The 112,056-nt window shown below is 37.9% G+C and overlaps 4 protein-coding genes across 9 annotated transcripts; 3 read left to right on the forward strand and 1 right to left on the reverse strand.

Annotated features, from left to right (window-relative positions):
• Positions 1–31,242: 31,242 nt before the first annotated feature.
• On the forward strand, positions 31,243–34,344 carry dipk2b (divergent protein kinase domain 2B). The gene is made up of 5 exons (XM_065251868.2): positions 31,243–31,559; positions 32,263–32,527; positions 32,732–32,905; positions 33,101–33,389; positions 33,872–34,344. Exons 1-5 carry the CDS (start codon positions 31,378–31,380, stop codon positions 34,216–34,218), a joined length of 1,257 nt encoding a protein of 418 aa, XP_065107940.1. The 5' UTR covers positions 31,243–31,377; the 3' UTR covers positions 34,219–34,344.
• A 204-nt stretch (positions 34,345–34,548) lies between these two features.
• On the reverse strand, positions 34,549–89,271 carry kdm6a (lysine (K)-specific demethylase 6A). 6 transcript variants are annotated; one of them, XM_065251862.2, is made up of 31 exons: positions 88,804–89,271; positions 88,603–88,666; positions 84,399–84,507; positions 84,260–84,309; positions 81,188–81,246; positions 79,190–79,234; positions 72,533–72,653; positions 64,113–64,167; positions 63,624–63,658; positions 58,407–58,500; positions 56,982–57,108; positions 56,723–56,821; positions 55,246–55,465; positions 54,856–54,990; positions 54,202–54,339; positions 54,054–54,119; positions 53,832–53,936; positions 52,209–52,598; positions 51,189–51,940; positions 49,016–49,145; positions 48,794–48,899; positions 44,879–45,084; positions 43,998–44,059; positions 43,836–43,910; positions 42,737–42,885; positions 42,531–42,645; positions 42,205–42,392; positions 38,530–38,671; positions 38,281–38,407; positions 37,856–38,026; positions 34,550–35,772 (listed from the first exon to the last, which is right to left on the reverse strand). In XM_065251862.2, exons 1-31 carry the CDS (start codon positions 88,956–88,958, stop codon positions 35,749–35,751), a joined length of 4,314 nt encoding a protein of 1,437 aa, XP_065107934.1. In that variant the 5' UTR covers positions 88,959–89,271; the 3' UTR covers positions 34,550–35,748. The 6 variants fall into 6 exon arrangements, with proteins under 6 accessions (XP_065107936.1, XP_065107934.1, XP_065107935.1 ...); XM_065251864.2 differs by lacking the exon at positions 54,856–54,990 and having other exon boundaries at positions 34,549–35,772; XM_065251863.2 differs by lacking the exon at positions 79,190–79,234 and having other exon boundaries at positions 88,804–89,270.
• A 646-nt stretch (positions 89,272–89,917) lies between these two features.
• On the forward strand, positions 89,918–91,936 carry fundc1 (FUN14 domain containing 1). Its single transcript, XM_065251869.1, has 5 exons — positions 89,918–90,071; positions 90,619–90,781; positions 90,936–91,011; positions 91,117–91,245; positions 91,524–91,936. The coding sequence occupies exons 1-5, from the start codon at positions 90,041–90,043 to the stop codon at positions 91,599–91,601; spliced, it is 477 nt and encodes a 158-aa protein (XP_065107941.1). The 5' UTR covers positions 89,918–90,040; the 3' UTR covers positions 91,602–91,936.
• A 752-nt stretch (positions 91,937–92,688) lies between these two features.
• efhc2 (EF-hand domain (C-terminal) containing 2) lies at positions 92,689–106,362 on the forward strand. Its single transcript, XM_065251384.1, has 15 exons — positions 92,689–92,789; positions 92,921–93,109; positions 93,206–93,356; positions 93,439–93,662; positions 93,756–94,007; positions 94,833–94,940; positions 95,372–95,510; positions 96,393–96,558; positions 98,958–99,100; positions 99,212–99,408; positions 99,492–99,625; positions 100,153–100,347; positions 103,041–103,133; positions 103,217–103,319; positions 106,116–106,362. The coding sequence occupies exons 1-15, from the start codon at positions 92,748–92,750 to the stop codon at positions 106,227–106,229; spliced, it is 2,250 nt and encodes a 749-aa protein (XP_065107456.1). The 5' UTR covers positions 92,689–92,747; the 3' UTR covers positions 106,230–106,362.
• Positions 106,363–112,056: the final 5,694 nt, after the last annotated feature.

Here is a 112,056-nt window from a genome sequence, read left to right on the forward strand (position 1 = left end):
TGTTGATTTTGGTCAAACAGAAATAATTGATTGCGTTTTGAATGCTTCGCTTTGCTTTTAATGGCCAAAAATTTAAAAATGTATATGAAAATTTAATAATACATAAAATATATATTCTCGGCATAAAGATATCAGATCTGGAAGTAAAATATTGCAGTACTTTTTCTCCCATCCTTTCTCCCGGCAAATTTCTGAAGCAGTTAGTAACAAAATTGATTTGAAACCAGATTGATCTTTATAAGCAGCCATTTGGCTCATGAATAATTCGAGTTGCTCGGCAGCTGGGGTCAGTTCTTTCTAAATCTGTTTTGACCCCTATCCTGGGATAAGTTGTTGTTATCAGGTCCAAGTGAGGTTGCAGAGGTCAGTCAGAGTAGGGTGGACTGGTCTTTCATCTTTGCATTCATTTATGGTACTTGTTTGCAGCTATAAGTTATAGCTTTTATAACACCGAAATGTCAAGAATTTAAAGCAATTTTAGTATGAAGTTCTTGTCTTATGTACTTAAAGATAGATGCATTTTATGTAAGGCAGTGTGTTCGTGATTGCGTGGCTGATAAACAATTTGGCACATCTAAATATTAATAAGTTAAATTATTCAAATAATTATGTTGAATACAATTTATAATTTTCAAGAAATGTCAAATCTTTTTGCAAAATGTTTCATAAATATATAATAAATTTTAATTGCACAACACGCTGATATATGACTATTGAACTATTTTTGAAATTCTACAAATTGTTATCATGGTTTCGTTTATCTAATATGCAAGGTAGCAGTTAAGATAATTCCTTAAGTGGGAACACCGTTTTAAAATTCCTCTTTCAAATGAAAGGAGTGGGAAGCACATCCATGCAACAATAATAATCGCCCCTGCTTGCCCTGTGGTTATATTGAAATGTTCCTGAGTCATAAGCTCTCAACCCACTGACAACAAAAAATCGAGAGCAAGTTACATAGTTAAAGAAAAAGTAAGAACGTCAAAGTGGCGTGTTGACACGTCGCGATGCGTGAATCAGCATCACCTCCCTTCTGTCGGAACACACACAGTCTGTACTGTGGTCAGACTTTCTTTTACCCCGCAGACTGACACAGCAGGAGCTTAAACACATACACACACACACACACACACACACACACACACACACACACACACGTAGTCAATGTTGTGTACAGATTGCTGTGAAAAGATGGGCAAAATATGTGTGAGATATGTAAACTATAAGCAGTTAGTTTATACAACTATATTGACCTTGAGAATGCGTCAAATCGCAGATTTTTTAAGTGTACGTTTTTTGATGCCTTTAGTTTCGTTCAAGAGAAAAAGAGAAGAGTGACATCTAAAAGCTTGAGAGTACTAATTAGTTAATTTTCCTAATTTAATAATGTTGTATTAACACAAAAAAGTGGTAAAAAGAAAGTAAAAAGTTGAAAATTGCTTTAACTTGAATTCCTGAAATCATGCATCCAAACTGGACTCACACATTTTTGCAAAACCTGAACTGTTTATGATCTGTTTTCCTGCTTGTTAAATAGCATCTCGTGAGCTTGGAAAGAGGCAAGGAAATGTAACATTTAATACAAAGAAGTGAAAATGTTCAATATGACGGATAGCTAATTTTATTAATGTTAGTGAGCTTGAAATAGTGATATCAAAATATATAAATTTCTAAAAAAACCACACAAAATAATTTCTTCTGAATTAGACGTTAAATCACAGATTTTCAAGTTGTCTCAGATGTTTGGACCCCACTCTCCTTTGAATGAAAAACAAAACATTACATAATAAAAAATTATTTGAACATCATCAAAGCAGCTTCGAAATGTTGTTTGTTGGGGCATCAAGCCAAAGTGATGAATCCCCAGGATTAATCTTCCTCATTTTAATAGCATGACTAAAAATTGTTTCTCTGAGTCACATAGGAGACTTATTCACTCCAGTCCTCATGACTGAGCCTCATTTGAGCATCCTGTAAAATCAGTGGTGGTTGAGGAGCAGCAGGTATGTTGCTGGAGGGGCGGCAACGCTGGCCGACCGGCCGGTGTTTGTGTATTGTAAGGTGGGCAGAGAGGAAGCACAGAGCTGCGCTGTATTACTCAGACGGCGGGGGTAAAATACAGGGCTTGTACAAGCTCCACGCGGCGCGGTCCGCAGCACACGGAGATGACTCACTATTCTTTGGTGACTAACAACTAAAATATGGCAGTTTTAAAGATGTTTCAGTGCTGCTTTGGTTTTCATAGAGAATGAGATGGGCAGGTAGACGTGCCGTTTCTATCGGCTTTCCCTATATCTTTTGTTTTAGTGGAAAGGTGAGGCACTGAAATTTTAAACAGATGAGTCTCCCTCATCGGTGTAGGGTTTCCCAAAGCTGAGGAGAATTCAGGTACTTTCTCCTAAATGGAGATTTGAGACCGAATGAGTTGCTGAACTTTAATTGGATGAGAAACAGACCAATGGCATGGCTTCGCTTTTATCACATTTCCAAATACATGGAAGATGTGTAGTAGGGAGATATAAGTATGTGAAAATTTCAGGCAAATTCTTATTAAACTATGAGTATCAACATTTGATTTCACTTTAATTACAATCTCTGACTTCAATAGTAGTCAATAGTAAATATATCAAGGTTATTTTTTTCACAGAATGTTCTTTACATTATGTATGATGATTTTATGTAAACAGTAACTCACAAAAAATGACTTTAGATGTATATGTATATACACTGTAAAAAAATCTGTAGAAATTACAGTATTACTGGGTATTACTGGCAACTAGCTGCCAGTAACTTACTGTAGATTTTACATTTATGTTATTTACTGGCAACAGTTTGTTCAAAGTTAAATGAACATGAAACATTTTCAGTCTTTATCTTCTACAGTAAGTTACTAGCAACCAGATGCATAATTACAGCTAATTTACAGTGTATGGTTATTATTATTATTATTATTATAATTCTGTGTTTTCTATAATTCATTAGTAATGTTAAGTAATGACAATGAGGACCAGCTGTGTTTTTTTTAGTCAGCTGTTAAAACATTTTTAATAAAATTTAATGACTTTATTAACATGATTTTAACTGAAGTTCTGCTTCCGTTAAAATAAATAATTTATATATATATATATATATATATATATATATATATATATATATATATATATATATATTACAAATATATTTGTAAATGTGGTAAATTATTCAATTATTATAAATTATTAATTTATTAAGAGAAGATGTTTTTTTTTAATACTGAGGGTTTGTAAAGATTGAAAATCCTTTTTTATACCATAAACTAAATTTACCAGTTTATTAGTTTTTGGATCAAATTGACTGAAATGTTTCATATTAAAGGACACTGAGTGTTCTTCAGTCACATAAGTAGGGGAGTTTCCTGCTTCTAAAGATCCGAGGAACAGCCCAGGCGTTTCTTACCACGACTGCCGGCATTTCTCTCTCTCTTCCTCCCTTTCGCTCTCCCCTTGCTTTTTTTCTGAATGGGTGTCCTCTCTCTAACCTCTCAATTCACAGCAGCATTGAAACAGGACACTATCCTGAACACTGATAGGCTGCAGGCAAATCGCTCAGCCCCTCAAACCCGACACTATAAGTACTCCGGCAGTCCGACTCTCGTGTATGACTGACTGTTTAGACGGAGAGAGAGACGGTTGTTCTTGAGAAAGAGAGAGAGAGAGAGAAAGAGTTAGAGATAGTGTGGGAGGGGACAGCAAAGTTTAAATGCAGTGACTGAGATAACCAATATTATTCGCTCTCTGTCGAAACGGGGAAGCACCTACCACACGCTTTCTACGTCTCTAGGACTTTAAGACTGTTACTGATTTGCTAAAGAATGCGAGAGGAAAAAAACGTGTGGGACTCGTATGGAGAAGACTGATAGTGCTGTTGAGCTGAGTGGAGTTTTGTTTTATTTTCCAGCGGCGAGACCTCTATCAAACGGTTCTCTCTGACTTTCGGCTCCCGAAGAGGCTGGATGAAGGGGGGAAGTCGGGGACCCCGCACATGCAGGCAGCTCTCAACCATCAGGAAATGCTCTTTTCACCCAGACTGAGTAAGTCAATGAGAGGGAAAAAAGTGCCGTACTAATGGATATCATATGGTGTGCTTTAAAAAAGAAAAATTGTTTGCAGGTTCTCGATAAGTAGGCTGAGATATTCAGAGGTTTAAATAGACTGAACCCTTACAATTATTGTGTGTATTTGAGGGATTAATATAAATGTTTGCTTTGCGTATATGTGTGTGTTATAAGATTGTGTGTGTGTTTTGTGGATAAGTCTGCCATTCATTAAATGTGCTTTCATTTTCTGTCTGTGTGTCACATGAGAGAGTTAACTTTAAGTAATATCTTTAACCCGACCAAAACTAATTTACGAGCTGATATATCTTCGTTTTTATCATGAGGCCTTTTATTATGGATCAGTGAGAAAGAATTGTCATTGTGCCTTTTGGAGGCTGGGAACATATTTTGGGGTTTCCCCTGAGATGGCGGTTACGTTCCTTTTTTTTTCTGGCCTTTTCTGACCAATGAGTGAACGCTCTGTTGCGGCTATGGCTAGTGAACACAGAAAGAGGAAGACGTTATAGAGAGTGCCATACACACAATGCTGCTTCTTATGAATGGAGCGTGTGAGTAAGTCTTCTGATTGGCCGGCTGCTCTTAAGTAATCAGATGACAAGTTCTCTGGTTTGCTGGTTGGCCCACTAGTGGCCAGCCGGTCGGTGAAATCACCGGTGTTGAGGTTCACCTTCTATGTTTATTCCATCAGCTGTTAATGAAATACTGAGTCTTTGTTTGTTTGCGGATATATTTAGTCAGTTTTAGGGGTTTGCCCAAAAAATGTGTGCTCTATACACTTTGATTAAGTGTACAGATAGATACAATGTGCTTTATGCATGGCTGTTGTCCTTGAGGATCTAGTGTACATGTGTGTGACCTTCAAAAAAACTGACTTTGAGGAAAAGAATAATAGTTAGATATTTAATAAATAAAATATGTAGTGTATAGACTTATTTAGAATAAATTCAAGGCAAAGTCTGGATTGAAAACATTAATAGATTGTCATTGATTTTCGTTAAATATTAATTTTGCAAAATGTAATTTTAAAATTCAGACAACTAATATACAGCCAAATCTTTTTAAGGAATTCAAATCTGAAAACTCAAAACCGCTGTGTTGTTTCAACCCAAGGTTGGGCAAAATATGAACAAACCCAACTTTTACTTTTATATTAATTTGCGTCCAAATCAAGTTTTAGCAAACCAGTATTTTACATCATAATAAATCTGTGTATACAGTTAGTTTCATACTGTGGATCAACAGTAGACCACTAACTGAAATACAACTAGGGAACTGCAGACACAGGAAGTGCTGTTAAACTCCCTTAAACCGTCACCTCACACACTAACCTAATTATTTTATTGCCGACTATGCACAGGCGCCTTCCGGAAACTACTGCAAACAATAGCAGCCCTAAAATTAGATCTCAAGGCTACCTGCCACCACGTGAGCCTCTGATAGGAAGTGAAGTTAAAGGATGTTGGGCGTTGGGTGTGGAGAGGGTGTGTGCACGTGTGCGTGCGAGACTGACGCCTCACACAGCCGAAGGAATGTACCGGTCACACATTGACCCCTGTGCTTGCAGTAGGGTGCGGCAAAAGAACCTACGCCCACCGACATGCTCATGCATCCTCCATTTCTTTGTGTTCAAAAACTATACAACATCTACCACTCCCTCCGGTCCAGCTCACAGCGGGCGAGTTCTCATGCCCACCCAAGGAAGTTTGGCTTAAACTGTATTTTCATAGTGTTGCAAGGCACAGCAGATGAATATTGTGAACGTTTTGATGTTACCCAAAGGTTTAGCATGATATTATAATGCATGTATATATGCATTATAATAGAGTATTGAAGGAATATCTATCTATTATGGGCTATTATTGATTACTTTTTCTCTATGATTTCGTTTAGGTCATGTATTTCAAAATAAATATTTTTAAATAACCTTTTTATAATAATAATAGAAAATACATTTATATTTTGTCTAATATTTAAACATACTGTACACCTTAAGTTTAAAAGATTTTTAAGAACATTTTAGTCAAGTGTTTCCTTTTGAATTGTTAGTGTATATGACCAGCATTTTTTGCACTGCTATACAGGTCCACTAATATAAACCAGTAACAATCCAGCATGGAAATTCATGCTAGTCTATACTAGTCTTTTCCACAAGCTGGTATTTAATAAATAAACAAAAAAAAGTCACAACTCATCAAAACACAACTCATATTTTTTCCCCAAGCGCTCTTTTATAGGGAATCGACTATGAAGTCAACCCTAAAATCGATGCTTTGATTCGGGTGTGACGCCACTTTTCTAGGTCATGCTTTTGCAGTACTAGTTAGGGTTTCAGTGGCAGTTGTGAATCATCAGGTCACTTTCCTGAAGAATAAAGAATGGAATAGTCATTTTTGCACTTGTGCTGTTTGAGACGTCAGACTTACACTCCCTGAGGAGGGAGGGGTGGGAGCGACTCGCTCGAGGGCGGAAGGAGAGGGAGCCGCTGGCACGTTTCACCCGTACGAGAGCGTTCGGGTAATGAGAGTGCTTCAGTATCCATGGGTGTGTACCGGCAACAATTATGTCACTGTGTGGGACGTTGCCTTGATACTATACCTGCCGTAAATGTGCCACGGGGTCATTTTGTCAGGTTGCGCATGCGTCCTCCACTACACGTGCGCTGCCTGTCTTGTGTCTATATCCTGAACCGGTCAAACGTTTAGAATCAACTGACTAAAATGTTTCTCATGATGGTAAAACAATCTCATCTGAAGGCGTATGCCTGAATTTAGTTGTTTCATTGCAAAATAAGTTTATTAAAAAATTATAATATTAAAACCGGCAGAGCACAGCACAGATTGCCACAATTGAATTTGTGTTAATCCATACTTTTTTGTTAATCCACACAATTATTTAAAGTTTGGTAAAAGACTACATGTGAGAGACTTGGTTTGTGTCCAAGTCTCCATGCCTGCCTGCTCCTGATGAGGTAGGCAGAAAGACAGGTGTGTGCGTGACGTAGGTGCTCAGGTAATGGCAAAAAGCATACACGCACTCATCCCTTTGTTTGTCAATGTGCCCATATATGGGCATCGTTTCCTTGCCTAGGCAGCACAATGAATTCCAATCAGCAAAAATGAAATGCATGCACTGACACGTCATGGAAAATGAGTATCAATGGAGATGAAAATGTTTCCTCAAATCTTTCTCCTTTAGCGTTTCTATTCTCCAATTTTTGTTCTCGTCCTATTCTGAAATGGCCCTGTTAACATGCTTTGTACATCTGATGTATAGCAGCCTATCCAAAATCTTTACGGCCTTTGCGATCTACGCTCAAGGGTGGAGGTGGTTGGCGTATCAGTGGTAGGGTCAGTTCGCTCTCAAACAGAGCGGGTATTATAGCTATTTTAAGAGCGTTGTGTTGCTCTAATGGAGAAGAATTTATCGGCGCTCATTTAGGTGTAATGGTATATGTTTTGGTGTACTTCGAGAGCAGGACTGAACCCAGGGCAGCGCTGGGGAATAGAAGTCGTTTACTCTTCAGGCCAGCGCGTGTGAGTGGGTGTGCTGCGGGCCAGACTTCTTCATTCTCTCTCCATCTTTCTGCTTTCATTTGCGCTTCTGCCAAAGCCTTGCGAAGCGACTGTAGGCTGTGTTGTGTGCCAGCTCTTTCCCATCAATACAGCCCTCTGGAAAGAGTCTCATGCCTGTCCTACTCAGTGCTGAGAGTCCGGTGCCGACCTTCAAGTCTCAGAATGGCACGAATGTGCATAGTTTTGCTGCCGTCTGTTCTTTTTGGTGCGAGACTTAACTGTCCTCATCAGAGCGCTGCAGGATCACCTTTCACTTTAAACCTGACCCGTCTGTAGGGCTTCGCTCTAATGGGGCCTGCATTACAAGACCCATAAACCAAATGGGGTTCTGGGCTCTGAAGTCAGTCAGATCTTGGCAATGAGTCACTCTTACTTTCGCTCAAGTCTTGGGGCAAATGGAGCCACTGATTCTGATCCGGCATCTTGCTGGTTAGCAACGTTTTAGACACCGATCGCAACCAATTACCCTCAACCTCCCTATCTGATCTGCCGTCGAGCTAATTCGTAGAAAGTTGGTAGAGAGCACAGATCTAACTCGTCCCTTGTCCTGCTAGGAATGAAATGAATCTCTCGTACACCTTACAAGCAGCAGGGCCAAATTTTGTGTAAACCTCTACATGCGATCGTATCACCGAAACCCTATCAAGGTTGATTATCAACACAAGGCTAACCAGACGCACTCCTCTTTCAAATGTGGTCCAGCACGGTTACTCTTTCTAAATCGAATTAGACTTTAAAACCAACCTTTCTGCTTTTTGATGACAGGAGACCACCTTTTTGCGTAAGCGATATCTTTCTGAACGAAGCTGTTTTGACGAGTTATCCCAGACCTCTTCCAGCAACAGTGCCCTGTCTAGGTAGAAGGTCATAGGCAGTAAGGACAAAACATGGCCATGAGCAAAATTTGTATGTACAAATACCCTGTAACACTTCATTTGGGTTGCCCTCCTTCCCCCTGGCGGCCCCAGCTCCTGTGCTCAGGGCTGGTGTGGGTAATGATTCAGTTCCTGTTTAGTGGCCGACCACGTTGACAGCATTCTGGTCAGGGGCTCGGCTGCTGCTCCTCTCAAAATCTGGATGTGGTCAGGCCAGTCATCTCCCAGGCAGCCAGGAGGAAACCCACATCAACTGAAACTTAATGGGGCTCCAGGAATAGCCCAGCTCAGGGAGGTTACCCTGGCAGCTTCCTCTCTCTTCTCTGTCTCCTCCCCTACGATCTTCAGCCCCCTTTTCTGACAGCGCTGGCCCACATTTTGTAAATAGTGAGTAGTACAAGTAGAGGCTCATCAGTTCTGGTTTTGGACCTGCCCGAGTATCTGGATCTGCATCAATAAACACAAAGCCTGCTGTGATCTGGGCTCTGCCTGTAGTGCAAGTCTTCATTAGAGATGATTGATCATTATCATTAACGTTGCTGAACATTTGTCATCAAAAAGCAGCGCTATATAAATCACATTTGCTATTTGATTCGGTTTTCATTATGGTGCCGAGAGAGGAATTGCTCTCACTTGAAATATTGCTCTGGAGTTTCCCCGAAGGCTTTGACAAGTCAGAACTTTGATGTCTGTTCATAAGGCCACCTAAAGGCTCTTGCTTAAAAAAAAAAACTTCATGAATTTACCTGTCATGCTTTTTATATTTCTGTCTTTGATCGCTAGCGAAATTCTTTCCGAAGCGTAAAAAGCGCTGTTATGAGGCACTGAATTTGAGCCATAGACATTTTAACTGGTTTTTAACTCAATCCACAGTAGTGTTTTGGGGACGTTTTTCATTCTTGCTTTGAGTTCAATGACAATTATGTTTCAAATACGAACAAAGGGTTCATAAAATGAGGTTCTGGATTCTGCTTTTGGATTATTATGGTCATATATTTAACTTGCTTTAATAAAAATATTCATGAACTCAATTTTTCTGTTTGCAGGAGTACTCGGATCCATCTATTCCGATCACGCTCCAAATCTTCAATTCAGGTGAGCAAAACGTCTATGAAATGTTATTTTGCTACACTCTCGGAAAAAAGATACAAGAAGGTACAAAGGTTGTCATTGGGGCAGTACCTTTTGGTACCACAAAGGTACACAAATGGTACACTTTTTAAAGTGACAACTTTTTTTCGCAAAATGTATGTTTGTTTAGACTGCTGTGCACATTGTGGTTAATTTTATATCAGACTGCATTTGTCAACTTTCTCCAAATCTGTTCTCGTGTTCAGTCTTGCGGATGCATTATGAAAAAATGTCATAAAATAACAATCTCAGACTAACACATTTGAGAGTTGTCAGAACAAGTGAGTGTTCGAATGGAGTGTCTAAATTTCACACGGCGTCTCGGATTCCACAATGGTATCTGCTGCAGAGCTGTTACCCTTTAACTTCCCGTCAGATTTGAAACGTGTGAGTCTTTTGTGCTGACTAGCAGGCGCTCGGGTAGAGCGGTGGCTGTTGAAGGTTATGAATGGAATGTGCCGGAATTCTCCTAATGTTTACAGGTCATTCATGTGAAGACGCGGGCTGGGGCTTCTGCTCAGGGGCAAACAATAGAGATGTAGCTGAGACACATACCTCCCTGAAAACCTTCATGTCATGTCCTCACCCTACACAACACACACACAAGAAATCAAACAACCACATTATATTATTAAGGAGTCTAATGGGGATGTTTAAAACTTCATCACATGAATTGTAGGTTTACCCAAAATTGGCTTTAATGATTGACGTTCGTGGATCCACACATTTAAGTTCCAACCCCCTTTTTAGTGCTGCCAAATAAAATACAATGAGAACGTACATGGAACGAATGTGCCGAGCCAGAGACACAATATAGCTGTCAACATGAGCTGTCAGTATAGCAATATTTGACAGAATTTTTCAACTCTGGAATCCAAAGCACTTCATGGCCACCAAGGACGACAACGCTTTTATGCGAAAATCATTTTTGCGGTGCCTTGTGTAATCGTAAATGTCATTTAAGCTGCATACTAATAACTCTGCATAAGCTAAGCCTACGCAATGAAAAACTGCTTAGAAATCGTTTAATGTTCCTATCAGATGACAGTTTCTTAACAGCCCAATGAAAATGTGCTGTAGCAGTACCACATTACAGAGATGGTATATGATGGTAGTTGATAATGATGCATACATTCTCTTTTTTGAGGACCAGGTCTAAATTTTTGGTTTTATTTCATTTTGAAAGAATATTTGGGGATAATTGCAAAAATGTCAATGTGGTGTAACAAGTCTGTGTCAATTTGTGTAACTAGTATTTTTTTATTAAAATATAAATAAATTCATACAAAATGTGGATTAAAATATAATCATCTAGTTTAGTGTAATATGATTTTTTAACATACATTTTTACATCATTTGTCAAAGATTATTTAGAAAACAGAGCTGTTTTTAGCATATGTCAGGACAAATATTACAAAATCGCATTTAAATTAAAATTTAGAAATGTATTAAATGTATTGCATTATTTTTTTTTATGATTACGCTTACATCCCATCAAGGTGGATAAAATACTTAATATTTCTCATTCTTTGGCGCAATTGGCAGTAACACCATTTGACATTTTCAGGTCCATTCAGTCTTAACTTTCATAAAAATGGTGCAAATGTAATTTTTATTGCATAAAATGAACATAAATAAACTGTGCATTGAAATAAACCTGATGCATGCTTTTAAAACAAGAATTTCTCATCTTGCCAAACTTCATATCTTGCCATATGTGCATCGGTTGTACTTTATGACGCAGGAGAAACCTGCATGACACCTGCGCTCACAGCAATCGCGGAAGAAACAAACAAAGTAGAAAGGAGCTTTAAACTCATCAGATCACATCATTTAATGAAAAAAGGAATAGAAAAAATGAATCTGTCTAAAGAAATATTAAGTAAACATGTATCAGTACAAATAGATGTTCATAAATGTGAAAATTTGGGGGATTTAAATTCAGTCACATGGCAGCAGAATGTGAATTAATGTGTTTGTCTCACGTTATTGCTTAAATTGGTTGATACTGGACAGGGGTTTTCAAGCAGTGACACTGGCACAATGAAACGTAATTAAAAAAATGACACGTTAATACTAACCGTTGGACATTTTTATTTGCGGTTAACCATTAAACCGGTTATCGTTACATCTCTAGTATTTTAATAACACATATGACAATATATACAAATGATTAAACCAAATAATGTGTTCGTAACATTTGAAAGTCTTATCTTAAAACCAAAAGTAAACTGGTTTTCCTCACGAAAGGGCTGTATTCGTTAAATATGTGAACATTTTACATGTTCCTTAACTTATGAGGTTAACAAGAGGGATAATGTACAGGCAGCAGGTTGTTATCATGAAATAAGCCCAGACAGTGGGATCACGACCCAAACCGATAACAACCTGCTGTTATACACTATCCCTTACATATGATAAATGATCATCAGATGTATTTACCATGGTATGCATAGTACTTTAAATAATACTATGGTACTGCCATGTTCATAAAAAAATAGTTTTTTTACATTCAAAATTACCTCCTTATACTTATAATGATACCCAAACATTAACTTCTAACATGTTGAAAAAAGACAACAGACAAGGTAAATCCAATCTCTCCTGTTCAAAAGTCTGCCAAAAGTTCACAGACCGTATCTCATACTGCCACTTTCTCATGGCCTGCAGGGACACAGCGATGGTATTTAGACAGAGACGAGGAGGGGCTGGGAAGGAATTTCCTTAATAGAGAAAAATTTGAGTCAAGTGACCATCAGCTGGTCAAAGTATGTTTGATCAATACAGTCACAAGGTCTAAGGTATGCAGAGCTGAGATTTTACAGGCGGATGCTTTGTCATCTCTGGTGCTTCTGTCAATCTAATGATTAATAATTTTGAATAATTATGGTTTTTTAGTTAATTGATACAATAATGCATCTAGTTGCTGTTAAATGTCCTTGCGCACTCTATGCCCTCTTCATGTTTAAATGGATTCCTGTGGGATGCATTTGGTGCTTTGTGTGTCACTCTCTGTTGTTAATTTGTTTATCTAGCCAGCAATCATTTATTCCAGTCATAGTGCACCTTATGCTGGCAATCACAACAAATGGCTAATGGTTTAAACAAGCATCATTTTAATTGATAGGACCTCTTATAAAAGGATTAAATGAGAGCTGAATACAGTAATTGAAATGTATTTTTTTTCTTGTTGTTCATTTCGAAAAATAAACACATTTTTTTTTTTTTAATAAATGTGGTTAATATTATTTAAGCTGTAAAGAGATGAAAAGAAGAATTTCACAATCTGTGCACTGGTTTTGTCTTTGAGCTCCATTATTGAATCATTTTAGACATAAACCTTAAAGGTGCAATGTGTAATTTTTAGAATGATCTCTTGACAGAAATGCAAAATAATATAAAAAATATATTATCAAGGGTGTATAAAGACCTTTTTATAATGAACAGTTATGTTTTTATGATCTTAGAATGAGACATTTTTATCTACATACACAGAGGGTCCCCTTACATGGAAGTCGCCATTTTGTGTTGCCATGTTTCTACAGAAGCCCTTAACGGACAAACTTTTTTACTAAGTTGTCTCCATCAATTACATGTTTTTCCGGTGGCGGCTACCATAGCTTTTCAATAGCGAGGGGTGAGCAGTGGACCGAGCCGTTGGTTGCAATTCACAACCTCACCAATGGATGCCGCTAAAATTTACACACTGCACCTTTAACATTACCAAAAAATAAATGAAGAATGAGAATTACATAGAGACATGTGTGCCTTGTGTGTGGATCTGTGAAGTCATGGCTAACAAAAATTAAGGATCCCTGTTCTTATCTTTGTTATGGGACATAAAGACTCGGGTCTTAAAAGGGTGTGATGAGCCAATAGTAACCGTTGCTTCTGTCTGCCTTCAGGCTAATGGGAAAGTATGAGAAATATTTGTTAGCGCTAAAGCCACGCTTAAAAATGCCCATCAGGAGATTAGCTCCCCACCCCGGTGCTGCCAGCAGAAAGGAGAGCTGTCGTCGTCCTCGCTAGCAGCAGTCACTTTGATTTTGGGTTGTCTAACTACTCACCTCTCTCTCTTTCTCTCTGTTTTCCTCAGGAAGTGATGGCGGTGAGAAAGCGCGGATGGCTCAAGTGGACAACTGCTTGCCGTGGTTTGTTATTAGGGTGCCTATGAGGTGCTCAGTAGTCAGTGTAGATCCTGTGTTGCAATCAGCAGCTACATCTGGCTACTGGGTCTCTGATGGCATTTTCCGCTTCCTGCTGGCACATTCCTTTCATATTGTGTGGTACGTTATCACAATTTGCGCTTCATCCTGTCAGAATAGGACCCGGTGTATGTCATGAACGGCTGTCATACACTGTTTCTGCACTGCATTTTTTTGTACCTATGCCGTAGTTCGTTATAGTTTTTTAAGCATGTGTTTACTCTTCTTAATACAAGTTGATCAAGGTTAGTTGAACTGTCACAACATCCTTAAGCTCTGCTGCTCGACATTCTTTGAAAGCATCAGCACATTGTTTCTTGTTTGACTGCTGAAGATTCGATTTAAGTGATTAGGTAACAAAGGACAAGGCGAGATGTCACAATCTCTTTGTGATTCGTCTGTCAGCGGTGCCGTCTTTTGTGCAAATGTTTTCGAATTGCTGAAGGCTGACAAATAATGAGAGTTAAATTCGCGGACTGCGGAATCCCATGGTTTTCGAGTGTGAAGGATGAAGGCTTTGTGCCGTCGTGAACCTGGCATACAATGTAGATTTCTGTGTTGGTACAATCTACAGCTACATTGTCTGCTGGGTTTCAAGCCGGTAAAAAAAATCTGCTCTGCTCGTGAATTGAACTGGTAAGTCCTTGAAATGCTTTTAATAAATACTGCTCCAAAAATAAAATAAAGCACTGAAAATATATATATTTGTCTCAAAGCGTATTCTTTCTGCAGTAGTGGTGTTTATTCTGCTTCTGTGCATCCATCCAATGACAGACTGTCAAATACACCAAGGATTAAAAAGGCATCCAAGATATTAACAGCGCACCCCACCAAGAGCGTCTTATCACTATTACCCATCTGTGTCTGTGTACACCCACCTGCAAAACACGCACAATAAAAAAGTTTGAAAAAGCACTCATTCAAACAATCTAAAATCAAATTTCTACTTGATATCTACTGTATAGGGGGTTGTAATATTGCGTACTGTAATGTCTTCAGGGACACATTCACATAGAAGAACTAATGAAGAACCAAAAAGAACCTGACGCCCTCAGAGAACTCAGTTCATTAAATCTTCACACAATCGGTCTGCCGTTTGTGACAGAAATTGCTTAAAGGACCGCTGTGCTGCAGTTCTTACAGTCCTGACTTTGTCTCTCTGTCATGCATTCTTAAAAAGCAAAGGTTGCCCAATGCCAGCATCTACTCTGTATATTAACTTACAACACATACAGTTATAACCCAGTGATCTTAATTCAGTTCAATTTTATAAAACAAAATATCCATTATGTTTAATAAAAAAAAGAGATAACAGAGGAAAGCACTTTGGTTGACAATGATTAAATTTTTAATAAGGTTGGACCTACTTTTAACATTAAAAAATGGCATATAAATAAATGCCTGTCTCTTAGGCAGTCGCTGTGATAAAGCGACAAGCAATTAAAGCTTGCAATTCCCGAATCCCTAATTCCCATCAATAAATTGAAGATACTCATGTTTGTGTCAAGCTAGACAAATAGCTTGTTGTTGCAAATTTGACACATTACATCTAAATAGGGCACACCACCCAGAGAAACTAGACTGGCATATGGGCGGTTGGGTACAGGTGTTTCCAATGATGTCATTTCCCATTGCACTACTGTTTGGACCACAGGAATATAGAGGCAGGTGGTCATGATCTGCTGTATGTGCTCTATACTGCGAGCAACTGCCAAACCAGCGCATGCTGGATTCACAACAGGAACAGCGGGAACACACTCGAGCTGCTCCAGGAACAGTCATTTCCCATCTGTCTGCCTCGAACCATCAGGAGTCACAATCATCATGTGACTGTATTTGCTCTTTATGAAGTGTTAAATTCACACCCCGCAGGGAAGAGATCAAAACATTGCAAGAAATCACTTTCTTGAGTAGCCTATTCTGTTTTGTTTTGTTTTGATAAAATATATACACTTTTTTTTTTTAAATGCTTGGTTGGACATTTAAGTGCATCAATGTTTGATTTCAGTCGTTGATTTTACAAATATTTTAATCCTTGACTTTGCATTACTCAGTCAATATTAAAGATATCAAGGTTATATTTTCACACAAAAATTATACATTTTTATGTAGGCAAGATAATTTTATGTAATAAATCACACACACACAAAGGACTTTAGCTGGGGTTTTAGACATGGTCTCACATTATACTGTATAGAAATATATATATATATATATATATATATATATATAATGACGTTAGTGCTGGGGACAACATGTTTATTGTGCTAAGCAACAAAGTGTAAAGTTTATTCATAAAACGAGATAATCATTACCCAATGTGTGTAAGAGAAGGAAACCTAAAGATATATTCTTTGAAAACAACAAGTCTGTGCAAACTAATAAAACACTTTTCACAGACACTACTTTATAAGTTTACACTCTTGACGTTGTAGTTACCCAATCATTTTTATCAACAAGTTTTTATATCTCACATTTCCGGGGGAGGGGACGTCCAGCGTAAAAGTATTCCAGTAATGTAAACCTCTGAACGGCGTGTAATGGAAGTAAATCGCTCCTTTGATATCGTGTGGAGCAAGTGCTGTGTGATGACATCAGCGGGGGTCCTTCGGGGGGTCGCGGTTGGGCTTGTGTGGAATGTTAATTGATGCCCTGTCAGGGCTTCCCTTGGGTGAAAGCGAGGACTGACTGGGCCGATTAACCGCAGAGAGCAGTCAACGCGTTTATCTTGACATTGAGATGCTTCGCACCAGAATACACGTTTACACGGCCGGGACTGTTTAATGGGTTAAAGGTGAAGGGCTCCGTATGGGAGGCAGGGCCCGGTCTGAGCGACAGCACTGACGTCATTCATTCATGATATCTGTGTGAGGTGTGTTGCTGTAATCTATTGTCCTTCTGGAGAGAGCATGGCTTTCTGAATAAATAAACATATTTTACGTCAGGATCGACACCTATAGACATCAAGATCGAGAGCTATATATCATAATCCTAATCCAATATGATCTCATGGAAAGTCGTGTTATATTCACGCAAAATTTGATCTATTTATTCGTGTGCATGGCACGAAATTCAGCTTTTTTACGAATGTCTTTCTCGTGTCCGTAGCACGACTTTTTTTCGTGTCATTTTATGTATGTATTTCTCCTCTTTTTGACCCCCTATTTTTAAATCATTGTCGCTTGGGGTTGGGGTTATATTTTGGGTTCGGGTTAGGAAGGAGGGGAGAGCGGGGCACAACCTAAAACTTTTTGGTTTTGGCTCAATCATTCAAAAGATATTTGAGTTTGATTAATTATATTTTTACCCAAGCAACACACACATCTCTGTTAAAAATGAACATTTGAAGTTTGTTTCTAGCATTTTCCATTCTTGAACAATTACACCAAACGTGACAGAAGTGCAAATAGGTGGGGTTTATTGTAACAGGCAGGGGGTCAGTTGTAATACTTGCTAAAAAATTAAGTTTGCAGGCAAAAATTTCAATACTATTTTGTCTATATACTTAAAGTGGATATTGGTTATATATCTGTCTATAATAGAGAGGTATCCACACTGTATTCATTCATCCAGCCCTTTTCTAACAATAGTTCAATTATAAATGGATACAAATGTCTAAATATGTGAGAAAAAAATAGCACAACGGCAAAAAAAAATTATGCGAGACACAGTCTGTAATAAACATACTACAGTTTCAAAATCAAATTCTGAGATAATGAGCATCAAAGTCTGATTTTAGCCATTCATTTCATTAGGATTTCAATATTTGACGTGACCTTATTCAATCAATATTAAAGATATGAACAAAAATAAATTTGACACACGATTTTTTTATAAGACAGGCACATTTATTTTGTTGGCATCCAGCAATCATTCGTGTGTAGCCTATTTAAAACAACAGCAAGAATTACGCTAACGTTAGCTGTTTTCATATCGTAAGTGCTGAGGGGTTAGTTTGTAACACAGCGTTACAATTAACCTCGCTGGTTCAAAATATTTTCAAGCCCACCAAAAAAGTTTCTAAGAGCTGCAGACATATTTCAAAACAATGCTATGTTTTAGTCAACAAGACACTGATTAATATGACATAGCATTGGATTTGGTACACCCAACTCAGAAACCGAAAAAAACATATGATGAAAAAATTGACTTACATGCCACCAAAACACTCGTTCATCAATATCTCTCAGGAAAAAACATTATACATTTGTTTCCAATAGTTTGCGGGAGATCCTCTTTTGGCAACATGAAAAAATACCGGTAAAACGAAATGCTCAACCTTGTGCAACAATGTAAACAGTCCGTGTTACAACTAACCCCGCGTTAGTTTTTGCCCCACTCACCCCTACTTTATGTATTGTTTTCTACATCTTTTTCATGTTTTCCTAATCAATATCTAGAATTTAGATTATTTGAAGGTAGGGCTGTCAAAATTGCTCAAAAATGACGTTCGAATATTCTCCCTAAAAAAAACACGAATATTCGAACTATTCGAATATCTGGTTGCCCATTTTTACAACGACGTTAACGACGTTTAACGACACATTAGGCCTACTTCAATAACAGGACAAATTAAGATAAAGAGACATAACTACTTCTATAGGTAAGTTAGTCTATTTAAGTTTAAACATATTTGACAACGTATATTACATACACAAAACAAGTAAATTAAGAGACATCAAAATGATATGGTACCTCGGTTACATTGCTTGACAAAACTCCCTGATGCCTGCTCCATCCACGACACTGATTGGTCTCATGTCCTTACAAATGAACGAAATTCATTTCTCCGTTATGACCTCTTGTTGTGTTGCAGACAAGTAGCTTGTGGCGGGCGATGCAAAGTAAGGGTTAAGACGTGACTGTTTAGCTGGAGTTCCACAATTGTGGTCTTGTACACACTGCAAACTTTCAGGAGTGACAACCGCATTTAAATGTGAAAATATGATGATTGACACGGAGATAACCATAGCAACGGTCTGCCGTCTCACATGCTTATCACTCACAGCTTTGATGAAAATAATTTAACAGCATTATGTTTTGCAATAAACCTCCGTCGTGTCATTGTGTATTGTACGCATTTGTGAGGCTGCGCGCGCTCTTGCAGTGTTGCCAGGTCCTCGTCTTTTTTGTACTCACATACCATTTTAGCGCTTAAAGGCGCTCTAAGCGAATAATGTGCGACGTCACTTCCTGTTGATGTTTGAACTGTTTTCAAACAGACAGAGCGTAGCTAACTCCTCCCCCTCCCCCTCCCTTCCGTGCTTTCATGAACGCGCCCAACCCCCACCCCCAAATCCTTCTTGTCGTTTATTGGCTGGAATACTTTGTTTCGTTTTGTGCTGCTAGGTTTGGCCATTTGTTGATATTGCCGTTTGTGAAGCCTGGGTTGTCTACAGAGATCGCGTTTTTTTACAGTTTGATCAGCGGACAGGCAGCAAGCAGATAGTGAGGAGATGTTTCCGGTATGTAACAAAAAATGTTTTATGGTCTAAAACGCTTCAATTCGCTTAGAGCACCTTTAACCGTTTATGGCTTTTGGCTCATGAAGCGATCAAGTTTTTGGTGTTGTTAAAATGTGAAGGTGCCTGTCCCAATATTTTGATCTTTGAGGTAAAGCGTTTGGATTTATTTTGGTTTATTATTGGATTTTTCTTGTTCGCTGTTTTTTTAGTGCAAGATCTGGCAACACTAGTCAGCAAACGCTTGTGCCTCTGTCATTCTTTGTACCGCCCATACAGAAGACTTTTCCCCCTTGTAATAATTTATTTCTTCAGAAGAGAGACCTGTCATGTCCATGATGCACGTTTAAACACTTTATTAACTAGTTGTTCATTTCGGTTATGTAGGCTACACACTATGCAAAGTTTCTGTAAACGCGGTTGTCACTGCAGTTTGCGGGAGTAAATGCGGTTGTATATGCGATTGTCAGTCCCGTAAATTACTTTCAATTTCTGCCATCTTCCATGCAAGACGCGTCAACTTTTAACAGTGACAGACAGTGTGACTACTGTGACCTGTTCCTGAACCAGGCGCATTAGTGCGCCCACTTACAAAGCAGACAGCCACGCCTCTACTACCGCGGGCTTTAAAAAAAAATAAAATAATTTATTCGAATATTAATTTTCATATTCGAAATTCGTTTTTTTTTTACTATTCGAATATATATTCGAATTTAGAATATTCGTTGACAGCCCTATTTGAAGGTGGCTGTCTCAATGTGAAAAACGTTTCTGCAAAGATCAAAATCTGCAAAAGTCAAACATAAGAAATTCACAATTTCTCATCAGATTTTTTATTAACTTAATTATCCAAGCTATGCTATTGATAAGTATATCATTAATTTAGACTATACATTTTGCAAAAAAATGTAAAACATTTTTATGTCTTTATATAAACATGTTTTACATGAATTGAATTATTTAACTTATCTTATTTTAGAAGAAAGTTCTCAGTTTCATTCAAATCTCCGAGCGCTGAAACACGCACATCCCACTGTCCTTGATTTAAATAGTGTCATACCCAGATAACCTGTAAAGGTCATAAAATTACATTAATCTGTGTCAGCTCTGACCTTTTCAGCCCTCACACACTGGATGTGGAAAACACAAGAGTTGATATATTCAAATGTATTATATTCACTTCCCACAGTTCTTTTCCTTACAGTGTATTATAATATTGGACTGTAATACAATACAAAAAAGGCACGTATGAAACACTATGCAAAGCAGAAATGTCTTTGTGCAGTGCGAGGCATTAAAAGAAAGCATGGAAATTTTCTTTGAGGCGCAAATGCATTTGCAATAAAACCTTGCGCTGTAGGAGCGCTCGCAGAAGTGCTGTATTCTCCCTTAATACCTGAGTGACTCATAGACAATCTCTTGATATCAGCACAGAGCTTACATGAATCTAAGTGCCAAGGGCAGATTAGAAACTGACGAAAGTTTTTGCATTTTCACTTAGCGGCATAGATTCGATTCCATCTGCTCATTTGGGTGCCATGGAGACGAGGCCTTGTCTCGACTGTGAGGATTTCTGGACAGAGACTGTTTGGTGCGAAAACTGCCTCTCTCCAAATGCTTCAAAAGATGAGCCAATAACAATTATATAGGCGAATAAATCCTATTTATTAAAAATGTGTTAAAGCTCCCAAGGTTGTTGTTCATTAGGAAAAAAAGATGAATGCTTGAACGTTTTTAAAATGCAGCCACTGATCTAAAACCACTGCAAGGTTCGGTAATGCAATGCATAAATATAATCAAGCTTTCCCTGTCAAAATTAAAGTATAAATGTCAAAGACATACATGACACGATCAGAAGAGGTTGAAACCGTAATCTCCATTATTATTATCATATCCAGTTTATATCAAAACCCTCATGCATTATAATTTATGACGCACACTGGCGTAACGGCTGAGCTAGGAGTACGGGTTTGGTGTGACCGTTTGGCACCTCGTGCGGCCCCCCTGTGTGGGTGGGAACACATTCTGTCAGCATTACTCAATACTAAGTACCTGTGAAACTTTAACAACATGATACACACCACCAGCATGCTGCAAGTTTTGTCCTGCTGTAAGGTTTATGCCTCTATCCCGTAGGTAACAATGGCTCTCTCACGCAGGGTGTACAATACATGTATGATAGTGGTAGACGGGTGGGTGGAGGGTGGAGATTGGGAATGTGTTTCTATATAGACCACCCGGCAAGCAAAGCATGTATGAAAGGTCAATATGGTGTCCTCAAGTCTGGATTAGAACGGTTTCATTTTAATTTTGCTGATTTAGTTCTGATACTGACTATATTAGATATTGATATAAATTACATTTATATTTTCAAACATATTGAAGCTTTTTGATGGTTAAATACAACGCTAAATGCATGATAAACAATATGTCCCACCTGTCCAATATTGGGCAGACTCTACAGTCATTCAGCTACGGGCATCCCGGTCATTTCTCTCTATCCAAATGTAAACCAGAAGCCAAGGAAGAAAATCCCACAAGGCCAGATGCAGACGACGGATGTGTTTCTCTTCCTGCTTCCCTCCCTTCCTTCCTTCTCTCTCTCTCTGATGATCCAAGGTGTGCACATTCCTCACTCTATCCTGCCAGTGGAATAAGTGGATGTTAAACAGATAAACATGGATCATCAAAGATGATGACTGTGTATATTCAAATACAGTATATACTGTATTAGTAAGGGCATCCTTGCACTTGACATAGATGACTGCCTGTATTTATTGATATTTATATTTTTTATAGTGAAGTCAACTGTGACCCTGAAAGTGGTGGAAGTTCATATAATTACACATTCAAAAGTTGTCACTGGGATGAACATTGTAAAAAGGTCCTAATATGTACCTTTGAGGACCAGTATGTACCTCTAATGGCGCTTATTCGTTGCATAGTACCCCACGGTTTGGTTTGGGTCGGGTCGGGTCAGGTCAGCTCACCTTACTTTGGCTTGGTTAGCTTTTCCATCGAGTTTAGTAACACTTCGGAGTGGGAGGGATTATAGGCGTGTCGTTATATTTGCGCTGCCTACTGCTGTGACATCATACACGTGAGAGCGCCGTTGTACATTTTCATTCATTTATTTATTTATCAGTCCGCCACAAAATCCAAATTGACCACCACAAAGATGATTGCATATCGTATTTATCACTACCTCTGTATAACATGACAGTTTCTGTACAAACACCCGTGGCGCCGTCAGTCATGTGTGTATAGTTGCATATACACATATAATGCGCACGTCCGTTGCGAATGTGCCGCTACACACTGCAAGTCTGGAAAAAACTGGTATGATGTTTTTCATCGCTTAAAGGGAGTTTGGGAACCTATAGCAGAGCACACATAACAACAGGTTTGCTCGAGACAGCGCAAGCTAGCATGAAGGTAAAGGTAATTGCTGCGTCCGAAACCGCCTACTTCATAGGTGAGGTGAGTAGTATGTCCGAATACATAGTATTCGAAAAACAGTATGCGAAAAGTACCCGGATGACCTACTACTTCCGGTTAGATTTTGCAGTGTGCATACGATGGACACTTCACTATCCCATTATTCCCAGTGAGAGGAGATATCCAACGAAGAAGAAGAGGCATGCGGCTGTTTTCGCGCTGGAATGACATGACGTGATGACGCGTGATGTAGCAACATGGCTGAACATGAATGTAGTACGTCCGAATCTCATTCATACTACTAGGATTCATACTATACAGTACCTACTGTTTTACGGCAAGTAAGTAGGTACTTCATCTTATTCAGTACCTACTGTACAGTATGCGGTTTCGGACGCAGCCAATCTTTTACAGTTTAGTGATGACGTTGGTAGTGACGATTCTCTCAGACCAATCAGGGATCTACTGTGTTTTTTGCGTCACGTTTGGTATCAGCTCGGATCGCTTGGAACCCCGAATGAGGTGGTACTAAAAAAAAGTATCGGGTACTATGTACTGCACCCAATGGAAAAGCTCCCAAAAGCAAGCTGTTGGGACCCAAACTAAACTAAACCGTGGGGTACTATGCAATGGAAAAGCGCCATAAGGTAGCAATGTGTACCTTTAAGGTACCTATATGCACTTTTTAGGTACAAATTTTTATTTTTTGAAAAGGCACCACCCCCCGTGACAACTTTTGTACCTTTTTGTACTTTTTTTCTGAGAGTGCAGACATACCTAAAAATAATAGAAGATGATAGAGCAGTGGTTCTCAAGTCCTCGGGACCCACTGCTCTGCACATTTTGGATGTCGCTCATATCTGACACACTCAGTTCAGTTCATGGAATCTATCCTAACGAGCTGATGATCTGAATCAGGTGTGTTAAATAAAGGAGACATCTAAAATGTGCAGAGCAGTGGGTCCCGAGGACTGGAGTTGAGATCCACTGGCATAGAGGAATAATTTTGGTTCCTCAAAGAACCACTCAGTCAAAGGTTCTTAGAAGAACCATTTCGTTCATACCTTTTATAATCTAAACAACTACTTTTCACTACAAAGAACCTTTTGTGAAACAGAAAGGTTCTTTAAATGTTAAAGGATCTAAAATGCAGATCTAAATTAGGGAATCATATTATACTTTAAAGGGGACATTTCACAAGATTTTTTTAAGATGTCAAATAAATCTTTGGTTTCCCCAGAGTTTTAAGTAAATAATAACATAAATTTAAGGGGGGTTTAATGTATTTTAGAGCTGGACAGACGTCATCGTGAACTTTTGTTATATGGAAAATTTCTCTTAAATTCCTCTTTTTATGTTTTTTTTTTTTGGAAAAAACATAACAGCATGAAATGACACGAGGGTGAGAAAATGAGAACAGATCTTTATTTTTGGGTGAATTATTTAGGATATTCTGGGCTTTACAGAGAATGTTTGGGGGGTTTGCCGATGGCAGCTTCTTCTTTGGTTTTATACGATACGTTTCACAATATTGTTTTTTATTGAAAAAAGAACAATCAGCATTTTAATTATCAACTTTTAAAGGGTGCATATGGCTTTTCCCATGTTTAAGTGCTATATTTTGGTCCCCATTGCTTCTATCAATCTAGAAAATGTGAAAAAGATCAACACTGTAACTTAGTTTTGGTAAACCATTCTCTGCAAGCATGTGAAAAAATAAGTTATTTAATTTTGGCTCCCCTTGTGATGTCAGAAGGCAATAATACTGCCCCTTAATCTGCACTATCCAACAACGGCAGTGCCATTTAGTGCAGAAATCAACTTATTTCCATTTAAAAGGACACACCCAAAACAGCACATTTTTGCTCACACGTACAAAGTGGCAATTCTACCATGTTATTATAAATTATCTATATGATATTTTGAGCTAAAACTTCACATACTGTACCACAAAGTGAAAGTTTATTACTGAATAACTTAATTCTGTTACTCAAATGCATTATAGGTCTCTAGTATTAATCATATAAACCACTATCAATGAACTTTTACTTTCATAACAGCCTTGGTCATCATTATATTGTTGTGCAAACTTTCCAATAAAAAAATCCCAAAAAGTTTCACACATGATGGTTTGAAACAACATGTGGCTATACGTCAGAATTTTTCAAACTATTGGTAAGTATCAGACTGGAAGTGAGACAATGTGAAAGGAGTTAACCCTTGTTCACCACTGTCTCTGATTCGCCGGTCATTCACTGTCAGGCATCATATGACCCCAGCCAGCAATATGTGACGGGTTAAACTTTCACTCATACCCTGAGCCCTAGAAAGGAAGCTGTTGTGCAATTGGAGGAGGAGGAGGAGGGGAGAGAAGCCATCATTGATAGATGAAAAAGAGGAAGTGTGCGTGACAGAATGAACATCACATGACGGGAGGCCACCATACAGGCCTTGCAAGCTTTTTTTTACACCATGCACTGAATGGTTTTCAGGACACTGCCTTGCTAACACCCCCATTGGTCTAATTGTAGTTAAGAGCACCTGATGCAAAAATGCAGGAAACATAACGGCTGTTTTAATGGCAGCTGAATGTATGATTTAGGGCTTCCGCACATTTTCCGTTTCTGAACATCGTCAACGATTCATAGCACACACAGCGAGATATCGAGTGTGTCCTTTAGTTTCAAGTAGCTTAAAAGTAACACTGTTGCCTAGCGACCACTCTGTATTACAGCATTACAACTCACACTTTTGTAGAAGTGTGCGCTTGCATGTATATGTATGTGTGAATCAATGAGAGACACTTTTCAGTACAGGGGGTTTACCTGAAGGGTTAATCTATAGAAAATACCTCAGTACATACAGTAATACTGTGCAAAAGTCAAAAACAATCATTAGATTTGTTGTTTAATTGTTTTAATAATTATTTGTCATGTCTCTTTAGTAAAATACAACCAGCCTCTAAAGGGTTAAAAAGCTTTGAAACCCGAGAACCGATGAGGAAGAGGAAAGAGAGAGGGCATGAGAGGAACTTCAGGGAACGAGGGTAAATAGTTTCTTTCTAAATTTCTCTCCTACATGACAGATATTTAACTTCCAGACGCTCCACAAAAACTTGACAGCTCTGTGGCCATCAACAACATTGCTGGACTGACACTACAACGGCTGCTATACACCACCCGGCATCACGAGACCACAGAGATCGCTGTAACTTTCTTGGCATTAAAACGACTTTGAAGACCCCACTTCCTTGGCAAAGCTGAATCAGCCTTGAAAAATGCTACAAGGCTGAGTCATACTTCCTCCTGGATATGACAGCGCTTCCTCACAAACCGATCTGTCCTCCCTCCTCATATTTTAAACGTTAAAGGGACGGAACATGGAAGAAGTGAGCAGGCAGTGAGTCCGCTTTGGTCTCGAATGTAAGATGAATAATGACAAACCTACACGGCAAATAAAATACAGTCAAGTCACTCACAACAATCGAAATGACTGACTCATTCGACCAAATTCGTTTTATATGGCCTTGATTTACACTTATAGACATAAATATAATCCAGAGTGGGGTTCACATTAAAACTTTGAGTGTTTTCATTTTAAAACCTAGAAATGAAACTTATAAAGCAAGGAAAGAAAGAATTTAATTAGCATTTTCATCTAAGCAAACAAGACCCATTTATAACATTTTCAAATTATGCTGAAATAAAATGGATCACAAACTTTTCCTAAACCTAAGCACCTAATATTATTGTAATAAGAGGAAATACCAAATACTCAAATAATTAAGTGTTGTCTGTATTATATATATCTATTTTGTTCAATGATTAATTAATGCAAAACAGAAACTGTTTTATTAGTGGTCTCAGATTTCTTTATGCATCTCCATGTGCAAGGGGAATTCCATAGATTGATGGAGAACCTGCTGTACTTCTGCAAAAACAGCATCAACCACGACTGCCGATATGAATAATCATTTGAGTCATTTGAGAAGAGTAATTGCTTTACTGTAACGTAAACCAAATAGGAAAGTTAAGCAGAACATGTGTCTATGAGTAAACAAACACAATCCCCGTATGTTTAACAAACACACACCCTGATCACACACGTCATTTCTGCAGGTGTTGCTTCTCAGAGCAGGATCTTTACTCTTTGCTTTATTTATACACATAACAGTACCGCCATAAAATACAACGACAATTGAGATGAGTGACGGCGAAACAGTGGATCAACCTTTACTTTTTTCTCCCACTGATGTCATTTTGTCATTACTGTACCAGTTTGTTTCTACTGTACAAACACAGACTGGCTAAAGTGTCCTTAAAAACCCCTAGTTATTTATTGACACAGAGACATATGACACATGCATGCCACGGGGTCCCAGCTAGACCAGGGTTTTTTAATCTGGGGTCAGGGGACCCCCAGGGGACCCTCCAGGAGGTTCTTATGGGTCCCTAGAAAATGTCAGAGAAAACAGAAAGCAACAGTTTTGTAATAGTCTACTGAACCATGATTACTATTTCATTTCTAAGTGTTTCTTTTTATTTCCAAGTCATTATCTCTCCTGTTGCTACATAATCTAGAATTGTTTATATCTGCATAGTGTTTCTCTTTTTACATTGCTCTTTATTTACTTCCATTTAAATTGATAAATATAGCACTTTTTACAATGTTGCACTGATTCAAAGCGACAAGACAGGACAGGACAGGACAGGGCAGGACAAGACAAGACAAAAAATGAAATAAAAAATTATAAAATAAAATACAAAACAAGAGAAGAAAACAAGAATTGGAAACAAGAATAGAATAGAATAGAAAACAAGAATAGAATAGAATAGAATAAAAAAATGAAATAATAAAATAAAATATGAGACAAGACAAGAAAACAAGAATAGAAAACAAGAATAGAATAGAATAGAATAGAATAGAATAGAATAGAATAGAATAGAATAGAATAGAATAGAATAGAATAGAATAGAATAGAATAATAAAATAAAATAAAATAAAATAAAATAAAATAAAATAAAATAAAATAAAATAAAATAAAATAAAATATGAGACGAGACGAGACAAGAAAACAAGAAAAGGAAACAAGAATAGAATAGAATAGAATAGAATAGAATAGAATAGAATAGAATAGAATAGAAAACAAGAATAGAAAACAAGAATAGAATAGAATAGAATAGAATAGAATAGAATAGAATAGAATAGAATAGAATAGAAAACAAGAATAGAAAACAAGAATAGAAAACAAGAATAGAATAGAATAGAATAGAATAGAATAGAATAGAATAGAATAGAATAGAATAAACCCCTTAACCTGGACTTTCATAAACTCAATATCAAAGCTTCAATATCATAAAAAATCTGCTCAGATTCAATCCAGATTCAAAGAGCCCTAAGCTTTCATTTTCCTTGAATCCTATTTGGGGGCATTCTGAACAGAGAAAGAAAGAAATTACTCATTTAAGGAGCCAAGACATATTTGGGATCTCAACACTACTGAAAACAGATCCACCAGAGCTGAACCAGACTTTGAGACCACACTGGATCCCACAGGGACCCCGAAGGTGTTTAGTCTGCATGCCAACATTGCCATGCTGATTCATTCACCATTTGCACCACAAACCAAAATCCTTTTACAAACATCAGCATTTCACTTGTGGAGCTAACCATCACCCAAAAAATCTGACTCCTCAGAGCCGACACATCGACCCAGAAATGTAACAGTTTTAGATCTGTTCTTCAAACATAGGCATAACAGTGAAATGTAAGTTGGTTCATGCTGGAATGGGATAAGGTGACAATGCAGATTTTATGCAAAATAGTAAAGACTTTTTCATTAAACATCTCCACTTGACTTAATATTTTTAAAGTGTGAACTGCATCCACCTTTATTTCCTGTTGGTTTATGAACATTCCATGTCGACAAATGATATTTTGCTTTGTTTATCGCGCACTATTCTGGCGCAAAACATAAATTGTAATGAATAAGTTCCGCAAAGATACCACGCATGTCTGTTTGCACAGCTGTCTAAATTCAGTTGGAGATGTAAACATCGCCATCGCGTGGTGTTAAGACCGACAAACCATTAAGTGTTCCCATTTTTCTTCTAAAAATGTGAGTAGGCTATATTAAAAAAATCATAATCTTCATCCATTTTATATCTAATGGTTTCTTCATTAAATTCATCCAGAATAAATGAACGCATTCAAGGTTCGTTTTGCACCTCACGTACGCCAACGGAAGTCATTTACATATTTTACGTAAATCAAGACTCATGCGAAGTATCGGGACAAAAGCTACATGTAAGCAGCTCTGATCACTTTAATTATTCTGAACCGAAGCCTTATCTTAAACTCCACCGGTATATTTGTATGGCTCATTATGAAAGATATGCTAGAACTTTCTAGAAATGTATGACATACGGTATTTAAATGCAAGTTATGCACCAACTTGTGCACTTTGATATAATATTGGAAATGTAATCTGCTTCCTCTCATGAGTAACATCATCAGTATGAACACTAACCCAGCTGGTATTTGGGGGAATTTTGTACTCCAGGGTCATATAATTGTCAGGACTAACAGTTCATTTCCAAAATAGGGGGTGGGTTCAAGGGATACAGTTTAAATTGTCTCTATAAAATACGATGACTATTTTCCGCCAAATAGCTGTTAATAAAAACAAACTATAGCCTAAATAAATTAAATGATAACAAACGATAACAAAAAATTATTACAAAAAGCAACAGTAGCAATAACAGTATTTGAGGAAAGAACATGTATATGGTGGTTTGAAAGTTAATCTAGTCTACTAATTTAGGTTATAATCGATAATTATTTAGGAAGAATTTATTTATAGCCTAAATGTGTCCACCCTTTATATATTTAACGTTTTTAATAGAATATTTGTAGTAAAACAATAGTTACTACAAATTTACCATGGTCTTACTAACCTGTTTATTTAGACTTGAGGTTAGATAGTGGGAATAAAAATAAATGGTCTTTAATCTGCCAAAAATAACGTATCTTCACTTTTATTCTAATAAAACTAGGGCATTCTCTGCATGCCCTTGGTACATTTTCTTATGCAACCACATGTCTTTATTTGTCATACTTAAGTCTACAAGTGCACGCGTTCAATTTAGTGAAATTTGGTTTAGTCACTTAGTCAATAAACTGTTTCCTCTTGTCCCGGGACTCAGTGATGATTAACACGCGCTGAGTCAAAGGCGATGTGTACTATTTTTGTCTCATATATATAGAGGCAAGAGATCTTCACTCTCAGTGCACTGCTTCACTTCCATTCACAAAGTTTATGCATAGATGGATTTACTTAAAAGTTTTATTATTTTTTAGTTCTTCATTTAGATAAAGATCCTCAACAACTTCATGGTGACGTCGCCTATTATGATCTAGTAGGCTATCAGACATAACAGAAATTAAATTAAACTATAATGCACATTCAAATGACGTTGTTTGAATAAAATATTAATAAAAACGTATTAATAAAATATCATAATTTAGTGAACAGAATTAGAAACAAACCAAATGAAAAATGTTAAAAATTAATAAAATGAAAAAAAAAAACCTAATCTAAATGTACTATCTGCATCAGAATTTTAGGTCAATTAATATTTTACAGGTTTACATTTATTTCGATTAGACAAAGTGAAAATATAAGCACCATCTATATTAACATTTATTTTGAAAATGACTTATGGTTGAAAACGAGAGTATGTTTAATTTTATCTTCACTTCCTACAATAATTGGAGGATGTTTTTTCTTTGGTTAGATGACTAAACCAAAGAAAACTTCCAGAGTTTACTCCAGTTTATTGATACTTCCTCCCATCCTAAATAATCTCGCATAAGTGTTTTCATAAGGTCTCCATACAGTTGTGAATCAGCGCGTGTAAAAACATGTTCAAAATGTACTATGAATCACGCGCGTGACTAACCCTACAGGAATACTTTAATCGGTCAGTGACGGTTTAAATGTCTCGATCTGTCTGATCTCACAAGCCTCACGACTGACATCTATTGTCTGCTTTGTGTCAAAGCTTGTCTAATTTCATAATTAGGCTATACCTTAGTGTTCTTTAACTGCGTACTATTTTAGCGGGCACATTATGCAGAGATACCGCTGTGTTCTTGTCATACAACCTCATTACGTCACAGAAATAATAGAGAAGTTTTTGTTTTCCTAAAGAATCATTTTTTTTAAACCATTTTTGTCTTAAATACACATGCATACACCCATTAAAACAACCGGCTATATCAAATATTTCAGTGTAAATTACCCTCCATAATAACAAAACAGAGTGAAATGGGATGTCAAACGTTACATTAGGCTATATGCAAAAGGAAGTGTCACCATGACGACAAGCTATCTTTCTTCTCCATGTGTTTCCTGTCTAAGTAAGGGTTTAGAACTGAGTTGTGAGGATGTAATATAAATCATACTGCAAACAGGAGTTGGTACTCCATTGTTTAATATGCTGGTGTGCTTGGGAGTTTGTTTCTCACTCCTGAACGATTATTAGCTACGGTGGGCTGCCATTATGGTGTTGTGGTCCTAGGGTTTAGGGTAGAGTAATGGCAGGTATATGGTTAAAGGCCTGGACACTGCATCTTTTACTGGCACTTGGTGCTTCAGAGCCACCACTAGTACCTCAAGAGAAATTGTATGACTTCAGAAGGAACCTCTTGGGTTTGGATAAATGCAATGCCTGCATCGGAACTTCCATTTGCAAGAAGTTTTTCAAGGATGAAATAAGGTAGGTTTTTACTTATTCACACAATAAAATACTTTCCAAAGAAGCATTTTTAAAAGAAACATTTTTCAAAACGTGGTGAAGTGTTGACTAATTGTCCTTGGAATATTTAGGCTACAATAGCTCAATCGCAGGATCCTTGGTACATTTTTATTTCTCAGCTTTTAATTAAAATCCAGGGAATGTCAAGATTTGCTTAAAGTTCAAAGTTGTTTTAACCCACGACTGGATAAAAACAACCCATTATTACCCATAGGTTAATTGTCTCCAATATTTACCCAAACATGGGTTAAAACAACAAAACATTTTTTTAAAAAAGCGTATACTTTTCTTTACTGCGTTTACACTTTAAAAAATTAAATGACTACAAGAGGTTCTTCACAGCAATCCATAAAAAAAAAATCATTTCCCCAAAGAACCGCTGACTCAAAAGTTTTTAAAATAACCATTTCTTTGTTAACTTTTTAAAGTATAAACAGGAAGGTTCTTTGGATATGAAAGATTCTTTATGTTAAAAACTTAAGACAAAGAAGACAAAAATAACATTGTGTAGCACCTTTATTTTTAAGAGTGTATATGACACTACTGATGCATAACAATGCCATTGCATGCTATTGTAAATTAAAGATATGCACAATATCTATATATCAATAATGTAATGTCAGCACATTTAAAGAAAATAGCTGCACATTTTATTTTTCCACAGGTTTGAAAGATGGCTGACAGTGCAGCCTAGTCTATATACAGCAGATGAACAGTCCTACGAGGCAAACTACACGGACAGCACGGCGGGCTGGAGGACGGTGGTGGTGTCTCACTTAATGTCTTCTCACCTGCACCAGAGATCAGACAATAGCATTTGCAGCTCAGCAGGCAAAGGGAAATCCTGTAGCATTGAAGCCGTCCTCAGGGCCACTCCACGCTTCCAACGTTGGGTTCATTCCAACCTGCTGCTTCCCAGCATGGTGCAGGTCTGCATTATTTCTCTGTATTAAGACTAAAAATCTACAGTGTGTGTTTATATGGTTGATAGTCTGCATGGCAGGTGGCAACAGGTGTTCCCAATGGGTTTGTCTCTTCATACACACAGACAGAATTGGTTATACGCCCATGCCACATGTAAATGCCTATAATAATTTTTTACCCAGTACTTTTAATCAAAACCCTTTCTTAAGGGTCTGGCCACCCCAATGCTGCGCTGTCCATCACAAAGGCTGCTGGACCGCATTGTACGACGCTACTTTGAAGTGATTGATGTGGGCAGTGTGCAGATGAAGCACTTCACTGAAAAGGACAAACTTAGACTTCTTTATACCCTGGCTGTCAATCAACAGGCCCTCATCCTACAGGTATAATGACAAGTGGACTGACACAATTGTTACTGATTTGTTATTTCATACAATTTTGCAAGCAACGGGCAGCATTTCAGAAATTACAATATATTATTGTTCTCGCATACAGAAGAAGAGCCATAGGAAATCAAAATGCTCTCGAGCTCCCCTGCTTCCTGATTTTTCCCCTTACCTTTGGTCTCTTGTTCACAGATGTTTCCAGGCACGGAGGGCTGGCCCTTCCTGCGCTATCATGGCTCCTGTGGAAGGGTGATGGTGTGGGCAGGGAGCACACCCATAAGGAGCCTGTTCTCCTCTCTAATGGAACTGCGAGCTGACGTAGCATACCAGCTTCTTCAAATCACCCAAAGTCTGAGCTCCAACAGCCTTCAGTTTAACCTCTTCTATACCAATGTCACAGAGGACATGTTTGGGACTTTGGAAGACGGCAGGGTCTTCATAGTTGACACGGGCACCATAGGGATCATCGACTTAAAGGAAGGTTAGTTTGAACAGGTGAACGTTATAGGAATTGCCAAATATAATTTATATGTGGGTGTTGGTAACATTAAAGTGACACTCCACTTTTTTTTTGAAAATATGCTCATTTCCAGCTCCCCTAGAGTTAAACATTTCATTTTTACCTTTTGGGAATCCATTCAGCTGATCTCGGGGTCTGGCGGTACCATTGTTAGCATAGCTTAGCATAATTCATTAAATCTGATTAGACCATTAGCATCAGGCTCAAAAATAACCAAAGAATTTGTGAATGAAAAGGGAGCAAATTGATATCAGTGAAAAATATTTCAGAAAAGCCAAAGCAAAAATTGTTTGCTCACGTGTGTGTGATAAAATTACATATTAAGTTAATAATTTTGCCAAATTGTTTAGAGGATGATGCTGTACAGATCAATCCCTATCCTACCTTTCCTTTTGCTGATACAATTTGTTAAAGGCTTTAAATTCCACTCCTCCTTCCTGCAGGATATCCTCCCGATGAAGACTTGCAAACCAAGCATATTGACGTCTTCTCCTGTCTAACTGGATCTTGTAAGCAAAGTCCACCATGCGGGGCTGTCCGAGCAGCACAGAGTTTTATCCTGCTTTGTAGACATGTCCTCCACAACCTGCTTGGTCCTAATGACGTACGGTCTCGTCAGCTTCCCAGAGCAGCACTCGATGAGCTCACAATCTGCTCGGACCAATCTCAGTCTGACCGGAGAATAATGGATGCCGTCCAAGCCCTGAAAAACATTTTACAGTCCCTAAGACCATGCAGTCCTCTCTATGGATACAGGTACCCTGAATGCCTCTATAATGACAAATTCTAGACCAATACAACTGATGACTTAAAAAGCTTTTAAGAAAAAATGATAACTACAGTTTCAGAAGCAGCAGCATGGAGCATGGTCATGGGCATTTAAAAGTGCACTGTGGGACTTTTAAAAGGATCTTTTGACAGAAATGCAATACAACTAAATTATCAGTGGTGTATACATTTACACTGTATTGTTTTTATTACCTTACAATAAGCCGTTTTATCTACATACACCACGGGTCCCCTTACATGGACGTCGTCGTCATGTTTCTACAGAAGCCCCAAACTGGTAAACTGCTCTAGAGAGCGCGTTTCACCCCTGCGTTGTCTCGGACGACATCATTTGTCCTGCGACAGGCTGGAAGTTACTGTAGCTTCTCATTGCATTACGTAATCTCACCAATAGATGCTGCTAAAACACACTGTACCTTTAAGCACAAAAAAAGATAAGATTTTGCTTGCTGTTAAAGTTCTCAAACTTGCTAGTGGGCAAAAATGGGTTCTACAGCTTTGTCAATACATACGCAATGAATGGCATATAGCTTAGTAGTTCATATTAACCTAGTACAGACAGTGAAAATGCTTGCGTTACATGTAATGCCGTCTATTCTGTTTTGTATTGCATAATTCACGCCCAAGACAGAGAATTTCATCACAAAAGGAGCATATTTTAATTACAAAGACAACTGTGATTAGTAACCCATAAACCATATCAATCTTTATGTTTCTGTACAATGCTTGCTAAGCAGTTTAAATTCATGTATAGAAAATGTAAAAAGAGAAATGTTCAAAACGACATTACTCCATAAAATTTAATGGCAGGAACTCTGGAAAAAAATAACAGCATTCCATTAACAATTTTCAAGCAATAAATATTTATAAATAGTGTAAATTTACAACAAGATTAGAAACATAATGCAAAAAACACAAATTAAAATGTATTCCTCATCGGTCTATGTGCAACCCATTTTTCGTTGTGACTTGGCTACCCCACCCCTAACTTTTTCCTTAAGAAAAAGACAAACTATATATAAAAAAAACAATAAAATAATTCACATTACAATTCTCCTTTTCACTTTTTTGTCACCTAAAGACATTTCTAACAAAAAAGCCCAGCTACTGTAGTACTTGATTCAAAAGCAAATTTTCATGTATCAGCCCGTACATGAAATAGAGAAAGAACAAAAGAAACGTATAGAAAAAGTAAAAGGAAACAAAGAGTCAGTAGTTTGAGTGATTTTGCAATTTGTGATATATACACAAAACTATTTTCCCTCTGCAATTAGTCCTTGTAGTTTGTGTTTCCAAACAAAGTGGTGCTGAACAAGCTCAAACAGTCCTGAAGATGAAGACGATCCCACTTCGTTCCAGTGGGCCGGCACTCCATACTTGGCAAGGTTGCATAGACAAACAGCTTAGAACCAGCAGCCTTGTGGGGTTTGCTACAGAAACCAGTGGTGTGGAACTGGGTCAGATCTCCTGAATATCAGAAAGGGATGTGTTGTGTTCCAGGGTGTTATCCAAAGAACTGTTAATGCTAATGTCAAGATGAAGAGGTGGGCGGGGCCTGTTGAGAGGGTGAAAGGCATTAATCATGCTTGACTGTACATTTTCAATTAAAGCTAAAATCTCAATCTATTTACTTCCATTTTGAATTTATGGCAATCTTTGACATGACCTTACTTGGTCAATATTAAAGATATCAAGGTTATATTTTGCAGAATGTAGGAAGATTATATTTATTACGCGGCACTCTAAAATGCTTGATTCTGATTGGCCAGTCGTGACATTCCAAGGTATGTTATTCTGAGATACCAACTGCCAGAAACTAATATCACACGTCTGCAAACAATTTTTAACAGGTATTTTTTTATATTATAGAAAAATTATATATAAATATGTATTTTATTAACATATATAACGCTATATTTAAAAATGATTAAACGAAATAGTGTGTTCCTAAAAGTAAACGTTTTTCCTAGCGGAAGGTCTGCATTTGTTAAAAAAATAAAATAAAATCAATAATGTACAAGCAGCTAGAGCTGTAATCGGGCCTTAAAAGTTAGGCCCGAAATGTCCGGAGCCCGACAGAATGCAGCCCGAACGCGAACGTACATTTAGATTGACAGCTTTTTAGAAGCCCGAACCCGTTTACAGCCCGACATTATTTAAATGTGCGCACACACACAGCTTTTGTCAAGAATGAGAAATTTACACAGGTTTTAACATTATTTATTCATGACTAATAATCTACACGCCACTTGGAAGTTGAAACAAAGAAATAAGTAGGCTAATCTGTAACATTGTAACATCTCATTCTAAATAGGCTTATGCAATACACTATAAATATGCCAATAAAATTATTATTTCTTAACGAATTAAATTAAGATAATACATTCTGAATTAAGATGGGTATTTGGCAATAACGAAATGAAGAGGCAGGCTCCGCGGGATTTGCGTCGGCACTTCTCTCCATTACTGCCAACATTAGTCTATATCCTCTGTCTAAATTATGTAAGACTCGATTCATATTTAGTTAAACATTGAAAAACCTACTCACCAAGATTAGGCTACATGTTTTTGATGAGGAAAATCATTAAATCCACTGTAAATGAATTCAGCGCGATCCTGCGCTACTGATTTGAACTTGACCGCTCATTTACCTCACAAAGCCGGAGCGGAAGCCCGAGCCCGCCCCGAGCCCGTGTAAAATGTAAGAAATGAAGCCCGAACCCGCCCGAGCCCGTCGGGTCCCGACGGGTCCCGTCGGGTTCGGGCAAAGATCTTCAGCTCTACAAGCAGCAGGTTGTTATTGCGAAATAATCCTCCACTTCGCATTGGGTCCTGACCACACTGTCGCGGCTTATTTCTGCGATAACAACCTGCGGTCTATACATTATCCCTCATGTAGAAAACAGTAAATCTAGCTGGGTTTTAAAAGGCAAGGTCACACTTTTGACTATATTTTACAGCGTTTCTACAAATGAGAATAGCCCTAAAAAGTGTTCTCTGGTATGCTGCACTACAAACACAAAGTGCAGTAACTTTAAAGTAAACTTTATAGAAAAATGACTTTAAAGTTTATACACCAGCCAGTTACTCATATTACTGCAATTATATCACAAAGCCCATTTTAAAACTTAAAGGGATAGTTCACCCAAAAATGAAAATTCTCTTATCATTTACTCACTCTCATGTTGTTACAAACAGGCATAAATGTCTTTGTTCTGATGAACACAAAAGATGATATTTTGAGAAATGTTTGTAACCAAACCGTTCATGGACCCCATTTACTTCCATAGTATTCTTTTTTACTGCTATGGAAGTAAATGGGGTCCACAAAAGGTTGGGTTACAAACATTTCTCAAAATATCTTCCTTTGTGTTCATCAGAACATTTATGAGGGGTTTGTAACAACATGAGAGTGAATAAATGATGACAGAATTTTCATTTTTGGGTGAACTATCCCTTTAACTTAATTTTGGCCAAATGTGTAGTTACTGCGCTTTACCTTTGTAGGGCAGTATTGCTCACTTTTGGGTAAAAAATTAGTCCCCAAAATCTTGTTAAATAGGTAGGTACACAAATAACTAAATGTACATGTACACAAAACATTTATCTAGAGGTCAATGTAATGATTGATGACTTACTAATGTGAAATGGTCATACACTTGCATGAGGTCCTCTATTTTGTACTGCTCTAAAACCACAAAGTTTTCAAGGTTAGGGCTGCATCTTCGAGCGCAGTCCTGGCAGTGCACCACATACGTCTTTCGCGAGTTGCTTTCAGTTGTGACAAACAGCAAATTAAAGACCTCCACCTACAGTCACAAATGGATAATAAACAGAAAGAAAATTAAGCAAGTGCATGGAAAGAAAAGCCTTATTTAATGACAATGAGACATGACAGAGAAGCTTATTTTATTCCCACTGTTTTGCATGCTAAGCGACAAAAGGTGTACCCAATAGAGTTTTGTAAAATGCCCATATTTATTCATCAAATTGATCAAACGGTTTTATTCAGCCCATGTTTAAACACTACATAAAAATAACTCTAATAAAGAATGCAACACACCTCACAGATGCTGCAGTAGTGAGCAGGCTCATCTTTGGTCCGTCCGTGCCAAACCAGCTCTTTCCCAGCAGCTAAAAGAGCCTCTCTCAACATCTGACACTGCTTTAGTGTCCTCAACAGACAGTACCTGAGAAGCAGAAGAGAAAAAGCTTACCTCTCCGTTTATCTGCTTACATTGCGATCACGATTAATAGAATCATTAAGTCCTCAAAAGAAACCACAGCCATAAAAGCGGTGAAACAGACTCACTTGATCATCTCAAATAGTTTGTGGTCTGACACTTTAATGTTCCTGGCCATGTTCCAGGAGAGATGAATCATGGGAACAATGGATTTGACACTCTGAAGTTTATTCCACTCATAGCGCTCGACAGCTAACTTGTACTGATGCACTGAAAAGGAAGGCATTATGATTAGATACTTCTGCTAAATATATTGTTACAAAAAAAGTGAGGCGCCTAGGACGTCAACAGTAATCTATAGTACTTGACAACCATCCTTTCTTTTATAACTGATAAACATCATTAACCATTTAAAACCTAGAGAGCTTAGACAGGAAGGTCATGGGTAAGAGTAAAAGAATAGGAAACAGGTGAAGTTATGTTCATAGACAACGCAATCCCAGAATGCACTGCAACAAGCTGAGAGCATCAAAAGGTGGTCAAATTATAATACAATATTGTACTGTTATCTTACATGTACTTATTTAACAGATGCTTTTATCCAAAGTAACTTACAAATGAGACAGCATGGTATTTAAATTTAGCAATGTGTTCCCCAAAGCCAGTGAATTTTTTGAAAGTGAGATCAATACATCATTATCTGAATAAATAAGCTTTCCATTGATGTATGGTTTGTTAGGATAGGACAATATTTGGCTGACATACAACCACTGGAATCTGAGGGTGCAAAATAAATAAATAAATTAATAAATGAAATATTAAGAAAATTGCCTTTAAAGTCATCCAAATGAAATCCTTAGCAACACACTCCTAATATAAATAATTGAAAACATATTTTTGTTAGAAATGTACAAAATATCTTAATGGAACATGATCTTTACCTAATATCCTAATGATTTTTGACATTAAATAAATTGATAATTTTAACCCACTGTAGTGTTGGCTATTTCTACAAATGAAGAGTTTGGTTTTAAAACGTGATAAACACAATAAAAAAAAGTGTTATTCTGTCATCTTTTCTCCCTTTTCCCCAAAACACATTAAACGCCACTCCTTCTCTGCAGAATGCAATAAATCCGCTTAACCAACCACAGCGCACGCTTTGCAAACAATGAGGGCGTCGCTTTGAATACACACAAAATCCAAATTTTCTCGAAATCTACTTTGTACTTCATGATCAAAAAAAAAAAATGGTGGTTTTCTGTGACGGGGAAGAAACGTAAGCCACTCGGGCGAAGGAAAAACAACAGCTGTTCTCACATGGCTAACACATTGACCCCATAGGATTTTACGAAAAACTTTCCATTATTTTACTTGAATTATACAAAAATCGAGCATGACCAAAACATTTTACAGCTGATCACTGTCAAAAAGTTCAGCGACGCCCTACCAAAGAATGACAGCAGCAATGACCGTGTTCTTAATATGACAAAGTAAGTGTTTTGATTTATGACATTAATGTTTATTTTTTAATTTTTTAATTATTCTGGTCTCAATTTAGGGTCCTACTTTTAACTACTAACTACTTTTGCCTCAATATACTCCAACTACTGCTTAGTGCTTATTATCACTAAAGTAGTTGTTTATTTTAAGTATTGGTAGAAATGGGGAGGGTTAAAAATGTAGAATAAGGTTTTGCAGAATCAGGAATTAAAATGTGCTTAATAAAAAGTAAGTATTAAGAAACAGCCAACATCTCAGTGATATTAATGCTAATAATCAACCCGTTAATAGTGAGAATTGTAAACTAAAACCATGTTAAATCCACTAATTATTTTAATATACATAATTGTTCTACAGTCCATACACAGTATTTAGTTACATCAGAAGTAACTGTAATTAGATTACAAGAAAAATAAGAGTAATCCCTTACTTTACTTTTTCAAGGGAAAAGTAATTAGATTACAGAAACTAATTAATTAGTAACTAGTTACACCCAACAGTGACCACTAGTCAACTAAATGAATATAACATGGCAAAGATGAATACACATTTATATAGTGATACAACAGATTTACCGTATTTTTCGGTCTGTAAGCCGTGTTTTTTTCGTATCTTGGCTGGTGCTGCGTCTTACAGTCAGGTGCGCATTGTAAGTCAGTATGAATAAATTTTAACATTTATGAGGCAAAATACATCATAACCGTCTACAGCCGCGAGGGTCCGCTATATGCTGCTCCTGTATTTATGTAATTCAGTGTAATTATGTAATTTATGTAATTCAGTAATGCAATCAATGGAATGACGAGTATGGGAACTTCCCGCTACTTGTCTTGTTCAGTTAATTTAGCCTATTCAACCTTCCAGGCAAGTTCTGTATGCTATGTTTTATCGTTTAAATAACTGATAATATTACTTTAACGTACAGACATCTATTCAGCCTGCTATTGTTTAGTTGAATAACTTGCCTCAAGAGATCGTCTGTTCTTCGGCTTGGATTTTGTGAAATAATTTTCTAAATAAACACATAGTCCACTGCGACTTACACATGCTATTTTTACCAAAATTAGTCAAAATGATTTATTGCGTCTTGGAACCAAACTCTTCAAATATACATGTGCAACTTACGAGTGGTTTTGTGGTCTAGTGTCACATATGCTAGTGTCAAACACTATGGGGTGGTTTTTCAGACAGTCCCACACTAAAATGCATGTTTAAACTGCCTTAAAGGACAAGTTCGGTATTTTACACTTAAAGCCCTGTTTTCAGATTGTTTATGATGAAATAGAACGGTTTTGACTGAAATTTCGACATATGCGGCTGCCCGAGAATTTTGGGGTGTTTGTGTTTCACCTCCTACCTCTACAATGGGTGTATAGGTGCACTGGAACAATCCTTCCTAAAATGCATTAAACTTTCGTTTACAAAGACGTGAAACTCACAGAGTGGTTAGGGGTGTTCACTGATATGCTCACACAAAAATCGCTGCAAAAGATTCTTTCCAACAGCTGTTTTAGCATTCGTTGTTAACTTGTGGACCTATTTTTCCTAACGCCTCACACCCGTATATTCTTCCGTTTAGAGCTGGAATAATAGACACTCCAGCCCAGGTGGTGGCGCTAATCTGCCATCGCCAATTGCAAGAATACAAACAAAGTTCCCAGTGCGGACTCCGCGGAGTAATACCGTTCCTCACAGCACATCTAATACAAGTCAATGGAGTTGGCAAAAGCTACAATAAAACCTGTTGGAATGCGTATTTTGCAGCGATTTTTGTGTGAGCATATCAGTGAACACCCCTGACCACTCGGTGAGTTTCACGTCTTTGTAAACGAAAGTTTAACGCATTTTAGAAAGGATTGTTCCAGTGCACCTATAAACCCATTGTAGAGGTCCTTTAATAAAAAAAAAAAAACTTTTTACCGACATATCTTAACATTTATCAATGCCATTGTTTTATCTCAAGATGCACACCAGTATTATTTTTTGGTAGAGTTTCTTTGTAAAACTAGTTGAAGTGTCCCAATATAACTAAGGCCTAGTCCTGATATAATTTAAACACTGTCTGGAAAATCACCCCTATAGGAATGAACTGTAAGTGTAGTCTCCTGTGTTCATGTAAAAAGCTCTTTTATGCTTTGTATGAGCAATATCCAAAAAAATTGCATAAGCAGAGTCTTTCAATTAGTTATTATGACGATTAAGTCGCTGTCTTAGACATCTTGTGGGAAGTAAACAGCAAGTCAACCTCACTAAATTCTGGAACAGAGCAAGTTCATTAACAGTGATAAGTTGACATTTACCAGTGAGCGGTCCAACGTTCCAGGCGATGTTGTTGCACCAACCAATGGCCTGAACCCAATGCACAGTGCCAGTATTGAGCCAAACAAGATCCCCTGGTCGCTGAATAAAACGATACACTGGAACATTGCTCTCATACAGGTCCTCTAGATTTGGCCACCATGATCCCGTAAGGTAATTAATATTATCCCTGCATTGCAAGAAAAGAAAAACATGTCACATGTAATATTTTTAGGGTAATGCTATTTACTGCATAAGGTACATATTATGCTAAGGGTGTAACACTCAAAATGAAGGACTGGTTTGAAAATAATGACACTGCTCTTACTTTTCACAGAATTCATTCATGACACCCCAGTACGACTCAGGAACGGCAAACCATTCGCAATCTCCCGGACCGATGTTAATGTTCACAGAGCAGAAGTTGTTATTTTCCTGATGACCTGAAAGTGAAAGACAGCATTTAGATGTTTAATCGTGTTTAACTTTGTGCTCGCTGAAGCACAGCAAGAAGTGCGTGCCAACTAAACTAACCTGGCGTCCTGCTGCCCGGGACCTTCATATAGAGCTGGACTGTGTTCATGCCGAGAATGGTGTGGCCCACATGACTGAGCAGATTCCCTGCAGACACCACCCGCGCAAACGCAGGCAGCTTACCCAACTCAGTCAGCTGCAGTTTCCACCTGCAAGAACGCATGGTAGAGAGGTCAAATGTAGTGATCAAGTAACAGGGTCAATAAAGGTGTACTCGCATTATGTAAATCGTACTGTACTGGAGTACACTTGACCCCAAAGTACGATTGGGTGATTCTCACCAAATTAGACTTATGAGGTGTCAAAGCATTTTGATAAAAAAAGTAAATGCAAAGTATCAAAGAAGCAGAATACGGTTACAAACATCTCTTCATGTACTATTTTGCACATGATATCAAATGACATCATACAACCAATTTAGTTTTTTTCCGCATTTAAGGGGAAAATTTTCATTACCGCAATGTGTCCATGACTGGATTTTGGTTATTTGACATGGAAAATGTATAATTTAAAAATCTAAAAATAAAAAGCTTGTTATACCATAAACATTTACAGTAAAGAAAATGTGGTATTTGGTGATCATTGCTAAATGTAGAGACAATAATAAGGAATATAAATGTGTCAAAAAAAAATATTGTCATCCTCCGTAACAATTTTCAATAATTATTTAAGCCCTCAAGGAACTAACATTTTCCAAAAAAAAAAAAATTATTGGAAGGGACATAATTGACTCTGACACCCAAGTTGGCTACCAGGTAAGCAGTTCTTATTTTTTCTTTCCAGATGTTGTTTGTCATAGTACCTAGACAACTTTTTAGTTCTCATTACCGAAACATGAGTTTGCTAATGCATATATTTAATATAATATCATGTTGAGGTAATGATAATTTTTTATAATGAAAATCTAAAAAAATTAAATAATTCTATAGGAAATATTTTTTAAATCCTCTAAAAATAATGGTCATAATAAGTTCAGACCTTAATCTTATGTGTGCACAAAAATGGCTTCAACGGCTTTTAAAAAAAATCTGAAAGCTGCATTTTATAAATGTTTGCGCTGGTTATAATATAAAAAACAAACAGGAATAAACCAACTTACTTTTTCTCATCCGACAAGTCAATGTTGGTTCCAAACTTGATGTGCTTAAATGGACCTCTTCTTCTGCGTACCACACTGAAATACAAATGCAGGTTCCCTTTTAAAACTTAACTATTTCCGAAGTGTTTCAAACATTTAGACTTTCGTTGCACAAAGACTTACTTATCTGATGGAGCGGATTCTGTGTCTGAGTGGTCTTTTTGTCCTTTCTTTTCGTTTTCCTCCTGTCAGATAATAAATATGAAACTGAATCATTAGAAACCTAAAGAGAAACCATTTTGGTCAACACAGCAGGTTGACAATTGCAGTTAAATTATACTCCCACAGGGTAGGACAATGACAAAAAAAATACACGCACATTTTGCATGGGGGGGGGGGGTACTGATAATAGTACAGAGTTCACAGCCACATAAAAGCTTAAATGGGAAATTTCACAAGATGTCACATAAATCTAAGGTGTCCCCAGAGTACATATGTGAAGTTTTAGCTTAAAATAGCATATAGATCATTTACTATAGCATGTTAAAATTGCCACTTTGTAGGTGTGAGCAAAATGTGCTGTTTTTGGGTGTGTTCTTTAAAATGCAAATGAGTTGATCTCTGCGCTAAATGGCAGTGTCGTGGTTGGATAGTGCAGATTAAGAGGCGGTATTATCCCCTTCTAACATCACAAGAGGAACCAAATTTCAATGACTTATTTTTTCCACATGCTTGCAGAGAATGGTTTACCAAAACTAAGTGACTGGGTTGATCTTTTTCAAAATTTCTAGGTTGATAGAGACACTAAGGGACACAATTATAACACTTAAACATGGACAAAGTAAGATTTTCTTTAAGAATTGAAACATTCAAAACCACATCATACATATAGATGACAATGTAATGTAGATCTCTCTCAAATCTCTAAAGCATGATCTATAAACTATCTATAAATCTATAAACATGTTTTTCCCCATAAAAAGGAATCACGTTAGCAAGGAAATTTACCAGGTAAATTATGAGTACACGAACAAAGAAAAATGTGTGAGTGTAAAATGACTGACCCGCAAGGATTCCTGGAAAGACGAGGCCTGGTACTGAGCATATCTGGTGATTGTGGTGTGAGACCGGCTGCTCTCACAGCGCCACATCTTCCTGCTGCCCATCATGTCCCAGTTCTCATCGGTGGGCTGAAATAATTGTGTTCTCACCTCCACCAGGTGGTCTGGATTGGCTTCTACCAGTGTCTTAGTAGAGAACAGACCTAGATCTGAGATAGGATGGTGAGTGGTGAGATAGGATGAAAAAAAACACACACCAAATTTTAGAAATTTATACCAATAATTGTGAAATGTACAATTACAAAAGACAGCAAATGATTATACAGCAAAAAAATATTTTAAAGAGCCCCTATTTTCCATTTCATGATTTTACATGTCTTTTGGTGTGTAAGTGTGTGTGTTAGTTCATGTTAACAATCTGCTCGTATTGATAAGGTTGTAAAGACAACATTAACTCCTGTTGGTAATATGGTAAGTAGTGTTGTTTTTGGCAGCCTGTTTTCATTTTAGTTTTAGTCTAGTCTTTGTGTCAAGCTGTCATTTTAGTTTTTATTAGTTTTAGTCACGTCATACTCTTTTTAGTCTAGTCAAGTTTTAGTCGACTAAAATTCTTGCCATTTTAGTCTTATTTTAGTCAGACTTATCCATTACTATTTTAGTCTAGTTTTAGTCGACGAAAACTGATGACATTTTAGTCTAGTTTTAGTCAGTGAAATTGTATTTAGTCTCTTTTTAGTAATGCAATTCTATTGAACCCATATAGTATAATGACCTAATAGTATTATAGACAAAACAATATTTTCTTTTAGCCAAACCCATTTCAAACAAAAGTTATATTATTGTTACCTTATAGACCCAAGAATACATCCATTCCAGACATGGAAGATGCTCTGATTTGAATAGATATTTATTTTACTATCCTCTGAGTGAGTGACTTGACTGTTCGTAAGAGTCTACATAAAAGTCTACATAATCAAAACAAAAGTAGTCTAAGCATTTTGACAGCAGCACAAACTACAATCATACATATTTAATTATATATTATTATTTATATTTCTGCATCTGTACGTTACCACCAGTGTACCTAATGGACTTTGGCTTAATCTAATGTGACAAAGCTGATCTTAAATGTCAGTATAAATCCAAGCAATTTTGGAGAATTACTAAATGTTTTTCTTGTAAGTAAATTAAAAGTCAGCTTTAAGAAAACATCGATGTCTATTAAGAAAAGCAAAGTTGGTATATATGGTTATGTTCTCAACAGTACAGGTGTTTGATTGATTTAATACTCAAGTATTCAGCGAAGTATGTTTTGTTTATTTAAATAATAAATAAGTCATTAAGCATATACAAAACAACGAATGTCTTTAGCATAGATATATTTACAATGTTTCAAAACGCAACGCAGCACAATGTCATTTAAACAACTGTTACATGATATAAATTTGTACATTGTTATACTGGTGGTGTCAGCAATCAAAGCTATAGATTTTAACAGGCTTGTTGAACTGACCTGAAAGTGATGCACGGGATTTATTTTGGACTGTTCTTTTACATTTGGAGCCAGAATTCTGCGTCTTCCCAGTCGGAATCGCCGCGCGGCTACAGCTTTTCTCATGTAGAAGCGTTTTGTGCAGAATTTAGTGGAAATGTGTTTATCTTCAACAGCGACTGCCATGAAGAGTCGTGTCCGTAAAAGGGAGAGGATCTTAGGTCCACGAGCAAGGCTTGTGGACCAACTCCGCTTCACCTCTGTAACCGCCCCCGTTTCTCCGCTTTCCGCATGTCTCGCGGTTGCCGCGTACACTGTTTGAAATGCCCATTAACGTGCAAATGGAGGCGTATGATATCAAAGCATCGCGAGAGCAGACTGCTCCGCATGCTTTCTACTCACTCTCGCGGTACTTTCATGTTTTGATTGATCTACGCAGCGCCAACAACACACGTGATCACCTGCAGTCAGGTGGTGGGGGCGCGGAGATGCTGAGATGGGTAAAAGACGAAATAACGTTATAACATTTCGTCTCGTCTCGTTTTGGTCAACGAAAATGAAGAGACATTTTAGCTTAGTTTTTATTTTGTAAACCACTTTTAGTCTCGTTTTTATTCGTCAACAATATTGCATTATACATTTTATTATAGTCATCGTCACATGACCAGCATTTTCGTTACGTCTCGTCTCGTTTTCGTCACGTGAAAAAGGTTCGTTGACGACTATATTTCGTCATACTTTTCGTTGACGAAAGCAACACTAATGGTAAGGAGTGTCACATTTCCATCACACGCTTGAGGTACTCCGCCAATCACAACGCAAACCACGCTTTCTCAGAACGAGCTTTGTAGAAAATCGACACATTTCAGAAAGGTGGGGCATAAAGGAGCAATAATAATGTACGGTATATGAAGAATAATGTTTTTTTAACCATAAAATACGCAAACACATTGCATTACACCAAATACACAACATTTATTTTAAGTTATTTTAAAGGGGCACCTATTTCATTGATAAAACACAACGCTATTTTGAGTATTGCGTATAATACAACGTGTTCACGTGGTTTATGGTTAAAAACACATAATTTTTCACATACCGTACATTTTTGTAGCTCCAGACATACTGTTTTCCTCAAACACATTGATTTTGTACAAAACTCATCGATCTGAAAAGCGCCATGTCCATGATTGGCCAGCTAATCTGTACGTTGTGATTGGCCTGAATACCTCTGACGTCAGCAGGAAATATGACGCTCCTTACCATGTTTGAAAGACTCGGTCACAATACAGGAGTTAACTTACAGGCTGTGAGTTTCAAGCTGGAGGAATTATAATAATGTCAGTCTTGTCTACGTCAACAGTCCCAGGAAGTAAACTGTTGCCTACAATCCGTGTGTTTGTTGTAGTCCAAGAAAAGAGATTTACATTGGAGACGATAACTCATGTCATTGTTTACTTTGGGGTTTGTACCTTCTGCATATCGTTAACATGTACTAATACACACTTACACCCCAAAGGAAATGTAAAATCATGAATCGGACCCATAGTTGCTCTTTAAGCAACATATCGGACGTGTTTAGCCGCTTTTTAAGAAAAGGTGTGCAGCTGGCTGATATAGTTTACAATATCTTTAATCAGATAATTACATATTTCCAAAGCTGGCATGGGAAATTATCAAAACTGGAATCGAACATCGAAAAAAGTTGCCCAAACATAAGCATCACAAAGCAACACTACACCAAATCTTCGGCCCACAAGTAAACATCTTAACTTTATCAAACCCATAAACAGTTAAGACAGTATAAGGATACAATTGGACAAACAACAATTTCATGGGAAATAGCCTGTAATTTGCAAAGCTGTTGCAGTAAAATACTAATTTTGTCTAAATGGTTGCTTGACAGCAAATTATGATCAGAATTAGAAAACAGATCAGACATGGATAGGATACGGCAGGCATTATAATAACAGCCACATAATGTCCCTTGAATAAAAAAAACATAAATTTTTCCTAACTTATCTGCAAACTGTGCAAAACAGTGACTATTACAGGAAACCTCAAAAACTATATACATTTCACCATGCCATTTATGAGGTTTCACACACAACAAGTTGAGCCCATGTAATTACACTTTCAGCAAGCAGATGGTGCTGTTGTCACTTAGATCCAAAGTAATCCCAAAACGTCTGACAAAACACAGTCTCTGGCAGCCTAATTTAAATCCTTATGTCTTTCAAGAGCTCAGATGTGTACTACGCCATCACATTTAAACAAGTGGTGCATGGCGCAAACAACAAAAATCATAAATGGCTAACAACAAAATTTATAAACTGACAAATTCAGATGAACAGATCAAAGATCAATGTTTACACCGATTTGGCAAGCACTCATACTTGCACAAGGTCTCGCGAACATGCTCTCACCTAGCTTGAGTGCTCCAGCCAGTCCACGGATAACAGTAACAGGGTTAGCTGGGTTTGTGCAGAACTGGTGTAAAGGTGGAAAAAAGGCATCTCTCTTGTTCTCCAACTGCAAAGATTTTAAGAAGCGAGTTAAAGAAAAAGACAGTAATACAAATATAATTCTTATATACAACAAAACAGCAGTAAAATCAGAAAGAGTAGAGAGTAGCGTGATGTGCTTACGTAAATACTCGGGGTAGGAGGATTGAGCTTGTCCTTTGGCAGAGGAGGGCAAGGTGATGGTGGTAACCGTGGAGGAGGACATTTGTCTAGTAAGATGCTGTTGTTTGATACGCCGTTTTTCCCAAGATTTCTGCAAAATAAAAATAATTTGAAATTACATGTGACCTTTTTAGTTATGAGCTCATTTTAAAACGGCAAGTCATGTATGGTAACCCACATATGTGATCTCTGCATTTAACCCATCCCAGTGGTGAGCACACACGCACATACACAGCAGTGGGCAGCCAGGTTACAAACCCAGCTCTCTAACATTTAGGCCATGACTGCCCCTAATAGCAGTTGTGCTGTTGCTTTCTAGATGTATGTGTACCCATAATGCAGACTCGAGATCGGAAGAACAACAGTAATGTTCTTCTCTATTAATATCAATCACACAGCCATTCCAGTCAAAACAAAACAAAGGGCATTGTAGAAACATACCATTTTATACAACAAATCAGGGTCAAAATTTCAATCACTGAAATTCCTTGAAGCTAAAAACGGTGAAGGTAGAGTGCAGTTGTGCAAAAATAGACAGGTTTGGCGCTGCTGGTCTTTGAAATGTTTAGTAGTGCAACTTTTTGCCGTCTTTTTTAAATAATAGAATAGCTTAATTTAACAATGTTGCAACTTCAAAACCAATATATGAGGAGATCAGATGCTAAACTCTGTCAAAAATGAGAAAATCATATATGATGTATACGTTCATCAAATACTTTCACTTCAAATCTGCTTAATTCTGACCAAATGCAATTAAAGAGTCTAATAAAAATGCTCATTTACAAGAAAACATGTCAGATGCACTTAAAGGGTTTTGCATCTGAACTGTTCGGGGCGTTTTTTTCTGTTTTCCGGACAGGGTTTATCCTAGTCCCAGACTAAAATGCATGTTTGAACTGCTTTAATTTAAAAACATTTTGCCCTGACTAGTTGTAACATATATCAGCGTATGTAGTGTATGTTTGTAAAAACTTCTTAAAAAGGAAAACACCACAATTTTTCAGTATTTTACCATGTTCTTACCTCAACTTAGACAAATTAATACATCCCTATCTTTTTTTAATGCATGCACTTAATCTTTGTACAGCGTGTTGTGAATGTGTTAGCATTTAGCCTAGCCCCATTCATTCCTTAGGATCCAAACAGGGATGAAATTTAAAGCCACCAAACACTGAAGACGAGTAGTTACACGAGTAAGTATGGTGGCACAAAATAAAACGTGGCGATTTTTTTAAGCGGAAAAAATTATAACTATATTGAATGGCACTTAGTTTTCAGTACTTCGACCAAAGCGTGATATTGAAAAACTGGTGTTTTCCTTAAAAGGGCCTATTATAAATAAGGCCTAGTGTTGGATTAACCTAAACCCTGTCCAGGAAACAGCCCTTTTATATATTTATTAAGAGGATAAATCAAACAACCATTAAACAAAATACCAATATAAAATACCATAATTATGAAGTGTTTAACACTATACAATAAATTCAATTTTGTTAACATTGCGATGCAATGAAACATGAAATAACGGGTAACAACCCTACAGCACTTATTAACAGGAGTAGAGCAAAAAATTTTTTATAATTTCTCATGATTCTTATCCCTAGCATTAAGTAATAAGCATCAAACCCTATAAAGCTAAATCACACAAGTATTGTATCCACATGGCTTTTAACGTTGAATCATGATCCAGGACCTCAAAAAACCAAACCAAACCAAACCAATGTCTAGGGGTGCAGAGTAAGCGAATAAGCAGCCGCTTTTAAATTATTTTCTTTGGGAGTAGACCGGGATGTTTTCTAAAGGGAATTGACAAAGCAGAGCGAGCAGTAAACACTTTACTGCAAAAAACCCGGTGAGATGAGGAGGATGGATGTCTTATACATTTCAAAATCCGACAACTTTGCTAGTCTCTGGTGGATTTGGAGGCTAAATCATAAAACATACCAAGTTATACTGCTTAACATAAATCAGATTTCAAAATTTTGTTTTTGAAACCAATAATCATAGATCACACTGAAGACAAGGAGTGCCTGCATAATATGAACTGCTGTGTATTACATAGAAACTCAACTTATTGATATTATATTGCAAGATGAAAGCATGCATCAGATAAAAGTTGGGATGAACAACGTACCTGCATGCCTTAAGCACTTCACTAGAACTGGGATAGATGGAGACAGAGGACCACGGTGTGAACGAAGGAGGGGTCTGTTTACGGCAAACCAGTGGAGATGGCACCTTTAAGGGGCTCCGAGAGTCCTCCAGACCTTTGCCGTTGAGCGTGGGGCTGTTAAGGCTGTTATGGGCGCTGTGGTGGTCTGCAGATTTGGGTGAAGGTGACGCTGTAGACATTGCAGAACACGGAGAGGAAGCCACAGAGTTTTCCTGTGGCTTGTGACTCGGGTGAATGTTGTTAACTTTTGTGCCGGCAGCCAGCAACCCACCATCATTACTATTATTACTTTCATTGGCTTTTCCAATCAACAAGGCAGAGAGCTGAGGATTGTCTGAACTAAGTACACCTGGTGAGCGGGGTTTTGCCTCAACAGCGTCTGCCTGGCCCTGATGGACGTGATTAGGCAGTCCTTCTGCAGTGGCAGTGCTGTCGGGCGTCCACGCGGAATGCCCGTTTCCTGAAGGCTTGCTCTCTTTGGTTTGCACCGTGCCTTGCTGTCCACCTGAGGTAGCAGAGTGAGAGGGGCTGGGGCAGGGGAGGTGATTGTGACTGGACTCCTGCTCTAACGTGTTGCTGGCGGTGGCCGGATGTCCAGCCTGATTTGGAACGCCAGTGCCGGTCGCCGGGGTAGGCTGGGAAGTCCCAGCGGAAGATAAAGGCTGCTCGCCGTTAGGACCTGCTGAACACGAACCCGGACTTTTCTGAAGCCCCTGCCATTAAGAAAAAAAAGGACTTAGACCACCTGTTTAAACTAACAAACATTTGAAAAAATATTTAGAAATTTGCATATGGCAAACAACTTTACTTTTACATCAATGCATCTGGCAGACACTTCTTCCAAAGCCATTTACAGTGTCTACTTTATTTTCCCCAGTATGTGCGTTTCTTTAAAATCAAATCCATGACCTATGTGCTGCTAATGCATTGCTATATGTACATTATTTCAATGTTCAAACACATCGGGGCACTTTATCTCACCTGAGAGGAGTTGATGTGTTGGCTTTTCCACGATTCATCATCCATGCTGCCGCTGGTGGGGGTTGTGCAGTTTTGAGGTAGTGCGTTTTGCCGCGAGTAAGGCACGTTTCCGTTGCTCCCCGACTTTGGGAGGTGATTATTGCCCACAGAGACAGCATCTGTGTTACCCAGAGTTCCAGCTGTGCTGCATGGGGCAGGGCTTGCAGGGACAGGTCCGTTGGCTATTGGCTGAGCAGCGCATCGTGAATGAGAGGAGGGTGTGTGGGACAGAGTGATGTGTGACAGGTGGTGAGGGGAAGATGTGGAATTAGAGTTCGTAGGCAGTGATGAGTCTGCAACAGGACCGTTGGATAAATTGGGCCGTATTTGACCCATAGCATTCAATCTCATCTGTTGAAAAAGTTAGAGGGTTCCTTAACAGCATACATTAATTAGCGAAGTTGTATATTTGATGCAATTCAATTAAAGGTGGGGTGCGTGATTTTTGAAAAACACTTTTGAAAAGGGAATCGGACGGACTACCAAAACACTTGAAGCCAATCAGCAGTAAGGGGCGTGTCTACTAACCAACATCGTTGCCTGGGTTGCATGTGTGTGGGGCGGGTCAATCAAAAGAATGTCCAGATTCTATTGGGGTAGGGGCGTGTTTGTTTAGGTGATTTCAAATGTCAAAATTGGCTTTCAGAGATCACGCACCCTGCCTTTAAAGATTCATCAGGTCATCCAATAATGGCGTTTTTCCATTGCATAGTACCACACGGCTTGGTTTGGGTCAGGTCGGGTCAGCTCACTTTGGCTTGGTTAGCTTATCCATCGAGTTTAGTAACACTTCAGAGTGGAAGGGATTATAGGCGTGTCGTTATATTTGCGCTGCCTACTGCTGTGACATCATGTGAGAGCTTCGTTGCACATTCCCATACATTCATTTATTTCTCAGTACGCCACAAAATTAAATTGAACACCACAAATAGATGTTTGCACATCACGTTTATCACTACCTCTGCCTCACATGACAGTTTCTGTACAAACACTGGTGGCGTCGGTCGACAGGCTCCGCTGAGCCTCATTTAAGTTGCATTTAAGCATATATGCGGACGTGCGTGTCGCAAATGTGCTGCCACAAACAGTGAGTCTGGAAAAAACTGTTATGGTGTTTCCTGATTCACAACCTGGAGATCTTTTTCATTGCTAAAAGGGAGTTTGGGAACTTACAGCAAAGCACAGATGACAGCAGGTTTACTCGAGACAGCGCAAACTAGCATGAAGGTAAAGCTAATCTTTTACAGTATAGCAATGACGCTGGTAGTGACGATTCTCTCAGACCAATCAGTGATCTACAGTGTTTTCGCATCACGTTTTTGTATCACCTCGGGTTGCTTGGAACCCCCGACCGAGGTGGTACAAAAAAAAGGTATTGGGTACTATGTACTGCACCTAGTGGAAAAGCTCCAAGTAAACTGACCTGACCCAAACCAAACAGTGGGGTACTATGCAATGGAAAAGTGCCATAAGTAAAGACTCTGAATACAGGGTGACACCTGTATTGGACACAAGTAGGGTCCTTTCTAATCATCATCCATTAGAAAAGGACTCATGGCACACCACCATGTGTTGCATACATACCTGCTGATTTTGTTGTACGAGACTGAGCTGCTTTTCCAACTGTTCCAGCATCTGAAGCTGCATTGGCTTCAAATTGGCCCTGTTGCTCCGTAAGTGTTCCAGGAGCTGTATTTACAAAAAAATAACATAATATAAAACAGCTTTGAAAGCTCAATTTATCAATCAATCAATTCGGTGCAAAATGAACCGGTTGCCAGTCACACTATGTAAGCGATTACCAACCTGAAGCTTCTGGGGGGTTAAACTGCAGTTAGGAATTTGATGATGACCTGGATCATCTGGCAAATTCTGCACACGACAAGAAATCCATAAATATACAATCCAGTAACAGATTTAACAAACAACAAACTAAAATGTTATGCCTCAGTACCCTGGCTGGACTGGCAGTCCTCTTTTTTTTGGCTGGACTGGATTGGTCGTCCGTCTGGCCGGAGAGCGCGTTAGGAAGAAGAGACTGGCCTGGAATCTGAGACTGGGCTTCGTTGCTCTGATGAGCTTTGCAGGTTTGCTATAGATAACAGATAAATAACTGCAGATCTTTTAACCGCCCAACCATATGTGCATAACTTTATAAAGCGTAATCTTTAAACCAGTTACATATTTCCATTGTAAAGTGCGTTTTGCGCCACTCCAAAACAGATTGTACAACAAAACAATTTGTACTGAGTTATATAAATAATATTACAATAATTAAAATGGTTCTCTGAAATCAGTGAAATAATGGATGATGTGTGCTGATGAGTGCTGTGGTCTAATGAACTAGAGGAAATAACTTTAAACCTTAACAGTTTAAGATTATTCTCCAGAATCAATGTTGGGAACAACATTGTTCTGCATGACTGGAAATTAAGGACCTTTATGTGGTACTTAATCAACACGAATGTCAGACCTTACCACACACAGATACACTGCCGTCTCACGAAACCAATAACGTCTAAGCTACCACTAATAGATTATTCTAGTAGTCTGAACCATTAGATGGTTTAACAGTGTCTACCGGCTTATCTTGCTCATCTGTTCTCACCTGTTGTGTTGTGTTGAGTGCTCCCTGTCTTGAGGTGAGCTCTGCTGGGATTGGTAGGCTCCATGCCTCCTCAATACTAGGGAGCATTTTAGTTTTACTTGGTAAACTACCTTGCTGAGGATTACACAACTGAGCCTAGAAAAAGATTGTGTAGAAAACATGTTCATTGTGGAATTCTGCTAACCTTGAGTCAATGCAATGATTTTATGCATCAATCACAGATGAAAATGGAATATTTTCAGTGCCAATGCAAGCATGACTCACAGAAGGATGTGATTAAACAGTAAAACAAAACTGGCAGGAAATTATGCATGTGATTTTTCTGCAAGGAATGACAAAAATAAAACGCAATGTGTACTTTCTCTCCTGATAATGTCGTCATCTATCTACCTGGAGGCATTTAATGCGTGCTGTCAGAGCTGGGATGTTGCTGCAAGATTTGCTGCATGTGGCATTGATGTAGCACTTGATGGCATCCTGTGGCTGGTTGCAGGATTCATAGAGCGTGCCTAGGTCCATCCAGGCAGCTGCATGGCTGTGGTCCAGTTGCACCGCACAGATATACGCCTGCAGTGCATCCATCGGCTGGTTCTGTTGCTGATACAATACACTGGGGAAAAGCAGAGAGGAGGAGTCAATAAGGAAAAAACAAGAGATGGATCAACCGAGGAACAAAGCCTATTTGCGATTCTCCAACATTGCAGGGTCTTATGGTGCATTCACACCAACCGCGGTAGAGGCGGCAAAAGTTGGACGCTTGAACATTGGAGTTTATTCGCTTCATTCGCATATGAAATTCTAGTCATTCGATATGTTCACGCAGAAATTCGCATCATGGGAGGGGCTTCTGCAACTCCGCTGAGACTCCGCTCACTTCCTGTAATCACGCCACTACTACAGCAAGGTCCCGATTGGTTAACGAGACGCAGAAATCCGCAGAAGTTCAGATTTTTCAACTCGCACGTTTCCCGTGGCAATGCTCAATTCGCGTGGAACACGCCTTGCCGCAGGATGCCTACTCGCTGTTTTGCATTGACTTAACATGTAAAGCACTCATGCTTCTGGTGTGAACCCTGCATTAAGATGCTTTTAAATTAAAATGGAACCTAAAACATCTCTTTAAAATAGAGCGTGTATGCTGCTGATGGCAAAAGATGAACAACATACAATATGGGAATTGTGATTATTTTAAAAAGTTAAACATGAGACACTGTTGCCTCTATTAAAGGCAGGGTGCGTGATTTTTGAAAAACACTTTGGAAAAGGGAATCGTACAGACTACCAAAACACTTGAAGCCAATCAGCAGTAAGGGGCGTATCTACTAACCGACATTGTTGCGTATGTGTGGGGCGGGTCTATCAAAAGAAGGTCCAGATTCTATTGGGGTAGGGGCATGTTTGTTTAGGTTATTACAAATATCAACATTGGCTTTTAGAGATCCTGCACCCCACTTTTAAGGAGTTACTGTAGCTTATGTCGTGTAGCATTGCATTAGCAGTGCGAAAAGTGGTGGGTTAATTTCCCAAGCGGACTACATATTGACACACTGAAATTTTTTTACAGTAAGACGTTTTGGGTAAAAGCATCTGCCAAAACACATAAATGCAAATATAAGACCTTTAATCAAAGATGATGTGTTAGACAATGCTTTAAATGTCTAGACTCAAGAGCATTTCTGTTTCTCCCCTGAGAGCTAAACAAACAAAGCCTAGTAAAGCAACAGACACACGACCCCCTTCCACCCAAAAAAACATGCGTACAAAATATTATGTTTGCATCTCAATTTGTATGTGCAAAAATTAAAGCATTAAATAGAAGTAATGCAGTAGTACCTGACAACCAATATCTATAAAAATTAGAGCTTACCCAATTGAGCACCATGTATCTGCACTGGCCTCTGACTTATCAATAGACTGTCGGTAAGATATAAAGGCATCTTGGACCTTCCCAATACTCGAGTAGCACCTGCATGAAAAAGAGCAAGATTACAGAAACAAAACTTTAACAAAGATGACTAAATTGCGGAGATTAAAACTAAAAAGCAATATATTAAATAACTGTGAAGTGCTTTTTTAGGATGCTAGAAAATAGATAACAATAATGCACAGCATTCATTTCTGCTTACCTGCCCAGGAAGTACCAAGACTGTCCCGAATTGGGGTCTGCTTCTAGTGACTTCTGCAGACACTGAATGGCATAGCTGTTTTTGTTGGCTTTGTCTCCAAGCTGTTCGACTGTGTGATGCATCCAGCCTGAGGGGACGACGGGAAACACGAAGATCAAAACACACACGGCATTTTCAACCTGAATGGCATCATCCACCAAACACTTTCTCTCAAACACTGAGCCGCAGTGTGCTGTAGTGTTACACTGTCCCTCGTAAAAGCAGCAAATGGTCTTTGCTTCTTGTCTTCAGGGTAGGGAGTGGGCCAAGTACTAATACCACCAGCAGCTTCCCAAACAGCGCTCTCTTCACCCTTCCTAACCAGCCAAAGACTGTTAAGGAGAATGAGGCTGTGTGTAGACAAAGAACTTCCCCATGTGGCCCAGTTTCTCTGAGACACTGATCTTAACACCTGTGGCAAGTGTGTGCACTCGGGACCCGTTGCTACAACAACCAGACCATAGCCGACAATTGCAGGGGCAACGTGGCAATGGTTTTATGGCAGCTGTTTTTGTTTTCTTTTTTGGACTGGTGAAAGAAAGCAGCTCAGCTTGATGAAGAGGAACCAGTGTTGCTTGAGGATTCAAGCTTACCACTTGTATTCTTTAATCAAATGAATTTTCACTTCCATAGTATTCTTTTATTCTACTATGGAAGTCAATGAGGCTCAAGATCACTTTTGGTTTCGAATATACCTCAAAATATCCTCCTTTGTGGTCATCAGAACAAACAAATTTATACATGTATGTAACAACATAAGAGTAAATGAAAGAATTTTCATTTTTGGGTGAACCACCCCTTTTTAACAGATGCAGTTATGCAAATTTAAAAGGTCACTACGTAGGTGATCTGGGTGGTCAATGGTGGCAAATTGTGAATATTTTGAGGATACAGGTCTTGGCAGAGATCTGTAAACATTAAGGACACACCCCAAAGCAACCAACACATTTATCATCAGTTCTTGTCCAAGACAAGTTTGCGCACCATGGAAAACTAGGACACGCTCCAGAAAAGAAGGACATTTGGACATGCTGTATTTAGGAAAATATTTTTGGACTATGATTGCACAATATGAACATTTAAAAATAGGATTCACAACACTTCATGGCATCTGTGACATTGCACAAATTATGCAAAATGTACTTTTCGGCAATTTGATAGTGCTTTCATTTACCAATAAGACCTAGTCTCAGTTCTACTTCTAACCATATTGAAATTATTCAACACAATATCTGCAAAAAGCACATTAAAAAGCAGAAATAACCTTTTCAAGCAATATACAACAATTCTTTATTACGCCTAGAAAACACAATTTTAAAATCCTCTACTATTTGCATGTGATCCCTGTACAGTAAAACAGGAAGCAAAGAAAAAAACGCCACTCACCTAACTGTTGAAGCGTAGTTGCCTTCACCTGTGCTGGAAGATTCTCTGTTTGTAATAGACTCTCATAGGCTTCCTTTGCGATGCGGTATTTCTTCTGCAGGCAGACAGAAAGGAGAGAGACTTTTTAGCTGACAAAAGGGTCAGCGCTTTTACGGCCCCTCCGGGTGAACACAAAGGACCCCGTCAGACTGACCAGAATGTACAGTCTCATAAGTGCAGGTCAGGATGATAGAAAAGACTTCACTGACCATGCCAGACACACAAACACACATATAGATGTAGGGGGAGGGTCAGTCTAGGACAGACCAGACTAGACTAGACTTAACAAGTCGGACAAACACAGACACGCTCTTTATCAGTGTAACTTGAGAAGCACTCGCAACTGGTGTTTGTTTTCTTTGGTGACCTTGACGTGGGTCTTTGGTGGAGCGGATGGCTGACCACCAGAGCCTCACAAAAAGATATTAGCAGAGGAACACAAGGGTCTAACAACATGATAGCCATCTCATCTGTGTGTGTGGTGGACAATAAATTCAACCGGTTGTAAAAAGCAGTCACTAGCGGCCTGGTTAGTGTATCTGTCATTGTTTATGGGTGCTTAACTTTTGCACAATGCATAATGCATAATTGAATTTAGCTTTGCATTTTAACACAAGTCAAGGTGGGATAAGAACCACTCTTTATTTCAAGTAGAAAAAGTTTAATGGGTGAAAAGAGAGGAGAGAAAATTAAAGGTAAATTGTTGCAAAACATAAGGGAAGAGGGGGTGATTGGGTGGTGAGTGAATGCAACTGATGTCAAGGAAGTGCCCTAGGACTAAATCTATCAATCATGAGGGTATGTTTGGGCAACAGGACTAAACTCTGAGCAAAGAAAAAACCCAGGAACAACACAAACATTGCCCTGTCACCTCCATGTGCTGCTTTCTTTAAAAACATTTATACACCACAATATTAAGTTTTAGAAGTCTGCAAAAAATATCAATAGAAAAATTGATTTTCAGTTTAATCTTTTCAATTAAGACCTGCCATGAGCAGCGTTAAAGTGCTAGTTCACCCCAGAATTCAAGTTTTATCATTAAGTGAGTGGCGCTGATGTCTACGGGGGCTCTGAAAGCTCTTGGATTTCATCCAAAATATCTAAATATCAGAATCGATTATAAAGCACTACACTTTACAAAACAAGAGGTGTCACCGTTATTAAGTGGGATTACACTTGTGGTTTCCAAAATAAATGCATCCCACAATTGTATCTTGTTTTTATAACATTTGCCTTTGGAAATGTTCATGATCTATGGAGAGCATGACTGGGAAACATCATTTAAGAACCAAGCCAAAGATAACTGTTGTGGTTATAGTATCTAATATGTAAACCTGGCTGGGAAAACTCAGGCAGAAGTTTTCTCAGCACAAAAAACTCAGTCCTTTTTTTGTGATTTACTGTTGTTTTTTTGTTTTTTTTTTACTTAAAATCATTCTACATAAATGTAAAGAACATTCTACAAATATTATATATAACATTGATATATTTAAAATTGACTGAGTAAAGTCATGCCAAACGTTGAAATAAGGGCTGGAACGACGCGTCAACCTAATCGATTACGTCGACTACATCATGTCGTTTTCCCGGAAATGCGTCGATGCGTCACACTGTTTACAGTGTGAAACGATGACGGATTCAGCTCCGGGTGATACCGACAATCAGGCGTTATACCAAACAGCCAGAAGACGATCAAAAGTGTTGGAATACTTTAAGCAGAAACCAAATAAAATGCATACTGTGTAAACTTGAAATGAGATACCACAGCAGCACAACATCTGTGCATAAACATCTAAATTAAAAAACATCCTGGGGCTCCCCGACCTCAAAATGACAAGACGGCAGTTTAAGTATTTGAACTATTACAGAAAGAACCCAACAAAAGAATGCATATTGTGCTTATACAGCTGCATTTACATCTTTCGTTTAATATGAGCTGCGAGACGCTCGACTGACACAACATCACCTCTGGGCAGCATGTTTAAACAGGAAATAAAAGAGTGGGACATGTTTTTATATGAATGAGAAGTTATGAAATAACAGTGAGCGCTTATAGGCATGTGCCCGTGTGCACAGAAAGCCAGTTGGCAGTGTGGAATTCCTAATTAATGTCTCGGTTATTATTGTAACATCGGTTCCCTGAGAGACGGGAAAGAGACATTGCGTCCGCTGACACTCCTCCCTCTTCCATAGCATCAGCGTATGCAATGTCGAGTGACCGCTCTCGATAGGGAACTTATTTTTTGCAAATATGTGTGCAGATATTACAAAAGCTAATCTTGTTAAGTATTCCTGGCATGCATTTATTTAAAGTAAACACTGTTTATTAAACATTAGGAGACCATACTAGCTAAAGTTCAGAAAAGTTCAATTTTAAAGTTAATGCCTTATTCAGTTTGATTCTAAATTTTAATTATTAATATATGGCTATTTTATTGTTTAAGATGAATAATGCCACTTCTGCGCTGTTTATGGTAGGCTGAATTTATGTTGGAGTTTAATTTTTATGGACGTTTTTATGTTATTTCTGCCCTACAAAGGCAAAAGACCTTAACTCGCTAGAGTGTAGAACTGAGAAAAATGACTTTAAAGAAAGGATGCACGGATAGGATTTTTTTGGGCCGATACCGATTCAAACAGACAACTTCTGGCCGATACCGATATAAAACACTTGTGTACAATACGGTACATTTGGCCTATTAGCTAGTTTATTTCTGCATCAAATTATTTTTACTGAACATGGATTGGATCTATTTAACATTCAACTGACCAACATAATAAGAGAGGCACAAATTAAGCTAAACCAAATATAATAAGACAGCATGACAACCTTCAAAGGTGGTTTAAGCTATTCAGCATTTATTTTATTAACAACATTAACTATTTTTTACATATAATGGATTGCTTTATGCAGTTAATTAATACACAATCGGTATTGGCCTTTCTCGTGCTATTGCCGATATGCCGATGGTTTCAAATTCATCAAAAATCGGCCGATAAATATCAGCGGCCGATACATCGGTGCATGACTACTTTAAAGTTTAGACTTTTTAGTGACTTTAGTTTGTGAGTTTCTTCTTGGTTTTTATTTTCTCGAAAAAGCAACAAAATTGATTCAACATACTTATCCACTTGATAAAGGAGGTCTTGAATGTCCCAAAAATATCAATAACTAATTTTCGACGAAAAACGAAGTTACTGCCTTTTGCCTTTTTAGGGCAGATTTGTTATAGTTTCCTTGGCACTGCCACTTTATGTTTAATGTTTAAAATTTTTGTTAGGGAATTTTTGTAATTGAGAAAATGCTTAAATAAAATGTTGGCATTAAAGGCAGAGGTTTCATCTCATTAGACTATTTGACTAATCAAAAAAAAATGGATAGTTGCAGCTAGGGGTGACCCCGAATAGTCGAAGATTCAATGCATCGATAGGAGAAGCCTGATTCGACTACCAATCTCACAGTCGAATCGTCGCAGATGTGTTATGAAATGAGGATCCTTTAATTTTGGCCGTATATGGGTGCACTGTGCACAAATCTGATTTCACATATAACAGCTTTCTCCCAATATATTAATATACAGCATATTATTATAATTCTGCAAATAATATGTGAAGTAGCAGCTTTCAATAAATATTTTTTTATAATGCGTTAATAAATTCAGCAACCCCTGTGACGGGCTACAGGTCCATAAGAGGTTCCTATGTTAAAAACCATTGCCTCTTTGTTTCTACATTTTAAAAGAAAAAGCTGGCAATTCTGGCTATAATTTCATTCTTTTAATAATTTCTTTATTTTATTTTATTTATAAATCACTCTGGGTTATCTGATGTATCTATTTGGCCTGTGTTTTGTTTTCGTGCACTTGAGGCATTTTGCACATTTGTTCTGCACTTTGTTACTTCTGACCTTATTTTATAAAAAAAATGTATTTATTACAAACGTAAATTCTGATCTAATTTAAGTCTGTACATTTTGGATAGCTTTTCGTTGTATAGATTTCGCACTATTGCGTGCTGGCTGGCTGGCCATGCTTGCGCATGCAATTTAGCCGAACGTACTAGGTGCTCTTCGTCTCATATTTAGAAGTTCATCAAACTAAACATTAAAAAACGGATGTTTTCGACGGGTATAAGTTTTTAAAATGTATTTAAAACATAGTGGTTATCTTGTCAAACTACAAAACAGGTAAGCCGTTTCTTTAAATTTCGGTGATGAAACGGAAAATATCTGCACCCAACCTATTTATGCCTGACACGAATGTCTTTCTTGTGATTTAATATGGTCGGTGTTCACTTTCAAATGATAGCAAAGAGATTCCTGAAATAAATAATATCATCCGGTCTTTCTGTATCTAAAGTTAATACAGAGATGATCAAAGTCAAAGCAAGCAAGCAGGTATTTCTGTGCTAAATAATAACGCGTAGAGTCTATAAAATCATTAATTTCAGTGTTTTTCTTGTTATAAATGAACGTTAAATGAATTGTATATAAAGATTAGTTTTTATCATTTGCAGTAACAATCACAAATTATTTGTTATTTCTCATTTGTCGTTTTTTTTTGGTCATGACTGCTTTGACGCGTTTAATCTCCAAATTAAATAAAAACACTGAATTAGCCGAGGTTTCCAAGGCAGGATCACCTTTGTTATATTTTTAGGTTTTACTTATCAAAATGTATTTTTGTGTGATGTTCTGTAGATCGTGGCTTTAAAATGTTATGAGGAATAATTAAACAAATGTTGCCTTATTTTACCTTAAAAATATAGGCTATATATAAATGCATCGTCAGTTTTGTCTTCGTTTATTACTTGAAAGACAGTTTTGGTCACTTTATCAGAAAGTTGTTTATGTGTGCTGCTTGAGAAAGAAAATAAAAGTTATCAATTTGTACGTGGTCTGACCCCCTCCCAACCCATGCACACAAACATAGATGATTCGACTGTCGGTCGACTATGAAAAGATTCGACAATTCTGATTCGAATATGTAAATCCTTAGTCGAGGACAGCCCTAGTTGCAGCTCTAGTTGAAATTAACATATAATGAATAATAAGTAAAATCAAACTTAAAACTTCTAATCTCAAAATTAGATTAAGACTATACCATAGATTTTCAATTAATTTTAAACACCAACATGCTTTCTATCTATAAATAAAACATTATAAAGTAAATTTCTTACCTGAATTTCATATACATGAGCAATGTGAAACTGAACTGTGGAAACAAAAGAGAGGAATCAGTACTGCACATCTATGTCTAATAAAAACAATGCATGAAAATTTAATATAAGGTAAGAATCCTTTGTCTTCACTGTTTTGGCTTAAGCATTAAAAAGCATATGGGTGTACAGGCACACGCAGAGAAGAATATTAGCTTGCCCTTAGTGCACTTCAAGCATGTCATTACTGTCAGTGTGCAGGGCAACACACTGCTGAATCCCATCATCCAGTTACCTTGACAACTGGAATCTCGGGCAGGGTTGAAATTGCAAAAAGAGGAAAAAAATCACATTGAGGATATACTAAGCTGACCTTTTCCCTTAAAATCCTCTCTGTTAAAGAAACAACACTTCCTATCTGAATTCACTACTACAGACCCTCTCATCACTATACACAAAATTAATATAATGATCTCATTTAATTTCATTGACAGTATGGAATGCACTTACTTTCAGCCTTAGACAAAGTGCAGCGTGTGGAATCAATCAAAGCCAGCTGGAAATGCTACGAGAAAACGAGAAAAAAAAGGCAAGGATGAATTTAATTACACTTATTACACGGCTCTCTGGAATGCTTGATTCTGATTGGTCATTTGAGACATTTGCAGGTTCGTTCTTTTAAAATAATAACCGCTCCAAAGTAATAACGCATAGCCGGTACTACTTGTACGATTAAAATCGCTCCGCGCCAATAAAGATTACTGTTTGGCGCCATCTTGTGACAAACACTGGACAACCACCATTAAGAATGGAAAATGTTGACATTAATTTTAACATGTACGGAAAAAACAAAACATTTAAACAGTGGATAGAAGAACGACAAGACACAGAGAGCTTACTGAGACTGAACTTGACAAAATAGAGCATGACAGCTACGAAGCCAACACACGAAAAAATACAGAATGGGCATTAAAACTTCTCAAAGACTGGCTAAAAGAGAAAAAAATGGAGACAGACAAGTATGAAGCAGAGGATCATAATAAGGTATTACGATCATTTTATGCATCTGTGCAAAGTTTCGCGGAATGATACATTTTTTAATTTAAAACAAATATGCCAATAAAATGTTTCAAATTCATATTCATGTCCGGTTTTTTTTATGTGACAAGTAGCCGTGTAATAAGCGGGATAATGTAGAGGCAGCCGGTAGTTATCGCGAAATAAGCCCCTTCAGTGTGATACAAGACCCTCCGCTTCGCGTTGTGTCCTGATCACACTGTCGGGGCTTATTTCCCGATAACTACCGGCTGCCCCTACATTATCCCTTACATAGATAATACCATTCAATATATCATATATAATTCTCAGTATTTCATTGTTTGAATTGACCTATTGTAAATCATGCCCAAGCTAAACCAAACCAACATCTTATCTAAGGTTGTGCCGTTACACAACAGTATCGTGTACCGACGACCTCCAAAAATATCGCCAAAAGCAGGTTTTCACGACGATAGTTGGCAATGGTTATAATCATCATCATAGTTCCACAATAACATGCGCATTCATGCTTTTCCTCGCATGAGAGGGTTGGAGGATTTCACTTTGCGCGAGACAGCTTGTAACGCGCCTGAACTTAATGCGCGCGCCTTGGACTCTTGATTGGATCTGAATGCGCGAGGCATAGACTTCTTCTGTAATGCGCATGATTCTGACTTTTCCTTGTACTAGAGAGGTTGTTAGCATGCAGAGGGTTAAATCCAGCGAGTGTGTTGTTCCAGCTACCTGTCACTCAGGAAATTTTAGAGCGCCTGGGCTTTTCCGCGCTCTGATTAATGGCATCAGTTTTAAGGTTGCGGTCATGAAGGTGTTGCCCTTGCTTCTTTTTTGTTCAATCAATTAAGTGAAAAATTAACAAATAAATGAGTAAACTACGGCCCCGCCCCCCGATACTATCATGTATCGGCGATCCGACAGGCTGACGATTAGACGATCTCAAAATGGGGCAGTAGTTCTATTCAATTCAATTTTATTTATATAGCGCTTTTTACAATTGTTTAATATGTGAAAAGTGCCATTTGGTTTTTAACCAACATTCTCCTTCCAAAAATCAATTTGTGTCCTCTAATAATAGAAAGAGCCATGTGGGATCACAGACATGTCTACAGGGCAATATAAAGCAATCAGAGTACATTTAAAATAAGCCTATTTCAAGACCATTCCCTTGTTCCCTTTAATACAAAAGACATATTTTATTAAAAGACTATTTAATCCTATATGTGAAAAAATGTGCCACATATTTTACCAAACCCTGAAAACCTTTTAGCCTATAGATACCTGGAGGAAATCCATCCACCTGCATAGCAACAACTGAGGAACGTGGCTGTGCATTACAATGTCCTATTCACCAGCACACACAGACCCTCAAAGACATAAAAATGGACTGTGGGACTTATGATATACCCACTTTTAATTATAACACAATTAAAATATATTCAAGTATCAAATTAGCACTTAACAGACATACCACCCTCATAATTGTGATTGCTCCACAGACAGTCTGTAATGAAGTGAGGGTGTTGCTATGAACAAGCAGTCAATGTCAAACATAAAATAATCTGATCACTTGCATCGCAGCATTTCACCTGCAACCAACAAGAAATACACACCTTCTAACAAAAAATAGATTACTGACCATAGCAAGTGCTGAGATGGTCTCCCATGACCAACTGTGCCTCCTTCATGCTCTCCCTTTCTCTATGGCTCTCAACTGGCAAGTAGATAATGCAGCAGGATTACCAGTGTCTCCCTCTCTTTCTCTCTCTCTGTAACACTGATTACTATTCAAGAGAGAGCAATGCCAGCAGCTGAGAGATGACACACTGTGCTCTCTCACTTGATACCTTCTAGGCATTTTTCATTGCGCACACACAAACCATACGCCTACCGCTTGCTCTCTTCCTCTCTGAAGAATATCAAGAGAGAGGGTGGGGAAGACGATGTGAAAGGGAAATTAGAAGAGGTATCAGAGATTCATACTAACACACTTTCTTTGTCTAACATCCGGCCTGCAGCAGTACTCAATCTCTTACAGTTACCCTGTTTGTGGCACAAGGGTGAAATAAGGTCAGGATTTTTTTCTGGCCTTGTTGGATTCAGTTCAAGCTCTGATTTTTCCCCACCATAATTTTTTTATAACACCAATTGATTAATGCAAATGCCAACTTTAACAACAAGTTAAAATATTTAAATGGGTGACTGAGTTTTACTGGAAAGATTTGTATGCATGTTTGTTTGTTTTTTGTAAACAAAGAACTGTAATACTCAACTTCATAACTATCAAAATATTAAATAGCTACATTTGGGATTTTTAAAATGAATATAAAATCCAAATGCGTTCAATGTCATGTCATTTAATTCAAGTGACATAAGCAACCCAGTTAAATGTTATTTTAGTTTGTTTTAAATAAGGAGTCGGGCTTGTAAGCATTGTTGGGCATGTGTGTGTGTAAAGTTTTAACGCATCATCCATTTTGGGAGACGCGGGCGTGAAATCTTGCAATGCGGACTTGCGGAGACAGGCGTGAGTATTTAGTAAGCATAGAGACACAGGCTGCACGTGTGTCAAGTTTAAACACCTTGTCTGTTGTGGAAGACGCGCGCGCGCAGTCTTGCAATGCGGAAACAGGCGGGAGTATTTAACAAGCATTGAGAGACACAGGCTGCGCGCATGCTTTAAATTAAAACCTGTCGTCAGTTTAGGAGAAGCGCTGTTTTGGTTGACCTGCCTCTCACGGAGAAAACACAGCCATGCTTGCGCACACTCAATTGGTTAGACTGTCACAAAGCATATTTCTCAAATCGCATCATATCGCATCCTTTCGCGATTTGCTAATCGCAACGTTTCACATCGCGATTCGATTTCGATTAATCGCCGAGCCCTAGTTAACATTTTTCTACAAATATATTACTGAAATGCCATTAATATGAATTGCCTTCTGTATTGCATTAGTTTTGTACATTTACAAGTGCATAAATACATAAAAAAATATACTCTAGGATTAAGGGATAATGTACAGCCAGTCAATTGCCAACAGGGTGATCCCAGTGACCCCCGCACAAACTGGTTGTTATCTGGGAATAACCTTGGAATGTCACCACAAGCCAGAATAAAGAATTGCATAGCGGCTTGTAATAAAAATTAGCCCAACCAATTTATCGTTTTGACAATTTTTCCGGCCGATATGAGCCTGTCGCAGATATATCTGTATCGGTGTAAAAGCCACAGTTATGCAGCCGATATGAATGTTTCTTACAGAACACATTAAATGCTTTTGAATGATGCAAGTACAAGTACGTCAAGCAGAGCGCGCTCCATTGGTTGCTAATGGCGACCCAGGTCACGGTGTAGTGACACCAGCCAACCCCCCTTCATTTAAGACAATGGTCTCTCAATTCAGGTGGCGGCAGTCAAGCGGTGTCTTCACAACATTTCTACACTTGGTATTAAGACGCGCTATCGTCTTTGGATTATAAATGGATGGGAGAGACACATTCCCATTTACACTTGGTGTTTTTAATCTGTCTCTTTTGTCCACTTGCGAGTTGTAAAACGCAAGCGAGAGAAATGTCGCGAGACAGAGAAGTGATGCGTTTAAACTGACGCGCACTCGTGCACTTATATAACAGCATGTGAGATTATAGCCGCTTGTGTTGTTACTGAACATGCTGATATCAAAGCAATTGATTAAATAAGCCCGCGCAACTTTCACACTCTTGCAAAATAAAAGGCGGGGAACAGAAGGTTTAGTTTTATAAAAGTTAAAAAGTCCGCGCAGAACACTGTGGGTTCGTGTCATAAAAACGTTGTACAAGACATTACAAATTAGATCAGTATATTGTCAGTCAAGCATTGTCGTCTTCATTTTGAATAATAAAGTTTAATGTTAAATTGTTAAACACACCTCCCTATATTACACATCTTCGTCGCATCAATATAAGTGTTTGAGATCACCACATTTGTGACTGATCATTGCATTGTATTTATATAGAGACAGAGTATATTCTGTTAATGTATATAGTGTATTCTATGTATAGCCAATATTTCGTTATCTGGCTTTTTTTACTCCCTAATATCTGTATCGGCATAAGGCAAAAAAACAAACGCATATTGGTCGGGCTCTAATAAAAATAATTAGCAAACATAAGTGATGACAATACAGCATCGCTCAAGTAGGAAAAGTGGCATTCCTGACCATGGGTATGAAGTCATGTACCAAAACTTAATAGTATTTCGTTATGGCTAAAAAAACATTATGATGAACCAGACAAATATAAATAAAAAAATGATGATGATATAGGTCACAGTATATTTTGAATCAACTTAAATATAGCTATGATAAAAAACACTGCAAAAATGTAAACCTTTTAATGTCAACTATATTACGATGTTAAAGGTATTGCGGAGGATATTCTTTTTCCGGGTGGATCATCAAGACTATTGGTCCTTCTACTTGTCAATCAGGAGTGTTGCGTAATTGCATTTTTTTTAAAGTGGAAAAGGCGGTTCTTTTCTAAAATTCGAGAAAATCCTCTGATACACCTTTAACAGCAGATCCATCAAAAAGCAGGTGTATAATCGCTTAACTCTTTCCCCGCCATTGACGAGTTATCTTATCAATCTGCAATACCGCTATTATCCACCAGGTGCAACTTATAAAAACCGGATGTATTGCCCTAGGACAAACAGCTGTATGTCCGTGTATGTTTTAAAGATCGCTCTGCATCTGATCTCTATCAAAAGTCCTTCACAAAAATGGAATTATGGCTTTTTGCTCAAAATTTGGTGTTTTTGATGAAACCTACACATATTTGAGAGGTGATAAAAACAAAAACACATGAAGGTAGGATGAAACAGATTTTTTGTTTGAAAGCAGAGGGTCGGTTCTTTTATTTCATATACTGTATGTTTATATATTTAAAAAGGAGCATTTACTGGAAGGCATTAAACTTTTGTGTAAATCATGATAAATGCTGGCGGGGAAAGAGTTAAAGTTAGGGGCTGGGTATACTTCCTTTCGGCATCAATTTGTACAAAGTACAGTCAAAATGATATTTATACTCTACCGGCATCTAACAGGGAAGCATTGTTTTGCGTAATTTACACAATATTCTCAAATTTAGGAAAGATGAAGAAAATAAGCAAATCCACCATAGCAAACAAAGTTAGAATAAACAACAAGAAAACAGCTAATACTTCTTAGCTGTCTGTTCTTTGAAGAAAATTAAAGAAAAGATGATAATCATGGTGTGGCAGGCAGACACAGAAGGCCGAAGTATAGTTTCTGTTAGAATGCATTAAGCTTTGCAGGACTGATTGCCAAGTACATGAAGTGTAAGTGAGTGTCTGCTTTTTACCAGTAAGAGGGACACAAGGAGGGCCGATGTGAAATCAGCTGGCTGGCCACAGGCCCCTGATGCCCCTTCCCCAAAGTAGGTGGACGATGTGATGCATGTGAAGGTTAAGCCACTTATTATTGCCCTTGCTTTATAGAACAAGACATGTCTGAGGATTGCTACTGCATTTACACATCGTGGAAAATGGCATGGAGCAGAAAATCCGATGTAGCCAATAGGGATGCTCCGATCGATCGGCCGCCGATCGGTATCGGCCGATAATGGCATTAAATAACTCGATCGGTGCTCGCTAAATCTGCCGATCTCATAAACCGATCTTTCTGTTTACTTTTGTCATCAAAAGGATCCTGAATGCGGCTGCAATTAAAGACATTTTTACGTAGCGCGAGCATTTTTACAACCTGTTGCTCATGTGCAGCGTGCAGATTTGTATGTCTCTCTTTGCCTTTACAGAGATACGCGTATTTTCTATGAGGACACGATCCGGTAAACAGCGCGAGGTGTCTTCACATCCCCATCAAACAGCGTATACAACACATATCTATCACGGACAATTGCATCCTCATGCCAAAAGTTTCTTATTTGCATGCGTCTTAAAGTTTTGAGCGTTTAAACTTTTATTTTCCTCACAGCTGCTTGTCTGCGTTCAGCCGCCGCCCACACACAGCAGCCTGTCATCAATGCACGTGAACAGAGCGATCTCTCTCTCACGTCTTAAAGCTGCAGTAACATAATTCATCTCTCAATAAAATCACTCTCTGCTCTTGACTAAAGATTTTTTATACTTCATACGAATGCGTGTATATTTAATTAATACAGTAAAGTCTGTGAAGTGTTTTATTTTCAGTACTTTTAGGAGACATAAGCCTTTTTAAAGCCATATTAAATTTCTCTTTGCAGAATAAATATTTGTTGTGCTTATTTATTTGAGTCTCTATTAAAACAATAATATACCTAATTACTGCAAGTAATATAACAAAGGCAACATCCGTGGTATTATTTTATTTAGAAAGATTGTAACAGTTACAGTCATCAAAGAGCTTGCATATCACCTTTTAAAAAATCGGTATCGGAATCGGTATCGGCCGATCATGAAGATTACAAATCGGTGATCGGTATCGGCTGCAAAAATCCTGATCGGAGCATCCCTAGTAGCCAATGCAGAATTTTTTGTTTTCTGACATTGTTTTGGGACTCTTTGGACAGAGGTATATGCAGGCACTTTTTGTAGCAGTTTATTCTAGCAAGAAAACACTTTGACTGACAGGTGAAACACCCTCCGTTGTGATGCACAGGGTCAGGTAAAATCTGAAATCGTACATAACGCTGAAGGATTAAAAAAGGTTACGCTCCGTGATTTCTTGTTTTCTTGTTTCTAGGTTCAGATTTAAATACAGGTGCTAGACAACCAGACAGCTTCTGCAGCAGAAGTGGCAATTTCAATCAACTCTTACCATCTCAGAAAAACAAACATATGTCAGCATTTATATAGCAGCAGAACACATCATGCTGACACAAGTGTGGGTTTAACAACATTTTACAATGGCTTGAAACAAAATATCCATCTGAATTTTAAGTCAAAATTATACGTTTTGTAATGCGCAAATGGCAAAGCACCGCACATGGCATTCTGTCAAAAAGACAGGAAACTTTACCTATTGTAAGTAACATTTATTAGGCTTAGAAAGACATCAGCTTTGTTGGTCATTCTATTATTTTCTGAATAAAAATAGGTCTAAAATAGGTCTTGTGGTCTAAACAGAAACTTCAAATGACACAAATAAGCAGTGGGATAGGACAGAAATTTGACCAAAAACCAGGAAGTCAGTAGGCTTCAGCAAATCCTCTCTGTAGAGTTTCTTTTTCTACCTTATTAGGCAGTTTAGTGCAGATGGCTGCTCAGCATGCACATACGCTCACACTAAAAGAGCATGTAGCACTGTAAAAATCACTCTTTCTCATGCCCTTGATGGCTTCAGCAAGAGCAGAGAGACACTTTCTCCAGAGATAAATCACAGATAAGCTAACTTTAGACGCTGCAGAAAAAAAACGAACAAGTGCAGGACTTTACATACATCACAAGATGAGCGTGCATGCATGCATGCAAAGATTTTGAAAAATCAGTTTTGGTTTTTAATGTAGAAGGAACAGGTTTCACACAAAGCTTATGACAGAAGAAAATAGTAGTACCCTCCCTGACCTATAATCTGCAGTAAACACCAACCATCTGAAACCCACTGGTGAAGTAAGAACACTTACTCAGAAGGGCAGTGTCTTGTAATCAGATATTCAACCTTATTATCAACCTCATGGCAACCAGTCTGTTTTATCTAAAATTACAAGCATGTATTTGAAATGTAAGACTTGGAGCACCTTGAAATCAACATGTGGACTACGCATTCTTCAGAAATCCAATAAATGACATGAACTTTACCAGGCTGGGCATGATTTAACATCCAAATGTCTCAATGTTCCCATCCCATACAAAGATAGAGAGAGACCAGTAAGACACATACCTTGAGGCTTGACTGGTAATCTGTGTTGACTTTAAACATGAGGCCGAGTCGCAGATGGATCTCCTTGGCTCTTGAGAAGCTGGGGTCAATGTAAAGCACCTCCTGAAATGCCTTTATCGCCCTGTGGAAGAAAAAGGAGACCTTAGGTAAGAGACCACCTAAATTTAATAACATACACATAGATTAAATCATAAGTAGGTGATAAACAATAATCACAAAGAACTTAAAATCTGACAAACATATTTTATGATGTGAACATTAAGCAATGTGCTTATGGTGCTTATGGAGAAGATAAACGCCCAGTAAAAGCATTATTGCCATGAAAACACATACGAATCACCCATGCTTAAAGGCGGGGTGTATGATCTCTGAAAGCCAATGTTGATATTTGAAATCATCTAAACCAGTGGTTCTCAACTCCAGTCCTTGGGCCCCCCTCCCAGAACATTTTATGTCTCCATATATAAAACACCTGACAGTTCTCCAGCTTGTTAGTGTGTTAATTAAGGAAACGTTTCAAACATGCTGGCAGGAGCCTGATGAGTGGATTCAGGTGTTTCATATAAGGAGACATCTAAAATTTTCTGGGAGGGGGGCCTGAGGAATGGAGTTGAGAACCACTGATCTAAACAAACACGCCCCTACCCCAATAGAATCTGGACCTTCTTTTGATAGACCCGCCCCACACATACGCAACCTAGGCAACAATGTTGGTTAGAAGACATTCCCCTTACTGCTGATTGGCTACAAGTGTGTTTTGGTACTCGACCCGACTGCTTCCAAAGTGGTGCAAAAATGCACCCTGCCTTTACCCCTGTAAGTAAGGGGCCGTTCACATTTTGTGTCTAAATCATGGCGCATCCCCTCATTCTTTCCAAAGCACTTTTAATGCGGCATTCTGAATTTTTTTTAAAGTATTACTGGCTACATACACTTGCGTGCAGAAAAGCAGCAAAATGTGAAAAGCCCCTAACACGTCAGTATTATTGTGGGCATGGATGATTGTATTTAGAGGTGATACAGAGCACCACACACAGAGCGAACTATTAAACATGATCTTCCCCCTCTGACAGACAGATTGCAACACGTGGTCTGCACACAGCAGTGGGTTTTGCTTGCTTTAGTGTCACAGGCAAACACAGTGAGGTTTTTTCAAAGGCACAGCCCACTGAACTCAATAACCCTCTCTGCACAGCACTGCAATGTGTAAGGGCTCCATGCAAAGCTTTATTATAATTTCTTTCTCGTAATTAAATTTCTCTCACATTGGGGTGCAGCTATACAAGACAACAGGGAATCTATAAGATCACAAAATATGCAAGAGTTCATTAGACCAATTACCATGGCAGGTGGCATCAGAACAAACAAAACAATCTGATTTGTTTGAAGTGCTTTTGAAATCTGTTTAATGAAACAGAACTGCCCCCATACGGCATATTTACATGGCAAGAGAGTTCTTTTATGCGCAACACGCAACACACTCATATATCCAAAATATTAATTTTTTTTTTAAACGGCATGTTTATAATTATATATAAACAAGTAACTAATGGTGTAAATATTAAAAAACATCAAACAGCCAAATTAAGCAGTAACTATGTGTCAAAAGTAATTTATTCTGGTTGTGCTGAACTCTTTAAACCTTACAGCCAATGCAGAATGTAAAAGGCCAGATTAATACCACAGCTCTATTTTAGGGACATAAAAAAATGATTTATTTCAGAACATTTTGTATGGTTAAACAATGATGACACACAAACACACACAATATTTAAACAGTCAATTTTGACTTATTAATCAAAATGACTGGCTTAGATGCGAGTAAAAACGCTTGAAAGACCAATAAAGTTGAAAATATGTTTCTAATATAAATACTCAAATAACAATATAATCATAACATGAATCAAAATATTAAAAAATGTTATGTGCTGTTTTTGTTTTGTGCTACAACACACATTCAAGAGTATTTAACACTGAGAGGACAGGTCTCTGTAAAAGTCCATGTGCTGATGTACAAAAACTACATATAAGTGCACATTTCAGTGTCCAACATGCACCTGTTTGCAAACAGTAACCGTTTTTTGCAATAAAGCTTGCCACTGTTTCTGGTACAAAAATACACTTCACTTGCACAGCACTGCAGGTAAAAAAGTATTAAATAAAAATGAGCAAAATGAAAGCAAACCCATCTGGCCATGACGAGCACAGAACTACCATGCATTTTAGTCAATAAATCTCTCAAGAGTGTGCACATTTGCAACACTTAGTGGGAAAGTGAAAGTGAGCAAAAAAAGTCAAGCTGGGTTATTTTAATCTCTTGCTCTATGGTCCTGTTTATTCCTGGTTTTAAGATGCACATTGGTCGATCGGATCACAAGTGGACAAATGAGACACATTTCGCATTCACACCTGGTGTTTAAATTTGTCCACTTTCAACCGCTTCTGTCCATATTACTTCGAGGGGATGGTATATGGGTGAGTCGGTAAAATGCAAGCAGGAGAAATTAAAGTACAAGTTGATGCGCACTGATATTATGTCACATTGCATGTGCATCGCGGACTTTAGACTATCACTGCTAATCTAAAGCGGCTGACCTCCACCTTTTTCAGATTGGTTTCATAACGAACCATGTTAAAGTTGCGTGAGCGCCTTTCATCAATTTCTCTGGAATATTATGGAAAGCTCTTACATTTTCACATACAAAACTCTGTGCAGCACGTTTACTAACAACACAAGCAGTGCTACTCCTACATAATAGGGACTTTAAGCAACAGCTGGGAATGGAACGGCTACGGCGACCGGAAGTAAGCTGTCACACCGCCGTAGCCAAGAACGTAAAAATCACTAAGCAACCGTAAACAGGACAGCGCAACGCGGTATTAATTCATTTATTAAGATACAAAAATATGTCATGTAAAAAAGCAAGAGAAGGATTGCTTTTGGCATTAAATGACAATCTTTTGTCAGAAGAAGAGTTTTTACTATTGTATGATGTAAATAAGTCTAAAAACCTAATACTGAAAATGTTGAATACTTAAAAATCTTTAAAATAAGCTTAAATTTAAAACATTTGAACACATATTATATAAAAGACTTGTGGTACAATCATAAACTGATGCCATTACAATGTCATATGCCATAAAACATAACATTTATTTACATAATCTCTCACGTTGTAGCGACTACGGCAAATCAGCTGTTCTCCCGTAGTAGACCGTTACAGTAGAACGTCGCAAAGTAGCAGTTAAATTCGCGCATGCGCAATACAACGCCATAATGCCGTTGCCGTTCCACCAGAGGCTGTTGCTTAAAGCTCACGTAACACACGCTGTTTCTGCATTTCTGATATTAATCTGGAGTACCTATGGAGTAGTATGACATCCTTTATATCTCTGAAGAGTCTTTAGTTTAATCAGATTTATAAAAGAAAGATTAGCTTTACCGAATCTTTCCGATAACGTACGAAAAAATGAAGAAGGAGGAGTTATAACACGGGAGGAGCGAGTACGAGTCATGCAACACTATACAACACTGTTTTAACTTATGATTCACTACATGTTCGTGTCATTTATATAATATACACGCGCCTATTTCCAACATAATACAGAAGTCTTACTTACCGCGTGTAACTCGTCATGAAAATCCACCGCATCAAACACACACACGCAAAACTCCGCTGCTAATCCGGATAATAAACTATATCCATTGTTTCCATAAGGCTGGATGTCTTCTCCTTACATCCAAAAACACACTTCTTGTTGTGCCATTGTTGACTTTTGAAATTAAACAAAGCTGAGTGGCGTGATAAGCTGTTAGCAAGCTCTAGCGTCTCCCGCTGACTGACGGCTGGGCGGGGTTTTCCAGGGGAAGTTTTCCGGCGGAAGCCCATATAAAGAAGTGATACGTATCGAAAACCCCTGAAACGTCAGTTAGAACCGTAATCGAAAAAAATTAGCCGAAACTTGTACGAACCCTGGCGAAGTGCATTCGGCACAGAAATACTCTGAAACACGCCCAACTGCATTTTTGACACTTTGCCTACATTTAGCATGAGGAAACAACTCTATAACTGTGTTAATAAGTCAGAATGCTTGAAATACCATTAAACCCCCCCTTTAAAGTCCCTAATATTAGTGTGGGACACCTTAAACACATAATTCTTGATCTTTTGAGCTTTTATTTTCGCAGTTTCTCTTTCAACTGCTTCAAAGTCGAGTGGAGACTTTTACACGTTACTTTGAGCTTACTTCTGCACGTGAGGTTTATCTTTCACACGCCGAGACATGCACACATAGGGATGCACCGATAAATTGGCCGATGATGCTTGCTATGTTTCTCAATGAATTACAGTGAAATGCTGCTACATCCAAAAGCCAGAGGGCGCTCTCGTGCAGAAACTCAATATGCGTTGCAGAGACAAAAAAACATTATGGTGCATTCACATCACACCAGCCGCGGTAGAGGCGGCAAAAACGCACTATTCGTGCGTAGTTGGACGCTTAAACATTTGAGTTTACTCGCTTCATTTGCGCGTGAAAGCCACGTGTGAAATTCGCGTCATGGGAGGGGCTTCTGTGACCTGCTTTTCAGGTATGTTCATGATAATGAATATGTACAATGATTATGTTTGACATGTGATTTTTCAAATGTATGTTATAAACGACTAAAACTAACAGTGATTTTAGATCAGTATGGACTTACTGATCAAAAGCCACAGTACATTAGTGCTGGGTATCAATTCAGATGTTCCAGATCGATTCGATTTCGATTCGCAAGCTATCAAATCGATTCGATTTCGATTCTCGATTCAATTTTCGATTCCGGTTATCGGGTATGTTTTTATACTCGATTCAGCTCAATGAATATAGATTTAATTCAAATACTATATTAATAAAAAAGAACAGTGAACAGCAGTTTACAAGTGGGTAATTAATTTTAAAGAAATTAAAAGCCAAAACACTATCGTCGTCGTCTTGCTTGTGAAATCTAAAATGCTTCCATACTTCTGACTTTTTATGTGAAGGTGGCATCAACATCGATGAAGCACATGAAACTGCCATTTTAAGCACTGAATGAATGAATGACAGGCTTGCCTCTCGCTCCTTGGTAATATCGCGCAAGGCAAAAAAGAGGGTAACATGTAATGAAGAAGACTAGTAATTAGATTAACGTTAATCTTACGTTAAATGTTTGCGGAAATAAATCTGAAAGAAAAAAATCGATTTTGAATCGACCACATAAAAAAACGATTAATCAAAAAATACTTTTTTTGCCCAGCCCTACAGTACATGAAATAGCGGTACATATTATCGGCTGTGCGTTTCAGAATAGTTATCGCCCAGGTATTATTAGTTTATATCGGCATTTATCGCCGCATCCCTATGCGCACATGAACAAAACTGTGAGAAAGCCGGTTAAGGTTCTTACATGCCACGTAGAATCGGAGTAATGAGCAAAAACTACCCTATATGGGCTTTCCCTGATAAAAGAAAACAGCTTTACGCATTTACATGACCCTACGTTATCAGTTTAAGAAGCATAATCGGCTTGTATGCGGTTCTATGTTCCGGGTCAATTTGAATCGGTTTTGATTTTTAAGCTGTCGGAAAAAAACAGTTAACTTGTGATTTCATTCTGTAAATTTCTCATCTAAAACTTTCTCATTTATGGATCAACTCAAAGTTAGTATACACTGATATTTATTTTGTAACAATTTTAATGTAGATGGCAACTACAGCTTCTGTGAAATGCTTAAGGGGGTCTACAGGGTACTGCACCACAATTAACATACACGTTATAAAATAGTTTTTAACAGAACAAATAAATGTTAAATATAAGTGACCACATTATATTTATCCATGCCTGTGTATAATTATATACAATCTTTAAACTCAATTTGTGACACACAAGGATACTAGGCAAGCCTGTGATGCACCTACACACACAAATCACCCATATGTCAGTAATCAATAACCAGAAGTTCATCAGTAGCAATACAGTCTATATACAATTCAATTAACACAACCGTAAAAAGTTACAGAATAACAGTTTACCCAAAGGACAAAAATTAAACTTTTATTGCCTTTAAATTTCTCTTTCATATGTAATTACTTGCTATAATTGCATTGCTAATGCAATTATACGCATTAAACCTAATTCAGTAACTTCTTTCTCCATGTTCAGCAGCAACTAAACAAGTGCTTGTGTGAAAGCATGACAGCCTTAAAAACTGTAAGCATTATAGGGCTTATATATTATTATAGGGACATAGAGACATCTTTTTAATGTGCTCTTTTCCTCATGTTTTCCTTCTCAGGAAATGTGCAAGTAATTTTAAGTTTTGCTCTTCCATAAAAAACATTTGTATGATGAGAATTAATGAGTTTTATTTTCTGCCAGGAATTTGTCACGTTTTCAACTTTCACTTATGTTTCTTTAAATAAGATGTCAATGAAGCATTTTTTGCCATCTATACAGACAAAAGATTACTCTCAAAACATTATCAAACTACATCTTCACCACTATAGACATTGGAACATCATTATCCTTCAACATAAACCAAGTTAATGCAAAGATTCTCGCTGCCTAAGCAAGCTAAGCATATCTAGAGAGCATGTCTGAGGCATACCCTTACAAAACCAATATGGTATGCCTACCTTCTCTGTCCAGAATGGGCATCTGAGGGGGTGCGCTGCACTGCCCTAAGACAAGGAAAGAGGGGACCTCCAGTAGTAAATATCAAAATATACCATCTGTACATGTATTTGCCAAGTCAATACTGTTTTCCTAGGTACATTCTTATGCTATACATTAATATACATATTTTGAACTCATACATTATATCCTAGTGGGGGAAAGAACTTAGCTTCATGATGTATGAATATGGGAGAAATATGATGCTTTTTCTATAACTTAAGACTAGACCTCTAAATATAAGCAGTGCATCTCATAATGCCCGCATTTGCAATAGGCCCATCGAAGCACATTCATTTTCAAAAAATATATATATATATATTTTGGACCTCTTTGGCAATGGTACACAATATAAAAAAGGTTTCAGATGGCAGAAGGAAATCACAGATGTCTCTGTGAGAAATCAGTGAGCTATACAAAAAAATTCCTCTCAAACAGAGTTTTTATACAAGTCATCTAGTAAAGGCAATATACAGTACACCGCAGAAAAACAACACACCGCAATTTTAATTACCCAAAATTTGTGCAGGTCTACAACTATAGCAGATCTTAAAAGGTTAAAAAATTACATTTATTAAAAATGCAAAAATTCACTGAGCTAGATACAAAACTGCTATTATATACATTCACCTGAATTCTAGTAACTCATCATTATTCAGGGAGCTAAAAACAGGGTTCCAACGCCTTAGTTAACTTCAAATTCAAGGACCTTTCAAGGACTTTCCAGGTCCATTACCATCAAATTCAAGGACTAAATGTGGGGACACATTTCAAGTGAGAACAAGGTTACATCGTGTTAACTTTTAAGATACATTGTAACAGTTCCCTTTTAAGGGGACTCGCGCTGTGTCACTGCGTTGACACTTTGGGGACGCCTCCAGGGCTAAGTGCGTCTGGATGTGTATATCAAATTGAACCAATGGTGAGACATAACGACGAAGACAGGGTGACGCGGGAGCCAGGAAGTATATCGCTATCTGAAATATTGCCAAGAATGACGTTACAGGGACCCAGGAAGTATGGCAAAGGAGACGCAGCATCTCGTTCCCTTCTCAGGGAACAACAGTTAAATACATAACCCAAAACGTTTTCATGTGTTAAACACAACCATGCAAAAAGCATTTTTGGCCTAAAAAGTCTAGAATTTTTATGATATTATCCTACACTACACAGAGAATAATATGATTTTTTCCAGAAAACTCATTGCATAAAATAGATTCAAGCACTTTTAATTACCTGTATCTATGCATGTATATTTTCAAAAACTTCCCAGGGCCTTTAATTTTTCTCCCAGATTCACAAACTTTCAAGGATTTCAAGGACCCATGGGAACCCTGTTAAAAGCTACGCTCCACAAAAACTACAGCTCCTGTTGCAACATCAACTCCTCTGTCTGCTAACCTCAATTTTCTGAACGTAGTTAGATTTTTATCATGAAATGAGTACCAAGTGTGTTTACAAAGCACGCTGTACATAAATGAAACCCAACGTGATTACTGATATAACACAAACCAAACTTAACTGCCTGCAAGACTGTTTGTGTATCCACACAGACTTGGATTATGAGTACCAGACCAGTGTTCACCCACAGCCCTATCACGCTCAAGTACCCAATTGTTGGGAATTACTGTGGTACACTACCAACAGAACTATAGTAATTTGCATTTTTACTTAATTACAGCTCTACGTTATACAAGCCCAGTATCTCAAAATAATCATCAGTACACCAATACAGAAAAGAGACAAGACACAGACACATGCAGCCAGCACCGTTGGATGAATGTTTACAAAAAACCCCGTAGAGTTGCAGTATTTAGCATAATATAATTTGCTGTGAGAAAAAGGACAATATAGTATGAGTAGTATATGTATAAAGTTAGATATTTTAACCTGTTAATGATGGAAAAATAAAACATATGGACTGCATGAAAACAGAACTGCAACACAGAATATGTACTTACCATTGAAAAGCATTGTAATGGAAGTAAACCAAACCAAGGCCATATAAAAAGGCAGCATTCTGAAATCAGAAAAGATGCAAGTTAGAAACATCATGAAAGTTTAATTAAACAACAAAGCACTTTCATTTAAACAAATGCATGGCTTGTAAGGCTTGTATGCATGTACAGCTTTCTGGTTTTCTCATCACCCCCTGTGTACTAAAGGAAACCACCTCACCTCAAACTTTCAGTTTAATTTATTTATTTATATAGCACATTTAATAATGACAGAGTTGACCAAAGTGCTGCACAAAAAATTAAATATGCAATTAGCAACAAAATAAAACAAATGTGACGAGATGACAGTTTACTAAAGATGTAACAGTATTACGGTATAAAAAATTTTGCCGATAGCATCGCAGTCACATGACTCATTTTAAAATTTAGGTCTTCCAGGCGATAAGTGTAGTCTTTTGGCCAAGTGGAGCGAGCGGAGGGAAGCGGGAACTACAATTCCCATCATCCCATGCATACCAATCATCCTTTGAGCTCCGCTGCCTACAGATCTACAGATTTGTAAAGCGGAAATGGTGGATGCTGCTAGTGGTGAAGAAAAATAAAGCTAGTGTAGTTAATAAAGTTGAAGCCTAGTCGTTAGATAGTTGGGCTTGTAAAACGAGAGTTGCTGGTTCGAGTCTCACAGCCAGCGGGTTGCGACTGTGGTGCCCTTGAGCAAGGCACCTTACTCTAATTGCTCCAAAGGTGCTGGGATAGCTGCCCCGGGTGTTAAATGCAGAGGTAACATTTTGAGTATGCGTTGCGTAATTGACAACCTTGTCACTCACTTTCACTCAACAGGGCATAAAAACACCTGTGGCTAATAGGTGTTACGTGAAAAACGAGCAGTCTTTACCTCTCACGACCACAAAAGGTCATATTTACAAAACTCAACGTTCAAGTGAATATAGATCAATGAATTTTCGTGACTCTTATCTCTTTTTGCAGAGAAAACTGTGACTCAAATTGAAAGCCACTGCGGCTTTTCTTCCCACAAATGCACTTTCACTAGACGTTCATGAAAGTCACAGTAGTATTGGTTCTAAAAGGCAGGCGATATATACAAATTCAAGACATTTTACATAACTGAATGTTATGATTATTTAAAATGCTACTTTGGAAAGTTTTAAACTGTTTTAGATTTTGTAATTAAGGGTATAAATAAGAAACTGATACATCGATCAAATGATTAACAGTTTGATGCAATCATGCCACGTATAAAAGCAGGTCTCTCCATATATTTTTAGGAAGCACCTTTATTTTGATGCTCAAGCAATCTTGAGAGCATTTCCATAAACACTGGAAGTGCCTAACACACCTTAACTCTTTCCCCGTCAGCGTTTCTAAAAAAAAAAGTTGCCAGCCAGCGGCAGCATTTTTATGATTTTCACAAAAGTTTAATGCCTTCCAGAAAATGTTCTTCTTTAAATATATAAACAAACAATATATCAGATGAAAGAACAGACCCTCTGCTTTCAAACAAAAAAAAACTGTTTCATCCTACCTTCATTAGTTCTCTTGTAATGACCTCTCAAACATAGGTAGGTTTCTTCAAAAACACCCAATTTTGAGCAAAAAGCTGAGATAATTCCATTTTTGCGAAGGACTTTTGATAGAGATCAGATGCAGAGCGATCTTTAAAACATACACGGAGTTCTTTCTCTTTCACGTGAGGCGCTACTTCCAGGTTGTATAAGTTGCGGAAGTGCGCAGAAAATCTCGTCATTGGCGGGGAAGCGTTTTCTCTTAATTGACGAGATATCTCGTCAATGGCGGTGAAAGAGTTAAGTAATTGCTTATTTTCTTATGATATTTTAGCTTTCTAATGAAATAAGTTGGCACAAATTTAAAAAAGTAACTACAAACACTTAATTTCAGTGAAGTGTTCTTAAAACTTTTGAGCTGTAGCGTATACAGGATACACACTGACGTGTGAAATAATAGACCCAGATAAAAGCAAAACAAGCTACACAGTGCTGCTCGACCCAAATGCGGTCAGGAAGGAAACAACAATCTGGGGCTTCAATGACAGACTTGACAGCACATGCTACTTACACGCTGCTACCTCATAAGACCACGGACAACAATGTGATGTCGGGACAGACGCAAGACAAAACGCTTGCATTGACTGTCTGCAGCTAAGCATGTTGCATTACCCTGACAGGCTGACAGTACTGAACATAGCCTGCTCCTAACACCTGCACAAATCATACACAGCTGTCTGACTGCTGATACAGCATCCTTAACCTCTTTAACACAGGTGCAAATTTAAAATGTGTCTTGCATCTGAGAGCTATAAATACATACTGAATCCTAAGTTTTGAAGTCTTTCGAGTACAAAATCTTCCCATTTCCAAGACTGCCGTCTGCAATTTAGCAGTGTTTTCATTGGCAAATTTTCAGTGCAGCTGTCCAAACTAAATAATGTCATTGCAAAAATGTAATCTATAGAACAAACGATATGGACCAGTCAAACACTACAAAACCTTAGTCTAACTGTTCTGGTAGGACATTTTATTTGCTGTATGCTGATGTATAGCGCATATCGTGTGAAAGATGACACATCTACAATCAACAGCCATATGTGAAGTCACAGTAACTCCATCATGGCCAACGTCTGGTCTGCCATTGCTATTCCACAGCCAAGAATGTCACTCTTACTCAATAAGAAAACAGCCGGAACTTGTTAAAGCCCATTACTAGCACTTCTTCGTCAGATGCATCTCATCAAAAACAAACTATCTGAATTTCAGCTAGCTACAACTAACCTGACACATCAAACTGCAATGCTTTTACTAAAAATAGAATCAGAGGCCACATTAACACCTGGTGTTAACATCCGTTTAAGATGATGGTGAGTGACTAGGCCAATTTGCAGGACTGCTGCTCTTTAGGACCGAACTTGCCTACCCCTGGACTAGGCAATGCATGTGACCACATGCCTCGAAGGAGTTCATCGCAATTAATTTTTACACCAATATTCAGTCACATTTACTTGTGATAAACAGGTTTCAATATGAATTCAGAATCTCTCACCTTCCAGTAGTCGGACTGTAAACTGTAGTATCTCTGGTATGCAGATAATGCTGAGGCAAAAAAACAAAAGAAGATTGATGAACAGACTATCTTGCACAATAAAACATGAAAAAAGGTCCTTCAAAAACTCAGAACTCACCTTTAGGGTAATCTTCCAGTAAAAGGTTGAAGTGACCTAACTGGCAAAACACCTCTGGCTCCACTTTTCCTTCAGCGTTTAAGATATATACATCATAGCAACGAACAGCCTGTGGAAGGAATCATAAATATGAAACATTCAACATCAGAATGCTCACCTTCAACAAACCATGACGTCAACTTTCCAAGTACTGTTTTTAAAGTGTACAGACTGGCACAAATAAGGCAAAACTTTGAAATTTATATATGCCTTTGTTTTATCCATCTGAACAGGATCTGGAAAACAGCCCATCTAGACAGCAACTTAAGAGTTTGCAGACAGCACCATGCTATAAACTAATAAGGAAATTACAACACTAGATGAAAGATAATTTTTTTACACAGAGCTCATTTTCAGTTGTCATAACAGGTTCTTAAGAAGATGATAGTAGGAGTAGCAAAAGCCGGTAATTCTCATATACTGAAACGCATACGAAAATATTTTGCTTTTGGAAAAAGCACTGCATCTCCTGCATCGTGACTATTGCAGCTGCGCATATTGTGCAGCCCTACACTCAATGCAACAAGATTAAAACAAAAGTCATCGTTGACAAATGCTTTTCATATTTTAATAATTATTATTAATGTCAAATAACAGAATAATACAGGGCTTGACATTTAGCATTGTCATGTGTCATTGACAGTAAATCTGTCATACACTTCTCAAAGTAAAACCGTTACTAGTTGCCCGAATATAATAATGACAATTTAGCCATGCCAATTTGGTTATACTTGATTATTATAGAACAAAGGCTATCTTAAAAATAAAAGCAGTTATTTTTATTATAATTTTTTTGCATCAACATTTCAATTTTCCTAAACATTTATAGTTTATTTGTGTCAGCACATCTGCTTTCTAACTAATAATAGAAAGCAGAGCTGCGCACAAATGCCGTGCACACACCACCATGCACACTGAGCGTGCATGTCAGAATGTCTGCGTTTGTGTACGCAACTGTGCGTGGTGGTGTGCATGGCATTTTTGTAACTTTACGCATGGCTCCACGTCCAAAAATGACAGAAAGTCCGCCAAGTATAATCAGGGTTAAATGAGGGGTCAGAGTCGCATCGAAGCAACTGCCACCACGGGTACAGAACCCATCATGTGAGAGATAACTTGTAAAAACTATATTTGTGGCAGTCAGTTTAGATTTTGTGGCAGGCATTTTTCTTGGTTGGTCAAGTAAAACTCTCTCTCAGTGGCCCATCCAAAACATTCACTTCTTTCAGACACATCGAGCCCTGTAAAAGAATAGATTTTACAGGCCATATTCTTTAACACAGACAAAAACTTCAAATATGCTCGGTTTCAGTGCACTGATACTGCGGTTTTGTGAGGACGAACAGCCGAACCGCGTGAAAAAACTCACGGTTATAAAAATACCTGTGTCCGTGTGGACTAGGCCTTAAATTTAATCTCACAAAACTGCCGTTATAATAAATAAACCTGCACGCATCTCACTCTTATCGAATCTAAACTTTGTTGTTTATGATGAAAGCGTGAGTGCGCACTTATCAAAACACTGAAGTGTTTAATGGACCGGGGGGAAAGGTTTAGGGTGCTTTTCACGTCGTGGGATTTCCTTGGCTTAAATGTTGCACATTGCAGAACTGTCCTGCAGACGGGTGAATGTAACCAAGTAAGTAGGCAGTTTCAACTTCATGCAGCGCTGCCCAAGACGACAGGAGTATGACAAAGTCACAGACAGTGAGAGCAATACAAGGGCACACTGCTCCGTATGCTTAAAAATCATTCTGTCAGAACTTTGCGGTCATACGCCTGTCGATATATATGGCGGCAAATGATGTTGAACACACATCTCGCAAGTTTTGCATAATACAATCGTCCCTTCTAAATAGCATTGTAGTAAAATTGAATTGTCTTGCAGTGCAAAAACAATTTTATACATTTAGAAGCGGCTTATCCTAGTCCCAGACTAAAATGCATGTTTGAGCTGCCTTAATTTAAAAACACCTTGTACTGACACATCTTTACTGGCATTTAGTAGTGCCAATGTTTTGTCTCAAAATGCACACCAGTATGTTTTTTTGTAAGGTTTGATGCAAAAACTATTGAAATGTCCAAATACAACTGATGTGTCCTGAATTAATCTAAACCCAGTCCGGGAGACCGTCCCTTAGTCTCTTAATATGAAGTCATAAGATTGTTTTGCATGATTACACAGAAATAAAACACACATGACTGCATTTGTTTTTCAGTACCAGCTCCGTGTGTATGATTCACTGGCGCATTATATTAAAAACAAAATATTAGCCTTCATAACCATTTATCAAAATCAATTATTAATGGGCTTTTAGAAAAAAATTTATCAGTGTATTAACCCAATTGTGCACAAACATTAAAAATACTTTTACATTCAGAAATTTCACATTATGCATGTAAAATAAACCATGAGCAGTTTAACGTTAAAATGGAAGTAGAGCATGTCAGACTATGCACTGCTTGAAATTTTAAAGGACAGACACATCAGTCATTAAAATTACGAATGACAAAATGTGTCCAGCATTGACATACTGCAACTAATGTTGCCTACAAATGAAAAAAAAATTCATGCATGCATGGCAAAGCAAACCAAGTCAACTTTAGTACCTTTAAGTACTAAAATCCCAATTCAACTAAAATCTGCCACAATTTATTGTTAGACCACATGTTTTTAAGTGCTATAAAGGCACTTGTTAATGATGACTTGCAACTGCTGTGATCAAAGTGAAAACATCCCAGTAAAGTTCACACGTATCTCTGCTCAGCTGGTCAGCATCATGCAAACCGGTTAATATGTAGCAAAGGCCAGAGAAATCTTTGTGGCCAGAGATTTACCTATGCTAATGCATCTTTGAAAACCTTACAGGTCTAAAACTGGCCTGTATTCAACTAGCTAACACACAAGGGATACGACAACATTGAAATAACAGATGCAGGTTCTGGTTCAATATGACGGGTAATATTAAAACACTTCAAACATCTTCAAACATCCTTCTTTAACTGATATTCCATCCAAAGAGGATATTCAAATGGATGCAAAGAAAGGAAAATAAGAGCATTTTCACTCCCATTAAAGGTTTATTTATCCTTAGCTCTCAAATAAAGTAGCCATATCATGAAAATCTGACTTTTTCAATGTTTAAGTGCTATAATTGGGTCCCCAGTGCTTCTATCAACCTAGAAAATGTGAAAAAGAACACCACAGTAATTTAATTTTGGTAAACCATTCTCTGTGAGTATGTAAAAAATAGGTAATTAAAAATTGTCTCTCCTTGTGATGTCAGAAGGGGATAATACCGCCCCTTAATCAGCACTATCCAACCACAGCACTGCCATTTAGTGCAGAGATCAGATCATTTGCATTTTAAAGGACACACCCAAAAACGGCACATTTTGCTCACACCTACAAAGTGCCAATTTTAACAAGCTATAATAAATTATCCATATGATATTTTGAGCTAAAACTTCACATACATACTCTGGGGAAACCAAAGATTTATTTGACATCTTAAAAAAGTTGTGTGAAATGTCCCCTTTAAGGGGCACATTGACAGTGGGTGAATAGACCAAAAGAAAGACTGGAAATTAGTTTCATACAATTAGAAAGCTAAACAGGCTAACCAAGTGTCGTCTAGGATTGTCGGTTGAGTGAGTAAAAAGCAGTGTACGTGAAGAAATTGGACAAATAAAATTAAAATGCACACTTACCAAGACAGTATGCAAACTCAAATAAATGCAAACTAATATTTAAAAATCAATAGACATCCCGATCACGACACGTATGGCATATGGTCAACTGCGAATGCATAACATTTCTTTCTAGTACTGTCCACAATGTTATAAATAACGTATGTCCTCTTCTATTTACACACATGCTATATCAATATGCACACTACATTCATAAGATTCATTTTTATTTCTGTGATTATTCTATAACTTAGGCTGAGCAGACTGTGAATACAGTTTCATTGCAATTTCTCCAAGCCAATTTATAAAGTATTTATCTGGCTTTAGACACCATCAGTGGCATGAAGGGTGTAGTACGGTATGTAATTTCCCTCTGTGAATAGTATACATTATACAAACTGTCTGGTCGATGTTTCATTTTCATTTTAGAGTATGTGTTTATCTGTAGACCCCCATCAGTGTCACACACTCGTACCTTTAACAGCAAGGCCTTCGTTCTGGCGCCATCTTCATGAAGCCTCTGAAATCCAAACAGTGTGCTGCAAATAGAGGACAACACAGGCGGTTCCGTGTTACTTCACCTGCACCGCATTCATTTACACAGCTCTAACACGAGAAGAAGGGTGGTAAAAACGAAATGAGGGTCACGAGTAAAAGTAAATGGGCTTTATCTGACCTGTCTATGCCGGCTAAGCGTTCCTTTTCTTGCGGCGTAAGCTTCGGAAAGTCCTCCTCGGTTTCACTCGCTTTTCCCGCCGCCATTTTCTTTTCCTCATCACCACCAGCAGCAGCGCGAGCTACAGCGGCCACCGACACTCCGCACGATTTCATAGACAAAAAGCTCCAGGGAAATTATTTACGCACCGCAAGCCACGCACCTTTTGTGTGGATCCAAACGCAAAAGAATAAGTGTCAAATCCTCCAAGGAAAAATATTTCCTCTAAACACCCTCTTTTTTACATTGTCCTCGACATAAATGAGTCGTAGTTAGCGGGTACACTAAAATGCATGCAAAACAAGCAACGCTGGGTGTTACGGTGAATTGTTATTTAGTAATAACTCAAACTTCCCCCTAGTCGCCAGCTCAAACTTGTTATAATTGTGTCACTCAAGCGAACCCACGCCGCCGCCGTCGGAACGCCTTCTCTGTGATTTCGACCAATGGTTGTTCTGGGTGATGACCACGTGATTTGCGTTGTCTTGGGATCCTTTTTTCGTATAAACTTTCAAGGGGGAGGGTAAATAACAAACCCCTCAACTTTACGTCGGATCGTCGCCTGCTGCAATTGGCTCACTTGGTTTATTATGATTACGTAACACCAACATAAAACGCATTATTGGATACATCACCTGTCTGTTTCAATAAACAGGGTTTGAGGATGTAAATTTATAAGACTGATGTCTAATTTTAAGAGCCAGTGTGACTGAAGATTATGCACAAAGCATAAAAAATTCAATCGGATATGTTTTTTTCAAGACAGTCTGGTTAGAAATTGATGCTAAATAAGTAGGTTTTCTCCTTTCTTTCTTTCTTTCTTTCTTTCTTTCTTTCTTTCTTTCTTTCTTTCTTTCATTTAATTACATCCAATTTAATTTACTATAACGTAATTGTTTTATTTAACATTAAAATACTATAAATCAAGAAATGAAATAAATAACTAATGCACGTATTTGAATTGAAGGTAGCTCCCACCACTCCCGTATTTGTAAATCAAAGATATGTTGAAAGCCTACTGATATTGTGGGACAATAACATATTTTATTATAACGTTACATTAAAAACAATTTGTTAATCATTATTGAGAATAGCCCCTTTAAGCAGTCGTATGGGTCTGTGTCCAGTAATCGCACGTAAATTGCGCAGGATTTTACGTTGAACAACGGGTGTCCGGATGCGAACTGCGAAGTGAGCAATGCCTCATAAAATGGCGGATCGCGGTGAAGGTAAATAAACTGGGCAAACAAACTTTAAAATGAATTGTCTTGATTGACAGTATATGCATTAAATCATGTGTGTTATATGTAATGATATTTCAAGTGATTATAATATAGAAGCTCTCAATGATATCACCAGAATGTAGCAGCTGACTGTACACATAGGCTACCATCTGAACATGTTAGCAAAAATGTAACTTACCCACTGTGACTCTTATTCGTGTTTTTCTAAATTGATGCGTGTCAGTACCGTTAAATGAAATCACGTGTCATTGATCTCATGTGATGCATTAATATATATTGTATTAAAGTAAGGCAAAAATGTGTAATATATGAGGCATGCATCTCGACGTTGTTTTGCTTTTGTTTTCCTTTTGAATCACTTCACTAAAACGCATTGCAATACAAAACAGAAAGTACTACGTTTGTATTTCACAAATGAAAACATAAATAATATAGTAGTAAACATTAATTATATTGATTAAATGTTTTAAAGAGTATCCATGTTTTGTGTTTTTTGACCATGTTCACCATAATAATTTACCTTTGATTTTAGATCTAGATGCAGAGAGTGAAGATGAATTGTATGAGGTTGTTAACATCACAGATTATGCCAGAAGGCATCAGTGGTGGAGTCGTGTTTTTGGGACTAATACAGGACCCATTGCAGAAAAATACTCGGTGACTTCACAGATCATGATGGGTGGGGTGACAGGATGGTAAGTGTATATCATGCTACTGTAACATTGGATGGTAATCTTTGTACATTAGATTGTTCAACAACTTCATTATTCTGTACTGTGGTATATGAGAATTATTGAGAACAAAGTACATGCACCAATTCACATGTCCATTAAACAACCTTTTCTGTAGGTGTGCTGGTTATCTCTTTCAGAGGGTTGGAAAAATTATGGCTACAGCTGTTGGAGGGGGATTTCTTTTGTTACAAGTATGGATTATAAAAATATTTGCAGTGCACCATGCAGACAATCCATTGTTAGGAATCTATTATACCTCAATGTAATCTTAACCGTGAAAAAAAATCTTTTGTCAGATTGCCAACCACAGTGGCTATGTGCAGGTGGACTGGAGGAAAGTGGAAAAGGATGTCAATAAAGCTAAAAAGCATTTGAAGAAAAAGGCAAACAAAGCATCGCCTGAGCTTAATTCCTTTATAGAAGAGGTGGGTATTACTTTGTGCCATTGAATGTTAATGTTTGTCAGATTTAAATGACTTATTCCAGTTGTTTTACAAAAACGCACCAACACGACATGTATAAAGGGGTTATTAACAAGATTATTATGCTGCCCTTAAATTACTGTGCATATTATTACTGTTCATTATTCGGGTATATTTTTCCAAAACATACTAAAACGTAATTTGTATTATTTGTTATATGTAATTTTCACTTTAGTAAGTAGCTATATATCTACTTTATGTAAACAACTTTTTGTCTATAGTCTACAGAATTTGTGAAGAGGAATATTGTTATCTCGGGTGGATTTGTTGGAGGATTTCTGCTGGGCTTGGCATCCTAAATTAAACCTGGACCTACTACATTGCTACTGATTTAAGATGTATTCCCAGTTTACCATTGTGCAATGGACATTTGAAGAACTGTCATTGAACATATTACTCTTAAATGTTGTTTATGTGTACATAGCTTAAACATTCAGAAGGTGATGGTATCTTGTGCCAATAACTTGTTTATAAAAATGTTGTCAAGCTGTTGTGTTTTTGTTTTCTTGCTTATGTTTAGAAGATACATGTAGTCATGAAATGTACATACACAACTGTAATGTTTCTTATATTTTGCTTTGAAAAAGTGCATTCATTGTGTTAATAGTATAATATCCTTGATATCTACTTGAAACATTTTTAATGTATATGTTTATTTTAGTGATGTATTTATGAATATATATATAGTGTAATCCACCAATATCATTAGTTTCACCATTACATGTTGGGGTCGTGGGGTGTTTGAGTCTATGCCATCTATCACGGGATGTGGAGGAGAAACACCCTAGACAGGTGGCCAGTATCAATAACATGTTTGTGGGAATAATAAAACATCTATTTCTGATTACTCTTTGTGTATGCATGCATTTTACATGTTATGTATGTTGCCATTGTGTTTTTTATGGCTTTCTGTTCTGGATCTGTAACACCATTATTTTTATAGTTTTAAGTGCAACCAATGCTTTTTTGATTTTATTTGTTACTTAGTGCAATTTATATAAGAACAATGCTGATTTATCAGTTAAAACGTACACAAATAAGTATATAACGACAAACTTTATAGACTAATTTAAAATACATTTTAAATAACAAGAGAGCAGTTTACTTGACTCTGTGATAATTACTCTTAAAGCTGGCGTGTTCAACTTCATTCGGCGCTGCGCAGATCGAACGCCTAATGACGTCAAGGTACCGCGAGAGCGATTCGAAAGCATATGCAGCAGTGTGCTACCGAATCGCTCTCACGGTACTTTGATGACGACATTACCCGGCTAATCTGCGCAGCGCCGAATGGAGTCGAGCACGCAGCTTAAAGATAAAAGTATCACGTGATGCGCATTTCGTTGCTTAGCAGTATTATTTGCATACAAACTTCTACCTTGGCAACTAGTTGTCCGGTCTGAAGTCCAGGGCTGAGGAAATAAAATTATCGCCTGTTGCTAACCATGGCGTTACCAATGCTGCCTGGAAATTCAATCAATAGAAATGTAAGTGTACCAAGATGACTTTTGTCTGTTTCCATGAAAAAATCCATTTACATGAAGTTTTTTGTTTGTTTGTTTTAGAAAAGATGGACTGCAATAATCAAACTGTACTTTATCTATGAACTGTTTTCCAGCTTGGCAAAGAGAAATTTCACAAGTCTCAGCATTTTGATCATTCAAATGGAGTACCCATGATGATTGGGGCAGAAAAGCCAGGCATTGGAGGGGAACTGCTTCTGGGACAGAAGGCGAGACCCAAATATTCACTTTTTCCTAAGGGAGAGGGCAGTGATGCCCCAGCATGGGTAGCCTTTGACAAACAGGTATGTCATTATAAGTATATAATATAATATAATTTTTGCTAAGTGCATGTTTATAGTAAAATGTTTAAACGTTTCTCACTCTTTTCTTACCTGAAGGTCCTGTGCTTTGATGCTCATTTCCAAGAATCTGTTCCTCAAAGCAGGGAAGAGAAATACAGAGTAAGAAAGTGTAAGATTTACTTCTACCTGGAGGATGACACCATACAAGTGGTGGAGCCAGAGCTCAAAAACAGTGGGATCCCACAGGGTAAACTATCAAAAGATGTAGCATCCTGATTATTAACAAGCTAGCAACGACATCTTATTCAAAACAATCTATTCTCCTTTAGGGACCCTGATTCGGCGCCACCGTATTCCTCTCCCAGCACCTAAAGATGACTGCTTCTACAACGTGCATCATTTTAATATCAATCAGGAAATAGTGCTCTATTCCAGGACTTTTATGATTACAGATTGTGACCCCTTCACAAGCAACTTCTTGAGAAAAATGGGGGTGCGCATAAACTCCAGTGTTTCATCACCAGAAGATCCCTATACCACCTATCGTGGAGAGGTGAGAAAGCACAGTGTGTCTAAAACACATAATTAGTAGTATTAAATATAGGTTTTGAACAATGTTCATCTGATATTTCCTTGAACTTCACAGATGGAGAAAAACATGAACCCATTGCGTCCTTATGAAAGAATAGATAGACTTAAGCAGTTTTTGGACCATGACCCCAAAATTCTGCGATTCTACTGCTATTGGGATGATACTGAGAGCATGTTCGGAGACCCAAGACAACTGACCTTGCATTACTTCTTGGCAGATGATACCATAGAAATTTATGAAATTCACCATCCAAACACCGGTCGGGATACTGTTCTGAAATTTTTGCACAGGGGTAGGCTTCCCAAGGTTAGTAAAAGCATACTAACATACTATACAAAATATAAACAGTATTTTTGTCTTTTTTCAAGTTAATATAACAAACTTCTTTTTTTAGAGAATATTTATTGTATTTTTCTTATCAGATTGGCAAATAGTTTTGTCTTTCTTCTAAATTTGCAAAAAATGCAATGAGATTTCTGCGTAAAATAAGACAAGAACAGTTTTTTGCTAGGTTAAATAAACTGAGATTTAAGATATATAAATAGAACATGCTATCTTACAAAAACAAAATAATCCCCTTTTCTAGTAAATAAATTTTGTTTTAAGGATAGTTATATATTATTTATTGACTAAAAAACAAATGATTTTTGATGCTTTTAATAAACTGTCTGAAATGTTGAAACAGAAATGAGTCTTTGTGTGCAATGCAGTTCGTTCCACCTTTAGACAAGGCTAAGTGGTTATCAGTTCCCCTCTCCTCTTTTGCTTGGACACATTTCTCCATCCTCTGTGCCAAGCTTTTATCCAGACTGACAGGGCTGGAGGAACATCTAACTTCCCTAAAGCACTTTCCAGTTTCCTCCCTGCTTGCTTTTCAGTCTAAATTCATTATGAAAGAAGAAGGGTTTGTTTGTTGTGTTTTTTCTTTTCTTGCGTTATCTCTTTAGACGTTCTGTTGCCTTTTACTAAATGTCATCTGAAAGGTTTATAGGAAACCCCCAGTGAGAAAATAATTATGATCCCATTTATAAATTTGATTTGCCCTTCAGGTTATGTTAGAAATATCATCCTTTCCTTTTTGCCATTTAAGAGAGATTGCAATTATTTTCTCTTTTTTTTTCCACCGAACAGCATGCTCCTATTCCCAAACATCAGCCTGGGGAAATAACGGATCGCACAGTCCTTAATGTATTTGGACCAAACGGACAAGGAGGACGCTACATTTTAGATAGCCTTAAAGTAAGTTTAAAAATTCAGTATGAACTAGTAAGAACTATTTATTTCAATTTAATATGTAATTAGACATAAAAAATGTAATTAATAATTTATAATCATAAAGTGCTATGAAAAATATCATTGCTGTATAAATTGAGCTATTAAAAAGATCTTAATAGCATTATTTTGAGAAAGATATTTATTATATAACTATTTGTTTTATATATGATGAGTCCTGTTATTTAGGGGACGTTTCAGTTGTTTTTCTTTTAATGTTACTTTAGCTCAATTCGTAGAGCATTGCATTAGCAACACATAGATCAGAGCTTAATTCCCAGGGAACACATAGCTTACGTGATGAAAATATATAGCTTGAATGCATTGTAAGTCTTTTTGGATAAAAGTGTCTGCCAAAATTAGTAAATGTATTTAAATGCAATAAATACATTTTACAGACTGGAGCTGTGGAAGAAGAATTCTACAAAGACAGTGACTTGACCATAGGGGGCGTCATTAACGTGTGGGGTCGTAGGATGCTGATATGTGACTGCGACAACTTTACTAAAGAGTATTATCGCTCCAAATATGGTATCGGTGAGTTTTCTTGTTTAGTTATTATCTGCATTTTTATCTTATTCGCTAATTGTTTTAATACATAAACAACTGTTTTCTAAATACTCAAATGAGTGAGATAACGTCCATCCCTTATTGTGCAACAGTGTTGTAAGATTTATCAGCCACATGATGTCAGTATTGAGTTTAGATATAACACAGTTGAGTTCCATCAGTGACTGTGGTTTATGTGTTGACCTTACTTTATAAACAGTCTTTACACAATTTGTATCCTGCTATTGCATTTTTTGTGGTAAAATGGAAAGCGAATTTAAAAACCTACCACTCTCATGTGTGGTCTGTCTGTGTGGTCTGACAAGCTGTTTATTGTTTACAAAGTCTTCTCTTTCAGACAGTCTTCTTTCATGTCTGTGAATAATGTGAAAAATAGTCATATAGCTGCTTGGTTTAGTATAGATTGATGAAAAAACTGAAACAGCAAAACTGATTGACAGTTCAAGGTTATTCAGATTTTAGACAGCAGATATAAACAATGGCCGCCCAGCCTCTTTATCTTCAAAAGCCTGGACGTGAGAAGCATACGAGCTCTGTGCCAACAGTAACACAACACGGGTGCACATGCATCTGTCCACAGCTTACGCAGCGTAATGCCGACTGAAGACGTTATAACATTAGTAACACATGTGACTAATGGAGCCAGGTTGACACAAGTTCTTGATGGAGCACTTATTCGCTTTGGGAAGGTCGAGGGGTTACAGATTGAATTTATATGGATGAATCAAAATATCTATACTTTGTCTGGCTTTGCTCTCTTTTCTCCATACCTGTGTCTTCTTAAATCTCCATGTTTTGAAGTGGGGTCGGGTCTCGCTTTTGATCTTTTCTTTCCGTGTGACTTCATAGAGGACTTTACGCCTGTTTCATACAAGGCCCCGCCCCCTGCTAAACCAACCAGACAGGTACCACCCTACACTGGATTTGGATCTGAGGAAGACTCTCTGTGCTCCTGTCAGAGATTGTTGCCTAAGCCTCCACAGAAAGATTTCAGAAAGATGATGGAGAAAGACAGGTAACCAGTATTCTCAGCCTTAAATGACACCCATCTAAATGCACATTGCAGACAATGCATTTAGCAGATCATGTTTTTACGAGAACATTCATATGAGTCTCCACATGCAAATGTGTGCCATTTATAAATAATCAGCGTCTCAAATGCAACCGCATGATATTTCCAGTGAAGAAGACTATTTAGAAAGTTGGTTTATTATTAAACATGGTTTTCACAGCTCTAATGTGCTTTGCTTCCAAACCAAACAGTATCAAACTGCAGATTATTCTCTTCTTCAATTTACTTTGGACAGCATTAAACATTGGCAGGAGTACGCGTAGAGGAACAGTAAGATTTTGTTTAAAGAATGATCTTCTAAAAACATGTAGTTCTGTTTATGTAAACCTTATCTAATAAAAGACTTGTAAAGATGAAACGGCTTTAGAGAGTGACTACATCCACAATAAATATCACAAGGCTCACTGACAAAGAACTACTTCCTATAAATTAGGAAGTAACCTGAAAGAACTAACACCCATTTTTATCTGGTCAGGGGGTGCAGTTAGTATAAAAAAGGAAAGTGTTGCAGGTGCACATGCGGTTGAATAGCTGTTTCACGTGCATTGTAATCTATGGGGACGTCTTAAGACATGATGAGCAAATAGGAGCAGAGTTATAGCTCAGCTGGGATGACTGCTGGCTGGACCCAACAGCTAAATCAGATGGAGTGTCAGGATGCCTAAACCCCATGTGCTTGCATTAGATGTTGTATTAAAAGTGAAGTTAAATCAGATAACTGTGAAATAACTGTGTGTTGACATAGCCGCACACTAAAAAGGTACAAAAGCTGTCACTGGGTTGGCTTGGTACCCTTTAAAAAGGTCCTATTATGGACCTTTAGGTAATAAAGGGACATTCCACTTTTTTGGAAAATATGCTCATTTTTCAGCTCCCCTAGAGTTAAACATTTGTTTCTTACCTTTTTGGAATCCATTCAGCTGATTTCCGGGTCTGGCGCTAGCACTTTTAGCATAGCTTAACACTTAGCACAATCCATTGAATCTGATTAGACCATTAGCATCGCGCAAAAAAATATCCAAAGAGTTTCAATATTTTTCCTATTTAAAGTTTGACTATTCTGTAGTTACATTGTGTACTAAGGCAGTGTGTATATTGAAACTCCCTTTATTTTTTTATCGCGATGCTAATGGTCTAATGGGTTGTGCTAAGCTATGCTAAAAGTGGTACCGCCAGACCCAGAGATCAAAATGGATTCCAAAACTGTAAGAATCAAATGTTTAACTCTAGGAGAGCTGGAAATGAGCATATTTTCAAAAAAGTGGAGTGTCCCTTTAATATGAACTCTTTAGATACAAAAGTGTGCTTTTTAAAAGGTACTGCCTCGGTGGCAGAGTTTGTACCTTTTTCCAACATTGCAGGGATGAGTAAAACATGAACAAATCCAGCTGTTTTGGTTTAAATGAACCTGGAAAATGTCCACGTTTGACCCTACCAGGGTTTAAAACAATCCAGCATTTTGTGTTCAAACAACCCAGCATAGGTTAATTTAAACCCACATGTTTAACCAGCCATGGATTGAAACAACCCCATTTTTTAAGTGCATGCTATACAGGAATGTTTCATTTGTATTTAAGTGGGTTAAATCAGTGGTTCCCAAACTTTTTCAGTGTGCGGGCCCCCTTGTGTACAGTGCATTTTTTCGCAGCCCCCCGAAAGAAAATGTATGATAAAAACAGTTTTAAAATGTAATATTTTAAAGGAACAGTATGTAGGATTGTGGCCAAAACTGGTACTGCAATCACAAAACTTGTGGCTAAAACTGGTACTGCAATCACACAACTGGTGGCCAACACACAAAATGACAACATAAACATCAGTTGAGGGCTGCAACTCCACTTTTTATATGACAATATCCTGGCCAGACCAGTGTTGTCAGTGATATAAGTATTTGAAATGAAAATGATTTCTAAATGTCTAGTGACATATCAGGGCCATTTTATGATTAATTGATATAAATTTCTTACATACTGTTCCTTTAATTAAACAAAACATATTAAATTATACCTAGTAGTGCTGTTGGTTAGTTGGCTTATTATTTTTGAGGTTTAATTACACAGAATTCATGATAAATGAATGTATTTTATAAAATGTCATAAAACTGGGGGCCCCCCATGGCACCATCTCGTGGCCCCGGCCCCCAGTTTGAAAATCACTGGGTTAAATTATGCTGTCACTAGAGTTGCCCAATTAAATGGCTAAAAAGAGTATCTTTATGCAGTTTCCCACACACACCCTGTCTGCCATTGGTTGGGCAGACTGGAAGCCCACCCCTTACTATTGCTATTGGTTGATTTTCTTTATATTATCTTAAACTTCCTTTTATCTTAACACTGTGTTAGACAAGGTCTGGTGAGCAACGTATTGAGATTTGTGGGGAAAATGCTGACAGACAGCCCTGTTGATAAGGAACGTGTTTTCATCATCTCATACTACCTCAGTGATGACACAATCGCAGTTTTTGAACCGCCTCAAAGAAACTCAGGTAGGTTCGTTCAGTTTGGTTAAATTAGGTGTAAAACAATCTTCGTCCCAATGAAATAAACACAATGAATTTATTCTCCTGTATGTTAATGAAATTCATTATGTTGAATAGGTGTGGCCGGGGGTAAGTTCTTGGCGCGAAGCCGAGTTAAGAAGCCAGGACAGGAGCTCTTTAAGAGCGAGATGTCGGAGTATTTCACAGCTCAGGATCTGTATGTCGGGGCTAAACTGCATCTAAATGATCAGCCTTTCCAATTGCTTGATGCTGATGAATTTACATTCAATTACATGGAGCAGTATGCGGAAGAGGTATAGCACAAAAGTCCTTTTCTTTTCTCTTCTCTCAGTCTGCTTCATCCTTCACAAAAGCCCTTCACAATTCAATTACTTAGTTCCCCAGGTCCAACGTTGGCACCATTATAAGTAAGATAAAGTCCGTCGGCGAGGAGAAGCAGAAGAAAGTAAAACAGTTCTTCATAATGAGTGATCCAGGCAACACTGGCTTTCTTCCATATGAGTCATTCAGGTAAGGAGCCAAAATACATATATAAAAGGAACAAAGCACAGTGTCCTAACCAGGTGCAATGCAGCAAGAAGTTTCCAGTAAGAAGACATTTGTTAGTCCACGATGAAGGTGTGGGATGTTGTGACAATTTTGGACCAATTAGGTTTCTCTGTGGTAGGGTAGAAACGGAATCCCCCAAAAAAACAAAAGTCCTGTTGCTTGAAATGTGGTACTTGTGTTTGCTAAAATAGGCATTATTTTATTATAGAAATACATACTGACAAGTCGAAGTAGTAAAAGTAGAAAACTAACGCCTGGTTTCACAGACAAGGAATCTTTTATAAACATGCATTTGAAAAAGATGTTACTGTTGTGTATCTTGAGACAACTCAAGGGCACTGGCATATTTAAACATTTGTCAAGGCAAGTTATTTTAAGTTGAGACAGCTCAAACATGCGTTTTAGTCTAGGACTAGCCGTAAGCCTGGTCTGTGAAACCGGGGGTATATTGTTCTGGGGTTCAGTTAATTGTCTTGTATTTTTTACAGGACTTTGCTGGCAGATATTGACGGTCAGTTGTCCGAGCATGAGATCATGACTCTGGGTCGCATGTATTCGGTACGCGAGCAGCCAGAGGTGGATGTAGGTCTCATGCTTGCTGTGGCTCAGGATCACCTGAAGAAAAAACATTTTGAGAAGTTCTCAGATATGGTGCAAGCTTTCACACATGAGGATCGTGAAAGGTAGGGCTTAAACCTGGTTATTTTTGCGTTTGGCAGAAGCTTTTATCCAAAGCAACTTACATTGCATTATAAGGTATACCATTTATAACACAGCATATGTGTAGCATAAAAGGTACTGGTAAAGGTAAAGCTAAGCATACAGTATGTGTTCCCTGCCATATCTTTTTTTACTGCTGTGCTAGATTGCTACCTCAAATCTTTATTTTTTTTTCAAAATGTATTGAATTCAGGTCTTTTTTAAAGGAAAAAAATAGAAATTTTGCCATGCTGCCATGGGTCTTCTCATGCCATCAAGTCTTCTCAAAATCCAAATTGCATTATCAGCGATAAACATAAATAATGTTACCATAAATAATCCCATAAATTGACTGTCTTATCCTAATGTAAACTGCTGTTCAGGGTCACTCAAGTGAAATCTTTCCCTGACCTTACAAACCTTTTGACGCAAAGACATATTCTTCAAGTCCAAAATTAGTTCTACTGACAAAAATATAATTTTACATTTTATGAATTTACAATAAATTCAGTGTAATCAAACCTCAAAAAACAAGGCTACTAACCAACAGCACTAATTTAATTTAATATGTTTTATTTCATTACAATTGTAATTTTTAGAATATTTTATGTCATGGATTTTTTGCGAGGGACGCCTAACACACAAAGTTTGAGAACCACTGTCATAGACCCCCTCATGTCAAAATTTACAGCAGAAATAAATTTGTTTACAGCATGGTACAAAAAATGTTTGGACTATAAATCACACTTTTTTCATAGTTTGGCTGGTCCTGCGACTTCTAGTTAGGTGCGACTTATGTGTCAAAATTTAATCATGAACCAAGAGAAACCGTTACAGTCTACAGCCGTGAAAGTCCGCTCTATGCTGCTCCTGTATTTATGCAATTCAATAGATTCCGTGATGTGGAATGACTTTGGAACCTTGTTGAACTTGATTTGGCTTGTCGTGTTAATTTAGCCTATTCAGATTCCCATGTATGTTCGATATGCTATTTTGTTAGCTGAATAAATGGTAATGTTACGTTAACATGTATAGACACCTATTCAGCCTGCTGTTCTGTGTGCCATTGTTTAGTTGAATAACTTGCCTTTCCAGATTAAATGTCCGTTCTTCGGCTTGGATTTTGATCAATCATTTTCTAAATAAACGTGATGTATAGTCCATTGTGACTTATATATGTTTTTCCTCTTCAAAACGCATTTTTGACTGATGCGACTTATACTCCGGAGCAACTTAGTCCGGAAAATACTGTAGCTGACTTTGCATGACAACAGTTAAGGGGGTGAATTTTTTTGTAACTCATACGTTTGAATTATATTAAGCTGTGAAGATTTGCATAATTAAGTGACAGGTAAATTGCCAATGCTGTCACTACTGTCAAGCAAGACGGTGTGGTTTCAGCAACCAGGCACCTTAGGTCCATCCATGTCCCACCTCTTTGCTGATTTTCGGTTATCCGCACTGATGAATTGTGTGATGATAGACTGCCAAGATGGCGATGGCAGGCTACGCCAACTTTGGGCATCAAAGTCAGAAGCCTACGGGTGACGTCACGGACACTATGTCCATATTTTATACAATCTATGGTTCAAACCCATCAAATATGACTGCTAATGCAATGCTCTACCACTGAGCTATACAGAACCAAACATATTTCCTTCTTTCATAAAAAAAGAAACATTTGAAGTAATAAAAATGTTTTTAAAAAGGATGACTTTGAATAATAAAGAAATATTTGCCAATAAGAGCGCAGCATAGACATGATCTTTATAGGATTTTTGTCACAACATAACTCCCAAAGTTACATTTGTATTATTCTATAGTTTTGATGAGTTTACTATTACTTTAAAAATATTAAAAAGTAAGTGAGTAATTGACCCTTAACCTTTAAACGGTACTGTATATATGAGGAGCTCAGACCACCTTCGTCAAAAACGATAATGATATTAACCGAATGCTCTTTGCATGTATTATACATTCATTAAATACTTTTACTTCAAATCTGCTTAATCCCATCCTTACACCAATCAGAAATATTGGTTTGTTGGCAGAATCTTTTAAGAGTCAGACACACTTAGAGGATTTTGCATCTGAGCTTCATATGTGTAACAGTTTATCCACATGGCCAGAAGGGCACATTATAAAATTAAAAACTTTTGTTTATATAAACATACACTCCGTTTCTCCACTGTTGTTTAAGGACACACACACCCTTAGCTATTGAGAGTCACGCAGGCTCTGATGTTGATCACTAACAATCACCAGTGAGGTAGACAGACCATCAATCTGCTTTAGATCGAGGAGGGGCGATTAGTTCCAGTGTTTTAAGTGAAGCATTAGAAACAGATGAAGACCTGTGGCATGTTGCAGGCACGAGAAATAAATGAAGAAGGATTTAGACGGGTCAGTGAGCATGTCCGGTTTACGCAGTCCTGTGGAAAGTTATGTTTTGAGAGTCCTGCAAATTATGTTTTCAGAATTTCTTCAGCTGTCTTGAATAAGAATATATTTTGTACAACAATGTTTTTTTTTTCAATTAGTTATGTTATTTTAATGTGTTTTAGTTCAATTTAGGTATAAATGTAAATATGTATTTTATGTAAATACATTTTTTTTGTTTAATTGTTTCCCTACTGTTAACAATGCACCCTTCTTTTTCACTCAAATGGTGCCATAGATCTGGGCATCTCTGCTCTAAAGAGGCACGGATCATCTGTAAAGCCTTTCGACTGCCCCTGTCTGATGACCTGCTAAGAGCCCTCCTTAAGATGTAAGAATAACCAATTTATTTCCATAATAAATTAAAACAAGCAAAGCACTGGAATTGATATTCTCTCATACATTCTTTGACAGGTTTCAGGATGAGTCTGAAAAGATTGACTACCACGCCTTCCTATCAGGTCTCAACTGGAGAGAGAACCCTGCTCCAGCCGTGCTACCTGATGTTACCTTAAAGGTGAGTAGCTAATCTTGGGGGCTGGTACTGGTAAGAGTTTTTTATATGCAATTTGGCAGTTTATTAACACGACAACAGCATTTTGGGGTCCTGAAAATGCAAACTTTTAAAGAACGGGTTTAAAGACGTTTTTTAAAACTACGCCTCTCTGTGTAAACTGCAAAAACGTCAACCTGTGATAACGGTGATGCTATGCACATGTGTTAATTATAGGCATACTTAAAGGGGACATATCATGAAAATCTGACTTTTTCCATGTTTAAGTACTATAATTGGGTCCCCAGTGCTTCTATCAACCTAAAAAAAACGTGAAAAAGATTAACCCAGTAACATTTTTGTAAACCATTCTCTGCATGTGAAAAAATAAGTCATTGAAATTTGGCTCCCCTTGTGATGTCAGAAGGGGATAATACCGCCCCTTAACCTGCATGATTCCAACAACGGCACTGCCATTTATTGCAAAGATCAGCTCATTTCCATTTAAAAGGACACACCCAAAAAGGCAAATTTTTGCTCACACCTACCAAGTGGCAATTTTAAAATGTTATAATAAATTATCTATATGGTATTTTGAGCTAGAACTTCATATACATACTCTGGGGACACCAACGATTTATTTGTCATTTTAAAAAAGCATTGTAAAATGTCCCCTTTAAGCTAGAAGTCTGTTTTTACACATACCTGACCCAAATGTTGTCATCAGAATAGTATGTCTGCACTATATGCTCACCACCAGATTTTTGTACGCCTAGGTCGCGCATACGCGTATGGGAGAATGCTTTGCGACCGTGTGCATATGTTCGCGTACACGTAAAAACACAGACTATACTCTGGCCTTTATAGATCAACAGGTCTATAGGCATGCACGAGCATAACCAAAACAACAACGACGGCCTGTGTTTGTGCTGCTCAAGATACTATGGGCCAGATTTACTAAGCGCTTGCGCCAGCGTAAACCATCATTTTGGCGGTAAATAGCGATGTCGGAATTTACTAAAGACGCGCAGTGGATCATTAGCGCTGAAAAGGTGTGGTCTAGTTCTTTTTGCGACTGACCTGATTGCATATGCATTTCTAGGAGTTTCCCTTTCAGACGCAAACATTTTGGGAGGAGACTATTTAAATGATTCACGCAACGCGATTTACTAATGTTTGCGCATGTGCTATGTATGGCATTTGCGCGACTATTTAACGCCGAAAAAAAGCATGTATTAAATCATTTTGCGCTCGAAATGGCTGCAATTGTTGTTGCTAGGAGGAGACATCGCAGAAATCAGAGACTGCATGGTAGAAGGGAGAGGATTTCCAGGATCATTTTACCAGATAAGTTCACGCGTCTCTCTGCCTTTATTTATCGGCCTGTATATCACATGCACCTGCAGGAGCATCATCTCTGCTTATTTGCAACCATGCGCTAATTTGCGCTGCTCTTAGTAGATTGGTTGGTCATTATGGAAATCAGCTGTTGCGCCTGTGTTATTTAAAAAGCGCTTTTTTAGTAAATAACCCGCAGATATCACCACTCCCATCAGCGCATTTTTGGAATTGCGCTCATGCGCTAATTTGCCCTGTTTAGTAAATCTGGCCCTATGTTTATTAACGTTTCTCCAACAAAATTTACATAATTTTGATGCTTTTTAGTCCAGGATCACTTTTAGTAAAACCCCACATCATCGTCCATCTAAACAAAACCGCTAAGGTGCGAATGTGTGAGAATGTGTATGCGCACAGGCCTTGTAGTGTTTCTTTATAGTAACAACGCCATCTACTTGCCTGGCATCCATAAAACAGTGCTTAGTCTTTTTCACGGATCTGTGTAAACGCGGATCTGTTTGACAGCATTGCAATTACAATAATCGTTATCATGTAAACATAGACACTAGGTGTCAACCAATTGCATTTATGGATGTTTGTTACCACCTTCTTTTCCAAAGGCAATAATAGTGCAGCGACAGTCATTTGCAAAAGATGCAATTTATAATAAGCCTAACTGAGAACAAAGAAAATGTGTCTAGCATCAAAGTAGCATTAGTGGCCAGAATGCAATCATCAGTAGTCCATTAACAATCTTATCGTCACCAAATACGGTCTCGTCTTTTAGACATCATATTTGATCATTTGTCACATGCATATCCCCAGTGAGCGTGTTTTTGTCAGGGTCCAGGCCCATGTAACCTGTTGGCCCCACATGTTTTGTGCACCTCCAAGCCTCATCTCGAGCAAATCAGCCTTGGGAAAAACCCACTCAACAACTACTCTGTAGTGGAGCTTTTATTACAGAGCAGTAATTTAGCATGCCTTCTTTGAGCTTAAGCAGAAACATCTGCTCAGGGATACTCAACGAGAGCTGCATGCTTTTGGCCAACCAGCAGGGGGAGATCGTTTTTTATACCCTATTTGTCTGCATTTTTTCTTTGCCGTCTTTATGTATTAAATCGGGCTGAGGGGGAGTCTAACATAGCGAGTGTACATTTTAATTTAAGCCTTGTCTGTCTGTCTGTCTGTCTGTCTTAGTCTTGTTTATATGCTTGTTATGCGTTTCATTAAAACCAGATGAAGTTATGAGCTGTGTGAGAATTATGTACTGTATACATGCTATGTGTTACATATGTAGCAATAAAAACCTCAACTATAGCAATTCATTTTAAAAGATGATTATGGGCTTGATTTATTAAAGCTCCAGTAAGACATTTATCATGTGCCTGATAAATGTCTCTGTTCACTATAATTTGCAGAAATCACAGGTAAACTCTTGTGAACTGTGTCCTAAACCCTGTTGTGTTGTTTGTTTTTCAGTTTGATGTAGACTGGAGAGGGGAAGCTGTAGGCCCTGCAGTTAAAACCATCAACTACTCGCTCTTGCTAGAGGACATCTTTGGCAGTACCATACAAACACCAGACAAACTTTAATGACATCTGAAAACAGCCTCCTATCAGGGATCCTCAATGGCACCACATCAACTTTGTGTTTTGCAGAGATTAAATATGCATTGATGAGAATTGTTGTTTTCATGTGCATGTTACAATTTTACTATACCCTCTGTGTGCACCTTTCAACTTATACCTTTGAGTTACACCTCAAATTAAACCCATACTGAAATGAGAGCAGTATTTAAACTCGACTCGTGTGCCTCTGGGCCAAGCGTGGTGCGGTTAAAGATTACGCAGTTACGAGCAGCTAAATCAAACCATATTTCATATACGAACAGACAGAGGTTATTATGTGGATTAAGTCATCAATAAAATACGCCGGTATGCCAGGACTGTGGGAGAGAAATTCTCTCAGGATAGTTAACCACCCTAATGTTAAAATTTGTAAGCGCCCCATACATAGTACAAACGCATACAGTATTTCCCAAAGACCTTTATAGACCTATTTTCATGTCTATGAGCAAATTTCCCATGGTATAAAGGAAAGGTAAAATATCCGAAGGTTATAATCTACATCGGCTGTTCTCGGTCTGATCGTTGACGATCTGGCACGTTGTGCCGACTGGCTGATGCTGTATATGAAATGGAAGGTTGAGCACATTTATAATCAGAGCTTTTGCGATCAATGCTTCCAACCTTGGCCAAGACAGAAGAAATGCATTGCATTGTGCCAGCATTATCAAATCTTCATTTCTAGCCTTTATGCTTAATTAAACATTAGCCTCCTGAGAGACAAAAGCTAATACAGGGTACGGCCCAGCCCACGGTTGGATGTGAAATTAGGTCCCAATAGAGGATAATAACATTAGCTTAACTTTGGTTAATTCAATTTATGTCTGCAGCCTCAACACATTCGTGGCATTGGTGTGAAATTAATTTTAATCAAACACAAGGGGGTTGTTTTTTATGGAAAACCATATAAAATCAATATGAGACACTTGTGGCTCAAGTTATACAATCTGCCATGCAAAATAAAGTCAATGTCCTATTCAAAAGGAAAAATGCTAAGGTCACAGATGACCATTTTCAAGGGCACCCATATCCTGATTTTGCTAAGTGAGATATGTCCTCAGGGCAACATATTGTGTTGATCCAAGGACAAAAATTTTTGTAAATAAAATCTAAAACCAACCCAAACCATAAATGAATCCTTAAATCAGAGGAAAATGATGAGTAAAAAACAATATTCTAGAAGCAGCTAATCGTGATTTAAATTTAAAGTGCCCCTTTTTCATTGCTAAAAAAACTTTATTTTGTGTATTTGGTATAATACACCAAATATATGTGTTTGCGTGGTTTATGGTTAAAAAATATATTTTTCAAACACCGTACATTTTTGTAGCTCCAGATTTCACTCTCTTCCTGAAATGCACAGATTTAAAAAGCTCTGTGCCCCTGATTGGCCAGCTAAGATGTACATTGTGATTGGTCTGAATACCTCTGACGTCAACTGGAAATGTGACGCTCCTTACCATGTTTGAAAGATTCGGTTTCTAAGAGGAGTTAAAGGGATAGTTCACCCAAAAATGAAATTAATGTCATTAGTGACTTACCCTCATGTCGTTCCAAACTTGTAAGACCTCCTTTCATCTTCGGAAACACAGTTTAAGATGTTTCAGATTTAGTCTGAGAGCTTGTTGACCCTTCATTGAAAATCTATGTACGGTCCATGTCCAGAAAGGTAATAAAAACATCATCAAAGTAGTCCATGTGACATCAGTGGGTCAGTAAGAATGTGTTGAAGCACCGAAAATACATTTTGGTCCAAAAATAACAAAAATTACGACTTTATTCAGCATTGTCTTCTCTTCCGCGTCTGTTGTGAAGCGCATACGCGAGACTAAAGTGGATGACGTGCTATCTGGTGCGCCCCAGCTGGTTTTTTTTGTTTTGTTTTTGTTTTTTGTGCGCCTGGGCTTCGTTTACAGTCTGAGGGAGACGCACACTGTAAGTTTGAAAAAAAAACTTTGCGAACATGTCTGATGATAACACGTCATTCGCGTCACTGCATTCACGTGACTTTAGTCTTGTGCACGCGTTTCACAACAGAAACAGAAGAGAAGACAATGCTAAATAAAGTCGTAATTTTTGTTACTTTGATGATGTTTTTATTACCTTTCTGGACATGGACAGTATATCGTACGTAGATTTTTAATGACGGGTCAATACGCTCTCGGACTAAATATAAAACATCTTAAACTGTATTACGAAGATAAACGGAGGTCTTATGAGTTTGGAACGACATAAGGGTGAGTCATTAATGACATTATTTTCATTTTTGGGTGAACTATCCCTTTAACCTACACGCTGTAAGTCCAAAGCGGGAGGAATTATGATAATGTCGGTCTTGTCTCACCAATCCCAGGAAGTAAACTGTTGCCTACAATCCGTGTGTTTGTTGTAGTCCAAGAAAAGAGATTTACATTGGAGACAATAACTCGCGTCATCTTTACTTGTTGTACCTCTTGCATATTGTTAGCATGTACTAATACACACCTACACACCAAAGGAAATGTAAAAACGTGAATCGGACAATAGGTGCCCTTTAAACTTGAAACAAACCGTAAACTTATTTCTGGGAATGGATTGGTTGATAAAAATGTTGCCCTGAGGACATCAACCACTTGGCTGATGACACCCTACTGTCTTTTAGACTTTATGACACATATACTATACATGGTGCACATCAAGAATGCCATTTGGGACCGTGCCAAACTTTTCATTACCAGTTGACTGTATTCACAAACCTCTGTTCAACATTTTTATATTTCCTGACTCTTGTTTAATTGATGTTTATTTAATCTCTAGAGTCTTTTACAGTTTCCCTCAGGAAAAGGTAATAAAAATCTCTGGGGGCTAAAGATCTCCAATTAATTTTTTAGAGGTCCATTGGATGTTGTTGAACACTAGTGTAACTGTCAAAGCCATGGTGATGTATTGCTGTAGTTATTGGCAGACATAAATTAGCCGAAGTGACTTGCAGTACACTTGCGATACGGGTAGATTGGTGATAAGAACACAGCAACTGAACACTCTGGGGTTTTGAACAAATAACCTTAGGGGATTCAAATACTTTCAATGACAGTCTGTCTCATCAGTTACATTACTTACAGAATGAATCACAACTGTGCCCCTGGAATGTGTTAGGGAAAATTTAAATGGGTAAAAAATAATGACTGTTTTAACCTCCTAAGCCCCAAGCTTTGGTTTGGCTTGCATTTTAGATTTCTTCCAGCCATTTGGGGTTGGGAAGAACCAATAAATGTAATAACCAAATATTTTTCTTTGAACATGAAGCAGTGTAATTGTCCATGTTTGTGTACAACAGGTTCCAGTTACACAGAATTAAGTATTATGGTACAGACAACAAAAAATTTGATGTCCACGTATGTGGACACACCAGGGGTCTCATTTATATAACTGTGCGTAGGATCTTGATCCAGATCCAGTCTTGCGGGAGGTTTTTCTCCTAGGGTTTTTTTCAACCCTGAGGAGTCAGCCAACATTGGCTTAACTTAGCACCCTCTTCTATATGTTATATCATCAACACGCTCGCTTTTAAAGCTTATTCATAGCCACTGTATTTTAGATATTTTTATAGATCACAACCTTTGCGTGGGAATTGGCGTACGCACGTTTCCAGCCTCGCTTTGTGCGTTCGCAGTTTATAAATGAGACCCCAGGTCTTAGAAGGTTAAACCGGTTTTCCGAACCTACACTCGCGAAATCTGAAGGGCGATTTATAGTCGTGCGTAGGTGCGTAGGCTATCCGTAGCCTGTGCGTAGCTCTGCGTAGCCTGATGCGCACCTCACAAAATTCCTAACAGCGCGTCGGCTCTACGCGGACCGCAAGCTCTGTGATTGGTCCACCAGAACCCCTCCCGTCAGGTAAAAAAAACTGCGTCATAGGTATTTCCGGTTGAGACGGTGAAAACAAAGATGAGCCAAGTTGAGGAGTGATTTAACTCAAACTGCAACATAAGTCGCTTTTTATTTACTTCCATCATTGCTGGTCTTCTCAAATTATACACAACAAGTTGCTATTTCTTCTTCGTTTGTGGGTTAACTTGCTTAGCTTCTTCTTCTCTGACGACTTCTGCTGCTACTGTGGTTACACGCGTGATTACTGCCAACCAGCGGTTTCGCGTGTGTTTGCACGTCGACGCGGACGGCGACGCACAAGTATAAATGAACACCGACGCGGAACCTACGCCGTAGCTGCTACGCCGTAGGACCTACGCACGACTATAAATCGCCCTTGACTTTGAAATGTAAGAATTGTAAATAAATGACTCATTTATATAATTGAACCACTCATTTAATTCTTCACAGTCTGGATCTTGCTGTGATCCACTCTTATTTTCGTGCAAAAACAGTTCTTTTAGATGATATGTTTTTTTAAAACCTGAAGGCTAAGCCTGGTACAGTGATCAATGTAAGGTTGTCCTTGGCAGGTATTGTCTAAAAGCTGTTCTACAGGTTGTAATTTAGGACTATGGAACAGTTTTGCATCCCCCGGGGAACTCATTTTTGAAATACGGTGAGATTGCATGTTTTTCTTTTTAAATATAAATCACCCAATATTATGAGAACTTATTGTCATGTTGTATTGCAGAATATCAAATGCTTGGCTCAAACGTTTTGGCTTGCATAGTTTTCGAAAGGGAGACATGAATCCGAATGAATACTGTCAGGGCTGTACTACAGTACCAACATGATGTTGTGAAGAACACAAATGGGCTTTTTCTTTCCCCCCAAACTGTCCTCCTAGAGGTTTTAGCTCTTCTAGAAAGACTCCATACTGTATAAACATCAATAAAAAATGTTACTGAAACGAACAGAGGATTAAAAAGACACAGCTGAATGGCCAAATTTAGGCAGTTAATCCCAACATATACAATACCTGTGCCCACATCAAATGGTAAAACGTTTGTAGCTGAATAAATAGTTGAGCTCTGAAAGACTACAGATGCTCCCAGATACAATAAAAGCATCTAGGCCAAGCTTTTGGAGGAAATCTCTGCTAAGGCCATTTTGCTCTGGCTTACATACCAAGTGAACTCCAGTCCTATTTTATCTCTCGCTTTCATTAAGGATTCAGAGAAATGTTTTATTTTTACTCTATGCGTGTGTGCAATATCCGTCTGAACATGTACACCTCACAAAAATACCCTGTTAGTGGTCATGTAATACAACCCTGTTGTCATGATTAGACCACTTTGGATTAGCATTGTGTTAATGTGCTTTAATTCAGATTCTGAAGTGGTGAGGTGCAGCGGGTTGTTGTTAATGATGCCGCTGTCAAAGGGTCAAGACATAGAAGGTGAGAACATTTGGGAGCTCACCCTAAAGTCTTGCAGATTGTTATGTTGAATAAACACTTGACCCCCAAAGCTTTGTAGCAGGGCCACTGCAACCTAAATTTGTATGCCAGTTTGTGCACAGCACAGTGTTGGGTTAGTCTCTTTTTGACCCAATAAGTGTGGCTTATTCAGTATTTGCTCTTTAGCTATTTGTTTACTGTTAAACATGAGAATCTTTACATTAAGTCGTTCTTTAAAATGATTAACTATTGTGCATTGTTCCAATTCACTACCCTTTTATGTTGCTCTGTTTTTGCACAGGCTTACTAAAGGGTTAATGGTGCCACATCGTGATCAACAGTAAAAATGACAAATTTTACTCTTTGCAAAAGGAAAAACCACAAAGAATCAAAAATGCATGATAATAAGGTGTCATGGCTCTGCAATCAAAAATTTTTTTTATAATGGAAGTCAATGGGGCAAAAATGGCCACAAACAATAAA

Source organism: Paramisgurnus dabryanus, chromosome 15, assembly GCF_030506205.2.
Source record: "Paramisgurnus dabryanus chromosome 15, PD_genome_1.1, whole genome shotgun sequence".
In the NCBI taxonomy this organism is placed as follows: domain Eukaryota; kingdom Metazoa; phylum Chordata; class Actinopteri; order Cypriniformes; family Cobitidae; genus Paramisgurnus; species Paramisgurnus dabryanus.

Coding starts and splice junctions, on each gene's coding strand:
- dipk2b (XM_065251868.2), top strand. CDS start 31,378: ATGGCAGGTATATGGTTAAAGGCCTGGACACTGCATCTTTTACTGGCA. Junction 32,528..32,731: donor TGCTTCCCAGCATGGTGCAG/GTCTGCATTATT, acceptor CCCTTTCTTAAG/GGTCTGGCCACCCCAATGCT. Junction 33,390..33,871: donor GATCATCGACTTAAAGGAAG/GTTAGTTTGAAC, acceptor TCCTTCCTGCAG/GATATCCTCCCGATGAAGAC.
- kdm6a (XM_065251862.2), bottom strand. CDS start 88,958: ATGAAATCGTGCGGAGTGTCGGTGGCCGCTGTAGCTCGCGCTGCTGCT. Junction 63,659..64,112: donor CACTTTGTCTAAGGCTGAAA/GTAAGTGCATTC, acceptor TTGTTTCCACAG/TTCAGTTTCACATTGCTCAT. Junction 54,340..54,855: donor CACTCAACACAACACAACAG/GTGAGAACAGAT, acceptor TGTTATCTATAG/CAAACCTGCAAAGCTCATCA.
- fundc1 (XM_065251869.1), top strand. CDS start 90,041: ATGCCTCATAAAATGGCGGATCGCGGTGAAG. Junction 90,782..90,935: donor ATGGGTGGGGTGACAGGATG/GTAAGTGTATAT, acceptor CCTTTTCTGTAG/GTGTGCTGGTTATCTCTTTC. Junction 91,246..91,523: donor TTAATTCCTTTATAGAAGAG/GTGGGTATTACT, acceptor TTTTGTCTATAG/TCTACAGAATTTGTGAAGAG.
- efhc2 (XM_065251384.1), top strand. CDS start 92,748: ATGGCGTTACCAATGCTGCCTGGAAATTCAATCAATAGAAAT. Junction 93,110..93,205: donor GGGTAGCCTTTGACAAACAG/GTATGTCATTAT, acceptor TCTTACCTGAAG/GTCCTGTGCTTTGATGCTCA. Junction 103,134..103,216: donor CTAAGAGCCCTCCTTAAGAT/GTAAGAATAACC, acceptor ATTCTTTGACAG/GTTTCAGGATGAGTCTGAAA.